The sequence below is a fragment of the Pelobates fuscus genome, chromosome 4, assembly GCF_036172605.1.
Source record: "Pelobates fuscus isolate aPelFus1 chromosome 4, aPelFus1.pri, whole genome shotgun sequence".
In the NCBI taxonomy this organism is placed as follows: Eukaryota; Metazoa; Chordata; class Amphibia; order Anura; family Pelobatidae; genus Pelobates; species Pelobates fuscus.
The window spans coordinates 210960099-211104277 of NC_086320.1; the positions used below are offsets into that span (position 1 = coordinate 210960099).

At 43.3% G+C, this 144179-nt stretch overlaps 1 protein-coding gene across 1 annotated transcript; it reads left to right on the forward strand.

Moving 5' to 3' along the window:
* The first annotated feature begins 3867 nt into the window (after positions 1 to 3867).
* On the forward strand, positions 3868 to 90677 carry LOC134608784 (band 4.1-like protein 4B). Its single transcript, XM_063451884.1, has 4 exons — positions 3868 to 3895; positions 58921 to 58989; positions 69080 to 69240; positions 90476 to 90677. Exons 1-4 carry the CDS (start codon positions 3869 to 3871, stop codon positions 90543 to 90545), a joined length of 327 nt encoding a protein of 108 aa, XP_063307954.1. The 5' UTR covers position 3868; the 3' UTR covers positions 90546 to 90677.
* Positions 90678 to 144179: the final 53502 nt, after the last annotated feature.

Genomic DNA, 144179 nt, shown 5'->3' on the forward strand with positions numbered 1-144179 from the left:
GACCGGAAAGGTCTTTTTCCGGTCGAAACGTTGCGTTGCATTCTGTCATAATAAATCTGCCTGCGGCTTGAAGTTGGAGTGCCTGTGAGTTTTTTCTTCTTGGATTATTGTACTGGGATTGCTGGTCCTGCTCTGGAGCACCCTTGGCCGTTGGGACTGAGTGCGGTTCTCATCACTTACTTTGTTAAATAAATAATGACACGGTTTAATATGCCTTGAGTTTTTGTTCATCTGAGGTTGTATTCACCTAATCTTAAGACCTGCCAAGGAACAGATGATTGTTATTATGTCCTAATGTGTAAAACCATAGAATTCAAAGAGTGTGTACTTTCTTTTTTCCCATGACTGTAGATATATATATATATATATATATATATATATATATATATATATATATATATATATATATGTATATGTGTGTGTGTGTAAATATATCAGGGAACATCCAGCATTGGTCCCCATAAGTGCAATGCAAGCACATCATTAGACACGAGCACACTGTGCTGAATAGAGAACCATTCACAGGCAACTTCAACAGCTTTATGTGCATCAGTCTGCCATGAGGGGCCTGTCAGGAAAGCTCTCAGTTTGCCTGATACACCTTCTTTTCAGTAGACCAAACTGGGGTGCACACGCTCAGTGATATTTAGCACTACGGTGCACCAAACTAGGGAGAAGAAAGTTCCCAGCAATACAAATGAACACTGAAAACGTGGGTACATGCAGTAATATCCAATAGGCAGATTGTGTTTAAGCAAATGGTACAGAAACATTGTGGCTCACATCCTGAGCTTTATCGAGCCTTTACTACCCCTTTCAGTCAGACCAGCCAGTTTATGGGAGTGGCCACTCCTTTCTCAGATATGGCCATTCCTTACGTCCACATAATTCATGACCCACCACAATCCAGAATCCTCCTAGGGAAATCTTTAGAGCTCTGTTACTTGCACCCGGCAGACAGCAAATAGAACACATACAGTGAAGAAGAGAAATTTAAAAATGAAGGTTATGTTAAAAATGCATGTTCTAAAAAGAGGTGCAAGCATGGAAAAGAGACAGTCACCAATGCAATGTGCATTTTGGTTCCACTAGTTTCCAGGGTGATTGCCCCACATTTAGTACTTAAGATCACATTTTAGAACAGAATACATAATCCCCATTATGTCTGTTTCTCCTCATTTGCATTGTGTGCCCTGGTTGTAAGGAATGCACTGGATTTAATTTGCAAAATCTTCATATAAATGTAAAAGAAAATTGAGCATCACATGAATAAGGGTAACACAAGTTATTGGTGATTTTCAATGTCAATAGTGTCAGTTTCCTTTAACCTCTTAGCGACCTAGCTAAGCGACCTAGCTAATGCATTTTTGCATTGCCGACCGATGACGGTCCTGAACCGTCCTAACGGTCTTATGTACTTACCCGATCGCCGTCGTTCCCCCGGCGGCGATCGGCGGTGCTCCCGGTGTAACCCCTGGGGCCATGTGATCGCTCAACACAGCGATCACATGGTCACAATAGGTGTCCATGTGTCTGCCTGCAGGGGGACTGTCTGTGCTGACAGGGAGTCTCCCTGCAACTGTAAAATCATAAAAAAGTTAATGTTAATTTAAAAAAAAATAATCATATATGTGTATATATATATATATATATATATATATATATATATATATATATATATGATATATAGACATATTATGTCTATATAATATATGTCTATATATCATTTATATAATGTCATACTAAGTGTATTTTTATATTAATATGTACATATATTAATATAAAAATACACTTATAATTAAATTAAACATGTATATATATATAATATATATATAATAACTATATGTATTGTATATATATTATTATAAAATACAAATAATAAGTAAATTAAATAAAAAAATAATAATTTAAAAAAAAATTACATATCTATATGAAATGTTATTCTAACTGTATTTTGATATTGAAATATATATATTTATATCAAAATACACTTAGAATGAAATTGTATATATATATATATATTTATATATATATATATATATATATATATCTATGTATATATAAAAATAATACGAAATATACATATGTCCATATACAAAATTACATAAATAATTGCATATAAATATACACGTAGACTTCAAATATATAAATATGCATATATATTTAAATTCTACGTGCCTATTTATGTAATATTTTTGCATAATTAAGTAATTTTATTAATTGCAATTTGAGGGGCCTGCCTGCCAACCCAGGCCGAAATTCCAGAGAATTTAATTTGCTAGCACTGTATTTTACCCTGTAACTTTCTATGACACCCTAAAACCTGTACATGGTAGGTACAGTTTTACTCAGTAGACTTTGCTGAACACAAATATTAGTGATTCAAAACAGTAAAACCTATCACAACGATGATATTGTCAGTGAAAGTGACTTTTTTTCGCATTTTACACACACAAACAGCACTTTTACTGATGATATAATTGTTGTGATACGTTTTCCTGTTTTGAAACGCTATATTTGTGTTCAGCAAAGTCTCCCGAGTATAACAGTACCCCCCATGTACAGATTTTATAGCGTTTTTTAAAGTTACAGGGTCAAATATATGGGTCAAATATTTTTACATTTAAAATGGCCAGGTTGGTTACGTTGCCTTTGAGAGCATATGGTAGCCCAGGAATGAGAATTACCCCCATGATGGCATACCATTTGCAAAAGAAGACAACCCAAGGTATTGCAAATGGGGTATGTCCAGTCTTTTTTAGTACTCACAGACACTGGCCAAAATTAGCGTTCAATTTATTTTTTTACTTTTTTCACACACAAACAAATATGAACGCTAACTTTGGCCAGTGTTTGCGACTAGGTGGCTCCTAAAAAAGACTGGACATACCCTATATTGAATACCATGGTTGTACATGTGGGGTGTTATTCAGAGATTTTTGACAGATAATAGTGTTACAATGTCACTATTGATAAATTTGAAAAAAATTATGTTTTGAAACCTCAATATCCTACTTGTACCTATAGCCCTATAACTTGCAAAAAAGCATGTAAACACTGGATATTTTAAAACTCAGGACAAAATTTTGAATCTATTTAGCAGTTTTGTTTATTCGCTTTTGTAGATGAGTAAAAGATTTTTCAAGTAAAAGTAAAAAAAACTTGTATTTTTTTAAATTCTTCATAGTTTTTTTTTTTTTTTTTATGAAATTACATGAGATTATATAAATAATGGTATGTAAAAAAAAAGCCTTTTTTTGTCCTGAAAAAACAATATATAATTTGTATAGGGACAGTAAATGAGAGAGCGGAAAATTACAGCTAAACACAAACACCACAAAAGTGTAAAAAGAGGCCTGGTCGCAAATGTACAACATCGCAAAAACAGTCCAGTCCTTAAGGGGTTAAATAGTTGATTTAAAAATATACTCTGACTTGACTATAGTCACAGCTGGAGTAATTTACCATTGATTTTTTCAATTCAGTGTGTTAATGTTACACTGTAACCTTGTTAATGCTTTAAATACACAGAGGAATCTTAGGATACATTCCATGTGTGCTTTGGTAGGTTGTGATTTAATTTTTTATATTAATGGAAGGAAATTGATCTCCATCCCACTTCATGATTGGTGCGAGGGCATATGCATTAGGGCAACCAAATTGCAATACTGTCTGACAAGTTGGTAGAACTTTTTTTTATACCATATGCATTTAAGGTATTAACAAATTTAGGCCATCCCCAGGCCATCCCCTCAAAAAAACAAAAGAAAGTACATTATTACATGACTTCTAACTAATAATAATATATATTTTTCAGAGTCCTAGTAAACCCAGCAGTCCATTTTCTCTTGGACCCGGCGATCTCCTTATGGATTTCACAGAAGCCACTCCCATGGTAAATGTTTTTCTTAGATTCTGTTTTCCAAAATTGATTCAAATTTGTAAAGTATAACTTGCTTTTTACAGGTATACAGATAAAGCACTATATAATATGTATTGGATTTAATGCATTGGCCAGGCAATTACCTTTTTATTTTAACATTACTCCCTGTAACTGCAGAGTCTGCATCATCTCTGACTGGATGTTCTCCCGCTCTCTGAAACTCAATCTCAAGTTTCTTATTTTTCCTCTTTATAACACTGATCCTCCTCCTTCACCCTCCCTGCAGGTTGACGGTACCTGCCTCACCCCATCCTTTCAAGCTTGCTGTCTTGGTGTCACTTTTGATCCTGGCCTCACCTTTGCTCCTCATGTCCAGTCTGTTGCTAAAACCTGTCGATTCCAACTTAAAACCATTGCCCGCATACACCCCTTTCTTACGCAAGATGCTACCAAGGAGCTTTAGTAATCTCTTGCATCGATTACTGTAATTCTATCCTAATTGGTCTCCTCAGAAGCCATACTGCCCCCTACAATCTGTGGTGAATGTTGCTGCCAGGCTGATCTTTGCCTCCTGTCACTCCTCTCACACCTCACCCCTCTTTCGATCCTTACACTGGCTTCCTGTCCCCTACAGGTGTAATACTAACCCTTACCTACAAAGCTCAAACCAACTCTAGCCCCTTTTACATTTCTAGGCATGCCCCCTCTCAGTCTCTCCACTCTACTGGTGGCCTTCTCCTTTCTGCTGCTCGCACCCTTACTGCAAATTCACGCCTGCAAGACTTCTCACAGTCAGCTCCTTTCCTTTGGAACAGCCTGCCTATCTCTGTCAGACTGTCCCCTAGTCTTCAATCCTTTAAGAAGTCCCTCAAAACCCATCTTTTCAAGAATGCTTATGACCTCCAAGAGTAACTTCTATTTCTCAAACCTTCCTCTCGCCCTCTCCTATAGGACCACACTCCACTCTCACCTCCAGTTCTGCTACTTTCCCTCCATGTCTATTTACTGTCTCTCCTATTGTGTTTTTATACCCCACCTCCTCTAGACTGTAAGCTCGTTTCAAGCAGGGTCCTCAACTACCTATTGTTCCTGTTACATTTTGTTATTGTCTCATTTGGTAAATTCCCCTTTTATTGTAAAGCGCTGCGGAATAAGCTGGCACTATATAAATACCAATAATAATAATTATAATAATAATCAGGGAGAACTCTGTTGATATATACATTACTCCTGCGTATTTTATGCTTGCATGTGTCTCTGCTCATTGGTCCTTGGGCGCCACGTGCATTCATTGTGTGAATATTGACACTGGATGTCATCTTATAGCATCCCTGACTTGCATAATTCTAGAAACACCGACATGCATCCCTTTTCAAAACCCTCAACTGTCAATGGTTCAAGAATGATGCAACTTATGGTACCGATTTAAACCTCTCTTACGGCTATATCTAGCATCTGTATATAGGTGCTCTTTAACTCCTTACTGACTAAGTCTATGATGTCTCTGGTATTTGACCCCTGCATTGACTTTTAAATATTCTAATATCTAGTATCCTGATCTTGCTAGTTCTCAGTTGTATCTTGTCATATTTGCCAACAGTTCAATGTTGTTGAGACAGTTTCACATTTAGGGGCCTAGCTGTGGCAAAAATGGGTCCCAGGAAACAGTTCCTGAATTCTCAAAACGGCCCAGCAGTTTAATCAATCACAGATGGATGGTCCCACTGTTTCCTGGGATCCTTTTCCCGCCCACCTCTTTCCCAGATTGTGAGCAGGCAATGTTGTTAGTTATGCCAATTGTGTTATTTGCACTGTGTTATTTTCCTTTTGTTGCTGAGCGTTAAGTCTAGACATTCTAATGCATCTTACGTCTGTTATGGTGGATGAAGGGTTAGCACATACTGAGAATATTACTATATATTGTCTGCATAATCAGTTATATTAATAATTTTTATGTGTGACAAACATTTATTATCCACATGTTTTAGACAATCATGGTACGCAACACTCTATGTGCACTGTAATAAAAGTATGTTAAATATATCCATGTCCAACAGATGGATATTTCTTAAAGGGACACTAAATTAAGTTGTTATGGTGCCAGGAGACCCCCAGCCAATCAGCATCGCCTCTGCACGGTGGCATACCGCGCTTCCTGAAACGGAAAATTCAGAAGCTGCTGCCTGGGGAGGAGGGGATATCGCCGCTGAAGAAAACTTTGGGGGTAAACCGTTCTCTAACGGTTTAACCCCTTGAGGTAAGAGTGCCTCCAGGGGCCTCTTGGAATCATTTAGATGTAGTTATTTTGGTGCCTGAGTGTTCCTTTAAACTTCATATAAAACATTGTAGATCACAGCTGCACAGCTGGATGCTTTCACTGTAAAAAGAAGATAATGCAGTAGGAATGTGGTGCCTTCCTTTTAGATGCAAAATAGAAGACTGTGGGCGATTCAGCATGTTTCTTTCATGTTTTGCAGAGCAGGTAGTGGTGCAGATAGTCATGTTCTGTTATATTTGTGCATTTGGTGACACCATTTTGGTAGACCAAATGTTCACATTTTTCCCAAATACCTAGGTTTTAGTATCAACATCTTTTGCATACTAAGTGCAGCATGCAGTGGAGTATCAACGCTTTCAACAAAACATACAAGCCTCTAATAATATTTTATAGCTATCTTATATAATACTAATATGTAGCTGTTGTATAGCTAAATCAATGCCAAAACATTGTATCATACTAATTGTGATTGTAAAATAAGCTGGGCAGATATGAACAAAAGGTAATGAAGGGCACTGACTATTTGTTGAAATGTTTACCTATTTTTTTGTCCTTGTATCCTATCTGTCTATCTACACTATACTATACAAATGTTTTACTCTGGTTTATTTCATATATGATATTTTGTGTCCTATATAGTAGATCTCCTAAAACACTGAAATATGGAAACCATATGTTACAAAGAAATAATTACATCCCAATGCCATGCATATATGAGATCAGTGTATTTCATTTTGAGTTGCAGAGTAATGCCAAATTACAGTTTACCCATAAAGTATAATTTACCTCACCATTTGCACAATGCCGGGTTGATTATTTCCCTCTGTATCTTGGTCATAAGACATGTGATTCAGCCGCTACGTTTATACAGATTCCTCTGTAGACAGGATCGGATTTCCTATTAGTCAGAGAAGGCACCTGCCTACAGACGCCTAACCACTAGGGGGTGCCTGTTTCAGCACTCGTAATGTGCCTTTTTGAGTTTAATGGAACACTCTTACTACCATAACAACTCCATCTAATTGATGTTGTGCCAAGAGGTCACTGAGCACTCTCTTACCTTAAGGGGTTAAACTGTAAGCTTTAATGGTTTAACCCCAAAGATTGCCTTCAGCTCTGATCTCCAAATCCCCTTGGTGAAATCCGTATTCTGAATCTGAGTTACAGGAAGCACGGAGTGCCACCAAGCAGGAGCACCGCTGAATGGCTAGAGCTGTCAGCTGATGGTCTATGCCAATTAGTAGCTTCTCGTTCATAAAGAAAATGAATCAGTATACTGCTGTGAGTCATGTGGGATTCATGCGTTGAGTCTAAGCAGACGCTGCAGAGATAGAACACAGACAGCTTGGCAACACTGCATAGACACAGAATGGGTGGCAGGAGATGGGTGGCCCAGGCCTTCTAAAGGTGTAAATGCAACACCTTAAGGTGTGTGGTAAGGTTTTACTTTCCTTAAGTAATAAAATATGATACAATCAATGACAAGTGATGACACTGCCATGAAATGAATAAAATAACAATACTATAAAAATTCCGGCAGGGCTGATATATTGATAATGGCATAACACTCAAAATATGAGAAACCAATTCCACAGACATAATCTAAACAAAATTATCAGTAATCCAAAAACCATAGCTCATACAAATGTGCAAAAAAAAAAGAAACATTTTTTTTTTCTTTTGAATTATAACACAACTCATTAGGCTTAAATAAGCAGTCTAGGCACTTTAATCCCTGCATGCTATCAGGCTGTGGTTGACATCATCCTGTTCTTGATCAAAAGCTGAGGGTTCCCCAGAAAGTTGTGGCCCAGTACCATGCTTTGCGTTTATTAATATGCAAAAAAAATATGGAAGAAGAAGTTCCACTTCGGCATTAGCAATATCAATTCATCCACACTTTAGAATAAAATTCATTGGCTGAGGGGGATCAACTGAAAAAGTGGCTGCACATTTACTGATGACATGGAACAAAAATTTTCCACCTAATTTCAAGCCCATAGCATTGCTAAATATAGAATATAAAATTTTTACTAAATTACTAGCTTAATAATCACCTTGGAGGGACACAGGGGGTGGAGCGATGATGTAACGTGAGTTCGTACGTCCTCGTGGAATGCGGCTGAGGGGGTGACAAAGAGCCGACCAAGAGTCAATGGGACGGTTGAGCTCCACAGTATGCCACGGATCCCCAATCAAGACTGATGTCGGGTCAAAAAAAGGGGGAACTACCTACAATCTTACCGGATAGAGTGATACAACACAGCTAGCCACGACCGGAGGAAACGGCAAGCGTGACAGCCCGGGAAGACATATAAATGTTTAATACACCAAATATATGCTGACAACAAGCAGGGGAACACATAAATAGCAATACTAAAAGGTTTAGCCAGTTAAACTGCAAAGGTCCATGGAGAGAAAGGATCTAAAATCTATGTAATTTTGCTCACAGTGTTGATTTTTTTACTTGATAGTTCCAATCAGGATGGGGTAAAACCCCTTGCAATTTCTGCCATTCTGTTCCTTCCAGCCGCCCTGCACATTGTCCTTGTTTATTTGCCATGTACCCTGGCCCTATTTTGTTTTTAACTTTTACTTCCTGCTCTTCCCGCACTAAATCCACTACTACATCAATAGTGGAAATTAGTGTATGCTTGATAAGCAAAGAGTAAAAGGAAAAAAAGGGGAGAAAAAGGGAAAAGGGAAGGGAAGGGAAGATAGGAAAAAAACAAAAGAAACAAAGAGTAAAAAAGGAAATAAAGGGACGGAAAAAAAAGTAGGAGAAGGAAAAAACATATAAAAAAATAAGATGGGCAAAATATAATTTGGCACAAGTGGAAACAAGAAGGTGTGGGGGAAGAGAAAGTAAATAAAATGGTCACAAAAAGACACAAGAGGGCAAACCTCTGAAAACCGGAAAATAAAACACAAAAACTCCTCTCCTTTTTCTCACCACAGCAGCCAGGTATCAAGACAAATATGGAAGGATCTCTCCTGTCAAATATCCCAACAGAGGGAGATATCAATAAGAGAAAGACGGAGGACAACCAAGAGACAAGAGAGGGAAGGAAGGAATATGACCAATTACTCAGACACCTGAATGCCCAATTTGAGAAACTAAGAGAGGAAATACAAGCCAACACCATGGACATTAAGAAAGAATGGTTAACTCTTAATGTACGAATACATGAACAGAAGAAAAACTAAATGAGATGGAACACAAGGAAAAAGTCCATAAAGAAAACCATCTGGCACTAGAAAGAAAAATAACAGAAATGGAGAACAAACTGATAGACTTGGAAGATAGATCAAGACGGAATTTAAGACTTAAGAGGTATATCAGAGCAAGTAGTTGCAAAAAACCTCAAGCCATACATAGAAGATTTTTTCAAACATCTAGATGGTGAATGGGACGCCAGAATACCTATAATCAAGAGATGCCATAGCGTAAATAAACCGAGAGGTGTCCCAGACCATTTTCCAAGATATGTGTTTATATGCTGCGCTTCTTTTAAACTCAAGACTCAAATAATGAGAGCTATAAGAAGTAAAAAATGTGCAGAAGAATATGAAACCCTGAAAGTAGTTCAGGACTTGTCATGGCCAACCAGACAAAAGAGGAAAACCTTCTCTGACAGTACATCAATGATGAGAGACAATAACATCAAATACTATTGACCGAGCAGAGGATCTAAAAAATTGGCTAACTTCAAATAATATTGGAAGTAGCCCCAAGCACCCATCAGCATACAATGAGGCTGCAGCTATCTGAAGGAAAGAAGAAGAAATGGAGAAAATAAAGAGCACGAGGGACACTTAAATGTATAAGTAAGATTGTGAAAGCATAAGTTATATATAACACTAAGCGATTATAAAAAACTAAATAAAACAACACCCTCCATACAAATATCAAGTAGATTGTAGAAATAGAAAAACAGATAAAAAAAATCAGTTAATGAACAAGGCAGCCAAGCAGTTAGAATCTCTACAATCAAAATGGTATCTAAAGGTCAATAAACCAGAAGCACTAATGACCAATAAACTTAAAAAAGAAAAACACAAAAGAGCAATATACAAAATAAAAGACAAATAAACCTATCAATTGGCCCCAGAAAAAATAGGAAAAGCATTTGGAAAATTCTATCGTGATTTATACAATCTACCAGAAGAAATATACGGTAAGGAAGATGAGATTGATAAATTCTTCCAAAATATACATATGCCAAAAATCCTACCTGACCAATTAAAAAAGATAAACCAACCTATAACAGAAATAGAGGCCAGCAAATCAATAGATATTAGATTAAGGACTGCCCCAGGTCCAGATGGTTTTACTAATACATTTTATAAACTAATGAAAGAAAAACTAAAAGGAGAACTCTCTAACATTTTTTAATTATATAATGAGAACAGGACAATGTCCTGGAGAGTTGCTGAGAGCAAACATAGTCCCCATCCCAAAAATAGACAAAGACCCAAAATTGATCGGTAACTACAGACCGATTTAGTTAATTAATACCAATATTAAAATCCTCTCTTCTGTCCTGGCGGAAAGGTTAAAAATATTTATACCACAACTAATTAACAAAGATCAAGTGGGATTTATACCAGAGAGGTCCTCTATCAATAATCTCAGAAAAATAATAAACATATTAGAAGAAACAGATAACAATAAAAATCCTTTAATTTTACTATATCAATAGACGTAGAGAAAGCGTTTGATAGGGTGGGTTGGGGTTTCATGTTTGCAACCCTAAAACAATTTGAAAAGCAAGGAAAGTATACTGTTAAGGGGCTGGGTGGATAAGATACTAGGTGTGAATATTGGATAACCGCAGGATGGCTGCCAGACTAGGAACTTGATGTTAGTAAAAGCAAAAAAATTAAAATAAATTTGATTGATTCTAAAGTACAAAATTATAAAAATAGGTGCTCGTGTACAGAAAGGTGAACAAAGTAATAGGTGTTATACCAGTTACGCTAACTAGAAATGTCACTATTGACACTAAGAATACTAAAGATATACCACAGGTCTATGTAGCTCTAATATGATAACTCTAGTGGTATATATAGAAATAGTGTAAAACAATTATTGTAATGTACTGGTAAAGGTATAGCTATATTGCAAGCAAGGAATAAGACCAGGGACATAAATTTGCATGTCACCATTAATACTGAAATGGATCTCGGAGTGTAACTAATATAAGTGACTCTGAGCAACTGCCTCAAATAGTATATAGAGTTAATATCAATGGATACTAAATGTTAGGACAGTGAGTGTATAAGCCTAACGAATAACGAAGAAGTGGTATTCTGTGAAGCTAACCTGATGGCTGTATTTATCCAAATGTAGTTCACACTATGATCCTATAATGTCCATGAGGATATAGCTATTGGCCTGAAAATCAACTGTGGTAAGATAACAGGTTAAACTTAGCACACTCAGTGGCAGGTAGACGGAACACTGCCTGAGCTACTGCCTCAAATAGTATAAGGAATAAATATCGCTGGATACTTGATGTAAGGACAGTGAGGGTTAAATAAAGTCTAACAAATAACAGGATAGTAGTATTCTGTGGAGCTAACCTGATAACTGTGTGATCCAAATGTAATACATACTAGATTCCGATAGACCTATAGCTATTGGTCTGAAAATCAACTGTGTTGAGATAACAGGATAAACTTAGCGAACTAAGTGACAGGTAGACGGAACACTGCTCCCATATAATACTAAGAAAGATATCCCACCGAGAGCTTGCTAGTGCTAAGCTGCTTCCCTCCCATGCCTTCAAGGGCACCTACCGCCATACCTGCTAGGCTATGACAACCTAATTCTTCCAAGCATATACCAAAATAACGAACGTGATAAATAAAAAAATAAAAATAATAGGTAGATAAAACCAATAGCATGGTAGCAAGTCCGTGTGCTATTTAGAAATCATGAAAATAGCACGACTAGGACCCTTTGACGCGTGCGTTTTGCCCTACCTGGCTCGTCAGAAGGGAACCGACCGGTACAGAGCACTGAATTGAAATGGGAGGAAAAATCCTCTCATTGGTTCAGTGTGAAGATTTCTGATTGGTAAGTTTAAAATACGTAGCTGATTACATAAAAACAACTTGGAATCACTGGTTCAATACTACAAGCGATATCAGCCCTCTACACTGACCCATCAGCAATGTCACAGGGTCAGGATTTACATCACAAAATTTCAACATAAAAAATGGAACAAGACAGGGATGCCCACTTTCCCCTTTATTGTACATAATGGTTTTAGAAGCTCTAGCGAATTCAATAAGACAAAATAAAAATAATAATAATTAAAGGCTTTACCAACATGTTTGGATAAACAAAGCTAAATATATATGCAGACGATATTTTATTAACACTAGAAGATCCAGAAATCTTGGTCCAAGAGGTATTGAAGGAAATAAACTACTATTCTAAAGTCTCAGGATATAAAATGATACATTGTTAAAAATATGGATAAAAGACTAACCAATTTTCTTGTACAAAATATAGGGCTCCCTGACAATAAGGATAGACTAAGCTATTTAGGTATAACCATAACTCCAGATTTAAAAGACCTAATCGAAGCTAACTTCTTACCCTTATTAAAACAAACCAATAAAAAAACTAAAGGACTGAAAAGGACTAGGCTTTTCTTGGTCGGGTAGAATTAACATTCTAAAAACATACATTCAACCAAAATGGCTATACCTATGGACAATGATCCCTCTCAACTGCCCAGAAAACTGGATAGTGTTATTACATTAATCAGTTTGTAAATTTGTATGGGGTGGCAAAAAAGAGAGGGTGAAAATGAAAAACCTGGCTAGGTCAAGGTAAGATTGAGGATTAGAGTGTCCAGAAATTTTTCAATGTTACCTGGCTAGCAGACATTTTCATATATTGCTCTCCCAAAATTATGTGGCAACCAAAGAAACTTGGTATAATATGGAAAAAACGAAAACAGGGGTAGGCAACTTATTCTCATTATTTTGGGTTTTAGACTTGAATAAAAAAGCTATTGAACATGCACTGAGCTAATCACAGATACTTAAAGAATTAACGAGCTGGTGGGATAAACTCACATTCAATATAGAACTCAGAAATAAAATAATAGAGCTACTTCCATTCTCCACAATTTCAGATGTGCTGAAAATATAAAAATAAACACCTGGAAAACCGGGGGGCTTAGGGAATTCCATCACATAGTAATGGAGAATAAAATTAAACCCTTAAGGCAAATTATGGAGGACTTTAACATTTCCAGGAATTAAACTTTTGATTATCTAAGAATCCAATGCTTTATTTCAGAATATCTACTCAGAAATAAGGAGGAGAAAAATATAAAACTCAGAAACCTTCTGGAACTAAAGAATTATAAAAAACTATTGACAAAGTGCGCCAAAGTTATATATGGATGAAGACATGACAAACCAATAGGTTTGATCAATAAATGGGAAAAAGAACTACAAGTACCCATAGAAGAAGAAGAGTGGATAAGCACCTTAACCCCTTAAGGACACATGACATGTGTGACATGTCACGATTCCCCTTTATTCCAAAAGTTTGGTCCTTAAGGGGTTAAATAAAGTATACAAACATATACATTGCTTAAACCTCACAGAAACACAATCTAAACTTGCTAATAGATGGTATTTGACACCTAAACACTTCCCAGAGGTATCAGATAGGTGTTGGAAATGCAATGTTAATGAAGGCAATCAGATTCACAGTTGGTGGCAAAACGCACCTATAAATCAATATTGGAAGGATGTAATGAAAGTCATATATTAAATAACTGAAACGAAACTAGAATTCAAGCTTGAAGTAACCTTATTAAATCTAAATTGGCCCAAGATGCAAAAAAGTACAAATGGTAACAGAACACATCATTATGGCAGCTAAACTTCTTTTAGCACGCAAGAATTGATAGTTCAAGTTATATGGCAAGCAAAAATGGAAGGGGGTATATTGACGAACATAGGTAATAGATACACTCAGATAGAGGACTGGGACACATGGATAAATAAACTGGAGGCTATAAAAGCTCCTATGGATCCCTAAAAAGAAGATCTCATGAAACAGGCTTATAAAAAGAATGATAAAAGTAACTACACTACATCATACATAATGGTGTGCTCTCTCTTGCCAAGGACAGGCAGTAAGGATACATTAATAACTAAGAACTTATAACAAGAAGCTAGTTAAGGTGGGGGGAGAGGGAGATAGGAATGGAAAGGATTAGAGTTTAATTAAGCTACCTCCTCTGTTACCTTCTCCTCTTCTACTCATATATCTATTAATGAAGAAGGGAACACATTAAATTAAGAGATGATAACTAGAGCTGATGATAACTTGTTTGAAATATATATATTTTTTAAAAATTACTAGCCAAATAATAATTTTAGCCATCATACTTTTGCCAAAATACTAGACTCATCTTTTGTCTCCAACAACTTGTCCAACCAAATAAAAGTAGTGTTCATCCCACAAAGATGACAATATATAATACACTGGATTTACTGTGGGCTGCACAGAGAGTACAAACACTTTCCTTGTTTCTCTATTTAGATGCTAGAAAGGTAGTTTTTCCACTAGTGACATGTTTGACATAGAGACACAGGTGAAATGCAAAACTGGTGCATTTTCTCTTCCTTTCTATTTCTTTGTGTAATCCATCTGGGAGGACTAGCAGGCAAAAATGTAGGTGTTAGAAATAATCGGTGCATTTTGACATTACTAGGATGTATTAAGGAAGACATATGACTTGCTTCCATTCTTCACTTTTATGACTCTTCTGGTATAGGATGATATTGCTGCCCACTGTAATATATAATGAAGCTCACGACATAAAAGGAGAAAAAGGTAATTGGAAAGATATATTTACTAATGTGAAAATTCAAAGTTAATATGCCTCCAGTTTAGCTATAAGGGAACTCCAGACCCCTAAAACACTTCAGCTTGCTGAAGTGCATTATGTGTAAAGAGTGTCCTCTTTTTTCCATTTTAGAAAAATGCAGACTATGCAGATTTCAATAAAAAAAATGTATTTTTTTCTCAATTACCAACCATCCGCAGCGATGTCCTTTTGTTCCTGTCCTATTCCTAGGACAGACTTAGTCATTCTAAGACTAGAGAATTTGTCTTTTTGGCTTACCTGAGGGTTGCTACCTTCTGCCTCAAGGGAGTTCAGCCTCTCTCCCTTGTGAAGTCTTCAGTATGTGGCCCTGTGCACGTTCCCCAAACACTCTGGCATTTGAAGCGAATATATGGTTGGACGAACAATGTCGTAAATGAGCAAGTTGGGTACTTAATTAGACTGGGATGATGGTTTTGTCTAAATGCACGTCATATACTACCGACATCACAATGATCAGCAAGCACCTAAGATATATCTCAGGGATAGACATGTACTATAACTGAGTGGCTATACAATATGTTCTTGAAAATAGCATTCTTGTTGTTTTCTGGGCATACCTGGGGTGAAGGTGCCCTCGCTATGAGTCATGGAGCGTAACTTCAAGCATGTTTTATACTACTCTTAAATGACGAGGTAAACCATAAATCTGCCTAGTTCAACATGTTTATACCAACCTATCAATGATCAACAGTATGATAATTTTTTGTTCTTGTTCTTAAACTTAAAACCGTGCTGTATTAACTTGCTACACTGTAACATGCTATGAAAAATGCTTACAGGTGCTGATGTGGCTCTGTAAGCCTGTTGTTATTACGTGCACGATAAAAATAAAGAATTTAAAAAAAAAAAAGTATGTGGCCCTGTGCAAAGGTAACCAACCCCCTTAGTGACCGGGGGTTCTAACTTGCTGTGACCCTAGGGGTAGTAAGATCATGCCATCACCATAATTCCTGCAGTGACCAAGGGGTAGCAGGTTGGGCATGCGCATACAGAGCATATGGATTTACTTGCGGTGACCCTAGGGGTAGCAAGATTATGCCATCATCCTGTCTCCTGCAGTGAGCAAGGAGAAGCAGGCTGGACATGCACATACAGAGCACATGGATTGCAAGGATTAATATAACATTGACTAACATTTCATCGCTGAAAGAGTTAATGTGAGACAGACTAGCATTCCATCGCTGAAAGGGTTAAAGTACAACTCACTATCTTGTACTTTCCCATGGATTTACTTGCTGTGACCCTAGGGGTAGCAAGATTTTGCCATCAGTTTCGATTCTTACTTTTGGGCCCATTCAGGATTTTTCCACTCTCTATGTTTAATCCCCACGAATACGCAGGGGTTAGTCTAATGGTCGCGCCATGCCATTTCCGTGCATGCGCGGATATCTGATTCGCTCAAGCATATTCTAAAATATAAGTCCACCTTCAGTTATTTCAGGGTCATATTGGCTTCCCCTTTTAAGCACAATGTTTTCTTATAGTTTTTACTATATTAAGTAAGTAGATTTGTGTGCAGTTTTTATCTTAATTTGAATTCTCCTTCTTGGTAAGTTTTTCTTTATTGAAGGTATATTACATATTTTTCTGTATCTATCAATCTCTACTTGTTTAGCAGAGATTTGCTTTGTTAAGGATAAAAATGAATCTTATACAGTTATGGATTCAGATCCCTCTGCTGCCGGTAAAAAGGTCACATTCTAAGAGACATAGGTAAGCCATTATATTTGTTCTGTTATTACTAAACGAAAGAGTGCCTATTAATAATTGGAATTCCCTATGATGATAGCTCTACGGGAAGAAAATTATCCGGATCATACAATGGAAGTCACACTAAAGAACTGTTTGTGAGGCATATGATAAGAGAGCCTTGTAAAAGTAAAGTCTCTGCACAGACTGTCTGATAGTGGCTACAGGCCCATCTACCCATGTCCCGTGTATTATGTAATATTAAACAGGAGGTATCTCAAGACGTCATAGTAGGTGTTACAGCTTGGATCCTCTGGACAATTCCCAGAATGAATACTCTGAAGAATCCTTGGAGATGGATACATTCAGAGATATGATATCATCAGATTCAGCCTATTTCAGTAGTTCCAGAATCTGCTCACGTGGACCATTTGATTTCCAGAGTCCTTTTACCTCAAGCCTTTCTTTTCGGATGTCAGAGGGTGTAGAGTATATTTTTCCAGTTCCCGGTCCCCCTTAAGATCCTTAATGGAGGAATGGTTCTACACTGAGAGAAGTTATCAACACAAGGGAGTATCTCCGTCTTCAACCATTGGAATTTCAGAGACTAGTACCTGGGTCTCTGCTCCTAAGTAGACAATGCAGTCCGTAGACTGGCAAAATGTTCCTCTCTACCTGTAGTTTTCATGGCCCTGCTACTGTAAGGTCTTACCTCAATATCTAAGGATCTAAGATTGGTATGGATAATTTGGAGAAGCATATCAGAGATAAAATGCCTTTGTCTGTTGATAATTTATAAGTAATTAATCCAGAATTAGTCTTTAGCTAAGAGGCCTATGTGTTTGCATTACTTTATTTGTGTCTATTAGCTGGGCTCTTTGGCTTAGTACCTGGCCCACAGATGCATCCTCCTATATTAATGGATCAAGAGAACTGCAGAGGGCAGAAAAGCTTGTCTACTTCAAGAAGGTTCTGGAGACCCTTTCAATCCAAAGACTCTCATTACCTTCCTTCTCATAGAAACATAGAAACAATGTGACGACAGATAAGAACCATTCGGCCCATCTAGTCTGCCCAATTTTCTAAATACTTTCATTAGTCCCTGGCCTTATCTTATAGTTAGGATAGCCTTATGCCTATCCCACGCATGCTTAAACTCCTTTACTGTGTTAACATCTACCATTTCAGCTGGAAGGCTATTCCATGTATCCACTACCCTCTCAGTAAAGTAATACTTCCTGATATTATTTTTAAACCTTTGTCCCTCTAATTTAAGACTATGTCCTCTTGTTGTCGTAGTTTCTCGGACCAAGGTATTTCACAACAGGAAGAGAGTATGGTAGATCTCAACCATTATTCTACCAGAGGAAGAGAAAAGGTAAAAAGAGATGCTTTGTAAATCTCATGGTGTCCCTTCAATTAGAGGAAGCTATTGTGAGAATTTTTTTTTAAAGCAACTATAACACAAAGAATCTGTTTCTAACAGGTGTTGGAGATCCATTCTAGTTTACAGGATTCTTGAATATTCTTCTTTATAAAGGTAGTATTCTTAGTACATTGGATGATGTCTATAGATTGCAGGATGCTTATTGCCATGTATCATTTGCCTCACATCACCAGATGTTTCTCAGATTGCAGTAGAATGACACTTTTACTTTTACATCTTCATGGTGAAAGATGAATGTCTGCTGTAGTCACCTTTCTCCTACCCAGTTCAAGGTATAGCTGGGAACACAGTTCAACATGGTCAGCTCTCTTCAGACTATCATATTTCCTCAGCAGAGAGTTTTGATCCAGGTTCTCCACCATAGATCTGATAAGATGTCACAAGGGCGGAGGTTACTTTCCTATGGAAATCCTTTGGACAGTGATAACTATGAATACCATCCACTGAGGTTGAGGAACTTTTCTCCAAATCAAATACGTTCAGGAAAGGGACACCCTTAACATCCAACACTTCTCTTCTGTTCTGCATAGGTTACAAGAGCCAACATCAATCATCCTGACTGTTCCATATTGGGACCCAGTCCATGGTTTCCACTTCTACTTATCTTCTTCAATACCTCCATGGGATCTCCCAAAATAGTTCTTCCCTCTTCCATCCAGTCCAGTGCTACTTTCCTCATTCTGAAGGTTTTGATATTGTAAGAAGGGCTTAAATATAAGAGTTTTTGAACTACAGTAATTAATACCCTTCTGAAGGCCATGGAAAATATATATCCTTGGCTACCTTACAGAGTTGAGATGCCTTTTTTCCTGGTCTATATCGAATTAGTGATCATTCACTCTACCAAGGAGGTTCTAAGTTCTTCAATCCAGGACTCATCTAGGAATTAGCCACATCACCTCAGAGATATGTCTCAACACTCTTTGATCTCTCTTTTCGTGGAAGGGCTTTGATATGGAAGTATCTAAATTTCTGTCAGCTTTATATGCTCCCATGGTTAACCATTGCTCCCTGTGGAATTCTTCCATGTTCTTTTTTTAGGGCTCTGAAATCTTTACCCCTTTCAACCATGAGAGTATATCTCTCCACAACTGCTTAATATTAAGTTAGCTCTATCGGTGACATTAGCATGGACTGAAGGATATTAAATCCTCAAGCAATATTTTGCATAGAATCCTTTACTGCCTTCCACAATATATCTAAAGCCTATTGATTAGAATGTAGAGTCAGTAATAAAACTTTCTTCTCCTGTGCTAGATAGATGTCTTAAGATCTATTTCTATAGATCCGCTTTCTGGATTTCTTCTGATAGTCTGTTTATCTTTACTAATAGACCATAAAGATCTTCAAGCTTCTATATAAGCCATCAGGAGATGGATAGTCTTGGCTGTTTTTAGGCTACTAAGCCCTAGGGGGTTACAGTACTTAAAGGTCTGTTTGCTCTCTAGAGCCATTTCTCCCTCTTGAGCACCGGTGGCCAAGTTTCCCTGGAACTTGTAGGTAAACGGCTGCTTGGTCCTGAATCAATTTTCAAACTTTTTTTTTTTGTACATTTGAGTTGGTCAATTTGCCAAGTTGTTAATGTGCCAATAGTGGGCAATCAGTTTTTCATTTCCAATGTCCTTATGAGGTGTGTGTTGTCAATTTACATTTATATTTTGGAAGTCTTGTGTACTTCTTTCCCTCCATTGGTTATTGCTTGGGTATTACCCATTGTTGTGCTGCCATGGATATGGCCAGGAAAAAGTAAAATGTATTCCTACTTACCGTAATTTTCTTTTCCTGGTTATAGGCCATGGCAGCACAAAGATCCCACCCTGGGATATTGCTGGAAACAAGACTGAGGGTGGGAGGGGTAGGAGGGGTTACTTATACCTCCTGTTTTAATTAGGTTCCTGTCTGGTTAGAGAGGCGCTACCCATTGTTGTGCTGCCATGGCCTGTGACCAGAAAAAGAAAATTACGGTAAGTAGGAATAAATTTCCCTTATATATATATATATATATATATATATATATATATATATATATATATATATATATATATGTAAAAAACAGATACAATGTGTATCTTGTAATACCTTTTTTATTGGACTAACAGAATTTTTTAATGACAAGCTTACGGGAGAACCTTCCTTTCTCAAGTCTAAAGCATTTCTGAGCAAGACGACACATAGAATTCAAAGTTGAGCTGTGATACAGGGTTTAAAGTGACATGTGCAGATAAGACACAGGTTTCACAGAAAATAGACAACATTCTCGCAGAGGGTCGTAAATATCTTGTGTGAAAATCACAGAGTGAGGGGGGAGAGAGAGAGAGAAAAAAAAAACAAGCAAAAAGTGCAGAAGATGGTGCTAGAAGGGGAGAATAAAAACTAAATAATTGCTTATATTAAGAATGCATGAATTCCCATCCAAGAGTTACAGGAAATGTATGAAGGCCTATATCCAGCATACACAGACACACACACACACACGTACATATACATATACACAAGTACAAAAAAATACATATAAATACAACCGATTGCACAAATATATGTACATGCACACCTATACATATATCCACATGTATAAGCACCAATACATGTACCTACACATGTACAAATGTGCCTACACATACATAGACCCATATATATGTATATGTACACATACACCTGTTCACATATACGCACATTTATGCATATATGTACACACTTTATACATACACACACAAATATACATATATTTATCTACATACACATACAAACACACATACATACATGCACATGAACTCATATACACATGTATAAATGCACAGTCATATATAAGCACACGTGCATAAGAGTATGAAAAAGCATAGGTCTATACATAGTACTTTGTATATATATATATATATATATATATATATATATATACATACACATATACACACACATTCTACATATATATTTAACTATTAACTACATAATTATTTGATTTTATTAATTATAATTTGATGGACCTGACTGACATCGCAGGCAGACAGTCCAGAGAATTTAATTGGCAAGCCCTATATATAACCCCATAACTTTCCAAAACACCATAAAACCTTTACATTGGGGGGTATTGTTATATTTGGGAGACTTCGCTGAACACAAATATGAGTGTTTTAAAAAGTTAAACTTATCACGACGATGACATCACCAGTAAAAGTGCAATTTTTGTTTAAAAAAATTCAAAAAACAAATAAAATAGCTAACTTTGGCCAGCGTTTGTGACTAAGTGGCTACTACAAAAGACTGGAAATACCCCATTTTGAATACCCTGGGTTGTCTACATTTGAAAATGGTATGCTATGATGAGGTTAATTCCCATTCCTGGGCTACCATTTGGTCTCAAAAGGAAACATAGACCCAGCAAACCAATCTGGCAAACTGAATTGGGCAAGCCCTATATTGACCCTGTAACTTCCCAAAACACCATAAAACCTGTAAATGGGGGGTATTGTTATACTTGGGAGACTTCGCTAAACACAAATATGAGTATTTAAAACAGTAAAACCTATCACAACGATGAAATCACCAGTAAAAGTGCAGTTTTTGTGTAATAAAATGCAAAAAACAAATATGAATGCTAACTTTGGCAAGCGTTTGTGGCTACTACAAAACACTGGACATACCCCATTTTGAATACCCTGGGTTGTCTACTTTTTGAAATGGTATGTCATGGTGGGGTTAATTTTAATTTCTGGGCTGCCATTCCATCTCAAAGGCAACATAAGCAATCTGGCAAATAGCTATTTACAAAAACAGAAATTGGCAAATCTTATGTTTGACCCTGTAACTTTCCAAATCACCATAAAACCTGTACTTGATGGGTACTGTTGTACTCGTGAGACATTACTCTACAGAAATATGAGTGTTTTAGAGCAGTAAAATGTATTATACTGATAATATCATCGGTGAAATGGCAGTTTATGTATGAAAAATGCAACAACAAAAAAATATATAAACGCTAATATTGGCCAAGGTTTTATAACTAAGTGGCTACTAAAAAAGGACTGGACATGCCCCATTTTGAATACCGTGGGTTGTCCAATTTTACAAATGGTATGCCATGATGGAGTTAATTTTCATTCCTGGGCTGCCATACGGTATCAAATGCAACATAGGCCCAGCAAACCAATCTAGCAAATTTCATTGTGCAAACCCTACATTTGACCCCTGTAAGTTTGCAAAAACCCATAACACCTGTACATTGGGGGGTATTGTTGTACTCAGGAGAAGTTGCTGAACACATTTGGGGTTATTTTCTGTCAGTAACACATAACAGGAACTAAGAATCCATGCCTAAAGTACATTGTGAGAGAAAAATAACACAAAAAAATGACTACCCAAAAGCTTGACAAAGACTAGTGGTAGTATTAGTGCATGGAAAGTGTTAAAATACCACCATCTGAAAAACCCTAGGGTGTCTACTTTTCAAAAATATATGGTTTGATGGGGGTAAATTACATTGGCCGGCTTAAAAATTGTCCAAAATAGGACATGGGTGCATGATGAACAGCTATGAAAATTCCAAGTTGAAAAACTGGAATGCACACCCTCCAAATAAGGTATTTTAGCCCCAGGAGAACCCGACATACCTACACATGGGTGGTATCACTGTATTGGGGTGTTCTTTGGCAGTAAAAATTGCCTAATTTTCTAAAAATTCTCAGTACATGTATCACCAATTATTATTATTTTTTTCATTTGGTATAGATTGGTGGTAAAATTGTTGCATGAAAAGAGTCAAAATACCCCAAGTTTAATACCTTAGGTTGTCTTCTTTTAAAAAAAATATATACATCTGAAGGGATTCCAGACAAATTACAATGTAACGTTTGTAAATTTTGAAAAAAAAAATTGTTTGGGAATAGCAAAGTGCTACTTGTACTTATTGCCCTATAACTTGCAAAAAAAGCTAACATTGGGTATTTATAAACTCAGGAAAAAATTTAGGAACTATTTAGCATGTGTGCTTTTTGGCGGTTGTGGATGCGTAACAGATTTTGGGGATAAAAGTTACAAAAAGTGTTTTGTTTTTTTAATTTGTTCATATTTACATAGTTACATAGCTGAAAAGAGACTTGCATCCATCAAGTTCAGCTTTCCTATTTTATTTTTATTTTTTAAAGTAAATTATATGATATGATGAAAATAATGGTATCTTTAGAAAGAACATTTAATGGCAAGAACAACAGTATATAATATGTGTGGGTACAGTAAGAGGAAAATTACAGCTAAACACAAACACAGCAGAAATGTAAAAACAGCTCTGGTCCTGAACTTTAAATAAATTGAAAAACGGTCTGGTCACTAAGGGGTTTATAAATTTTGAAGAAAAATGCATAATGAGCCTGGTGCCTGTTTATCTATGTTTTAAACCAAAAGGAGATACTTGTATAATTAAAGACTACATGACTAGGACCACCTTGACTGCTAGAGATATACAAAAAAATGTTTCAGTAGAATGGTAATATATAACTACAATGAACATCCACAACATTAAAAAAGTTTGCCCAAATTTGTGTAGGTCCCTCTTGTGCTGCCAAAACAGCTATGATTGATTTTAGGCATGGACACCACAAGACCTCTCAACATGTTATGTGTTATGTGGCACCAAAACATTAGCAGATCCTTTAAGTCCTGCAAGTTATGAGGTGGGGCCTTCATGGAACATATTTGTTGTTCCAGCACATATCACACAGATGCTCAATTGGATCGAGACTTGTAGAATTTGAAGGCCAAAGCAATCTTTATCATGCTCCTCAAAACATTCCTGGACAATTTTAGCAGCGTGGCCACTGCCATCAGTGATCACCATTGCCATAAAGGGATGTACGTGATCAGCAACAATCTCTAGGTAGGTGGTAGATGTCAAAGTAAAATACACATAAATGTCAGGACCCAAGGTTTCCCAGCAGAACACTATCCAGAGCATAACACTACACCCGCATGACAGCCTTCTTCCCATAGTGTATACTGCTGCTGTCTCTTCCACAGGTAAACCAATGCCATACACCTAATATAAAAGAAAACATGATTTATCAGACCAGACAACCTTACTCCATTGCTCCATGGTCCAGTTCTGATACTCACGTCTCCACTGGAGGCACTTCTGGTGGAGGACAGGGGTTATAATGGGCATGCTGACTGGTGTGCAGCTACGCAGCCCCATACGCAGCAAACTATGATGCACTGTGTATTTTTACACCTTTCTATCATGGCCAGCATTCATTTTCTTCAGCAATGTGAGCTACAGTAGCTCTTCTGCGTGATTGGACTAGTCTTCATTTTCCACATGCATCAATGAACCTTGGGTGTCCATAACCATAATGCCAGGTTCACTGCTTGTCCTTTCTTGCATTAAAGTCAATTGGAATTTTTGTAGCTAACTCATTTGGAAAGCTTATTAAATTGAGGCCAGTGTTGATAAGAAGCTGTTCAGACTCTATTAATTAAAACATCCATTGCAATTAATTAAATCTCTTCCCATGTTCCTAGATATCTGAATGTAAAGCACTTTGTTTAAGATTAAAACTTAGCCTCTGTATAACGTCACAAAGAAGAGGGATCCTTCATCAAAATTGATCTGCTGCATATTACACATTTGTTACCTTTGTTCTATTAGGGAATATGCTGTACATCTTTCTTAGGAAACAAATATTAACATAAGCCAGCTCATCATACTAAATATACATTGTATATTTTCAAAACATCCATTAAAATTCAGTGGCTAGCATTAACAATTCTTTCTTTTTCTTTGCAAGCGTTGGCCACAAATTGTGTGAATATAGTTTGCTAAAATGTTCACTATACACCTCATAAATTATCAGTGTATTGCAGGTGAGAAATAATAACTTTTCACGTGTTATTCACAGTTACATAAGAGATGAGAAAATATGCAAAATCGTAGCAGTTATGTAAGTTTATTAAGTTAAAGTACTTTTATTACAATGCTGTGGGTCATTTAATATTGTAGTATGCTTCTGTTTGTTTTAAAGGGATTACTCCAACCAACATATAATGGTAGGTGCACACTGGTGCTATTCCCCACTAATGGCGCAAACTAGTTTACAACCTTTTTCCTGGCTTCTGGTGGTAGCTGAAGGTTCCATCACGGTGGCTGAGCTTCATCCGGTTTCTAAAGAGTGGCAGACACTGGATGCATTCTCAGCTACTGAATGACACTCTGTGAATAGAGATAAGCATGGCATTGAGTCCAACATCTTGGACTGAAATGATGATTAAAGAGACACTATAGTCACCCAGACCATTTTACATCACTGAAATGGTCTGGGTGCAGTGCCGCAGTCCCACTTAGTCTTGCAATGTAAATCATTTAAGTTTTTGAGAAACTGCCACAATTATCTTACAGGACTAAGATTGCCTCTAGTGGCTCTCAATCAGACAGCCACTAGAGGCACTTCATGAATGCTAACTGACTTTTGGTCACCTAAATTATTATTATGTTATTATTATGATGTTACTATTTATATAGCGCCAAATTCCGCAGCGCTTTACAGTGGGTAGACGAACAAACATGTAGTTGTAACCAGACAAGTTGGACACACAGGAACAGAGGGGTTGAGGGCCCTGCTCAATGAGCTTACATGCTAGAGGGAGTAGGGTAAAGGGACACAAAAGGTAAGGATAGTATTAGACTAATGACAGTTGCAAGAGAGGAATCAGTCAGGAGCTATTAACAGTTTAATTTGATATGCTTTTATGAAGAAGTGGGTTTTTAATGATTTTTTTAAGGAGTGGAGACTGGGTGAGCAGGGAAGTGAGTTCCACAGGAATGCTGCAGCCCTCGAGAAGTCTTGAAGGCGAGCGTCAGAGGTCACATAAGATAGATGTAAGTCTTCAGCAGAGCGTAAGGGCCTAGACAGGACATACTTGTGTATTAGGGAGGATAGATAGATGGGAGCAGCATTATGTAGAGATTTGTAAACAAGAACCAGAATTTTAAATTGAGCCCTATATCTTACAGGAAGCCAATGTAGGGACTGACAGAAGGGTGAGGTGTGGGAGGTGCGGGCGGACAGGAAGATGAGCCTCGCCACCGCATTCATTATGGACTGTAACAGCGCAAGTTGGGAGCACGTAAGACCACTGAGAAACGGATTGCGGTAGTCAAGGTGAGAAAGGACAGTGGAATGGACCTGCAGCTTAGTCACATCTGGCGTTAAGTAGGGTCGGATGCACGCAATGTTTTTGAGATGGAAGCAGCAGGCTTTGGCAATAGACAGAACATGAGGCGTGAAGGAGAGGTCGGAGTTAAAGAGAACACCTAGGCAGCGAACCTGCATGGTGGAGCTGATAGTAGCACCTGCATGGTGGAGCTGATGGTAGCACCGTTGACTTGGAGGGAGACAGACACAAGAGTAGCAACACTTGAGGGAGGAAAGACCAGAATTTCAGTTTTGGTCAAGTTGAGTTTAACCCCTTAAGAACCATACTTCTGGAATAAAAGGGAATCATGACATGTCACACATGTCATGTGTCCTTAAGGGGTTAAGGAAGTGGGTAGCCATCCAGTTAGAAATGGCAGAGAGGCCGTTAGAGACACTAGTCAAAAGGGACGGGAGGAATCAAGAGAGGACAGATACATTTGCTGTCATCTGCATAGAAATGATATTGGAAGCCAAAGGAGCTAATGAGTTTACCAAGGGAGGCCGTATAGATGGAGAACAGTAGGGGACCAAGGACTGAATCTTGGGGGGCACCAACAGGGAGGAGTTGGGGAGAAGAAGCAGAGCCAGAGAAAGAAACACCGAAAGAGCGCTGGGAGAGGTAGGAGGAGCACCAGGAGAGAGCAATATTTTGTAGACCGATATTGCGGAGGATGAGAAGAAGCTGTTGATGATCAACAGTGTCAAAAGCCGCATAAAGGTGAAGTAGAATTAGGATAGAGTTGTGACCTTAAGATTTTGCAATGAGTAGATCATAAGATACTTTGATCAGTACCGTTTCCACAGAGTGCTTAGCGCAGAAACCATACTAAAGTGAGTCTAGCAGAGAGTTGGACTCAAGGAAGTCTGTCAATCTTGCATACACAACTCAAGGATCTTGGACGCAAAAGGCATTAGTAAGATAGGACGGTAGTTGGATGGGGAGTTAGGGTCAAGGTTGGGCTTCTTTAGAAACAAGACAGATTGGATATACCCTTTTAGATGGAAAACTTTACACACCACTTGGTGAATGAACACGTATAGGGCTTCTTTAGAATTGGGGTTACAGTTGCATGTTTGAAGGGCAATGGAAATATGCCAGCGGAGATAGAGAGATTGAGAATTTTAGTGAGAGGTGGAGAAAGAGAAGAAGACAGAGTACGGATGAGATGCAAGGGAATTGGATCTAGGGAGCAGGTCGTGTGGCGGGAGGACTGGAACAGATCAGAAACCTCTTCCACTGTAGCGGGTGCGAATAAACATAGAACAGCAGAGGAAGTGAGGTTAGGGGAAGTATTGTAAGGGGAAGAAGAAAGATGAGAGATCTCTTTCCTGACTGTAGAGATCTTGTCAGTGAAGTGAGTTGCTGTGGCGAAACCAACCTCGCCACTGGGCCCTGGAGAAGCCTGTTTGCTAGCCTCCTACCTGCTGACTATGGCCCCTGGGTTATTTGGGGCATATTGTACTTCATATTGCTGCAACTGGCCCTTTTAAAATCATCGATGGACATATTGGGACTTTTTGGGATTGTGGCGAAACCGACCTCGCCACGTGTCCTTGGAGGGGGCCGATTGCCCGCCTCTTGCCTTTGGACTATGGACCAGACTTTATGGGAATGTGATACCCCAGATAGCTATACCATGGAGCCTATTCATAATGAAAGACTATGGGAAAGACTTTAGCTCCATGGCAATTGTACTGTGTGAGTAGGATCTGCGCGCTATTCGGTAGTTTTGTGCGCGCAGATCCCAGCTATCTGGGGATAGGTGAAATGTCTGTGTGTTATGTGTAAAAGGTGAATTTATGTATTTTAAAGTGTTTTACTGTCTTTGTGTCCCCATGTGCTTAATGGAGTCTGTCTCTGTGCTGGGAGATAATTGGATTACTTCTCCAGCACAGAGAAGGCCCTGGAAAGCTAGGGGTTTTAAAAGATACTTTTAGTAACTTTTGAACCCCTGGTCTGATCCATGCCATTTTTTAATATGTTGTTCCCCCGAATGGATTGATTGTGGATATGTAATTTTGTGTGAATGTGATGTATGGTTTTGAAGTTATAAATATTGTGTAAAAAGTACATTTTAAACTGTATGAATAATGGGATTATGTGTCACACTAAGGGGAGGGGATGTGTGGGAGGTAACATCTATGTCATTGGTTCTTTTATGCCTCCCCCTGGGAGTGGCCTGTATGTGTGAGTTGGAAATAAAAGCCAGGCTGGATGAGCCAGTCCAGAGTTCCTGTTTTACCCTCAAAGTGAAGTGTCGTCTCATTATTGGGGGAAGGATTGATTGCATGCTGTTCCAGTTGACTGCTAGGAGTGTAAGCCTATTCGTATGGTTCCTATTCAATGGTCTACAGCATTCAGAGGCTTGAGAAGATTCATATGCTTCTCTGATTCGGTGATTGTGGTGTCTGCCAGAGTGCTTGGAGTCCTCAGGAAGCGCTAGGAGCATCCTTTAACGGAGGTACCCAGTCGGGGTGCCAGGCGATCCGTTACATTGGTGGCAAGCGGTGGGATGGTGTCCTAGTGTGAGGTAAAGCAGCTCAGAGACACTGGTTGGATTTACAAATTGAGGGCAACGCTAGCAGTCATGCAGCGCCCCTGGGAGCAGACAAGTATGGAAGGTTCTGGCTCTGGAGATGATTGGCTGGCCGAGGTGAGGCAGCGAGTGGCCGAGTATGGGGATGATATACCCATGGAGACACGCCGGGTGATCTGGAACCAGGTCATGGCCGAGCGAAACACAAGGCTGGACCGAGAATTCCGGTTGGCAAAAGAGAGGAAGTATGCTCAGCAGCAGGAGCGTTACAGCAGCCGAGTAGAGGCTGCATCCGAGGAGGTTAGCCGTCTTTCCCTAAGGTGGTGGGAGGAACCCGAAGTGGGGGTCCTCATAGACTGGTCCTGTGAGGAACCACAACAGGCAGGTAGAGATGGGACCAAGGTCTCTCCACCGGGCCCACCGGGATGCTGGGCAGCCGGCCCAGATCCCCAGCAGCAGCCAGAGTTGCCAGGTGGGGAAGCAGGTGGCCCTTACTCACAAATGTTGAGGGGCCTCACGGATTGGTCCTGGGAAGACCCACAGATGGCAGGTGGAGATGGGACTGCGGTCTATCTACCGGCCCTACAGGGATGCTGGGCAGTCGGCCCAGATCCCCAGCGGCAGAGTGTTCTAATGGGAGAGGAGCTGGTTACCACCTCTCCCCAGCGGCAGCTTAATGTACCAGGGGGAGACTGTAAGCCCCACAACTGTGCAGATGGGACTGTGGTCTCTGCACCTACAGCACAGGGGGTAAGGACAGTCAGTCCTGTCCCCCAGCAACAAGGCTGCTTAGCCAAAGGGGAGACAGTCGGTCTCCCCCTCCAACAGCGGAGCTATGTATCCAAAGGGGAGACAGTCGGTCTCCAGCAGCAGAGCTGTGCAGCTAAAGAGGAGACAGTCGGTCTCCAGCAACCAGGCTCCAACCAGACTACTCCCGTGGTAATGCTGGCACCAGGACAGAGTACCGCTGGTCTCTGCCCCCTCAGCAACCCAACAAGGCAGCCTACCAGTCCCCCACACAGCCGTGGTAAGGCACCTGGACATGGACAAGATTCTCCCTTACCCAGGTGTAGTAACCATTTATTGCGGGTGGGCTGTACTGCTGTTTCTGTCTTGTGGGTGGGCTGCTGGACTAACAAGGGCACTGACCGGCAAGAGGTCAGGTACCCTGTTAGTCTGTTTGGAAAAGGGGAGAAATGTGGCGAAACCAACCTCGCCACTGGGCCCTGGAGAAGCCTGTTTGCTAGCCTCCTACCTGCTGACTATGGCCCCTGGGTTATTTGGGGCATATTGTACTTCATATTGCTGCAACTGGCCCTTTTAAAATCATCGATGGACATATTGGGACTTTTTGGGATTGTGGCGAAACCGACCTCGCCACGTGTCCTTGGAGGGGGCCGATTGCCCGCCTCTTGCCTTTGGACTATGGACCAGACTTTATGGAAATGTGATACCCCAGATAGCTATACCATGGAGCCTATTCATAATTAAAGACTATGGGAAAGACTTTAGCTCCATGGCAATTGTACTGTGTGAGTAGGATCTGCGCGCTATTCGGTAGTTTTGTGCGTGCAGATCCCAGCTATCTGGGGATAGGTGAAATGTCTGTGTGTTATGTGTAAAAGGTGAATTTATGTATTTTAAAGTGTTTTACTGTCTTTGTGTCCCCATGTGCTTAATGGAGTCTGTCTCTGTGCTGGGAGATAATTGGATTACTTCTCCAGCACAGAGAAGGCCCGGGAAAGCTAGGGGTTTTAAAAGATACTTTTAGTAACTTTTGAACCCCTGGTCTGATCCATGCCATTTTTTAATATGTTGTTCCCCTGAATGGATTGATTGTGGATATGTAAGTTTGTGTGAATGTGATGTATGGTTTTGAAGTTATAAATATTGTGTAAAAAGTATATTTTAAACTGTATGAATAATGGGATTATGTGTCACACTAAGGGGAGGGGATGTGTGGGAGGTAACATCTATGTCATTGGTTCTTTTATGCCTCCCCCTGGGTGTGGCCTGTATGTGTGAGTTGGAAATAAAAGCCAGGCTGGATGAGCCAGTCCAGAGTTCCTGCTTAACCCTCAAAGTGAAGTGTCGTCTCATTATTGGGGGAGGATTTATTGTATGCTGTTCCAGTTTGACTGCTAGGATTGAAAACCTATTCGTATGGTTCCTATTCAACTGTCTACAGCATTCAGAGGCTTGAGAAGATTTATATGCTTCTCCGATACGGTGATTGTGGTGTCTGCCAGAGTGCCTGGAGTCCTCAGGAAGCGCTAGGAGCATCCATTAACGGAGGTACCCGGTCGGGGTGCCAGGTGATCCGTTACAGTTGCAAACTGAGGCGGTCAAGTTAATAGATGGAGGAGGAACAATAAGGCGAAGAGGAGAATTAAATGTGTGAAATAGTCGTTTGGGTTCGTGGGAGAGTGTAGTTATGAGAGTATTGAAGTAATTTACTTTTGCAGAGGAAAGAGCCAAGCTGTATGAGCGCAGCATTAATTTATAGTGAAGAAAGTCAGATGCACAGTGAGACTTTCTCCAACAGCGTTCAGCAGTTCTGGAGCATTTTTGGGGGTATCGAGTCAGCTTGGTGTGCCAAGGTTGTTGTTGTTGGGGGCGCTTGCTCTGTTTAAATGTAGGCGGTGCCATGATGTCTAGTTGAGAGGAGGTTGCAGAGCTAGGACAGGTTAGGTTTGAGATAGGTAAAATGAGAGTTTGGAGATTAGTGGAGAAATGTTCTAGGTCAAGACATTGGAGGTTTCTGTGAGATTGATGTTCAGACAGTGGTGTCAAGTGCGTCTTGGGTATGCCGATGTCAAAAGTCAGCAGATGGTGGTCAGATAGAGGGAAATTTATATTGGAGGGATTAGAGGTGGCACAGAGATCCGTGACGGTGAGATGAGAGTGTCTCCCGCTGTATGGGTTGCTAAGTTGAATCATTGCGTGAGGCCAAAAAAGGAGGTTACAGAGAGTTGCAGTTGGGGTTGTTATATGGGATATTAAAATCCCCAAGTATAAGGGAAGGAGTGCTGGATGAGAGGAAGTGGGGAAGCCAGGAAGAAAAGTGCTTAATGAATAGCCTAGGATGACTGGGGGGAAGGTAGATGTTAGCAATTCTTAAAGAAGTGGGTTTAAATAGGCAGACAGTGTGCACTTCAAAAGAAGAAAATGATAGGGCAGTGGCAGTTATGATTGGTTGAAAGGTACATTGAGGGGAGAGAAGGATTTCTTAGTGTGTGTGTAGAGAAGGCGAAGGGCCCTGGTTTGGGAGAGACATCACCAGCTGCTAGAAACAGAAGGAGAGAAAGTGACAGAAGGTGTGAATGGGTTTTGTATGCATGGGGTCTAGGATGAGATCTGGTCACCTAATAAATAAATGATTTTGGTCACCTAAATGATGCTCTGCATGAGGACATCCAGCGTCTGGATAATTCACATAGCAAAGCATTCATGTGGCCTAAGGCGCTTATGGCACTATCAGCGCAAGCACATTATCCCCCCCATTCTGTCAGATAACGCCGGAGGAGGCAGAGCACCAAACTAGTGCTGAGGGACAGTGCTGAGGGACTAAAGTTTTTTTTTACTCTTTAGCTGCTGGAAGGATGGGGGAGGGGCGCGTGTGTGTGAGGGGGAAACAGAGGGCTCTATAGTGTTAGGAATATAAATTTGTGTTCCTAACACTACAGAATCCCTTTAAAGTAGTGGAATGAGCTTTATATTTATTTCTTGGAATAAAAATAATTTCAAGAATTCCTGCTTCTGACTGACTGTTCTTGACTGTTTCCACTGTTTCTGCCCATATGCTTCTGAATTTATAAAATCCTTGCAATTCTTGTTCAGATCTCTGCGCATTAAATACTAATCCATTATTGTCTGTGCAGTAAAATTAGTTAATCCTTTTAGCGGAATGGGCTTCGCCACAGTACCTCTGTTTGTACTAAGGGCTGTCCATACCCTTTTGTTGCTTTATTTTCCTTTAATTGTAACTGTTCATTACTTGTACACCCTGTTCCAAATTATTATGCAAATTCTATTTAAGTGTCATAAAGATTAAATATTTAGTTTTTCAGTTTAACTCATGGATGGCATTGTGTCTCAGGGCTGTTTTGATCACTGAAAACAATCTCGGACACCTGTGATAATTAGATTGCCAGGTGAGCCCAATTTAAGAAAAACTACTAAAGGAGGGTGTTCCACATTATTAAACAGAGCACCAATTTCATGCAATATGGGGATGAAAAATGATCTCTCTGCTGCCGAAAAGTGTGAAATAGTTCAATGCCTTGGACGAGGTATGAAAACATTAGATATTTCACGAAAACTTAAGCATGATCATCACACTATTAAGAGATTTGTGGCTGATTCAGAGCACAGACGGGTTTTCTGCCAGATCCATGCATCGGATCAAGAGAGCAGCTGCTAAAATACCATTACATAGCAGCAAACAGATATTTGAAGCTGCAAGGGGCCTCTGGAGTCCCACAGACATCAAGGTGTAGAGTCTTCCAGAGTCTTGCAACTGTGCATAAACCTTCTATTCGGCCACCACTAACCAATGCTCACAAGCAGAAACGGCTGCATTGGGCAGAAAAATACATGAAGACTAATTTTCAAACAGTCCTGTTCACTGAAGAGTGCCGTGCAACCCTGGATGGTCAAGATGGATGGAGTAGTGGATGGTTGGTGGACGGCCACCCTGTTCCAACAAGGCTGCAACGTCAGCAAGGCGGTGGTGGAGTCATGTTTTGGGATGGAATCATGGGAAGAGAGCTGGTCAGCCCCTTTAGGGTCCCCGAAGGTGTAAAGATGACCTCTGCAAAGTATGTGGAGTTTCTGACTGACCACTTTCTTCCCTGGTACAGAAGGAAGAGCTATGCTTTCCATAATAAAATTATCTTCATGCCTGACAATGCACCATCTCATGCTGCAAAGAATACCTCTGCATCAATGGCTGCTATGGGGATAAAAAAAGAGAAAGTCATGGTGTGGCCTCCATCCTCCCCTGACCTCAATCCTATTGAGAACCTTTGGAGCATCCTCAAGCAAAAGATATTTGAGGGTGGGAGGCAGTTTACATCCAAACAGCAGCTCTGGGAGGCTATTCTGACATCTTGCAAACACATTCAAGCAGAAACTGTCCAAGTTCAATGGATGCAAGACTTGTGAAGCTGCTATCAAATAAAGGGCCCTAAATGTTTAAAAAGTTAAAAGGTTGTTATAAGTTTGATTGAAATAGCTTTTGATTTCAGTAAATATGCTGCAAACACAACAAATGACAATTCTCAGTTCTTTACAATCTATAAAGTGTTTTGAAATTTACTGTGCATAATAATTTGGAACAGTGCATTGTAAGTTTTTTATGTTTTAAAAAAAAATACTGTTATCATTAGGTTTGTTCAATAAAATTGGAATTGTACTCTTAATAGTTGATAACATGAGAATTATGCTGACTGTTATCTACATTAATTATTTAGATAAATGAGAAAAATATAATTTGCATAATAATTTGGAAAAGGGTGTATAGTGTTTTTACTATTTAAGTAGCCAGCCCCCCTCCGATCATATGGGGAAGGTGTTTTGACATAATGTTTTTCCCGTGCCGCACTAGTCTGCCACAGCTGACCACACCTACATGGTAGAGATCATCAACCTTGATTATCTTAGCCAATACAATGCTTACCCATAGGAAAACATTCAGAGACTATTGCGCATACGCTGCAAAACTTCTCTCTGCTACAAGCAGAATCTCCTCATAGAGATACAATGAATCAATGTATCCCTATGGGGAACATTCAGCGCCTCCAAGCCAGTGGCGGATCCAGGGGGGGAGCAATGGGGCAATTGCCCCCCCGAGAGCCGATGCTCTCTCCTGCAGGGCCGGTGCTATCCAAGCGCCAGCCCTGCTAATTACCTTCCCTCCCCTGTCCGCCAGCACGGAGAGAGGAGGGAGAAGAGACCTGGGAGGAGCATTGTCGCGGTTACCATGGCAACGCTCCGTTCTCGCGAGAGTGAACTCCACCACCAGGGATTGGAAATAATATTCCCCTCCCAGGCAAAGGTAAAAAAGGAGGGGGGGGATATAAATAATATTTTTGTAATAATAAAAAAAAACATTTGTTTTGCTCTGCCCTCTCCTTCAACTACACACACACTGCCCCCACCACCCCCCATACACACAGTGCCCCACCACACACACTACCCCCAAAGCCCCCCATACACACACTTCTTCTCCATGCACACACTTCCCCCACTGTACCCCCATACACACATTTCCCCCAAAGCCCCCCATACAAACACTTCTCCTCCATACACACTGCACCCCACACACACACTTCTACCACATAAACACAGTGCTCCCCATACAAACACTGCACCCCCACACACTTCTCCCCCCCACACACACTACAACCCCATACACACAGTGCACCCTCACACAAACACTGCACCCCCACACAAACACTGCACCCCACACGTCTCCCCACACACTTACACTTCTCCCCCTACACACAGTGCTCCCCCATACAAACACTGCACCCCCTCACACTTCTCCCCCCACACACACTACACCCCCACACAAACACTGCTCCCACACACATTTCTCCCCCACACACATCTCCCCACACAAACACACTGCACCCCCATACACACAGTGCTCCCCCACACAAATACTGCACCCCCATACACACACTTCCCCAACTGCACTCCCATATACCCACACCGCCCCCACTACACGCTCATACACACACTGGCCCTATACACACACAGTGCTCCCACTGCACCCCCATACACACACTGTCCCACATGCACTGCCTCCCGTACACACACACACTCTGCACCCCTCACACACTGCCTCCCATACCCACCCTGCATCCCTCACACACTCAGTGCCTCCCATACACACACACACATTACTAGAGGCCCTATCCCCTACTACAGCTTCTATCCTGGCAGACCCCAGGTAAATTGTCAAACTGTTCTTAAACAGTTTGATTATTTACTCTGGGAGGGGGCCACGGTACTTCTGGCACCATAACCACTACAGAGAGCTGTAGTGGTTATTGTGCCTGGATTGTTTCTTTAAATAATCTATGAGAGCCCATTCCGGGATAAGACTCTGGATCCTCCAGTGCTCCATGCAGCACCGGGCAGCAATGGATTAGGAAGCACCACTAGTGGATGTCTGAGTTACTGCCACTAGAGCTGTTCCTAGGCAGCAATGTAAATACTGCCTTTTCTCTGAACAACTACATTAAAGGAACACTATAGGGCAGGCGTAACACTATAGGGCAGGCTTCCCCAAACTCTGGCCTTCCAGATGATGTGAACTACAACTCCCATGATTCTCAGCCTCTCTATTTCATTCATAGAATCATGGGAGTTGTAGTTCAACTACATCTAGAGGGCCAGAGTTTGGGGAAGCCTGCTATAGGGTCAGGAACACAAACATGTATTCCTGACCCTATAGTGCTAAAGCCACCATTTATGTGGCTTGCCCCTCCTTAACTCCCTTAAAGGAATTAAAACTCACCTTATTTTCAGTGCTGGGCAGGTCCGTCGGTGCTGGGCCGGCCCCCTTGGATATATCAGAATTGCCGATTTTTTGCCAATTTTGCCGATTTTTTGCCAATCCAATGGAAAAGCATTGGATTGGGTAAAATTTGCAAGAGAGGGGCCAAACACCGTTTTTGAATCAATGCATCTCTGTTAGGAAAATTCAGCGTCCCCATGCAGTTTGTGGAGGCGCTGAATGGCAGTGTTGCCTACTGTGCAGCACTGGCCCAGGAAGCATCTCCAGTGGCCATCTGAGGAGTGGCCACTTGAAGGTGTCTAAGGGCAATGTAAACACTGCCTTTTCTCTGAAAAGGCAGTGTTTACATTAAAATGCCTGAAGGCAATTATTAAACTGACCAGAACAACTACATAAAGCTATAGTTGTTCTGGTGACTATAGTGTCCCTTTAAGCTGTAGTGGTTCTGGTGACTATAGTGTACCTTTTAGAGACAATGTTTTGCAAATGTTCTCATATTTTATCTGCAAACTTGTTAGAGGGCTAATAAGCAGAATCATTTTCTGGAATGCTTAGCTACCCCCAAACACTTAACTGACATCATTAAATGTACTTCTCTTTCCAAGTGACAAAGGCAAAGCAGGATTAGGCTAATACAGGCAGTGCTGCAAGTTATTATTACAATCTCCCAAGACAAAAGTGCTGTACTTGTGTTACTAAGGTAACCTAATTAGAATTGGTTTAAAAGCATAGCATCAACATGAAAAGTATCATCATAAGAATGATTAGCATTTTTGTGTAGGATTACTAAACCCAATATTTTACAGTTTTCTGTATGAGATATATATATATATATATATAGTAATGGGAAAAGGAAAGTACACACTCTTTGAATTCTATGGTTTTACATGTCAGGACATAATCAAAATCATCTGCTCCTTAGGAGGTCAAAAAGATTAGGTAAGTACAACTTCAGATGAACAACAACAACACATGACACATATTACACTGTGTCATGATTTATTTAACAAGTACACCCTCACTAATTTCATAGGAAATAAGAGGCTAAATAGCAGACATGTGGTGCTAACCAAATGCCCTTGAAATGTGGCCACCTTTATAAAAGCCAAAGTTTTAGCACTTTCCTGGACTGGAGCATTCAGGTGTGTGTTAACACAATGCCAATGAGGAAATACATCAGCATGATGTTAGAGAAGCAATTGTTGCTGACCATGAAACTGGAAAGGGTTAAAAGGCAATTTCCCAAAACAAGGGTCACTATTAACCCCTTAACACCGCAGCCAAATGTACAAGTTGTGAACGAAACAAAACGTAAACAAAACCTGGCATTTGCGCTATATGTCTGTCCAACCGTAATTCACCTCTTTCATATTAAATGCACCCCCCCTTATTATATATCATTTTATTCAGGGGAAACAGGGCTTTCATTTAATATCAAATATTTAGCTATGAAACATAATTTAATATGAAAAAAATGGGAGAAAATAAGATTTTTTTTTATTTTTTTCGTTCTACATGACATTTTAACTGTCAATGTCATAATACTGTTTGCTTTTACTGCAATAAAATACACATATTTGTATTCAGCAAAGTCTCACGTGTAAAACAGTACCCCCTATGTACAGGTTTTATGGTGTTTTGGGAAGTTACAGGGTCAAATATAGCGTGTTACATTTGAAATTGAAATTCGCCAGATTGGTTACGTTGCCTTTGAGACTGTATAGTAGCCCAGGAAATAAATTTACACCCATAATGGCATACCATTTGCAATAGTAGACGACCCAAGGTATTGCAAATAAGCGATGTCCAGTCTTTTTTAGTAGCCATTTGGTCACAAACACTGGCCAAAGTTAGCGTTTGTATTTGTTTGTGTGTGAAAAATGCAAAAAACGCCAATTTTGGCCAGTGTTTGTGACTAAGTGGCTACTAAAAAAGACTGGACATACCCCATTTGCAATACCTTTGGTTGTCTACTATTGCAAATGGTATGCCATCATAGCGGTAATTTTCATTCTTGGGCTACCATAGGGTCATAAAGGCAACGTAAGCAATCTGGCGAATTTTAATGTGAAAAAAATTAAACACAAACCTTATATTTGACGCTGTAATTTTTGAAAACACCATAAAACCTGTACATGAGGGGTACTGTTGTACTCAGGAGACTTCGCTGAACACAAATATTTGTGTTTCAAAACAGTAAAAAGTATTGCAGCAATAATATCGTCCCTGTAAGTGCTGTTTGTGCGTGAAAAATGCAAAAAACTTCACTTTTACTGGCGATATCATGGTTGTAATACATTTTACTGTTTTGAAACACTAATATTTGTGTTCAGCGAAGTCTCCCGAGTAAAACAGTACCCCCCATGTACAGGTTTTATGGTGTCTTGGAAAGTTATAGGGTTAAATATAGTGCTAGCAAATTAAATTCCCTATACTTTCGGCATGGGTGGTCAGGCAGGTCCCGCTAATTGTAATTAATTAGGATACCTAATTATGTAAAATTATTACATAAATATATGTGTAGAATTAATATATGTATATATATACATATGTGTATATATACGTATATATATATATATTTTTTTTTGAATATTTTTATTTATATATAGGTATATATATAGTGATATATACGTATATATTTATGTATATAGATATATATATTATTTCGTTATAAGTGTATTTTGATATAAATATATATATATTAATATCAGAATACAGTTAGAACGAAATAAAACACATCTATATATTTTTTAATATTTTATTTTTAATTATTTTTTTTATTTAATTTTTTTACGTATTTACATATTAATTTTTTTTATATTATTTATAAATATATATATAACAATAATTATATATATATTTAATCAGTATCAGTCTACGTGTAATTTGATATTAATATATATATATAATTATATATATATTAATATTAAAATACACCTAGACGGTGTATGTGTATGTGTGTATATGTGTATATATATACTTAGATCATATATATATAATATATATATATGATCTAAGTATATAATTTATTTATTTTTACACTGTTTTAAACATTTTTTATTTGATTTTCAGCCAGCAGGGGGACCAACTGTCATTACAGTTGGTCCCCCTGCTGGCAATGCAGCAGGCAGCTATACCGGCCATGTGATTGTGAGGTCCTCGCAAGGACCTCACTCTCACATGGCCGGGAGGGCTCCTGGAGGGCGGACGTGCCGCGGGGGGCTCCCTGGGAGTCCCCCGAACCGCGATCGCCGGCGTGGGACCGCCAGCGACCGGGTAAGTTACTAAAAACCGGAGGGCGTACTATTACGTCCGGCGGCGTTTAGAGCCGCTTTTAAAAGGACGTAATAGTACGCCCTCCGGTCTTAAGGGGTTAAAGCAGTTTTGGTGTATAGATCATAGTCTCACTGCTCAATTCTCTGCCATTTAGGAGTTAAATCACTTTGTTTATGCAGCACTAGTCAGATCTCCCTGCATGTGACTTGCACAGCCTTCCTAAACACTTCATGTAAAGAGTCAGCTAATGTTTATACTTCCTTCATTGCAAATTCTGTTTAAAGGAACACTATAGTCATCTAAACAACTTTAGCTTAATGAAGCAGTTTTAGTGTATATATCATGCCTCTCAGGTTTCACTGCTTAATTCACTGCCATTTAGGCGTTAAATCACTTTGTTTCTGTTTATGCAGCCCTTGACACACCTCTACTGGCTCTGAATGACACAGCCTGCATGAAAAAAATAACTGGTTTCACTTTCAATCAGATTTAATTTACCTTAAACAATTTTATCTCTTGCTCTGTAAATTGAACTTCAATCACATACAGGAGACTCTTGCAGGGACTAGCAAGCTATTAATATAGCAGGGGATAAGAAAATATAAATTAAATAGAACTTGCAATAAAGGAAGGATAAACATTAGATGACTCTTTACAGGAAGTGTTTAGGAAGGCTGTGCAAGTCACATGCAGGGAGGTGTGACTAGGGTTTATAAACAAAGTGGTTTAACTCCCAAATGGCAGAGAATTGAGCATTAAGATTGCAGAGGCATGATCTATACACCAAAACTGTTTCATTAAGCTAAAGTTGTTTTGGTGACTATAGTGTCCCTTTAAAATCTATCATTCTACAGTGAGAAATGTTCAAGATAGTTTCCAATCTTCTCAAGAGTCAACGTCCCAGCAAATTCATCCCAAGGTCAACAATGCTCGGAGAAATGGCAAAAAAATCCCAAGAGTTACATCTCAGATTACAGGCCTCAGTTAGCATGTTAAATATTAAAATTCATCTATCTAAAAAGAACATGGCAGGAATATAAATAATTCAAAGGAATTCAGTAGGATTGATAAAAATTTATAGATGGACAAAGATTGTGGAAAAGTTTCTAGTCGGTAATTAATAGATAGTTAAATATATTATATATCCCCCCAGAGGTATGAATGTGCCCCAAGGATGTTAAGGCTGTAATGCATTAGTTCACAAAAGGGAAATTAAGGGTAATGAGATTATTATGCACAGGGACTGACAAAATAAAAGATACTCACATGGGCTAGTGACCTTGTTAGGAGTGAGAGTGTATCTGTTTTTTGGTTTTTTTTGTATGTATGTATTTTAATTTTGCAACACAGTAAACGTACTTATCGATTCAATTCCAGTAATGATTCACAGTAAAAGTATATGCTTACATGTATGGCAAGTTAAAAATGAAATGTATGTATTGTTTTATAAACAGAAATTTTTGAAAATAAAATATATATAAAAAAAAAGAAAGAACATGGCAGCATAGCTTATGGTTGCAAAAAAAACATCTGAACAAACCACACGACTTCTGGAAAAATGCCCTTTGGACAGATAATACCAAAGTGGAGATGTTTTGCTATAATGCACAGCACCACTTTTGCAAAAACCAAACACAGCATATCAGCACAAATACCTCATACAAACAGTCAAGAGGATTTGGGCTCTTTGCAGCCACAGGAACAGTGATTGAGTGAACCAGTAACTCCTCTGCATACCAACGTTTTCTTGAGTCAAATGTGATGCCATCTATCCAATAGCTCAAGCTTGGCTGAAATGTGATCATGCAACAAGACACAGATACCAAGCACACCAGGAAATCTACAACAGAATAGCTGAAAAAGAAAAACATCAAGGTAATGGAAAGGCCTAGTCAAAGTACAGACCTCAACACGATTGAAATGCTGTGGCGGGACCTTTAGAGAGCTGTGCATACACATTTGCCAGCAAGCCTCAATGAACTGAAGCTACATTGTAAAGAAGAGAGGGCCAAAATTCCTCCATAATGATGTGAGAGGCTGATACACAAAATGATTACTCTGTTATTGCTGCTAAAGGTGGTTCTACAAGCTACTGATTCATAAGGTGTACTTAAATTTTCACACATGGCTTCTCCAATTTGACTTTATTTTTGTAAAATAAATCATAACACTGTGAATCAGAATGTAAGTGGGAGGGCCAGTGCCTCAAATTGTGCCATTGGCACCCCAAAGGAAGCTGATCCATCCAGAATTAGGGTGGGTCTGTTTAAATTACTGGCAGGTTAGCTTTCTGTAAATGTACACCAGGCTGTTTGCCAATCACACAGGCCAGCCCACCCATGGCAGATCATGCAGGGATAACTGTTTCAGTGTTCTCTACATGATTCTAGTGCCCTTAGCATAGCTCGATTATGTCTAAGGTTGGGCTTGCACTATGCTTTTTTGTGGACTCCAAAAGTGGGACAATAGGGTATAATCCCAATGAAGGTGGAAAGCGCACTATAAAATGGAATGTGCCAGTGAAATCAGGATGATCAGGAGGCCTGTGCTTGTGATATTACCTTTTTTATGTTTTACACACATGTACCTTTTCACCTGTAAACTGATCTGTGCTACTACTGATATTAAAGCTCCAGTATGCCTTTAGCTACAACAATGTTCCTTGCCATGTATAGTTTTGATGTAATGATGTAGGGCCAAATCAAAGGAATATCCTCTTCAGTTCAAACATGTTAATGTATTGATTTACTGGCCTAGTTTGTGTAAATTTAGCTTTATGCCTGTTAACATTAACCCCATTTCAAAAGTAAATACAAACATAAAAAAATTAAGCCCTGCGCACAAACTGGCAGTGGGCGAAAGCAATGACTATAGTACACATTAGCCCCAATAGATACAATAAAAGCCAAAGAAAAATCCCCCATCCCTTTGCACATCTGAATAACTGGAGGTTTAATCAATTCAATGGCCTATTAAGGGTTAATTAGTGTGCAGAGGTTTATAAAAAATACCACTCTTTGTCTTATCAGATATTTTACCTTTTAGCTGAAATCAGCCAGGTGAATTGTTAGTGTAGGACTCATCAAAGAGGTTTCAGCAGGTGAGTGTAAACGTGAATGGCCATTGAAGGGATACAAAAAGATCTCAAGTTATTTAAATGTGCATAGGGATGTAACTTTTTCATTGGTTTCCATTTAAAAAGTAAACAAGTAGACAAGAGTATTTCCCACGGGATATTTTAAATCTCTACATACAATAATTTAATAACATTCTCTAAAACTGCTATCTGTTTACCCATGCACGTTATTCCTTCAGGATCATATGCAAATACATACTAATGCCTAGTCCTGGTACTACTAATAAATCCATTTACCCTGTTATTTATAGTTCAAGGTATGCCACTATGTTGTGTGTCTGCAGTTTTAGTAAGGGGTTTTAAAAGCTCATAATTTTGGCTGTATGCTGAAAATTAACTCGTTTTACCCTCCTATTCTTGTTGGTGCAAATTAACATTCAGGTATGTTTGTATATACTCATTCATCCATGTTCTACACAAGCAAGTACGTGACCTCCTCGCTTTATGGAATCCAGGGAAACAATTGAGTTCTTTTCAATATCTCTTCATTTGTGTGCAAATTAGTTCTGTGGTTTGGGACATGGAATTAAATTTATTTTAGTACAAAGGCCAAATGCAAAACAGTACAAAGGTCAATTGCAAATTGTACTTCATCATTCCTATGTCATGAAGCATGGTATGTGAAAAAATTATGCTTGTTTCTTCTTATACCACAATCACATAAATATAGGTGACAGTAGAGGCTTTTGTTAAGCTTTGGGTTAGACGTGTACATCCGTTTTTACTTTATTGCAGATACAAATAGGCATACATTTTGTTGGAGTTGAAAAGCTTTGTTTTTATAAAAAGTTTGTTACCTGTTAAGCCGCAGAGCATTTAAAGGCTGTCTGGTGAATTTGGCCTGGAAAGGAAGAGAGGTTCGCCAGGCGCAGAATCTGTAAGTATATGCACATTTCTCAAGCCGCACGGCCGTGAGGAATGTTCGGCCCATGCAACCTGAGGAGGGGAATGGCTTGGCGTGGAGCAGGTAGATACCGTTAAATTACCCTGGGATCGCAATTTTAATATTCTACATATGAGTAATAATAAGAGAATATAATCTCAAAAAAAAATCTAGCATCTATTTTAAATGCTCAACTGCCATGGGTTTGTCCTTCTCTCTTAATGGAAGTGTATGGATCTTAACAAAACCTTTGTCTATAAATGTATCAACTGGTCCTGAATCAATTAAAGCTTGTATGACAATCGATTTCCTTTCCAAAGACAAGGTCATACGGGAAGTAATCGATTCTGTGGTAAGAAAGGGGACTTAGATGTCACATCCAAAGCCTGTTCTCTGAGTGACCTTAAGTGTGAGAGTTTACTGGATGCACCAGACATCACCTCTGGTGACAGGGTTACAGTGTGGGGAGGGGTGCAGGGAGAGAAGGGGTTACAATGTGGGGAGGGGGCAGGGATAGAAGGTGTCACAGTGTAAGGAAGGGGCAGGAAGAGAAGGGGTTACAGTGTGGGAGGGGGGCAGGGAGAAAGTTGGTTACAGTGTGGGTAGGGGGCAGGGACAGTGTGGAGAGGGGGCAGGGAGAGAAGGGTTTACAGTGTGGGGAGGGGGGCAGGGAGAGAAGGTGTTACAGTGTGGGGAAGGGACAGAAGGGGTTACAGTGTGGATAGGGGGGCAGGGACAGTGTGGGAAGGGGGCAGGGAGAGGAGGGGTTACAGTCAGTGGCCACTACATTATGCAGTGCCCCCCCTTGTGCCCCCCCAATTCAAATTAAAGTCGGGAGCTCTGCGTCTCCCTTCTCACGCTGCAGCAGCACTGTAACTGGTGGACTTTTCCTGCCTGCGGCCAGAGGGGGCACTGTGTGCTGGGAGGACTTCCTCCAGGATCACAGAGAGCAGCGCGGGGGAGAGACAGGAAGAGGAAGATCAGCTCTGCACAGAGGCATCCAGGCAGCTGCTGGTAAGTGTTACTCAGCTTGGGGGGGGGGTCTGTCTTACAGACAGTCGCTAGAGGCGCTTCTGCGCTTCTCACTGTTTAAATCACAGTGAGAAGATGCTGACATCCATAGGAAAGCATTGAGAAATGCTTTCCTATGGGCGGTTTGAATAAGCGCGCGGGTCTTGCCCCGCATGCGCATTTGGCGCGGACATGGGCAGAAGGAGGAGAGTTCCCAGCGCCGAGGGAGCCCGGCACTGGAGAAAGGTAAGTATTTCTAACCCCTTCAGCCCAGCGGAAGTGGGATCCTGAGGGTGGGGGGACCTAAAGACCCTATAGTGCCAGGAACATGAGTTTGTTTTCTTGGCACTATAGTGGTCCTTTAAATATATATATATAACAACAACTACAACTCCTTAATAAGCACACAGTGCAACCCTAATACACATATACTCACAATGCAGCCCCTAAATGCACACGCACACACTTTACAGGCCCTTCCAGCACACACACACATATTTTCTCACACAATCACAATTTAATATTTTTGTTTCAATTTGTTACTTCCAGTCTTCCTGCAGTTTCTCTCTGCTCCTCTGCGCACTCTCTGAAGTGATGCTGGGGGCGGAGTGACGTCATGTTACTAAACAGCGCACAAGGGAGCAGAACTTCAGGAAGGTTACTGCTCCCTCACGCACGATCTCCATGCTCCCTGCGGCGGCAGGCTCTAATGTTTCCTGCGCGGCTTAGCAAAGGGCGGACAAATGCAAGGTGCCAGGGTGAAATGTCTAGTCGTCATGGCAACCTGGCGCCTGGAATTTGTCGAGCCATCTGTGTGTGTGTATGTATGTGCCCCCCTTATTTTGTCCCTGGCCCCTTATGTGTCCACCCTAAGTATAATTCCTGATGCCACTGGTTACAGTGTGGGGAGGGGGCAGGGAGAGAAGGGGTTACAGTGTGGGGCAGGGACAGAAGGGGTTACAGTGTGGGGAGGGGACAGGGAGAAAGTGGGTTACAGTGTGGGGATGGGGGCAGGGACAGTGTGGGGAGGGGGGCAGGGAGAGAAGGGGTTACAGTGTGGGGAGGGGGCAGGGAAAGAAGGGTTTACAGTGTGGGGAGGGGGGCAGGGAGAGAAGAGGATACAATGTGGGGAAGGGGGCAATCACAGAAGGGCTTACAGTGTAGGGAGGGGGCAGGGAGAAAGTGGGTTACAGTGTGGGTAGGGGGGCAGGGGCAGGGTGAGAAGGGGTTACAGTGTGGGGAGGGGGCAGGGAGAGAGGAGGTTACAGTGTGGGAAGGGGGGCAGGGACAGTGTGGGCAGGGGGCAGGGAGAGAAAGGGTTACAGTGTGTGGAGGGGGCAGTGACAGAAGGAGTTACAGTGTGGGGCGGGGGGCAATCACAGAAGGGGTTACAGTGTGGGGCGGGGGCAGGGAGAGAAGGGGTTACAGTGTAGGGACGGGGGCAATCACAGAAGGGGTTACAGTGTGGGTAGGGGGGCAGGGACAGTGTGGGGAGGGGGCAGGGAAAGAATGGTTTACAGTGTGGGAGGGGGCGGGGAGAGAAGAGGATACAATGTGGGGAGGGGGGCAATCACAGAAGGGGTTAGAGTGTGGGGAGGGGGGCAATCATAGAAGGGGTTACAGTGTGGTGAGGGGGCAGGTAGGGAAGGGGTTACAGTGTGGGAAGGGAGCAGGAAGAAAAGGGTTTACAGTGTTGGGAGGGGGCAGGGGCAGAAGGGGTTACAGTGTGGGAGGGTGCAGGGAGAGAAGGGGATACAGTGTGGGGGGGGGGCAGGAAGAGAAGGGGTTACAGTTTGGGGAGGCTGTGTACTAATTCCCTGGTGGTTCAGTGTCTCTCCCTGGTGGTCTGGTGGGTTACCTCTCCGGTCTTTAGCTCCGCCGGGTGCAGAGCTGCAGACCGCGTGATAGAAGTCTCGCAAACACCCAGGACATTGCCATGGTAACGCTCTGGGAGCTTGCGAGACCTCTATCACACCATCTGCAGCTTTGTACCTGGCAGAGCTGCAGACCACAGGTGCTGGGCAGACTAATTGGAGGGGCCCGGCGGCATACAGGAGGCGTCAGTGTGACCCACTGGGAATCACCCGGCGACCCACCAGTAAGCTGCGACCCACACTTTGTGAAACCCTGCCATAGGTAATTGAACTCACCCTTGGAGGATGCAATATCTCTAGAATTAAATTTGAAGAGTGAATTTCCATTCATATATTCTAGCACTCCTCACATTGCTACGTTTTACTCTTTACCTAAAGTCTACAAGTAACAAAATGTACTTTCTGGAAGACCTATACCGTCAGGTTAGGTAATTTTCTTGAGAATGCCAGCATATATCTGGACCAGATTTTACGTGATTTAGTGGTTAAAGGGGCGGATGCAGCATTATTTTTAAGGTTGAATTGACAGGATTTTGTGACAGACTGGATGTGAGGCTCAAAGGTGAGGCCAGAGTCAAGTATAACGCCAAGACAGTGTGCTTGCAAGGATGGATTAATGTGTGTGCCACTAACTTGAAGGGAGAGTGAAAGAGGAGGATCAATATTAGGAGGAGGGAAGACAAGGAGCTCAGTTTTAGAGAGATTGAGTTTCTGAAAGCGGGAAGACATCCAGTCAGAGATGTAGGACAGCAGGGGAGGAGAGATAACACCTGGTTGATTTAACCCCTTAAGACCGCAGGACGTACTATGCCGTCCTTATTTTGGTGGCTCTAAAAGCCGCAAGACGGCATAGTACGTCCTGCGATCTTATGTACTTACCCGGTCGCCGGCGATCCCACGCCGGCGATCGCGGTATGGGGGACTTACTTGGGAGCCCAGGGAGTCCCCCTGCGTCCTCTTCAGCCGCCCAGGGCCATGTGATCGCGAGGTCCTTGCGAGGACCCCGCGATCACATGGACGGCATAGCCGTCCAAGGCATTGCCAGCAGGGGGAGTGCCTGTAATGACAGGTACTCCCCCTGCTGTCTGAAAAAAAAAAAAAATTTAAAACAGTGTAAAAATAAATTATATATACTTAGATCATATATATATTTATTATATATATGATCTAAGTATATATATACACACATATACACACATACACATAAATATGCATACACTGTCTACGTGTATTTTAATATTAATATATACATAATTATATATATATATATTAATATCAAAATACACGTACAATGATATTGATTAAATATATATATATAATTTTCATTATATATATATTTATATATAATAAAAAATAAATAAATATATAAATACGTTAAAAAAATAATCAAAAAATAATGAAAAAAAAATAGATAAAAAATATATAAACATGCGTAATTTCGTTCTAACTGTATTTTAAAATTAATATATATATATTGATATCAAAATACATGTAGAACGAAATAATATATATATCTATATACATAAGTATATACGTATATATCACTATGTATATACCTATATATAAATAAAAATAATTAAAAAAAATTATATACATATATATACACACATATATATACACACATATATATATATATAATAATTCTACGCATATATTTATTTAATAATTTTACATAATTAGGTCATTTTATTAATTACAATTTGCAGGACCTGCCTGCCAACCCAGGCCAAAAGTTCAGGGAATTACATTGTCTAGCACTATATTTAACTCTGTAACTTTCCAAGACACCATGAAACCTGTACATGGGGGGTACTGTTTTACTCGGAAGACTTCGCTGAACACAAATATTAGTGTTTCAAAACAGTAAAATATATTACAACGACGATATCGTCAGTGACAGTGACATTTTTTGCATTTTTCACACACAAATGGCACTTACACTGACGATATAATTGTTGTGATACGTTTTACTGTTTTGAAACACTAATATTTGTGTTCAGCAAAGTCTCCTGAGTATAACAGTACCCCTCATGTACAGGTTTTATGGTGTTTTCAAAAAGTTACAGAGTCAAATATAAGGTTTGCGTTTCAGTTTTTTCACATTAAAATTCGCCAGGTTGCCTTTGAGACCGTATGGTAGCCCAGGAATGAAAATTATCCCCATGATGGCATACCATTTGCAATAGTAGACAACCCAGGGTATTGCAAATAGGGTATGTTCAGTTTTTTTAGTAGCCACTTAGTCACAAACACTGGCCAAAATTTGCGTTCAAATTAGTTTTTTGCATTTTCAAATATTAACACTAACTTTGGCCAGTGTTTGTGACCAAGTGGCTACTAAAATAGACTGGACATACTCAATTTGCAATACCTTAGGTTGTCTACTTTTGCAAATGGTATGCCATCATGGGGGTAATTCTTATTTCTGGGCTACCATATGGTCTCAAAGGCAACGTAACCAATCTGGCGAATTTCAATGTAAAAAAACTGAAATATGTAACACGCTATATTTGACCCTGTAACTTCCCAAAACACCATAAAACCTGTACATAGGGGGTACTGTTTTACACGCGAGACATCGCTGAATACAAATATGTGTATTGTATTGCAGTAAAAGCAAACAGTATTATGACATTCACAGTTAGAATGTCACGTAGAACTAAAAAAATTTTAAAAATTCTTATTTTCTCCCATTTTTTAAATATTTTTTTCATATTAAATTATGTTCCATACCTAAATATTTGATGTTAAACGAAAGCCCCGTTTCCCCTGAATAAAATGATATATAATAATGGGGGGTGCATTTAATATGAAAGAGGTGAATTATGGTTGGACAGACATATAGCGCAAATGCCAGGTTTTGTTTACGTTTTTTTGGATCACAACTTGTACATTTGGCTGCGGTCTTAAGGGGTTAATCTACTTAGAAAGATGGGGATAGTAAATAACAAATTAGTAGCAGCTTATTGAGTTGGTACTAATGTATCCAGTGTCTCAGAAGTCTTTTTTGGATACACGCCAATTAGATCACTAGTTTCAACTAGTTGCTACTAAATAAAATTGCAAACAAACAGATTGTTTTGTGAGGTGTCAATATTTGATAGATGAGTCAGGGCACCCTGAAGAAAGTGCACTAGTGCACCAAAATTTCACATTGAACACTTTTAGCAGGATATAGCACTTTAATTTTTGTTTTATTATTTTTTTACAAGGTGTTTATGTGGATTTTCTTTTGATATTGTGAGGATGATTATTCAATAGGAGGTAATAGGCTGTCTCCTGTTCTGAGGCATTAGGTATCTGTTAGTTCTATTTAAGCTTTTGAGGGACTTTTGTGACATTTTAGAACTTTTGAGGAGTGCAATAGGGATAGCTTTTGGATTTAATCTCTGTGTCCTTTACTTATCTCATCACATGTTTTAGATGCACTGGTGAGATAATTCAAACCATCTCTTTTCTGTTCATTCTACAATCTACTATTTCTTTGTCTTACAATCTCTTTTGAGAGGATCTGTTCTTCCTTTTCCCTTTTTGAGGAGTGTGATAGGGACAGCTACTACAGGTAAATTTTTATATCTCTTATGCATGCTTGATACTCCTCTAATGCTTGATTAAGGGAGATGCAATCTATCCAATTCTATTCCAATTAATCATCCACTTTATTGGAGACTCTCTATCTAGTTTTGGGGAGGATTTGTTCTCCCTGTTATTATATCTCCACTCGTATTAGCTGGATTTAATTAGTAATTATCCAGATATCACACCCTATAACCTTCTTTACTACTGTACTTTATTATATTCCGTTGGTACTGAGGGAAATTCAGCTATCAAATATTTACACCTCCCCACGCAATCTCTTTGCTTGCAATTTTATTTTGTAGCAACTATTAAAACTGTTTACAACCAGTTATCTAATTGTCAGGTATCCAATAAAGCCTTCTCAGACACTATGTAGAGCAAAAAAACAGGGCGAAAGAGTATACTGAGAACGGGCAGCAGCTGAAATAGCCTGCCCTTCGGTGGGTCCCCGCTCAGATCTCAAGCTGGTTTTAGCTCATCTTGTGCCATTACAGAGAGAACATCTCTGAAACATATCAGACTGGTCCCACCCATATGGGCAGTCCAGATCCGAAATGCCAGCAAGCTCCCTATGTACGAGAGACACAGCAACTCCAGATGATCGTTTCAGCCTTGTTAGGCATCATCAATGAGGCATCGCTGAGATCTCTCTAGGCACCGTGGGCAAGGGGTCCACGTCTGGATTACCCTTTAAACTTATTGAGAGCAAAAAAACAGGGCGCAAGAGTATACTGAGAACAGTGAATTCTGAGTGATGTAATATTACATAGATAATGTAGTTTTGGTGTGGACTAGTATGCCAGAAAAATTTCTTGAATTTAGAACATCAAAACTTACGATTTACTATGGAGGTGGGATCAATCACGTGACAGCAAGATAATGACTACCTTTTTTAGGAAGTCCACTACAACAAATATCCTTCTAAATTGGGGAAGTTATCATCGTTACCCCCTCAGTAGATGAATATCAGTGAGACAGTACCAATTTCAGGGGAAAAAAGCCTTTATGACAATAGATGGAAATCTAATCCAAGATTGAGCATTGGACTCCAGGACCCTTATTAGATGTATTGGAAATTTTGATGTGGGCTCTGGGACTATTGAAAGCGTTTTGGATAGGTGCTGTCCATTACAGAACCAGGCCATACACCGCAAGAAAGTCTTGACCCCACATATATGACTTCCAATTCTTAAGAATGGTTACTGTTATCGAAAATGTTTAAATTTCTTTAAATTTATTTTCAAACCTTATACCTACTACATTGGTATGTTAGTTGTTTTAGGCAACCAAGATAGGGTTGACTCAACATATATGACTTATAACCCCTCCGTAAATGGTACTAGTCCTAATGACACCTCAATAGCTTGACATCATTGGTCCCACATAGAGGTGTGTCTAATGGACTTCATTTTACTGGTTGTTAAAGTTGTGACTTAAATATGAATATTAATTAATATATAATAATTAAGCAACAAATAACAACTTTAATATTTTTTAGAGTTCGGTATTATGGTCGAATATATAATAGGAAATACACAAAGCATGGTAGTATTAAATGTATATTTAATATAATTATAATTAACAATTAAACAAATGCTAGCAGAATGTCAATTTACCACAATAATTACACAATACAAAACTACAAACAAAAGGCTATAACAGTTGCTAGCTGTTATAATAGATTACTTACACGGCTCCAGCCTGTTTGGCTGGAGCTATACAGTCAGCTACATTTTCAATCCATGCAAGCAAAAGAAAAGAGAAAGAGTTCCTCCTACTATTTGGTTTTATCCAGTAAGTAGGCTGGCCTGTGATGTCACTGCCAGAAGCACATGAGTTAGCACACTGACCCCTAGTGGTGCCTCTAAAGCATTAAGCTCATTATGCTTTTTTATGACAAAAAGTCATTAATTAATAAATACCATTACACTGGTGCAGAGTGTTTCAAAATGAGGTAGAAAAAGAGGCAATTTGGACAAACAACACATAAAGAAGGCTACTGTATTAATTTTCTAAAAACCTTGGCACATTTGGGCTATTTAAATTGCATACTCTTAGTCAATCAATCTAATGTCTGTAGTTACCATTTTGGGTATCATTTTTAGGGTAAACATACTTGGTTGCCTTTGAATGGTTACATCAGTAGAATAGATGTAATGCAGCTTAGCAGTTTGTGACTTATCTATGATTTAACAGAACTATTTAGGAGTCCTGACCTTATATTTGACACTTATATCCAAGATCTCTCCTGGTTTTCTGCTTACATGGTTTGTATAGTGTCTGATACAATAATAGTTTTGAATTATTTTATTCTAGTGTTATATCATTACCTCAGAATGGGGAATGCTGGTGTTGTCTAAACAGGTTTTCCCACAACTGAACCATGTTTGTGAGTTTTGTTGAATATAGTTGAAGTGCCATGATTAAGGGACAGGTGATGAACCTTCTCTATGGACAGCAGGACATTTGAATAGACAGTAGTCTATATGAATTTTGAATTTATATAGGTCATTGTTGAGCTTCATGTTACCATATATACAGATATTTTGACATACACAGTTGAGATACAGTGTATGTCTAGGGAGCTGCACAACTGGAGTAGATAATGTTCATGGTCTGAGAAATGACTCTTGACCACTTGATTCCCAAGTATGGGATTTAATTTGTAGAGCAGTATGAATATAGTTCCCTTGTTGACAATCCTTATTTAGACACTTATAGCTTCTAGACAGCTATAGCATCTTGACATTCTGTTCCTTATAAGTTTCAGTGCTTATTAAACTTACAGTTGGTTCATTAAAAATTGGAGAGGTGCTTAATGTGTCATAGCAGTAAATTATATACACCTCACTTTGGTGTTGGTATGAATAACGGAGTGCTTAGCTCCGGTCCATCCTCCGTTGAAAGTATCACAATGTACAGTGCACACTGAGGTACGCCCCTTTTGTGATGTAGGCAAAGGGGCATTGCTTGCCTAATGCAATCATGAGCAATAATGTGGATCTTACCTCCTCATAGCCCTTGTGTTTATGATTGGTGTGGGAAGTACTAAAGCTTTGTTAAATTTCAATGTTGAATATGCCCCTCTGGATGACGTTCCATTATGCCACAGGCAGGCATTGTTGCACACAAAGTATGGTGCAGAACCCTTATGGTGATGGATGGTTGTTGGGTTCCTACTTTGTGAGTACCTTAACTTACATTGTATTTTTTTTTTTTTTTAATTCTTTATTTTTGTAGTGCTTTGCAATAACTTACAGGTTTACAGAGACATTGCAATTGGCATCAGTAGGGATTATCCAGCAGCATATATTACATGTCAGATGAACAGCACTTTTTGTTTTTATAAAGGGTATAGTTTAACATTAGAATAACATCAGAGTGATCATGCTGGTATGGCATATGGTCTTGTTAAGTAAGATTAGTCAAGGAACGACAAAATGGTGCAACATGGCAAGTAGTAACATTATGTGAACAAAGCTGTTTGAGTAAGTACACGTTAAACTGTTTAGCAGTGTGGTGAGACATGCTTCTAGTCCGACTAGGCATAGTATATGTGATTGCATGTTGCGCTAAGCTAAATCTATATGGTTAGAAGCTGGGAGGCAAAGGTAATAACTCCAACAGAAACCAACATAGTGTAAATTGCAGGCTGGACATAACTTTGTGCTTAACTTAGTGACATAAAATTATTTTGCCCCAGAGACCTCCCCAACCTTATATCAATTTCATATCAAGCGGCATGCAGAGGAATCTCGCCCCGACAGGCTGATCCATGGTTCATGATGGAGAGCTTGCGAATATTACAGACAGCTTGTTGCAGCTTGGTGGCAGATATCCCAGGGACCTGCCGTTAGTGTCCACCTCCGGCTGTAGGTTGCTTTGCTCGGGGATTCCGACTGCGCGGCGGAGAGTTCGTGTGAGCTGTTGCCTCCTGGTGGACATGCTGTCGTTGTGAAGGTATATCAGGCTGGAGTCCTATAGAGTGTCGCCTCTTGTCAGGCCGGCCCGAAGGTAAGTTCTTTGATCGGGGGTCTTGTGGGCTTCCACTGAACCCTGTTTGCCGATGTCTCCCTTTGGGTCCCGGCTGTTTGCGGATCTGTCCTGGCGGGGGTTGAGTGGGCACAGCTCAGGGCCCTGTCTGATCCAGCCTCTCCAGCCATGTTGTCAGTTTCCTGTGGGGCAATGTGGGGAGTTTGGAGTTTGCATGCCTCTTGATACGAGCGATCAAAATTGAGTTTGCCGCCATTTTGCACGCGGCTCAGGATCTCATCCGCAGTGTGATGATATTTCTGTGCCGCAGGTTCACCGCTGTTGCAGGGATCTCGGGGCTTGGGCCGGGATAACCCCCACCGGCCCTAAGGGGGGGAGACGGGACCTGTTCCATGACCTCGAGGGTGCCTGTGTGATTCAGTCGGGCGGGATAGCGGGGCAGCGGCCGTCTACCCCGCTCACCGCCTAAGTAGGCCTCATCCTATGCGGACGACATGAGTCATTCTGGGGGACTAAAACACGGAGTGCAAGCCTCTCCCCAGGTCCAGTGTCCCTACGTGTGTCGGACCGCGTTCTCTGGTAGTCAGGAGGGTACCAATTCCGCCCTGATTTCTTTAAATTTCGCCTGATTGCAGGAGCTGTCGTTTCATGCGGCTGTTCTGCATGGCGGCCAGGCCCCGCCCCCCAACTTACATTGTATTTTGATACTCCTTTATTTCAAACTAGCTATGTTGTACTTTGAACTAGTATGTCTATTTTAACACCAGTCCCCTTTTTTGCTCCTGTTTTATGTCAGGTCCTTATTATTCATATGGTTGTAATACTAATAGTATGGCTTCTCCGATCTATAATGACATTCTTGTCTATTTTGTTAATATGTTTCTGTAGCAGACCCACCTTTGTTTAAAACCGTCATTGTATCTATGGTCTTTGATCTACTAGTTCGCTACTGAGCACTTCTGATATGCTAGACATCTCTTCCCCCTGACTATGTTCACATATTCAGCAATAAGAGTTTACTACTTCCTATTCCTTGCTGGCCAACTTTTATTCTATTAGTCCACTACATGATGGATACCGTCAGTATATTCTATAAAGTTGATGTGCTCCTGTGTCTGGTTGATTGAGGTAAGTGAATTATTAGATACAAATATGCAAGTATACATAATGTTTTCATGTGTTTTGTTGTTGTACTGTTCGTCTATTCTGCCTGTCTTCTCTTCACTTTTCAGTAAATATATCATCTTATGTATATGCAAATCGTACCTTTATAAATGGAAGAGACAGTCTGAACACCAAAACAACTTTAGCTTAATGAAGCGTTTTTCGCCACTGCTCAATACTCTACCATTTAGCCCTATACATACTGGTCAATGCTGTGCATTACACAGCTTCGCTACAAACTACCTGAAAAAAAGACTAAATATTTTATTTTATTGCACAGTGTGTTTTTTTTTATTTCCTTCTCTGTTCATAGCTTCCTACATGCTGCAACATGATCCTTTGTGATTAGTTCAATTAACAGAGAAGGAAAAAAGAACTTCTAAAATAAACAACTGTTCTGTTAGATCTGATTGAAAATAAAACCATTAAGTGAGTTATGGCTAAGGTTGCATAAACAGAAACAAAAGTGAGTTTCCTCCTAACCGGCACATAAATTAGCAGTTACACTGCAGTGGGATTATTTGTACACCATATTTAGCCAAACTTGTTTGGTGCTTAAAATGTCCCTTTAACATTAAGCATGCTAATACAACTAGAAAATAATTACCCAAAACAAAATATATGTCAACATAATACTAAGTATTTAAACTCAGTTTGTACAATTTTAGTTTAAAATTGATTCCACTATGTTTATTTCTTTAACACGTTGGCATTCTCTTATATACATTCTCTTTTTATCTTTCTTCACTACAGATAAAGACATACCCATCTGATCCATGCAATTCGTTTTATGATCCTACACATAAATTAGCAGTTACACTGCAGTGGGATTATTTATACACCATATTTAGCCAAACTTGTTTGGTGCTTAGAATGTCCCTTTAACCCCTTAAGACAACAGGGCGTTCTATGCCGTCCTTAAGGAAGCGGCTCTAAACGCCGCAGGGTGGCATAGAACGCCCTGCGCTCTTATGTACTTATCCGGTCACCGGCGATCGCGGTATGGGAGCCCAGGGAGTCCCCCTCCTTCCTCTTCAGCCCCTCTGGGCCATGTGATCGCGAGGTCCTTGCGAGGACCTCGCAATCACATGGACGGCATTGCCAGCAGGGGGAGTGCCTGTAATGACAGGTACTCCCCCTGCTGTCTGTAAAAAAAAAAAAAAACTGTGTAAAAGTAAATAATATATACTTAGACCATATATATATTTTTATTATATATATACACATACATATAAATATACATACACTGTCTAAGTGTATTTTAATATTTCATTAATGTATTAGTGTATTTTTAATATTTTAATATTAATATATATTCATATCAAAGTACATGTACAATGATATTGACTAAATATATATATATATATATAATTATCATTATATATAATATAAAATAAACAAATATGTAAATACGTTAAAAAATAAAATTAAAACAATAATAAATAAATAAAAAATATATGTATGTGTAATTTCGTTCTAACTGTATTTTAAAACATATATATATATATATATATATATATATATATATGTATTGATATCAAAATACATGTAGAACGAAATATATATATATCTATATACATAAGTATATACGTATACATCACTATATATATATATATATATATATATACCTATATATAAATAATTTTTAAAAATGATATATATATATATATATATAATAATTCTACGTATATATTTATGTAATCATTTTACATAATTAGGTCATTTTATTAATTACAATTTGCAGGACCTGCCTGAAACCCAGGTCGAAAGTTCAGGGAATTTAATTTGCTAGCACTATATTTAGCCCTGTAACTTTCCAAGACACCATAAAACCTGTACATGGGGGATACTGTTTTACTCTGAAGACTTCGCTGAACACAAATATTAGTGTTTCAAAACAGTAAAATGTATTACAACGACGATATCGTCAGTGGAAGTGACATTTTTTGCATTTTTCACACACAAATGGCACTTACACTGACTATATAATTGTTGTTTTACTGTTTTGAAACACTAATATTTGTGTTCAGCGAAGTCTCCCGAGTATAACAGTACCCCTCATGTACAGGTTTTATGGTGTTTTCAAAAGTTACAGAGTCAAATAGAAGGCTTGCGTTTAATTTTTTTCACATTGAAATTCGGCAGGTTGGTTATGTTACCTTTAAGACCGTACGGTAGACAACCCAAGGTATTGCAAATGGGGTATGTTCAGTCTTTTTTAGTAGCCAGTTAGTCACAAACACTGGCCAAAATTGGCGTTCAAATTCGTTTTTTGCATTTTCAAATATTAACACTAACTTTGGCCAGTGTTTGTGACCAAGTGACTACAAAAAAAGACTGGTCATACCCTATTTGCAATAACGTAACCAATCTGGCGAATTTCAATGTGAAAAAACAGAAAAATGTAACATGCTATATTTGACCCTGTAACTTCCCAAAACACCATAAAATCTGTACATAGGGGGTACTGATTTACATGTGAGACATCGCTGAATACAAATATGTGTATTTTATTGCAGTAAAAGCAAACAGTATTTTGACATTCACAGTTAAAATGTCACGTAGACTGAGATTGCCTATGCACTACCTCTATGCCTCTGTTTTTATGTTGCTGGCTCCGTAAGCCTTAGATCTAGCTCGGTACCAAAGCATCCCCCCCAAGCGCCACCAAGCAACACCTCTGCGCAAAAATAGCAGCCCTCCGGGTGCCCAGAGCGTGACCCCGGCCTCCAGTCACAGCATAACAAAGTGGGAACTCACACCCGGCTTCGAGAGCTCCCATACCCAATTATACCCTAACTACGTGCCTTACACTTGCTTAGGTTACAGGGCATAATACACACTGGCCACAAGGCAGCACATATAGCCCAAGATTAACACCTTCCCCCCTCCCCCCCCAGTCACAAGCTCAAGGACCACCGACAGGGAAGCCTGGGTAAATCCGCCTATACTGATAAAAACTGAGTAGACTAAGCCAGGTGGCGAATGTATCCATGTACTGTATAACTTTTTTACCTGCTGATCACAAAATCTGTTATATTGTTTGCCAATACTCGCAAAAATAAAGAATAAAAAAAAATGTCACATAGAACTAAGAAAATGTAAACAAATCTTATTTTCTCCCATTTTTTTTATATTTTATTCATATTAAATTATGTTCCATACCTAAATATTTGATGTTAAATGAAAGCTCTGTTTCCCCTGAATAAAATTATATATAATTAGTGTGGTTGCATTTAATATGAAAGAGGTGAATTACAGTTGGACAGACATATAGCGCAAATGGCAGGTTTTGTTTACGTTTTGTTTTGATCACAACTTGTACATTTGGCTGCGGTCTTAAGGGGTTAACATTAAGCATGCTAATAAAACTAGAAAATAATTACCCAAAACACAATATATGTCAACATAATACTAAGTATTTAAACTCAGTTTGTCCAATTTTAGTTTAAAATTGATTCCACTATGTTTATTTCTTTAACACGTTGGCATTCTCTTATATACATTCTCTTTTTATCTTTCTTCACTACAGATAAAGACATACCCATCTGATCCATGCAATTCGTTTTATGATCCTTTTTCAACAGCAGCCCCATTTCCTGTAAGTATATCTGCCCCTGACCCATGCAAATGATAATATGGTTATGTGGGGTTAATAGGATGATTTTAAAAGAGCAGAGTTGTTCTGAGATATACCCAACATAAAAATTTGTAAAAAGGTTAATTTAACTGGGTTTGCTACTAAGAATAAATGACCAAGTATTAAAAACCTCAAATTTGAATTATGAATGCATCAAAATCACAAGTACAGACTAATCTATTATGTCTATGGTTTGAAGTTCAGTTGATCCAATCCTAATAATTGGTAAGTTGACTGGAAAATAGCAATATTTTCTGAGATAAGCATTTAAGTTAAGCACTGAAGTTATGAGCGCATCAATGTGGATGTTAAGGTTTCTGATTCATTTATTATATGCAACTTCAGTGTTGCATCTTAATCTTGCCATCCTGGACATGATGACCTCACGTCCAGTCTGCTTGGAATCATGTTGTAATGGCCATCAGCTGTGTAATGGGTATATATTACAGGATGGTGAGGTGAGTTTTTATGCTGTCACTTGAGAAAGGCACATTTCTTCGTGCTTATATGTTGGGGTTGTAATTTCACAAGTGTCTAGCTCTTAGGGCTTCAAGTACATTTTTTTCTGATGTTTATCAGGACTGTTTATTGTAATTAGCCTTTGTCACTTTCTTTTATGTTATCTGAATTTTGTGGCATTGGTTATTGTTTACCAGTGTATTGTTTCTTTATGTAATAAAGATTGTCTTTTGCATATGAATATTCAGTTTGCCTATAAAATCAGCATAAAGTCCATAAAGTCAGACATGAAAATAAGTCATAAAATACAGTAGCAAGGTGACACATAGAAAAATTGCTGAGGAAGGTAAAAAGGAAAAAATTCAGAAGCATGCTTCCCGGTGGAAAAATATTCATCTTTTATCTTTTTTAAAATTAATATTTTCTTTCTACAACAAGGCTGAAATGATCTAGGAGGCTTCATATTTTGTAGTTCTAACTCTGAGAGAGAAAACACAGAGTGGTTAATAGAAAGTAAAAGGTGCTGAAAGTTGACTTGTGTGACCAATTGGCATACCTTAAAATCACCAAGAGATTCACACAGCTGTGGCCCACATAGCATGAGCACCGATGGAAGGAGAATTACCGGGTAGAGACATAAACTAGCTAATCCATCTGGCCTCAAAAGGATACCAAATAGAAATGTAAGGACAACTTGACCAAAAGAGGCTATAGATGTAATGACCTATCAGCAAGCAAGAATTTCATGAATTGTAAAACTAAATAAACATCCCAAAATGTGGAATGTGGGAATATTTAGGCTTTGGGTGATGCAACAATTGAAAAGCTCTTAGTAACCAGCAAATGATCAGATTCGTCATCAAAGGGGAACACCCTGTATCAGAACAAGAGCTTCCTAATTCGCTGATAAAAACAGTTTATTAAAAAGTAGAATTTACACTCTGAAAGGGACAAAAAGTATATCTACAGAGGCAATAAAGGGTTCAAAGTCCCTAGGAAATCACTAGCTGTGTCATCTGTCCCAAGCCCTGATGTAGCATCTTCTGGTCCAAGGAGCCTATGAATCCCAGAGAATATTGTGATTGGCCTGAAAAATTCCAAGACCCCCTGAAATCTTCCAGGCCACCCAAAGAACATGATCGTGTACTATCAGCAAATTAAGGTACCCGAAAGAGCAAAGTGTGAGAGTAGAAGAGGGTCATTGATCAACAGGCTCAATAGTCCTGGGAATCAAGATTGGTTTTGATCAGAGCAATAGATTTTCTGAGAAGCAGGACATGGTGGATCACTCTAGCTTTCATGGAGAATGTAAGCATCTGCTTGATCAGTTGGTGCATGTCTCTTGAAAATAACAAAATGTTGACGAGGTAGGGCCATCACTGGCTTCATGAACTTTGTGAAACACCAAGTGGCTGAACATGTCCTGAATGGTAGGCAAGTGAACTGTCACATCTGACTTTCCCAGTGAGTCTTTTAAAATATTTGACAATTTAGTAAATCTCATGTGAGATTGAAGTGTTGGGATCAAATGAAGAAATTGTGTTCCCTTAAATTTATGACTGGTTGAAAATATACCTATTTTTCTTGACTAGAAAGAGGTTGCTAAGAAACCACCCTTGAGTTTGGAGCTTGTGATTGTTGCCTTGGCTGTGATTTCACAAGCCTCATCCATGAGAAGTGATCATTGTTGATGATTAATTATGAACGGTCTGGGGAGACTTGTTTGGACAAGTTAAAAAAAATTCCAGTTTGTAACCCCAAACAAACGGTAAGGTCCAAACATCAGAGGAAATCATTACCCAGATGTGGAAAAACGAGTGATACATCCAACAGTAGACATAACCTGTCCCTAAGGTCTTACCCGTGGGATAATTGGTATGTCCTGATCCTCTGGTTCCACATCTGTGATCAGCTGCATGATGCAATGGAAATTCAGCTCATGGAGGATAGGAAGAAGAGTCCTGAAAGAATCAGTTTATTGGGGCCTGTTGGGGTATTGGGGTCTGTTGGGGCCTGCGGGTCAGAACTGGCTGGAGGCATGACTCTGCAATCTAGCCCTTCCAAAAACAGTCTGTGTGCCTCATAAAACAAGCATATTGAAGGTATGTACCTCGTTCAGAGATACATACACATTCCCATGCTTTTATAGTTCTTCAATTAAGTCATTTTGCCAAGACGCTGATCTTGTGCCAAGATATACAAATTTTTCATCCATCTTAAATGAACACTCCAGGCACCATAACAGCTTAATCTAAAAAAAAATAATTACAATTACTCCCCCCAGGCATTAACCGGCTTCCGAAATGTCAGTTTCAGGAATCACTAAGTTCAGCCTGGCAGGGGCATGGCTGATTGCCTGAGATCAGTCAGCTAAAGCTCTCAGCTAATCAGTGATTCTCCATTTACAAAATTGGCTTGAAAAAGGTATGTTTCTTTCAAGCCAGGTTTGTGAATGGGGAGTCACTAATTGGCTGCCAACGTCAGCTGACCGCTCTTAACCAATCAGCACGCACCTATGAAATTCACCTCTCCATGCTTCCTGAAACTGAAATTTTAGAAGCTGGATGCTGCCTGGGGGGAGTTGAGATTGGCCCTGAAGGCAACTTTGGGGTGTAACCATTCTAAACCAGTTCAACCCCTTGAGGTAGGAGTGCGTCCGGAGGCCTCATGTCACCATAAGGCATCATAGCAACTTCATTTGGATAAAGATATTAATGCAAATGAAGTTGTTAATGTGCCTAAACTGGCCCTTTAAGCAATGTTGCCTTGCAACATTCTAAAGCGAGACGGTAAATGCAACATCATGTTACGCTGTGTGGGTTTATATCGAGAAGCAACTTGACAAGGCTTCATCAACAACAATAGAATTTTAATGTATGGGGGCCAGCCAGCGCAAGTAGCTTATCTTGAGCTGACTTAAAAGCACGCTGTAGGCACCCAGACCACTTCATTGAAATGGTCTGGATGCAAACTCCCTTCACCCTTAACCCTATAATTATTGCAGTTTATATAAACTGACACAAAAAACACTAGTATCTACAATAAAAGAAAAACAGGACCACACATAGAGTAGTAGAGTAAAACACTGAGAATGGGTGGTATTCAATGTTAAACTCACAAAATTAAGTGAAAATCAGGCTCATCTGGTGTGTAGATGTATACTTTGATAAATCCAATTGTGGTGGATCTGGTTATGTTTACATTTTTATATATATACGTATTCCATTTTTAGAATTTTCCTCCCTTCTCAACTTTATCATATGAGGGGATATATTAATATACTATAAATGTTTTGGTTATGAATTCTATGAATTTGTATTAATATTACATTGATCAAAATTCTTTATATAGGAATGCATGTGCTTTCCAAGCAGAAAAGATCAATCGGAAGAAGTAAATTGACAGCGGGAATTACTCCCATTACTGTAAAGAGAACACAGCTGTGAGGACTGTTTCGGCTTGGCTGAAGGTGATCCAGAGGTGGATCCATATTTCATTTATAATCTGTTTTTGTTTGCATGCTACTAACTATTGATCTTTGACAATACCTTAAACTAATACCCTTGACGAAGTCTCCTGGGAGATGAAACTCGTAGAGTGAGACTGGGCAATTACATAGTGTTTTTAACTGTATTCCTTTACGTTATTTTCTTGAAGAGAAGGAAAAGGGAGAAGCTCTTTAAATATTGCACTTTGTGACAAACGCTGCTTTTGCACAGACATTTGCCACAGACCCCTGAAGGAGTGTGGAAGCTGGCCTCCTGCCCACCGACTATGGGCCACGTCAGCGACTTTAAAGACCCATCTTTTATTCCCCCTGGTTCGGCACTTTCCATTCGTGCACATAGAACCGAACACTAGCTCCCTGGCAGCCATTTGCATGGACAAAAAACGCGAATAGACTTCAGGGGGACTTAGCTGTGAATGCCCTGGAACTATTTTCGGCATGAAGACTTTGCGTTTCCCGGGCGGTCCCCAATGGCACTTAGCCACGATTCTATGGAAAAATGTTGTGCATAGGACCATGCATGTGGTCAGTCACATTATGACTTCCAGGAAAATCCTGAAAACCTGAACCGATCTGGGTGATTTTTGGATATGTTGGTCACCCAGATCGAGGCTATCAGGGGATGTAACTTTTAGGGTACTTTTGGGGTGTTTGGGAAATGTGTGTTTTCTGTGCCTGGAGATAATTGAGTTTAATACAGTGCTTGACTCAATTATCTCCCAGGCACAGGGGATGGATTATCTTGTTTTGTATGGAGTGTCCTGGACCTGAGAGCCAATGTAATCGTGTGTATGGTTTTACTGTAGTCTACTCTCTGGTCCAGGGGGGAGTGGGCACCTGCAAATAAGGCCCGTTGTGGCTGCCAATAAATGTATTCTAGCTTGTACTCCTAGAACTATGTGTTGTGTGGTTACTGGGAGGGGAAAGGGCTATTCTTTAATCACTGTTCCAGTGTGGAAGATTCAACAGGGAAAGTCCTTGTAAGGACTAGAGCTCCCAGGAGTGTTGTCAATGGCCTGGGGTCTGTCTAGAGTGAATTCCCCCTTCGGCACCAGGAGGGGGCAGGTCCAGGACCCAAGTCAAGCCACAACTGTTCCAGCTAGGGGTACAAGGAGCTCCAGTTGGCAGCAGTGAGATGGCTTCCTAGCTGTGGGAAACTAGCACTACTTCAGAGATGGGAGGCAAGTACCATCGGGCAGTATTCAACATCGACACCCAGCTTCAGCAGCAGTTACAGGAAGTTCGGCGCAGTTTGGATTACCCTATCTCGGCGGAAATGGAGGGTGACGCTCTGAACGGAACTCCTAGGAGAAATTTTCCCAGATTCCAACTAATGCCTATGGGACAAATTCGACCTACTGATGCTGTTTCTGGGAGAGCAGCCCCTAGAGGAGTGGGTAAGAGAACTGGAGCGGTTAGTCGGAATTGAGTTATTGTTGGATGAATCCTACCTGGCCTTGAGGTGGCATGCAGGCCACCTCTACCCAGGGCTACTCCGCTACCAGCTCCCCGAGGGAAAGGACTATGTTGAGCCTGGGCTGTTGTGGGAGGCCTTTGAGGATCCCCTGGGGTTTGAAAACCTGGACAGTACCACCTACTTCCCAACCAACCCCAGAGATAAGAAACCTTATCAACTGGTCCTAGGAAGACCCCCTGTTTGCAGGTGTAGACGAGATCGAGGTCTCTCCACCGGGCCCTACGGGGATGTTGAGCAGCCTGCCCAGATCTCCAACCCCAGATGGAGATGTTAGGAGTGGGGACAGTTGGTCCCCCTACCCAGCAGCCAAGCGAGTTACAGGGAGAGAAGTGTGTCATCCTTCCTCCCCAGCGGCAGAGTGTGTTATTGGGAGAAGAGATGGTCGGTCTCTCTCCCCAGTGGCAGTGTATCATTCAGGGAGAGGAGACAAATGGCCTCTCTCCCCAGCAGCAGACAGGGTTACAGGGAGGGTAGTGTGTCCTTCTTCCTCTTCAGCGGCAGAGTGCATTACTGGGAGAGGAGACGGTCGATCTCTTTACCCAGCGGCAGGCAGAGTTACATGGGGAGGAGAATGTCATCCTCCATCCCTAGCGGCAGGGTGAGACGGTCGGTCTCACTCCTCAGCGGCCGAGTTTGTTACAGGGAGTGGAGACAATGGGTCCCACTCCCCAGCGGCAGGGTGAGTTATTGGGAGTGGAGATGGTCAGTTTCACTCCCCAGCGGCAGTGTGTGTTACAGGGTGAGGAGCGTATCGTCCTCTCTCCACAGTGGCAGGGTACTATACAGGGAGGGGAGATAGTCGGTCTCACTCCCCAAAAGCAGCAGAGGTTACTAGGAGTGGAGACGGTCGGTCTCACTCCCCAGTGGCAGTGTGTGTTACTGGGAGTGGAGACAGTCGGCCTCACTCACCAGCAGCAGTGTGCAACCCAGGGAGAGGATAGTATCGTCCTCCATTCCCAGCAGCAGTGTGTGTTCCAGGTGGCTGGTCCCTCTTCCCAGTGGCAGGGCTTTTTACAGAGAGAGAAGACAACTAGTCTTTCTCCCTAGCGGCACTGCAAGTTACTGGGAGTGGGGACAGCTGGTCCCACTCCCTAGCGGCAGGAATTGCATCATTCATTCCCAGCGACAACTTGGTCTACATGGAGTGGAGTGCAGCAGTTTTCCTCCCCAGCAGGACCCTGGATTTACAAACGGAAGCTTGTGGCAGGTGGCCCTCTTTACAGCTGACCCTTTTAGGAAGGGTCACCAGACTAACTCAGACCCAGAGTGATTGGAGGTTGGGGTCTGGTTAGTCTCCCCGGAAGTGACAAACGCTGCTTTCCACAGATGTTTCCCATGGAATCCTGAAGCTGTCCTCCTGCCCACCGACTAGGGCCAGGTCAGTGACTGTAAAGACCCATCTTTTATTCCCCCTGGTACTGCACTTTCCATTTCTGCGCATAGAACCGAACGCTAGCTCCCTGGCAGCCATTCGCATGGCCAAAAACCACGAATAGACTTCAGGGGGACTTAGCTACGAATGCCCTGGAGCTATTTTTAGCATGAAGACTTTGCGGTTCACGGTCGGTCCCAAGCGGCACTTAGCCGCGATTCTATGGAACTATTTTGGGCATAGGACCATGCGTGCGGTCGGTCAAATTATGACTTCCAGGAAAATCCTCAACTGATCTTTGTGATTTTTGGATATGTTGGTCACCCAGATCGGGGCTATCAGGAGATGTAACATTTAGAGGGTTTTATGTATTTTTAAGGTACTTTTGGGGTGTTTGGGAAATGTGTGTTAGGTATTAAATTGGGTTTTATATAGTGCTTGACTTAATTATCTCCCAGTCACAGGGGAGGGATTATCTTGTTTTGTATGGGAGTGTCCTGGACCTGAGAGCCAATGTAATTGTGTGTATGTTTTTACTGTAGTCTATTCTCGGGTCCAAGGGGGAGTGCCCCTTGCATGGGGACCTGCATATAAGGCCAGTTGTGGCTGCCAATAAATGTATTCCAGCTTGTACTCCCAGAACTATGAGTCATCTGGTTACTGGGAGGGGAAAGGGCTATTCTTTAATCACTGTTCCAGTGTAGAGGATTCGAAGAGGAAAGTCCTTGTAAGCACTCAAGCTCCCAGGACTGAGTGTCGCCAGTGCCTGGGGGTGTCTAGAGCGAATTCCCCATTTGGCTTCAGGAAGGAGAGGTTCCAGGACCCCAGTCAAGCCACGGCGACTATGCGCAGAAGTGCTGTGGTTTCTCCCCTGTTCCAGCTAGGAAGCAGTCCTAGTCGGAGGTACCCAGCCAGGGGTACAGGGTGTTCCGTTACACACTTTATCATCATTCCAGTTTCTTTTAAGATTTGATGATGGGCATTTAATTTGAAAGATTTTTGTAAGTGTGACAAAAAAAGTAATTTGTTATACTTTTAGACAGTGTTGCACTATGTTGTTTTAATTTTTATTTTGCATGCATACTTATACTTATGCATGTTATACTTTTAGACAGTGTTGCACTATGTTGTTTTTATTTTTATTTTGCATGCATACTTGAGAATTTGAGGTAACCATATCCACCACAATTGGATTTATCTAAGAATACATCTATACACCAGATGAGCCTGATTTTAACTTAATTTTGTGAGTTTAACATTGAATACCACCCCTTCTCAGTGTTCCACTCTACTACTACTCTGTGTGGTCCTGTTTATCTTTTATTGTAGATACTTGTTTTTTTGTGCTATATTTTCTGACGAACTTGAGGAAGATTTGGTGTTCTACAATATGTATTCCAATAGGGTAACATTTTATTGTATTTTGAGTACTGTACTTTTGGGGTGAGTATGTTGTTTGAATTTTGTGATTAGTTTTTATAAACTACAATAATTACCCGCTAGGGTTAACTCCTCCTCTAGTGGCTGTCTATCTGACAGCCACTAGAGGGACTTCCAAATGCTTAGATGACTTCTTCGCGCTATGCATGAGGAATCCCCATAGGAAAGCATTGATGAATAATCGCATGTGCATTAGGTCTCCCCCACCGGCGGACGTCGGCAGGAGAAGAACATGGGCGGAGCTGAGGGACATCAGCACTGGACCGAGGTAAGGAACAGGGTTATTAATTCCTTCTGCTCCCTGGGGCAGGAGGGGGAGGCGGGGCTTGACAAAGGGGGAAGCTGTAGTTCCAGGAAAATAAGTTTGTTTTTCTGGCACTATAGTTTTCCTCTAACTATGAGCACCAAAATTACATTAGATTAATGGAGTGTTTTTGGTTTGTAGATGGTGTCCCTGTAGTCTAAGTTTTTTCTAATTTAGTCTAGTTTTCTGTTAAATCACTTTGTTCATGCGGCCCTAGCCACACCTCCCCTACATATGACTTACATTTTCTTTGTACACATTTCTTGTAAAGAGAGGTCTATTTTTTTAATTATTTTATTGAAGTTTACTTAATTTAGAATGTCTTATCTCCTGCTCTGTTGATAGCCTTCTAGAGCTTGCAAAAACCTCCTCTATGTAAGTAAAGTTCAATTAACAGGGTAGGAGATAAAATGCACTTCTTATGTAAACAAACTGTGCTGTCACATCTGATTGAAAAAAACAAACATTTTTCATGCAGGCTGTGTGAGTCTCAGCCAAGGGAAGTGTGGCTAGGGCTGCAGAAACAGAAACAAAATTAATTTAATGTCTAAATGGCAAAGATTTGAGCAGAGTATAGCAGAATATGAAACCTCTTGTCATGTCATACCTCTTAACCAAAATGTCATAAAAAGGGAGATATACACTCACAGACTTATTTTTCAGTCGGTGGAAATCAAGAGTATTTTAGTGCTAACTGTGATTTTTACATATCTATTTTTTAGCACTTATCTCAACGTATATGATATCTATGCATTGTTATGTATCTTCTTATGTTCTAATTATTGTACAGATCAGTTAGATAGATAATGTTATTTAACCATGTTGAATATTGAAGGCTGAGCTCTGATAGACATCTAAAAGTTATTAGACATGTGACACTCCAGCTACAGTTCAAGACAAGTCTAAGTATGCTTCTTTAGATAACTAGAGTCTAAATATGTGGATTATGTGGATTCTTGTCCCATGTAGCTGAGGAGTTGCATTTTCTGGAAATTATGAAATAACAGGTTTTTGATGACAGGTAAATCAACACATGTAAAATGGCCGTGAATTAGTTGCCAGGGCTTCCAGAAAAAGAAACATGTTGTTCATTAAGTCACTTTGAACTTACTGACAGTTCACAGCCAGACACTATTGATTACTGTACAAAGTTCCAGGGTAATAATGTGTTTCCTATGTTGCCATCCAGATCATTAAAATGTCTCAGGTCAAGAAGCAAGATTTTCTGCACAATGGAAAAACTATTTGCACATCTTCCAACATATGGAATAGGAGTGTTAATAGATATCTTATTAACAATGCCAGCATCCGACCCTGAACAGATTCCTTAAATTACTGTTCTAAAGGAAATTGAAAAGCTACCCAGCAAATCACATCTGATTTTGGATATGTGTGAGATGCTAGTTTGTAATAGAAATCACGTTGTCAAAATCATTTTCATCTCGGTTTCTGAAAAAAAGAAAATAATTCATATTGCTTATTTTTCTCCAGGTAGATTTATTAGAAACTCCTCTGCAACAGTATTCTTCTGCATTGTCCTCTCCAAAGAGATTGTCGCCATCAATTCACATGATGCCCCCAACACGACCACTAATGCACCAGGCACAAACAGGGCAGACAAGTCACCCCTTACATATCTCAACCATGGACAGGTATAACTTATGCATAAATACTGCCGTCAGCAAATACTTTGAAAAGGCAGAGGATGAGTCTTAACGAGGCAAAGTGGTTCCTGCGTGCTAAGAATCCAGATGAATGCTTGCTTAAATTGCATGTATAGGACAATCCAAGGAAGATTTTACTTTCCTTTCTAATTATCCTTAGGCTGCTACAGGACCCACTACAACCAGAATATATATTTTTTGGCATTACCTGCTTTCCGAAATGAATATGAGATACATTTGCATATGCAATATGAAATAAAATAGAAACAGTTTGCACATGTGCAGTAATGCTTAAATGGTTAGTTGACTGTGTATGTCTTTTTTTTTTAAATCTTTATTTTTGAATGCAGAGTTAAGTACAGACGTAAGCAGTGACATGTTCAGAATTACATAGCATTTTAAACATTGGGTACATGTAGTCAAGAGGTACTGCACTTTTTTTTTTTTTTTAAACAAAATAAGATCAGTAGTTAGGGAGACTATGGCAAGATATTGATGTACATAGTTTAAACAGTTAAATGTCATTCTATGCTGGTTTATCCAGGTTCTAAACGATTTAGCTGCACTAAGCTGCAAGGAACTGTCTATTACAAAAAATCATGCTGTGGCTGAATAACTGGCTTCAACATTGACGCTTAAATGGTTACACACGCTTATAACAAAAAAGGATTTAATACTAAAATGATTCACCAGCTTATTAGGTGTATTAGATCTGGAGAGCCAGGTGATTGTAAGTCACAGCATAGTGAACCAACTAATAAAAATATACATGACATTGATTCTCATCTGAGAGGGTCAGTTAACAGGTTTACACCGCCGCAACAGCTGGTGATGACAGAGCAGTAGAGATTAATACACAACAATGTGGCTTATAATGGAGTGCACATTTTCTTTTTTTTTTTTTTTCTTTTTTTTTTTAGATTCTTTATTTAGGTCGTGACACAGCACGTAGCACTTGCATCTCATGTATATAAGGCTTACGCAGAAGCGAAACTTTGGCATAATAATATTTTGCTTATCTTATACAACAAGTACATGCCCGGCTATGTCACAGTTTTATATTTCATTAAATAACATATAAGAGCATAACATGAGGTAAGAGAAAATTATGCATAAGTAGTGCATGGTACGTTTCGGGTGACACAAGTTTCAAAAGGTGTTCATGCTTCTCCGTGGAGCAGGTGGCTCTTCAGTGCCTATGTAATACGTGCCTTTTTCTACCTCGTCAATGTCTTAGTGATTCGGTCATGTTGGACGTTTTGTGCTAAGGGGGGGGGGCAGTGTATAGAGGATGTTACGTAGCTCTTATGGCGTGTTATAGTGTGCTAACAGCAATATTGGACGTCATCTCTATGTCTCTGCTATATGCCTTGTGCGTTCGTTAGTTGAGCGTTTAGTGTCGCTGTTTTCAGGGCTCACTTCCTTGTGGCCAGTGCTCCCTAAGATGGGTCGTTTGTTGCATGCATGATCGGTCACCAGGTTTGGGGGGAAGGGAGAGAAGGGTTAAAACGAGAAGTAGTAGTAGGTCAAGTGGGGTGGTGGTGGGGGGGTAAGGGGACCAGGGAGGGATCGCCACTTTCCCATGGGGGTTTGCCGCAGGTAGTTAGAGTGTTTTACTGTGTGTTTTCTATCCGGTATAACTCGGGCCTTGATGTGGTGTTCTTGGGTGTCAGCGGTTCGTGTAGTTTTCCCATGGCTCCCAAGTTTTTATGAATAACGGGTAGGTGTACCTGACTTGTGCCGTGAGCTTATCCATAAGATGGGCTTCCTTTATATTCTGTGTTACTCTGTCCATGTGGGGCATATCTGTGTGCAGCCATGTCTGTGCTATGGCTCTCCTAGCCGCTAGGTTGATTTTATTGAGTAATTTTTGTTCTTTGTGTGTGAGGTCGTCTAATGGTTTTGCTATGAGGAATGTCCCTGGCTCGGGATGTATAGGTTTGTGTAGTACAGCTGCCAGTAATGTGGCAATGTTTTCCCAGAAGCTTTTCGCTTTAGGGCACATCCACCACATGTGGAGATATGTTCCCTTCTCCCCACACCCCCTCCAGCATGTGTCTGTTGTTGTTTTCCCCATTCAATATTGTTTGACTGGTGTGGTGTACCACCTCATGAGTGTTTTATAGCATTGCTCCTGGTGTAGTACGCAGATGGAGGTCTTCGCCGCCGCCTTCCATATGTCCTGCCAATCCCCGCTTTCTGGTGGGTTTTGCAGTTCAGCTTCCCACTGTGCCACGTGCGTGGGTGTCTGTGTTTTGGTTGTTGGTGCACTGAGTTGGGTATATAACTGCGTTATGAGGCCGGCCCGTGGTGCTTCCCTGACGCACAGTGTTTCAAAGAAGGTCAGTCTGGCCATAGCTGCTTTACGAATGTGTGGTTTTCTGGCGAAGTCTCTAAGTTGAATATACCTAAAATAGTCTTTCGTGTTTAAAGGGGTCAGCATTTTTAGGTTGTCAAAGGATCGGAGTGTGCCCGCCTGGTATAGCTGATGATACCTCTGGATGCCCGTATTCTCAATGTTTCGGAAGTCCTTAGCCGTGAGACCGGGTGGGAAAGCTTTGTTTTTGAGGTATGGTGTAAGGGGAGACGTCGGGTGGGATAGAGCATATTTATGTGTTGTGGCGTCCCATATCCTGATGGAGTTCAGGATGGCTGGACAGACTGTATTTAGTGTAGGTCTGTCTCTGCGGGGTACCCATATCCAGTATTGTGGGAGGTCTGTATTCATGAGCACGGTTTCTAGGTCTACCCATCTGTGCGTGTCAGGCGGTGAGTGCCATTCTATGACTTGCGCTAACTGGGCGGAGAGGTAATAGAGGTAGAGATTGGGCAGGCCCAGGCCGCCCTTGCTTTTGGGGGTGTATAGTGTCTGTCTTGCTATTCTGTGCCGCTTGCGTGCCCAGATGAAATCGGCTATCGCCGTTTGCAGCAGTTTTAGGTCCCCCTTAGTTACCTTAATCGGGAGTGCTTGGAAGATGAATAGCAGTCCGGGGAGGAGGTTCATTTTGACACTGTGTAATCTTCCAATCCACAAGATGGGTTTTTCGTGCCATTTATCGAGATCCCTCATGAGGGTGTTTATGATTCTTTGGTGGTTCGCTTTGTATAGGTCATTGGGGTTGGCGGTTAGCTTAACCCCTAGGTACTTAACTGGTCTGGGGCATATGTTTAGGTTCATCGCTTGTTGGAGTCTTGTAATGTCCGTCGCGGTCATCCCTAGCGGCATGCCGACCGACTTGTCAAGGTTTATCTTATATCCCGATACCTGGCTGAAGTCGTCCAGTAGTGTGAGGAGGTGTGCGGTCGAGCTGGCTGGGTTAGTGAGGGTGAGGAGTAAGTCATCTGCGTACGCAGATACCTTGAACTCTTCCGTGGCTATTTTGATGCCCGTTATCTGCTGGTGTGTCCTTATGAGGTGTAGCAAAGGTTCTAGGGCCAGTATGAATAGGAGCGGGGAGAGGGGGCATCCCTGACGTGTGCCATTTGTAAGCTTAAATAGTCTCGGTGTAGCGTTTGGTATCACGGTCTGTGCTCTTGGGTTGGTGTATAGGGCTTTCACAGCGGTTATATAGAATTCAGGCATCTGCAGTCTGCGCAGAAGCGCAAACATGTAGTGCCATTGGACTCTATCGAACGCCTTCTCCGCGTCCAGGGAAAGGACCAGAGAAGGCGTCCGATTTTCCCCTGCCCACCAGATAAGGTCCGTAGCTCGTCTCGTGTTTTCGTACAGCTGCCTAGTGGGTACAAAGCCCACTTGGTCCGCGTGTATACATTTGGTTAGTATGGGGTTTAGTCTATTTGCAATTACTTTAGCATAGACCTTGATGTCGAAATTGATGAGTGAAATTGGACGGTAGTTGGCTACCTGTGTGTCATCTCTGCCAGGTTTGGGGATTAGTACGATATTTGCCGTTGCTAAGTCTTGGTTGGGAGCATCTCCCTCCGTCCACCGCGTGTACATGTTGGCTAAGTGGGGTACTAAGTCTTCCTTGTATGTTTTGTAGTACGCCCCGTCATAGCCGTCTGGACCCGGGGCCTTGTTTCCCTTCAGGCCCGTAATCGCCCTTTCTATTTCCTCCTCGTGTATGGGGTCTTGTAATGGTGCTGTTATGTCTGCCGATAGGCGTGGGAGCTGGGCTCGGTCTAGGAATGTGTCTACAAGGGTAGTGTAGTGTTCATTATGCGCTGTCAGCATGGGAGAGTGATTATATACCGCCGCGAAGAAGTCCGTGAATTCATCGTTTATGTCTTTGGGGGTCGTGAGTATTTTACCCTGTTTGTCTTTCAGGGCGGTGATCATGGTGGTTGCGGTCTTGGGCCTGAGGGCTTGAGCTAGGAGTGTGTCCATTTTTTTTTTTAAATTCTTTATTTGTAGAAATTTGTTTTCTAGGGGTAGGGATACAGAATGAGAAAAAGGAAGGAGGGGTTAGAGGGTCCGTGCATTATAACATCGAGTGTCGGATCAGCATCCAAAATTGCATAGGTATAGTTTCATTGCTGGTTTAGCGTTGTTCCGAGTTGTTATGGCCATGTAGGGCCCCCTCTGTCACTGTGTCGGGTCGGTCCTCGGGGGCGGGTAGTGGTTGTCTCGTGGAGGGGTTTCTCGTCAGTGTAGCCGTGGTGTGTTTCGTCGTGGGTTCTCCTGTGATTACAGGGGTGTTCGTCTGGTGGGGTTCGTCTGTCAGGGATGGGGTGGGTGGGGGTGTCATCGTCTGGTCTGTGAGGGGGGGATATTCGTTCAGGTAGGGTTAGACTGTCGGTGGTGAGTGTGTGTTCTTCTACAGGGTCCCGCGTTCCCTCCGGGAGGAAGGGGGTGGGGAGGGTAGGTGGGGGGTTGGGTGGACTTTGATGCGTTTCTTAGGTTGTGCCTGTGGGCGTGTGCTGAGGTTGGTTGAGAGTTGTGGTTCGTGTCCTATTGGCAGCAATTTGTGGTTTGTATTGCCTTACCAGGGTAGAGAGGTGTCAGTCATGAGCCAGGGGTCCCATATTTTGTGGAACTGTTTGGTATTTTCGTGGATTTGGGCAGTGAGTCTATCCATGTCTATATGGTCTTGGATTTTCCGGAGTATTGTTTGTTGTTTGGGTATTGTGGCGGTGGACCACACTTCTCCAATTGCTCTACGTGTGGCCAGGGCCACTCTTGCTATCAATTTGTTTTCGGCTCTCGTAAATGTGTCCATTGGTTTGGACAGGAGCATGGTCCATGGGTCTAGGGGGCATGGGTTGGTCAGGACTCTGGTGAGGATTGCTCCTATGGAGTGCCAGAGGGGTTGGAGCTTTGGGCACGTCCACCAACAATGGAGGAAAGTGCCTGTTTCTCCGCATTGCTTCCAGCACTGGTTTGTGGGTAGTCTGTGCATGCATGCCAGTCTCTGGGGGGTGAGGTACCGGCGGAACAACATTTTATAGGCTTGTTCTTTAAATGTCACGCATATCGTTAGTGATGTTGTGGCTTCCCAAATTTCCGCCCAGTCTCCTGTGTATGCGGGTGCGCCTAGGTCGGTCTCCCATGCTTCGATGTATGGGAGGGAGATGTGGGTTGTGTGTGTTGCTATTGAGAGAAATATGTCGGATATTTGTCCTTTTCTGGTTGGGGCCATGGTGCAGTCTCGTTCGAACTTGGTGGGCTGGGATTTGCCCGCTTGTTGGATGCAGGGCATTGCTGCTAGGCTGCGGAGTTGAATGAAGCGGAAGTAGTCGAACGTCGTGAGTGTGGTGGCTTTGGGTATGTTCTCATAGGTAATGAGCTGGCTATTTGTGAATAGGTGGCTTAGTCTGGCAATTCCTCTCCTCTCGAATTGGGCGAAGTGTTGGGCTGTGATTCCTGGGGGGAAGAGTTTGTTTCGGAGAATCGGGGTCATTGGGGAGAGTTCTGAGGAGAGGTCGTATTTCAGGTGTATTTTGTCCCAGAGGTCGAGGGAGTGTGCTATAGTGGGTGCAGTTGGAGGGGGCAGTGGTCGGTGTTGTCTGGGGGTCCACATGTATTGGGAGGGGTGGTCATGCCCGAAGATCGAGTGCTCAATGTCCACCCACCGTTTTTCCATGGGCGGGAGGTGCCACATTTGGATTTGGGATAAGTGGGCTGCGTAGAGGTAGTGCAGAAAGTTGGGTAATCCAAGGCCGCCTGATCGCTTGGGGACGTATAGTGTTTCGCGCCGTACTCTGGGCCTGCGGTGGTTCCATATGAAGTTATTGACTGCGTTTTGTAGGGATTTTATGTCTGACGTTCGGACTGCTATGGGTAGTGTCTGGAAAATATATAGTAATCGTGGTAGGAGGTTAATTTTGATTGAGGCCACTCGGCCTAACCATGAGATTCCTAGTGGGGCCCATGTCTGTAGGTCTGCGTGTGCCCGTTCGAGTATGGGTGTGTCGTTTGTTTGGTATATGGTGGAGATGCCGGCGGTGAGTTTTATGCCTAGATAGTCGATGGCTGTTGAGCGAATGCATAGTGGGAATTGATCATTAATGTTAGCGAGTTCGTGTGGGGCGATATGTATCGGCATTAGATCCGATTTTGTGATGTTCAATTTATATCCAGATATGCGGGAGTAGGAGTGGATCAATGCCATTAGGTGATTGATGGAGGTGATGGGATTTGTGAGAGTTAGAAGGATATCGTCCGCATAGGCGGATACTTTGTAGGTCTGGTCCCTGATAGTGATTCCCAATATGTCTGGGTCAGTTCATAGTGCTTCTAGCAAGGGTTCTAGTGATAGGGCAAATAGTATAGGTGATAGTGGGCATCCCTGTCTCGTTCCGTTAGAGATAGTGAATGTGGGGGGGGGTGATGCTGGGAAGGAGGAGGGATCCCTGTGAGTGTGCATAGGCTGCTTCTAGGAATGAGATGAGTTGTGTGGGGAAGCCGAAGTGGGTCAGGGTCTGGTAGAGGAAGGGCCAGAGAAGGCGGTCGAATGCCTTTTCGGCGTCTAGGGAAAGTACTGTCGTGGGGATGTGTCTATGGGTAGTATACCATATGAGGTCTATGGCCCTTCTAGTGTTGTCTGCCGCTTGTCTGTGGGGGATGAAGCCCACTTGGTCAGGGTGGATTAGGGCTTTTAGGAGGGGGTTTATGCGGTTGGTCATGACTTTTGTGAGGATTTTGAGGTCTACGTTTAGGAGGGATATGGGTCGGAAGTGTCCTGGTTCGTCTAGTGTCTTGCCTGGTTTTGGGAGGAGGCATATATTTGCTGCTACCATGTCTGTCGGCAGCTTCTCGCCGCGTAGCATGGCGTTGAATACCGGGCAGAGGTGTTGGAGGAGGAGGTGGCTGAAGGTTTTGTAGTATATTGCCCCGAATCCATCAGGGCCTGGGCTTTTGTTGGGCTGAAATGAGCCAAGAGCCAAGGTCATCTCTTCCACTGTGACCTCTTCTGTCAGTGTCTGGCTTGTCTCTGTGGTTAGTGTTGGGAGTTTAAGTGCGTTTAGGAATGTCTGTGTGAGGGTTGAAATGTCCTGCACGGAGTCTCCTTGTGGTGTCTCGTGATTGTAGAGCTGTTGGTAATAGGTTTGGAATATGGAGCCTATCTGGTCAGGTTGGGTACACATATTTCGGTCTGGGTCGCGTATGCTTGTGATTTTGTTAGCTTCAATGCGGCGTTTTAGGCGCCTTGCCAGCATGGTGTCGGCTTTATTGCTCTTTTCATAATATTTTTGTTTGAGCCATTGGAGGGCTTTTGCGGTGTCCTCCATGGTTAGGCGTTTTAGAAGGGCTCGGGCTTCGGTCAGTTGGTCTAAAGTGTTGCGATCTCTGGCCCCTTTGTGTATGGCTTCTAGGCGGTGTATTTCCGCTATCGCGTCTGTGATCTGTTGCGTTCTACGTTTTTTCCGGGCCGAGGCCAAGCTTATGAGTTTGCCCCTGATGACCGCTTTGTGAGCTGTCCATAGGGTTATAGGGGAAGTTTCTCCTGGGTTGGAGTTTAGGTCGAAGTAGTCTGATAGGTCTTTGGAGATGGTGTCCGTGAGGGGGAGGTCATGTAGTAGTATGGGGTTTAATTTCCACGTCCAGGGTCGTGTGATGTTTGCGATACATAGGGTTAGGTTGATGTCGGCGTTGTCTGACCACGATATCGTGCCTATGCTCGTGGATTTTGTCTGGGATATGACATTAGGGGTGATGAGGAAATGGTCGATCCGCGAATAGGAATTGTGGGGGTTGGAATAAAAGGTGAAGTCTTTGGTGGAGGGATGTTGGGCGCGCCATATGTCTATGAGGTTTCGAGAGGAGAGGAACTGCTGGAACAGTGTGTCATTTCTGGGTGTGGGGAATGTACCGCGTTGCAGTCCCCGCCTATGATGAGGCGGGTGTTAGATAGCGTGGCTATGTGTGCAGAAAATGTATTCCAAAAGTCTGGGTCTGGTTGGGCAGGAGCGTATATGGAGCAAAAGGAGTAGTGGTTGGTGCCCATTCTCCCCGTGATTGTGAGGAATTGGCCTGAGGGGTCAGGGTTCGTGGTTATTTCTGTCAGGGGGCATGTGGCTCGTAGGATAATGGCTACTCCTTTAGTTTTAGGTATTGGAGAGTTAGCTAGGAAGGTAGTCTTGTATGTCCGGTTCGTGAGGGGAAAGTGTTTATGTGTGGTGAAGTGGGTCTCCTGGACTAGGAGAATGTCTGTTTGTTGTCTCTGGGCCCATCTTAGTAGCGCGTGTCGTTTTTTAGGTGAGTTAAGGCCCTTTGCATTGATGGAGGTGCATTTGAGGTGGAGTGGAATGTTGCTTGTTCGTCTGCGTGGGGCTTCTCTTTGGGGGTGGAGGATTGGGCTGGTGTTGATGTGGGGGAAAGGGGTGTGGAGGGGCGCGGGGCCCTGTTACCCGGACCAGCCGGGTTCGTGTGTGTGTGTGTGTTGCTGCTGGACTTACAGTTTAGGCCAGCAGGCGGTGGGGAATGTCGTCTGACTTTTCCGTGGGAAGCACAGTTGGGGTTATTCTCGGCGGTGGTGTGGTGGAGTTAATAGGTGTGTCGTCCACGGTGGAAGTCTCCGTAGGGCCTCGTCGGGCATCCCTGCTTGTCTGATCTGTCGTTTGTCCATCTGGGGTTTCCTCTTCCTCCCCCTTTGTGGGAACAAAACATTTCAAACGTTAAAAGTAGCATACATTTGAATGGTAGGTTTAGAACATATTGTAAACTGGAACATTTATACGAACATAAGAAGAAAAACAATTAGACTTTTGTGCAAGAAGTTTAACATTCCTTGACATTCCCTGCCTCTCCGCCCGCCCTCCGCCCGGATCCCCCCCCAGGTTCCCTAGTGTTGCTGATGTTGTCGTCCTCTATGGTGTTGGTGCTATGGGCCCTGGGGGTGGGCGTCCTGTCCCCGGTTCTTGGGCTGTCAGTAGGGGGTGCGTGCTTCGCGATGTCTGCCTCGTTTTCCCCCTGTCTCGTCTGTTAGGTTCGGTCTCTTGTCAGTGGGCCTGCGGTTTGCTGGTTGGTGATGAGAGGATGGTTCTATTGTTCCTGGTGGGGGTGTCTAGGGAGTTATATGATATGGGCCTATGGGACTGTCGGGTAGGGAGGTCGGTGAGCTGGTATCTGCGCTCGGGGGGTTCTTGGGTCGTGGCTTTTGTGGCGTCCCCAGAGTCGAGTTGGGTTGTCCCCCGTCTCTACGTCTTTGTCTCGGAGTCGTTTCTGGGTTGGGAGGTCCCTTCCTGGGTAGGGGCCTGTCCCAGTGGTAGTGTGAGTCTGTGACTCCGGTCTATGTTTGCTTAGTGTGTCGGTTATCCCACCTTTCCCCTTCTCCCACCCATACATAGATATGAACATTTCCCCGTAGGTGATGGGTGAGTGGTTCAATTCAATGTCCCGTCTTTGTGGTGCTGGTGTAAAAGTTCATGGGCCTTGGTTGTTGTGCGGCCCCCAGGTTTAGTTCTCCTGTCCGTTGCAGCTTGGTTGCTGGTGGCCTCATTGGTGGTTAGTGTCCCGTAGTTGGTTTTTCTGTTAAGCAGGGGTGTGGGTAGTGGGGTGTTGGGATAAGTCCTCAGGTGCCGGTGATGTGTGAGGTGCTTGTGTATGGTGCGGGTCTGTGGGTTGCCAGTGAGGGGTGTGAGTGTTGCGGTGGTCTGAGTGCTCAGCTTATGTCGGTGTCTTCGGGGTCCTTGTTCGGGGTGATGCGATGCCTTGCTGCTTTGGGGTTTGCAGGTGGTGCTTGTTCAGGAGTGTGAGGGGCACTTGCAAGTGGAGGAGTTCCAGGGTGGTCGGCTAGGTGGCCGGGCGGGGGTCAGGCAGCGAAGTCCGGATTTAATGCTGGGGTTGTTCTCCTCTGGAGGGTCTGCGTCCCCTCTGTGGGGATTGCCGGTGCCCTCTTGCGGTGGGTTGTTGTTCTCTTTGTTCTCGTTGCCTGTCTGAGTCTGGTTCTATGCGAGGTAGGCCTAGTTGGGCTGCAAAGTCTTCAGCGTCCGCTGCGTCGTGGAGAGTGTAGGTTCTGTCATCTTTGCGGACCATTAGTTTGAAGGGGTGTCCCCATGCGTACCTGATATTGTGTCTTGTTAGGGCTTGAGTCAGGGGTCTGAGGGCCTTCCTTTTGAGTAGCGTGCTAGGGGCCAGGTCTTGGAATAGTTGTACCTGGTGGCCGTCTATGTGGACGGGGGCGTCCCGTGCAGCCCTCATCAGTGCCTCTTTCACGTGGAAATAATGGAGGCGGACTATGACATCTCTAGGCTGTGTGTTTGTTGGAGGCTGGGCTCTGAGGGCTCTGTGCGCCCTGTCAATAATGAGTTCTGCTGGGGGGGCCTCGGGAAGCATGCTGCTGAATGTTTCTCTGAGGGTGGTGTTTAAGGTGTCAGGGGCGACGGATTCAGGGAGCCCCCTGATCCTGACATTGTTTCTGCGCGACCTATTATTTAGGTCCTCTTGCGCGCTCTCAAGGGCTTGTACCTGATCTTGGAGGTCTTGTATCGCTCTGTCATGTCTGCTGGTCGTCGTGGAGATGTCCTCCATTTTGTCTTCCACGGCTAGAGTGCGCCTGGTTAAATCTTCTAGGCCTTCTCTAATGGGAGCCATGTGTTTGGCTAGTTCTGCAGCCATGTTAGTTTTAATGTCCCTCAGGAGTCCCTTCAGGTCCCCTTTGGTGATAGGGGTGAGGTCTCTGGTACCTTTGTCCGTCTCGCTGTTTTCGAACTCAGAATCAGTTTCCCGCCATTCCGCTGCACTTGTGCGGCCTTTGTCGGCGCGGTTTCGGAAAATCGGCGCTACCATCGGGTCGGTTTTCGTTTTTCTTCCCATCATGAGGTTGGCGTTTGATTTGGGGGAGCAAGGGGTTAAGTCCCGGTTATTTTCGGGCAGTGATGCGTGCTAAAATTAGCTATATTAGGGCCCTGTGGTACGGAGCTCTCTCAATGTGCGGCCATCCGTACCGGAAGTCAGGTGCCGCCCCCCGGAGTGTGTCCATTTTGTTGGACTTTTCATAGAAAAGTTTTGGTGAGTTCCTTGCTGACATCGTCAAGCATCAGTTCCCTAATTAGGTGTCTAGTGTCTTTCAGTTCTTTGGTTGTAGCGTGGGTAATTGTTTGTTTATGACGCAGTTCTATTTTGCGCAATTGTGTTTGGAGGTCTGCCAGTCGTTTACTTCGTTCTCGTTTTAGTCGGGTGGCTATTTTTATGAGGAGTCCGTGGATTACTGTTTTGTGGGCTGCCCATAGAGTCGTCCGGGAGGTGTCTGGTGTGGCGTATGTCTGGAAGTATTGTGTAATTTCCTTTTGGATTTCGTCCTTGACCTGTGGGTTTCTAAGTAGTGAGGCATTCAATCTCCATCTCCACGGCGTGGGGATGCCTGGGGTTTTGAGAGTGAGAGCTATATCTGCGTGGTTTGACCACGATATGGGGTTGATCGCCGTCGATTGAATCCAGTGCATGCCTATTTGGTTTGTGAGGAAGAAATCTAGTCGGGAGTAGGAGGTGTGTGCTGCCAAGTAGAATGTATAGTCCTGTTCCCCTGGGTGCTGGAGTCTCCAGGGGTCCAGCAGCCCATTGTGTCATATGAAGTTATGCAAGAGTTTGTCCTGTCCCCCCTTGTTCTGTGACCTAGGGAGGCGGGGTCCTCCACTTCTGTCGGAGGCAGAGCAGGGTGTGGCGTTCCAGTCCCCCCCCCAGGATGAGTATTCCCCTCTGGAGCTTCCTAATCAATGTTAGCCATATTTGTGCCCCCTTTGTTTTAGTCGGGTGGCTATTTTTATGAGGAGTCCGCGGATTACTGTTTTGTGGGCTGCCCATAGAGTTGTCGGGGACGCAAGTGCCCCCGGTAGCAATATGTCCCCCGAGCCTCCTCCCCCTTCGTGTCCCTCTCCCCTGTGAGGCAAAATCGGTCTCCGTTCCCACATACAGTAATAATTAAATATGGTGCTATTCTAGCTGAAACAGTTATAACATGCAATCTTTGAACATGAGAACAACATTAAAGAACGTTATTGTTAGCTTGCATGCATAAGAGTCCCCTGGAGTGACTATCTCCCGCCATCGCGGGATCAAGTGGAGCCATTGCTCAGCTCTTCCCTGGATACGGGCAGTGGAGCGATGTCGTCTGCGCCGTGTGTGGGCAACTGCAGGTCGTCTGGAGCTTCGATGTTGAGGTCTCGTAAAAATGCCTTTGCATCCGCTGTCGGCAGTAGGACCGTCGGTCTGGGGCCGTTGAACGCGATGATCTTGAATGGGTAGCCCCATGCGAAGCGGACCCCCTTTTCCCTCAGCAAGTCGGTGATCGGCTTCCATTCTTTCCGGCGCTGCAACGTGGATGGCGCGACAACTTGATAAAGTTGGAGTGTCGTACCTTCCCATGTGTAAGGCTGTTGCCTGCTCTGTTTAAGGATCGCCTCTTTCGTTTTGAAGTGATGCCACTTCATTATGACGTCCCTGGGTGGGCTGTTGCTAGGTCCCTTGGCCCTCAGGGCACGGTGCACTCTGTCTACATGCCAGAGCTGATCAGGGATGTTGGGTAGTCCCTGGCGGAGGCATGCCACTAAGATGGCTTCCAGGTCTGCATCTTCCACTGTTTCAGGAAGGCCCAGGATCCGTAAGTTGTTGCGCCTAGCCCTGTTTGAGAGGTCTTCCAGCTCAAGTTCTAGGTCCGCAATCCGGTGTTTCATGGCGTTGGTAAGTTTCGTTGCTACGTTGTGGGCAGTGGCTACTTGGGCCATGCGTTTTTCTATGGCCGAGGTGCGGGCCCCAATGGCGGCAATCTCCGCCTTCACTTCCGCCGTAGAGCGGGCTATTTCTGCCGCCAAAAACCCCTTCGTTTCTGCCAGCGATTTCAAATTCAATGCCGCAGGCATGTGTGTAGTCAGCATGTCCGCCACAGATATTGCCTCATCCTGGCCCTTCTTTGCTGATTTGCGTTTGGACATCCGTGTATAGGAAACCTGTCCAGTCTTGCCGTGTGCAAGGCCGCTTTTCGGGTCACCAGCCTTGGTTGTAGCAGGTTACAGTGCGTTTTTATAGGTCTCGGGTGCGGAGCTCTGAGTCTAGGCGGCCATCTCGGTCGGCAGTCAAAACCACCTTGTGTATGTCTTTTTATAGTTCACTGTGCATATGTACAGGTGATACTCGAAAAATTAGAATATTGTGCAAAAGTTTATTTATTTCAGTAATGCAAGGTAAAAGGGAAACTAATATATGAGATAGACGCATTACATGCAAAGCAAGATAGTTCAAGCCGGGATTTGTCATAAGTGCGATGATTATGGCTTACAGCTCATGAAAACCCCAAATCCACAATCTCAGTAAATTAGAATATTACATGCAATCAATAAAACAAGGAGTGTACATAGAACAATAACGGACCTCTGAAAAGTATAAGCATGCATATGGACTCAGTACTTGGTTCAAGCCCCTTTTGCAGCAATTACTGCTTCAATGCGGTGTGGCATTGACGCTATCAGCCTGTTGCACTGCTGAGGTGTTATGGAAGACCAGGATGCTTCAATAGCAGCCTTCAGCTCTTCTGCATTGTACGGTCTCATGTCTCTCATCTTTCTCTTGGCAATGCCCCATAGATTCTCTATGGGGTTCAGGTCAGGCGAGTTTGCTAGCCAATCAAGCACAGTAATCCCACGGTCATTGAACCAGACTTTGGTGCTTTTGGCAGGGTGGGCAGGTGCCAAGTCCTGCTGGAAAATGAAGTCAGCATCCCCATAAAGCTTGTCTGCGGAAGGAAGCATCTTAACATGTATAGTTTGGAGGAAAGACGAGACAGGGGGGATATGATAGAAACATTTAAATACATAAAGGGAATCAACACAGTAAAGGAGGAGACTATATTTAAAAGAAGAAAAACTACCACAACAAGAGGACATAGTCTTAAATTAGAGGGACAAAGGTTTAAAAATAATATCAGGAAGTATTACTTTACTGAGAGGGTAGTGGATGCATGGAATAGCCTTCCAGCTGAAGTGGTAGAGGTTAACACAGTAAAGGAGTTTAAGCATGCGTGGGATAGGCATAAGGCTATCCTAACTATAAGATAAGCCCAGGGACTAATGAAAGTATTTAGAAAACTGGGCAGACTAGATGGGCCGAATGGTTCTTATCTGCCGTCACATTCTATGTTTCTATGTTTCTAAGCATGAAGTGCTCCAAAATCTCATGGTAGACAGCTGTGTTGACCCTGGACAGTGGACCAACACCAGCAGATGACATGGCTCCCCAAATCAACACAGACTGTGGAAACTTCACACTGGACTTCAAGCATCTTGCATCTTCCTCCAGACTCTAGGTCCTTGGTTTCCAAATGAGATGCAAAAGTTGCTCTCATCAGAAACTAGGACTTTGGACCACTGAGCAACAGACCAGGTCTGTTTTTCTTTAGCCCGGGTAAGATGCTTCTGACGTTGTTTGTTGTTCAGGAGAGGCTTAACAAGAGGAATACGACATCTGAAGCCCATGTCCAGTATCCGTCTGTGTGTGGTGGCTCTAGATGCACTGACTCCAGCCTCAGTCCCCTCGTTGTGAAAGTCCCCAACACATTTGAATGGCCTTTTCCTGATAATCCTCTCCAGGCTGCGGTCATCCCTGCTGCTTGTGCACCTTTTTCTTCCACACTTTTCCCTTCCACATAACTTTCTAATAATGTGCTTTGATACAGCACTTTGGGAACATCCAACTTCCTTCGCAATTACCCTTTGAGGCTTTCCCTCCTTATGGAGGGAGTCAATGATGGTTTTCTGCACAACTGTCAGGTCAGCAGTCTTCCCCACAGTGGCGTGCATACCGGGGTCGCAGGGGTTGCGGTTGCGACTGGGCCCGGCCCACCAGGGGGCCCGTCCGCCCCTGCAACCCGGTATGTACCCACTGGGGCCAGCCTCTTCTCCCAAGGCTGGCCCTGGTATCACCGGGCAGGCAGGCTGGCGGGTGCGCGAGGTGAGTGCTCCCTCTTCAGCTCCCTCGCGCACCGCACTGATACCGGAGCCAGTATATGACATCATCTTCCGGCTCCGGCATCAGTACGTGGCGCGCGAGGGAGCTGAACAGGAAGCACTCAGAGGAGAGTGCTCCCTCGCCCGTGCGCCAGCCAGCCAGCCGGCCTGCCTGCCTGCCGGTGACCGGCTGCCCAGGAGCCCAGCAGCACCACTGGACCCCAGGGAATCCCCTCAGCACTCCAAAAGGTAAGGAGGCTGGGGGGATTAAATAAAAAGAAAAAAAATGTGTGTGTGTTAGTTTGTGTGTGTTAGTGTGTGTATTAGTGTGTGTGTGTGTCTGCTAGTGAGTGTGTCTGTTATTGAGTGTGTGTCAGTGAGTGTGTTACTGTGTGTGTCTGTTACTGAGTGTGTTTGTGTGTGTCTGTTTGATGTCTGTTAGTGAGTGTGTGTTTGTCAGTGAGAGTGTATGTTTTGTAAGTGAGTGTGTATGTATGTCTGTCGCTGAGTGTGTCTCTGTCAGTAAATGTGTGTGTCTGTTAGCTAGTGTGTATGCGTCTGTTAGTGAGAGTGTGTGTGTGTCTTCAGCACTTACCTTTCTCCAGCGCCAGACTCCCTTGGCGCTGGGGATCCCTCCGCCTCTCAGCTCCGAATGCGCATGCGCGCGCGCGTTCAAACCGCCCATAGGAAAGCATTACTCAATGCTTTCCTATGGACGTTCAGTGTCTTTCTAATAATGTGCTTTGATACAGCACTTTGGGAACATCCAACTTCCTTCGCAATTACCTTTTGAGGCTTTCCCTCCTTATGGAGGGAGTCAATGATGGTTTTCTGCACAACTGTCAGGTCAGCAGTCTTCCCCACAGTGGCGTGCATACCGGGGTCGCAGGGGTTGCGGCTGCGACTGGGCCCGGCCCACCAGGGGGCCCGTCCGCCCCTGCAACCCGGTATGTACCCACTGGGGCCAGCCTCTTCTCCCAAGGCTGGCCCTGGTATCACCGGGCAGGCAGGCTGGCGGGTGCGCGAGGTGAGTGCTCCCTCTTCAGCTCCCTCGCGCACCGCACTGATACCGGAGCCAGTATATGACATCATCTTCCGGCTCCGGCATCAGCACGTGGCGCGCGAGGGAGCTGAACAGGAAGCACTCAGAGGAGAGTGCTCCCTCGCCCGTGCGCCAGCCAGCCAGCCGGCCTGCCTGCCTGCCGGTGACCGGCTGCCCAGGAGCCCAGCAGCACCACTGGACCCCAGGGAATCCCCTCAGCACTCCAAAAGGTAAGGAGGCTGGGGGGATTAAATAAAAAGAAAAAAAATGTGTGTGTGTTAGTTTGTGTGTGTTAGTGTGTGTATTAGTGTGTGTGTGTGTCTGCTAGTGAGTGTGTCTGTTATTGAGTGTGTGTCAGTGAGTGTGTTACTGTGTGTGTCTGTTACTGAGTGTGTTTGTGTGTGTCTGTTTGATGTCTGTTAATGAGTGTGTGTTTGTCAGTGAGAGTGTATGTTTTGTAAGTGAGTGTGTATGTATGTCTGTCGCTGAGTGTGTCTCTGTCAGTAAATGTGTGTGTCTGTTAGCTAGTGTGTATGCGTCTGTTAGTGAGAGTGTGTGTGTGTCTTCAGCACTTACCTTTCTCCAGCGCCAGACTCCCTTGGCGCTGGGGATCCCTCCGCCTCTCAGCTCCGAATGCGCATGCGCGCGCGCGTTCAAACCGCCCATAGGAAAGCATTACTCAATGCTTTCCTATGGACGTTCAGTGTCTTAGAATCACGGAAGCTCCTCTAGCAGCTGTCAATGAGACAGCCACTAGAGGCTGGATTAACCCTCAGTAAAACATAGCAGTTTCTCTGAAACTGCTATGTTTTCAGCTACAGGGTTAAAACTAGAGGGACCTGGAACCCAGGCCACTTCATTGAGCTGATGTGATCTGGGTGTCTGTAGTGGTCCTTTAAGAGTGTGTGCATCTGCATGCACTGGCGTACATACTGCGGTCGCAGGGGTCACAGCCCTGCAACCCCTGCGACTAGGTGCCCACCGCCATGTGTTGCGGCCCCAGCCCGCGCAGAGTAAGCGCGGGGGGGGGGAGGGAGGGCCCACGGATTAATTTTTGCACCGGGGCCCCATGGGTCATGTGTACGCCACTGCTTCCCCATGATTAAGATTCCTACTGAACCAGACTGAGAGACAATTTAAAGGCTCAGAAACCCTTTGCAGGTGTTATGGCTTACTTAGCTGATTAGAGTGGGACACTGTGAGCCTAGAATATTGCACCTTTTTACAATATTCTAATTTACTGAGATTGTGGATTTGGGGTTTTCACGAGCTGTAAGCCATAATCATCGCACTTATGACAAATCATGGCTTGAACTATCGTGCTCTGCCTGTAATGTGTCTATCTCATATGTTAGTTTCCCCTTTTACATTGCATTACTGAAATAAATGAACTTTTGCACTATATTCTAATTTTTTGAGTATCACCTGTATGTCTTTTTTAAAATCATTAATGATAGTGCTCCTGTATACAAAGCAAGAGCACCTTCTATTAATATATTTAGAATACATTGCAGTTGTCCCTTTTAGTAGGGCCATTTCAATTAGTTTACATCAAATTTTCCAAGTTTTTTTAATGTTGTACCTCTGATTGCCACATTCTCTTTGCAAGAGCAAATCTGACTCATTAGTGCAGGGGGATCTGTCAGAAAGGATTATATATCAATCCAATGGTATGAGAAGACAGAAAAAACATTTCATATTTATCTATTTCAGGTGAGGTGTATACAATGTTTTAATTTTTCTGACAAAAGGATAAAATGTTGATTATTATTATTATTTTGTTATTTATAAAGTGCCAGCAAATTCTGTAGCGCTGTACAATGGGTTTGCCTTATGCATTTAAAATTTAAATTTTAGGAAAGATTTTGTGTTGTCCATAGTAGTTCTGGATAATCAGGTCAACTTGAGGGAGGTATGCACATGTAATTTATATACTGCACTTGAGAAATCATCAGCAAATGTAAGTCATTAAGATACAAATACAAATATACCTAAAGAGTGCTTCTGCCTTATTGGAGATGGCTTCCACCATTCTACTTTAGCATATTGAACGAGACTGACTCAGGGTCCAAGTTTTTTAACAACTTAGCAAACAAATGTAGGAAGGTTAGTTGCCACATTATGCTACAGCTATGAATTTCACAGCCATTAGGCTTTCACAATCAGAAGATTAAATATAATGATATTAAAATAGAGCTATGGTTGAATTTTTTTTATGAAATAATTCCTCCTATTTCACACAATACCTGTCGCTCAATACTATTGAGAACAAAAAAAATTATTGTTATGTATGCAAAATGTTGAGGTTGTTGTATTACTAAAAGTAACTAGTGGACATACTTCTTACTTTAGTCAAAGTCTAAGTAAATTGAACTCCACTCGGTGTCAGATTAAAATTCTCTAGGGCTCTACACAGAATGCACATTAGTCTTGCCTAGAGCCCTGGGCTCTGTTCTGTGAATTAATGTGTCTGAGTGTTGTATGTGTGTGAGGGAGACTGGGTTTTATGTACTTGGTTGGTGGATGAGTGTTGTGTATGTAATATGGTGACTGAGTTTTGTGTGTGTATGGAAGAGGCTGAGTGTTATGTATGTGTGAGGGAAGGTTAAGTGTGCCTTGTGTGGAGACTGAGTGTGACTGTGTGTGGCTAAATTTTGTATGTGGAGGGGACACAGTGTTTTTTGTGGTGGTGTGTGTGACTGTGCTGAGTATGGTGGGGGAGAGGCTGAGTGTGTGTTGCATGGCCTTTTCACAGATAGAGGACAAACACCTGAAGGTCATTTGGAGGGTATTGAGGACATTCTTCAGTAGTCCAGTAGGAAGTGTTGTGGTCTGCAACTCTATCTTGTGCAGATAACCTTAAGAGTTACACTCAGTCAGTGGATCAGAGTACTGGTTGTTGTGCTCTGAGACTGTGAGACATGCTGAGACTGTGAGGCAGCTCATAAAGTGATCTATGCTCAATACTTTCCTTCCATGTACTGAGATACTGAGAGCACGGAGATCTTTTGATCTCCCTCTTGGCTCTAGCAGGGCCGTCTTTAACGTGGGGAAAATGGAGCAGCTGCTGGGGGGCCCAAGGCAGCTGCCCTGTTTGCCCTCTGCCCACAATCTATGGGGGCCCATTGGGTGGCCCACTTAGGGCCACCCGGTGGGCCTGTGTCAGCAGGGGCCCGGTCAGGCGCTGTGGCGCTTTAACAGCGCGACCGGGCTCTTGCTTTTTGGCAGCCGGCTGAGAGTAAGTGACAGCCGCGCATCACTTCCTCCCACAGAAACAGGAGCCGCGCGGGAGGAAGGAGCTGTTCTGGAGGGGGCCAGGCCGGGAGAGAGCGAGAGCTTAACTCTCAGCCACCCCAACCAGCCCAATGGATCCCAGGGAAGCCACCCTCCAGGAAAAGGTAAGAAACTGGAGGGTGGTTATCAAATTTTGCATGAGTGTCTGAGTGTGTGTGTGTCAGTATGTATGTATGTGTGTATGTCTGTCAGTTATCTGTATGTCTGTGTGTGTGAGTCTGTCAGTGTATCTGTATGTCTGTGTGTGGTTCAGTATGTCTGTCTGTGTGTATGTGTGCTAATATGTCTGTCAGTATGCCTGTGTGTGTGTGTGTGTGTGTGTGTGTGTGTCTGTCAGTGTCTGTGTGGTTCATTGTGTCTGTGTGTCTGTGTGTGTCAATGTCTGTATGTGTGTATTTCTGTCAGTGTCTGTGTGTATGTGTGTTTCAGTATGTATGTGTGTATGTGTGTTTCAGTATGGCTGTCTGTGAGTGTCAAAATGTCGGTATGTGTGTATGTCTGTCAGTGTCTGTGTGTTTCAGTAGGTCTGTCTGTCTGTGTGTATGTGTGCCAGAATGTCTGTCTGTGTGTATGTCTGTCAGTGTGTCAGTATGTCTATGTGTGAGTCTGTCAGTGTCCATGTGGTTCTGTATGTCTGTGTTTGTCAATATGTCTGTCAGTGTCTGTGTGTATGTGTGTTTCAGTATGCCCGTCTGTGTGTGTATATGTGCCAGTATGTCTGTGTGTGTGTGAGTCTGTCAGTGTCTGTGTGGTTCAGTATGTCTTTGTGTATGTGTGTTTCAGTATGGCTGTCTGTGTGTGTCTCTGTGTCAGTACGTCTGTCAGAATGTGTCTCTGCATCTGTATGTTGTCCATTTGTGTTTGTATCTGTATATAGTCAGTGTATATCTGCATGTGTGTCAGGTTGTGTATCTGTGTGTCTGAATGTGTGTCAGTGTGTGTGTGTCGGTGTATCTATATGTAGTCAGTGTGTGTACCTTTGTATCTGCATGTATGTCAGTGTTTGTATCTGTGTATCTTCATGTGTGTCAGGTTGTGTGTCTATGTGTGTGTCAGTGTATCTATATGTAGTCTGTATGTATCTGTATGTTCTTGTGTGTATCTATATGCGGTCAGTGTGTATCTGCATGTGTGTCAGGTATTGTATTTGTGTGTATCTATATGAAGTCAGGGGGCGCAAGTAAATGCTTGCCCAGGGTCCAATCAAAATTAAAGACGGCCCTGGGCTCTAGGAGGGTCCACCTCACAGTCAGTGCCCAGGCAAGGACCAGGAGTGGGGCTTCAGAAAGCAAGGGGTCAACCGATTATTTTTGGGCTGAAGCCCCGTGTGTTTTTTTACTGTTACAATGCCACTAGAAAAACCTACAAGCCATGTTCAGAAAGCTATGTACTTTTATAATGAAAACATATCAATTGTGTTAGTAGAAAAGAGTTTACCTGATTGAAGTTTTGTCTTCAAATACCAGCTCAAAATCTCAAGCTAATTGTCAAGCAACCAATCAGATGCTATTAAAATATTGTCATCTAATATCCACATTTCTTTTTCAGTACTGAGGCACTAAGGCGTGAACTTGAAAGAGAGAAGATGATGAAAAGACTTTTGATGACAGAACTCTAAAATTCTTGTGTTTATCATGAGAATAGCAGACTGGGGCCTGCCTAGTGCCTTGTGTCTTTTTACATTCCACTGTGTTCTTCAAAACAAAAATACATTGCCGAAACCATATATATCTTAGTGCATTTAATTAAATGGGCCAAAACTAGTGATGAATACAGTTTTAAGAATCAGATTTTGCATGTAAAAAAAGAAAATATTAATCTCTATAAATGTTTTTCTTGTGTAACATTTTTGTAAATAGTGTACATGAAAGCAACATGATGCTGAATATTTTAATAGTTAAAAATTCTCTTTTTAATATTAAACACATGCTTGTGAATTAATATTTTTTCACGACCTAAGCTGAATAAACTCCACAGCTATAAAGGATCTCCTCTAGTGAAGTCTACAGAGATTGCAGGCTGAAAAAATGTATTAAAATGTTTAATTCATTCTCAAGTACCCATGATATAAATTAATCATTAAAGAGAAGGTTGCACTCATCACCCAAATATTTATTGAAAAGACGGCATTTACTCAAAAGGATATCTCTAGGTTTTATTGAATGTATTTTTCTAGTTACACATTGTGCCAGAACAATAAGGAAAATTGAAATAAGGAAAATTATTAGTTCTTAAAATATACTCAGTGTAAAATACTAATTATTTCTATAGTCCTCAAATAAAAGCCTAGATGTTAATATGTGTCTAGAACATTCCAAAATGTAAACATTCAAGCATTAGCTCATAGGAACATGCACAGCTTTAATGTCTTTATGATTTAGCATTTCGTTTAAAAGGATACCTTATACAGTCCCTTGCAAAAGTATTCACCCCCTTGGCATTTTTCGTGTTTTGTTGCCTCACAAGCTGGAATTAACATGGATTGTTTGAGGATTTGCATCATTTAATTTACAGAACATGCCCACAACTTTGATGTTTTTTTTGTTTTTTTATTGTGAAGCAAACAACAAATAGGACAATATAACAGAAAAAAACAATGTGCATAACTATTCACCCCCCTAAAGTCAATGCTTTGTAGAGCCACCTTTTGCGCCAATCACAGCTCCAAGTCGCTTTGGATTAGTCTCTATGAGCTTGCCACATCTTACCACTGGGATTTTTTCCCATTCCACCTTGCAAAACTGCTGCAGCTCCTTCAAGTTGCATGGTTTGTGCTTGTGAACAGCAATCTTTAAGTCTGACCACAAATTTTCTATTGGATTGAGGTCTGGGTCCCCACAGCATGATGCTGCCACCACCATGTTTCACTGTGGGGATGGTGTTCTTTGCGTGATGTGATGTGTTGGGTTTGCGCCAGACAAAGCGTTTTATTTGATGTCCGAAAAGTTAAATTTTAGTCTCATCAGACCAGAGCACCTTCCTCCATACATTTTAGGTGTCTCCCACATGCCTTTTCGCAAACTCAGAACGTGCCATTTTGTTTTGTGCTGAAAATAATGGCTTTCTTCTGGCAACTCTGCCATAAAGCCCAACTCTATGGAGCATACGGTTCATTGTCGTCCTATGTACAGATACTCCAGTCTCTGCTGTGGAATTCTGCAGCTCCTCCAGGGTTACCTTAGGTCTCTGTGCTGCCTCTCTGATTAATGCCCTCCTTTGCCCGATCCGTGAGTTTTGGTGGGTGGCCGTCTCTTGGCAGGTTTGCTGTTGTGCCATGTTCTTTCCATTTGGTTATGATAGATTTTCTCCTGGGGATCATCAAAGATTTGGATATTTTTTTTATAACCTATCCCTGACTTGTACTTCTCAACAACATTGCCCCTTACTTGTTTGGAGAGTTCCTTGGTCTTCATGGCAGTGTTTGGTTAGTAGTCCCTCTTGCTTAGGTGTTACAGCCTCTGGGGCCTTTCAAAAAAGGTGTGTATATGTTATGACAGATCATGTGACACGTCGATTGCACACAGGTGGACATTATTTCCCTAATTATGTGACTTCTGAAGGTAATTGGTTGCACCAAAGCTTTTTATGGGCTTCATAACAAAGGGGGTGAATACATACGCACATGCCAATTGTCTGTTTTCTATTTCTAAAAAATAGTTTTATGTATTTATTTTTCTCATTTCACTTCACCAACCTAGACTATTGTGTTCTGATCCATCACATAAAATTCAGATTAATAAAACATTGAACTTAAGATTGTAATGTAACAAAATAGGTAAAAAGTCAAGGGGGTGAATACTTTTGCAAGGCACTGTACACCATGGCCTATTCACTGATTTGAAGTGGTCATGGTACCTGGAGTTTGTATATCCATCGTTTTGCTTTGAAATATTACACACATGTACAGGTGATACTCCAAAAATTAGAATATCGTGCAAAAGTTCATTTATTTCAGTAATGCAACATAAAAGGGAAACTAATATATGAGATAGACGTATTACATGCAAAGCAAGATAGTTCAAGCCGTGATTTGTCATAAGTGAATGATTATGGCTTACAGCTCATGAAAACCCCAAATCCACAATCTCAATAAATTAGAATCTAACATGCAATTAATAAAACAAGGAGTGTACATAGAACAATATCGGACCTCTGAAAAGTATAAGCATGCATATGGACTCAGTACTTGGTTTGGGCCCCTTTTGCAGCAATTACTGCCTCAATGCGGCGTGGCATGGAAGCTATCAACCAGTGGCACTGCTGAGGTATTAAGGAAGGCCAGGATGCTTCAATAGCGGCCTTCAGCTCTTCTGCATTGTTCAGTCTCATGTCTCTCATCTTTCTCTTGGCAATGCCCCATAGATTTCTATGGGGTTCAGGTCAGGCAAGTTTGCTGGCCAATCAAGCACAGTAATCCCACGGTCATCGAACCAGACTTTGGTGCTTTTGGCAGTGTGGGCAGGTGCCAAGACCTGCTGGAAAATGAAGTCAGCATCCCCATAAAGCTCGACTGCGGAAGGAAGCATGAAGTGCTCCAAAATCTCCTGGTAGACGGCTGCGTTGACACTGGACTTAATGAAGCACAGTGGACCAACAACAGCAGATGACATGGCACCCAAATCAACACAGACTGTGGAAACTTCAAGCATCTTGCAGTGTGTGCCTCTCCATTCTTCCTCCAGACTCTGGGTCCTTGATTTCCAAATGAGATGCAAAAGTTGCTCTCATCAGAAAAGAAGACTTTGGACCACTGAGCAACGGACCAGGTCTGTTTTTCTTTAGCCCAGGTAAGACGCTTCTGACGTTGTTTGTTGTTCAGGAGCGGCTTAACAAGAGGAATACAACATCTGAAGCCAATGTCCAGGATCCGTCTGTGTGGGTGGCTCTTGATGTACTGACTCCAGCCTCAGTCCACTCCTTGTGAAAGTCCCCAACACATTTGAATGGTCTTTTCCTGGCAATCCTCTCCATATTGCGGTCATCCCTGCTGCTTGTGCACCTTTTTCTTCTACACTTTTCCCTTCCACATAACTTTCCAATAATGTGCTTTGATACAGCACTTTGGGAACATCCAACTTCCTTCGCAATCACCTTTTGAGGCTTTCCCTCCTTATGGAGGGTGTCAATGATGGTTTTCTGCACAACTGTCAGATCAACAGTCTTCCCCATTATTGTGATTCCTACTGAACCAGACTGAGAGACCATTTAAAGGCTCAGAAACCCTTTGCAGGTGTTATTGCTTACTTAGCTGATAATAAGAAACAGGTGCCACAGTAAGGGAATGCGCTATGGGTCTAGACCAGTGGGTTCAACCCACACCTATCATACAATGGATACTGCCTTGGCAATAGAGAAGACTCATGTCCTGCATATTCCTATCCCACCAGCTCCAAGCCCCAGGAATGTCCAGGTGACTGTCCTGATCTGGGGTGCTGTCTAGGAAGGTGGAGATTCACAAAAGGACCAAGCCTTTGGCACATAAGCACTTTCCGCGGAATCCACTTATGCCTCACCGCTTTTAGGATTGCATGGAAGTTTCGACCAGGAGCCAATGTCTGCCGGGTGGACCGATGCAAGGATGGCGCCATCAGGACTACTTCAGAAGTGATCTGATGTTGGGTGAGTGTAGACCAAGCCGCTTTTCTATGAAAGTCAGTTGCAGGGCTTGTGGTGCTGGTTTGCACATAGCATCCATCACCTTATGCATGTAGGCAGGCTTCTATTGGTTGTTGGTTGCAGGTACTTTGCCAATGTAGCACAGATTTGTCCCAGTAGGGGGAGGGAGAGAATGGAGTGATCTCCACTGAAGTGTGTGGCAACAAGATGAGGGATCGGCTGCCTCCCTTGTGGTAACTGTGAGTAGGCCACAGACCCTCCTCTGGAGAAAGATGCCAATCTTGGTCTTAATCAGTAGAAAGTAACTGCAACCGATGCTACCAGACAGTGGGATGCCCCAGCTGATGTAATTTAAGGTAATAGTATGCACCTGGGGCCAGCCAGCCGGCCAGCCATACATCTTTTGAGCTCCATAAGGGCTAGCTCTAAAATGCTTGAAACAAGTGATCAGTGCAATGCAAAATTGTTATGTATACCAACAGCTACATTTTAAACATTGATCACTTTTTGATTACTTTTTTTTTTACTTTTGCACCAAGAGAAGGGCTGAGGGAAAGAAGCACACTGTCACTTTTCTTGACAGGCCCTCTACCAGCATGTCAGTAATGGATAAATGAGTGACTGTAGTGCCAGGAATACAAAGTTGTATTCCTGGCACTACCGATCGCTCTGCCTCACCCCTCCCTCGCGCCGCCCTCTCGGGTAAATGATTAAAAACCCTTTATTTACTTACTTTATCCCAGCGCCGATGGCCCTCGGTGCTGGGTCGAAGCCCCTCCCATCCGACGTCCTGCGGCTAGCAGGGTCTAATGAGCATGCACGGCAAATGCTGCACGCGCATTACACCTCCCCATAGTAAAGCACTGAGTCAGTGCTTTCCTATGGGGAAAAATATGACGCTGGAGGTCCTAATGTAGAGCATGAGGACGTCCAGCGTCAGATAACGGACCAAACGTCTGTTACGATTCTGGAAGCGCCCCCAGTGGCTGTCTGGTAGACAGCCAGTGAGGGCAGACTTAGTGCTACAATGTAAACATTGCAGTTCCCTGGAACTGCAATGTTTTACATTGCAGCATTCGGTTCAAAAGGGACACAGCAGCCAAACTAATTCAATGAGCTGAAGTGGTCTGGGTGCCTACAGTGTCCCTTTAAGGCCAACAGTTGCAATTAGTGTCTGGTACATTTGAATGTGGCTCCCTTCAGTGTTAGACAGGACAGAACAGGTATGTCCCAGTGCTGCAGAAACCAGTATTTTTAACATTAGTTTAACCTAAATTAAGTTGGGTTATATGGTATATTAGATAAGGCTTTTGTGTCTCCAGGGGTGGCAATAAGATGTTGTTAATACTATAACGTCAGAACGCAAATCAATGTTTGGATATCAAAGAATAAGGCAGTTAATATATAAAATTTGAGCATCACAGTAAAGCATATTATTTGTTGATTCATTAAAGGAACAGTATAATGTTAGGGATACAAACATGTATTCCTAACGCTACTACCTATCTAGCTGTCCACCTCCAATGCAGGCATTTAAAAGGGAAATTTTACTACTAACCCTACATCCCTCAGAGCACTTCTCTCATTGCTGCTGCTCCTCCATTTTGGCTTAGATTATTAATATTTATGATCTCAACCAATTCAGTGCTTCCCCATAGGGATGCACTTAATAATCCTCATGCTTCCAAACAGTTCTGCTTTTGGTGGAACAGTCCTGATGCCCTGGAGTCCTGTTCCCCCATCCCAATTTTGTTCTCTGGTGTCCCACATCTGGGAACACCAGAAAACTGTTCTCATCCACATCAATAGACATGTTCGTACTGTGCAGTGGCTACTAGGAAACTGCAGAGAGTGCTTCAGCAGCACTCTCACTCTGAATGGACCTAAATACAGGGGGTCGGTCTGGAGGCTGTCTGTGAGCCTAGTGTGCTTGACTCCAGACTAACACGCCCCTTCAGTGGGTATACCACCTACTTTCTGCATGTTGCATCACTGGAGAACCACTTTGTAATGTTCACCCCAATCCAATTTCCTCTGTCGCAAACTTGGAAGGTTTAAAACCTCGATACTGAAATTTGCCGATAGAGTGAATGTTATTTTCTTTAAAATTACATATAATTTAATATTGAACTTTAATGGTTTTCCTCAAACCCCCACAGATTTTGATTTGTTTTATAGCGAACAAGAAATATTTTTCTTAAATGAAGTAATGAAAAACTCACTAATAAAATATAACAATTAATACCTGGCATTTAAAAATCTTTTTAGCTTTAGTGTCAAATTGGTTATCACACGTTCATCTACATTCTGTGAAGTACTCTACCCATGTTTCCATGGGAACTAATTCTCTATCTAAGGGTCAGCTCAACATGAAAAGAATGATTCATAGGAATTGTGGGCCACTGACCTTTGAGTAAGCAATACATTCAGATAAATGCTACCAAGCATCATGGTCTCTTACACCCACAAATCACTAGGTAACGAAAAGTCAAGATCTCTATTTATTTTACATTATTTTTCCATCTCTCCACAAAAGCAGAACTGAACATAGCTGGAATGTAATTAAGTAAATATCTGTGTTGTTTGCGCAAATTTTACATTGTATTAAATAATTACATTGTGATTCTCCAAGAGTTCTAAATTACCTACTATATCAATGTACATGTTTTACTGAAAGTCATAGAGAGCCAACATGTTAAAACGTGTGGATATTTAAAGGACCACTATAGGCACCCAGGTCCCTCTAGTTTTAACCCTGCAGCTGAAAACATAGCAGTTTCAGAGAAACTACTATGTTTCACTGAGGGTTAATCCAGTCTCTAGTGGCTGTCTCACGGACAGCCGCTAGAGGCGCTTCCGCGATTCTCACTGTGAAAATCACAATGAGAAGACGCTGGCTGTCCATAGGAAAGCATTGAGTAATACTTTCCTATGTGTGGTTTGAACGCGCGCACGGCTCTTGTAACGCATTAGGAGCTGACGTCGGCAGAGGGAGGAGAGTTCCCCAGCGCCGAGGGAGCCCGGTGCTGGAGAAAGGTAAGTGGCTGAGGGTGGGGGGGACCTAATGACCTTATAGTACCAGGAACACAAGTTTGTTTTCCTGGCACTATAGTGGTCCTTTAATAAAAGACTGCATATTGCAAAGGTATATGAAACAATACAGATAAAGAAAGCCATTTTAAACACATTTAGTACATTTCTTTGTAATGTAAGCTGCAAAAATACAGAGAATTACTGGCCCCACTTTTTTTTTACGCAGAGTGCTCCACTTGTCAGTAATGATTCAATGAGTGTCCCTACTAACTTGTTTTAAGGGAAACTCCGGGCATCTATACAATGATCATGCATTTTATTGCCTTTGGTCTAAACTGTAAGCTGTATTTTGTATACCCAATTTTGCATAGTTTAGGAGAAAACATGATTTGCATCTTTCTGGATCTCAGCCCTCCTTTAGACCTTTAAAGTTACGTGACACTGCCGTTTGTCACCCAATTTTCCCTCAGTCCTCACGATTCCCAGACTGCCCAACGCTGTCATTTTAGGATGGGCAGCCAATTTTCCTGTGCACTATGGGTCACCAGTACAACAGCTGTTCTTCTACTGCAGAAAGATGTCAATTCAATGCAAAGCAGGATCACATTCGTTGGCTGAGAGCATCAGCTCTGCTCTTTTAACCAATAATTGCTGTTCTTCATCATTCCTGCTTTGTTCTAAAACTACATCTGGCTTCTGCTACTGTAGAAGACCAAGCACATTGTATATGGTGCGGGTGCATAGCAGAACCACAGGTAATCTGTAAATCTGTGCGAAGTAAGTTTAACATCTCACAGTGGAATGACACCAGGGCACTCCTAGCACCCTAGCCACTACAACAAGCTGTGATAGTTATGAAGCTTGGAATGTTCATTTAAGATCTCAGTTCTAAGACAGAGAAGTTCACCTGCACATTAAACATAGTTTAAAACTGTAAAATGTGTGGCTCACTGTACTCTGGGCTGAAATCACAATGCCCTCAGTACAGATTTTGTCACTACTCTCACTACTTTAATGCAGTGTGCGTATGGATGTATTCAGCAGTGTGTATATACATATGGGCAGTGTATGTGTATTAATGTATGTACTAGGCTGTGTGTTCGTGTGTTGGGCAGTGTGTCACTTTCTTTCCATAAATATCTGCTCTCTGTTTTTGTTCTAAAATGTCTATCAACAGGGTGTGCCTAGGTTCAAGAAACACCTAGGGCTTGAGCTCAAAGGAAACCTTGATAAGTGTTATACTAACAGAGACTTGAGGATATGTCAATACCGTAGGTGTGCACAGGGGACATGGGGTTGACCTAGGCACACCGTAGTGCAGGGCCAAATTGCCTTTTCTGACCTATATTTAGATCTGTTTGGGCATTTTTATGTGAGTTGAGATTAACTTATTATTTTTGAAGAAAACCTCTGTATAGTCAAACAATATACAGGCAGCGCCAATAAAAAAATACTCCAAACACAATAGTATATAATAATAAGAGCAAAAAGAGCAATAATAGCACACAGGATATAAAAAGAGTCCACAATAAATTTTAAAAAATACCAAATGGTATGGCACATTCTCAAAGGTGGCAATTAGAGATGTCGCAAACATAACATTTTCCGTTCGCGAACGGCGAACGCGAACTTCCGCAAATGTTCGCGAACGGGCGAACCAGGCAAACCGCCATAGACTTCAATAGGCAGGTGAATTTTAAAACCCACAGGGATTTTTTGGCCTCTTTCTGGCCACAATAGTGATGGAAAAGTTGTTTCAAGGGGACTAACACCTGGACTGTGGCATGCCGGAGGGGGATCCATGGCAAAACTCCCATGGAAAATTACATAGTTGATGCAGAGTCTGGTTTTAATCCATAAAGGGCATAAATCACCTAACATTCCTAAATTGTTTGGAATAACGTGCTTTAAAACATCAGGTATGATCTTGTATTGATCAGGTAGTGTAAGGGTTACGCCCGCTTCACAGTGACAGACCAAACTCCCCGTTTAACGCACCGCAAACAACCGCAAACAGTCCATTTGCACAACTGCAAACTCCCCATTTGCACAAGGTTGGATACCAAGCTAGCCATGTCCCGTCCCTTGTCCTCACTGATGTCATTGAAGGTCTCTTCCTCCACCCAGCCACGTACAACACCAAGGGTCCCCGAAAGGTGACAACAAGCCCCCTGTATTTTTTTTTAAATGTACACTACTGTTACACCAGATATGAGTTGCACTGATGTGACACTGTGCCCTGGCAGGCCCTGAAATGCACACGTGTGAAGGAAACTGACTGCTATTATTTCACAGTCAAATTTCTAGTTTTTTTTTTTAATGTACACTACTGTTATAGCAGATATGAGTTGCACTGGTGTGACACTGTGCCCTGGCAGGCCCTGAAACGCACACGTGTGAAGGAAACTGACTGCTATTATATTACAGTCAAAAAAAGTTGTTTTGTTTTTTTTAAATGCAAGTTATTGCAAGTGCACTGGGCAAGTGGGCACAGTATACGCTGTGAGCCTGACACACACGCTGGCAGGCAGGCAACTGCAATTAGATTACACAGGAAAAAAAAAAAGCAGATTGATGTTCTAGCCCTAAAAAGGGTTTTTTGGGGTGCTGTCCTTACAGCAGAGATCAGATGAGTCCTTCAGGACTGTAGTGGACACTGAATACACTAGCCTAGCTTTCGATTTCCCTATTAAATCAGCAGCAGCTACACTGTCCCTCCTCTCACTAAGAATGCAGCTTCCGGGGGCGGGGCCTAGCTGTCATGAAGGAAAGACGCACTTTGTGTGAGCTCCCTCAATATCTCACTTTAAGCAGCTATCAACAATCGAATTTCACCCCAGAAGGGGATGACCCAGCAATGTTGCTCCTACCTGACCGACCCGACATGCTTAATAGCGGTCAGAAACTCAACAGAGTCTTACTTACCTCCGCGTGGCAGCTACTTACCGGCAGGAGCTCCGTTACCCCCCCCTCGGACCGGTGGGGGTTATACCGGACTACCCCTGAGAGGCTGTCTGGAGCTAATGGACGTACAGAGCACAGCCGCCCAGGCTGACATACTCATCTGCGACTCTCCCAATATGGTGGCAGCTGCGTGTCCTCTTGGTACCAGCAAAGCATGGCAGGATATTGAGTCTAAGCTGGACAGACTCTTTAATCAATTTTGGAAGCAAATAACAAGCAGGAAGCCCCAACAAGCTCCACCACAGCCCCAACAAGCTCGACCACAGCTAAGCGAAGCAGTCCCCATTAAAATCCACCAACGCAAAAGGCGTCGAAGACGGGATCAAAGGCACAAACAGAAATGCAGAGCCTGCCCCACGTCAAGCACTCGCCTCCACCTTAAGCCACCACAATCCCGCACCGGACGTGAAGCGCCACCGGGACAGATCCGACCACCCGACAAAACAAGCTTCCACCACCTCAAGCCGCGAACCCGGCACTCAGCCAGAGACTTCCCTTTGTTGTTCCAGGTATCAGGGACTCCCAGGGTCTGCACCTGGCGCCCAGAAGGGATCGGATGAGCACAAGCAGTAAACAGCAGCCTGCCAAGCATGTCCCACTATAGCCGATCCTCCACACCATGCCTTTGATCACATGAACTGCTCTCTGCACATTAACTAATCGTGAAGTAGCAAGCGTTTAAACAAGTCATTATTTCACCTCCTAAAGAGTTTATTGTCGTAGTTCCTTACATGCCTTATGTATTATGTTATTCACTAGTCTCATCTAATAGGGCGACTCACACTTGATTTATAACTAGTGGTGGAGCTGCTGATATAAATACACAGTTGATAACGTGCAAGCCACACCCTAAACATGACAGCCATCTTTCACAACAATGTACTGCTATATACTCATACCCTTAGTGCAACTATCCATGATATACGCACGTTCCGCCTAGCATGCTCAAATATAACACACTTCTGTCTAAAAAAAAATGCAGCTTCCGAATGAATCTAAAATGGATGCTGTCCAGGAGGTGGGAGGGTCTGGGACGGAGGGTCTGCTGCTGATTGGCTGGAATGTGTCTGCTGACTGTGAGGTACAGGGTCAAAGTTTACTCAATGATGACGAATAGGGGGCGGACCGAACATCGCATATGTTAGCCATCCGTGGCGAAAGCGAACCAGCTATGTTCGCCAGGAACTATTCGCCAGCGAACTGTTTGGGACATCTCTAGTGGCAATAGATCTTCTAATATTGGTATGGGACTTTTTGATAGCTTCGCTTAATAGCAGTATATGAAAAGGAAGCAAAAACAGAGGCAAACCAATAGTGCAATATGGTAGTACGTAGTAGGACAAACAACTCTTATAGAAGATGTCAACTAACATACGGCAGAGCTATAACCAGCTCTTCGTAAAACAGCATGCAGTGGTATACAATTCACACTTTTTATAATTGTACAATCCCCACTTGCAGGACACCCCTCTGGTTTTGGTACACAGTAGAATGATAGTAAATCACAACTGGATAACGATGAGGTAGATCATATGGAGTGACAAAAAAGCAGCCAATAGTGCTTTCTATATAGATAGGTAAGTATCAATTAGGTCAATCAAAATATACTTACAATAGAGTGAGCAGACTAACCGCTCTGTGTATGAAGCCTGGGTGCTATAATCCCCACCAAGGATTTCTATGGTCGGTTGTCTGAAGTAGGTAATAGGTCTAGACGTCAGGACAAAGTATAAAAATAAATAATTAGTTCTAAAAATATATGGCTAAAAGGCAGGTAGTGAGGTAGCCAAAATATTTTATTTAACATCAGAAAAAAAAACACACGGACTGCAGACCAAGGCAGACGTGTGTTGCTGGAGGTCCTCGACATACTCCTGGTTTTATACCTTCGATACCAGCAAAATACACAAATCTAGCCTGAAACCAGGTTTTAAATGTGATGGAAGTTACAGTCCACCGTGTGTATCAATCTGAACTACTTTAACCCCTGGAGCCTGGGCAGACTATAGCTGCGGCCTACTGGTGAGCTTTGATTGGAGGGAAAAGCTGATTCTCTGCACTTAACTAAACCTGATCGCCTTGAAGCCCTGTTTCCACCCCCTCTGAACCGGTGGGGTATATTCTGGTCCCCACTACCGACTTGCCTGTATCTCAGCAGAGTACTTACTTGCGTGAAGTCCGAATTCAGATAGAGGCCTGTTCCCTAAAATGGGCGACGCTCAGGAGCCTAGACACCCTCCTGCACATGAAACAAGCTCACAATTTCAGGGGCAGCTGACAAGAGCCTTTGATCGCTTGTGTAAAGGATTTCCCACAACCCGTTCGGTTGTTTCCATTCCCTGCTGTTTTATTCACTTGAATCATTTCGTTATTTTTTTCGTTGTTCGGTAAAATATTTGTTTTACCGACCGGAGACCAGCCTGGGTACCAATAAGAACATGTTATATATATATATATATATATTACAATGTTAAACAAAAATCTGAACACCAGTCAAGCCATAAGACTTGCTTTCCCCACAGAAATCACAAATTTACAGTGATGTTACTACCGCAAAGAATTCTGGGTGGGCATATGCAAATTAGTTCAACACAAAATCTAATTTTTGCCTCATTCCATTATAAACATGGATTCATTTGAGTCTGTGTTTGCTGTATACAACAGCTTTGGAAACACAACTTAGGAAAGATGCAAAGCCAGTGAACCACTAGTGGACAGCTGTTTCATTGCCAATGCAAACCATCAGCATGAGACTGGCCACTGGTTGGCCAGCCTCATTCTGATGGTCTTATGGCTTGACTGGTGTGCAGATTATTGGTTAACATTGTATTAACTATTCACAGACTTCAGGTGGAAGGGGTTTTCAATCACATTTTTTCCCCCACCATAACCTTTTTGGTTTTTGCTTCCCAGGCATTACCGGGTCTCAGTGGCCAACCAGTGGCCAACCTCATGCTGATGGTTTGCATTGGTAATGAAACAGCTGTCCACAAGTGGTTCACTGACTTTGCATCTTTTCCTAAGTTGTGTTTCAAAGCGAATCCATGTTTAAAATGGAATGAGGCAAAAATGTTATTCTTTGTTGAACTAATTTGCATATGCCTGCCCAGAATCCTTAGCGGTAGTAACATCACTGCAAATTTGTGATTTTATATATATATATATATATATATATATATATATATATATATGAAAAAGTAGACATTTTTCTAATACAAGCATGAATTTGACCATTGTTGCTATTCACTAATTAAATATTTCTTGAGTGCAAATCAGCATTTTGAAATTTGAATATCCATGTATTGTAATGTTTATTTATACACAATTTCATCAGGAAAGCTTAGGATGCATATTTCTTTCATTGTTTTTAATATGCCCTAAGACTGACAAGGGAACTAATATATCAGGGAATACTGTGTATATGTTATTGTATATATAATGATCAATTTATTTGTATAATATATTAATATCTAGTGAGCATTTTGGTTGTAAATGCTGCATTTTATTTTTCTGGCAAGAGGGAATCTTATTTGTTTATCATTTGATCACATAAACAATTTTTAATCAGTGTGAGTGGCTTAGTAGATATCACTATGCTTTGTGTCCAGTAGAAATCACTATGCTTTGTGTGCACAGTGTTAACTATTGGTATCCCTCAAACATTATATATAGCTACCAAACATGTAGAACAATAAGGACATCTGAAATTCTATCTCAATTTATATTCCTTGGTCAAGGAGAACTGAAATGCCACCTACTGAGTGATAACAAGGAACATTTTGCTCTCTAATGCATTTTAAGTCATCAGAAACAATTCAATTATTTGACATTCTGGAAAGCAAATCATATTATTAAGCGTTAGTTAATTTTTTCTTTTTTTTATGCTCGGTCTTGTCGTTGCTCTCTAATTACAGTTTACATATTTTCTTCTTTTATGGAATATTCCTTACACTGTATTTTAGCTCATGTTTATTTTCATAACCAATGTCATCCGATTTTCTTTGAGATCTGTTAAAGGCAACAGGTTGACATCATAAATATGCTGGTACTTAAAATGTTCTCTGCTGTACCATGGGATGTGTCCCCCCCTTGAAGTTGCTTACCCTTTGGCAGGCATGATTTTTGTTTGTTTTGTTTTCAAAATAATACATATGTTTGCGACACACTGATTTGGTTGCCTACTGCCTCCTAGTGACAGAAACTGTGAATTTTCAAACACGTGTCCAGTATATTTTTTATTGTACTTACCTCTCAATCTTTTGGTGTTAATAATTTAAGACTGTACATTGAATTTGCCAAATAAAGATGTAAAAAATGTTTCACTCAATTAGGGTGCTCTTGTGTTTCTGTGTTTTGTGTTATATAAACTGCATGCTATTTTGTTTAGACTGGATTTATTATATTTACTAAACAATGGTTATGCTGGAATAAGGAAAATTTAGCCATACTTACTGTAATTTTCTTTTCCTGGATATTTCCATGGCAGCATCACAATAGGGTTAGCTCCATCCTCTTAACTGTTAAGAACAGGAAATAAAAACTATAAATACCCCTCCTACCAAAAAGGGTCTCCAGTCTAGTTCTAAGCTCCTAAGAAATAATAAATTATACATAAGGGAGGGATGCTATGCTGTCATGGATATATCCAGGAAAAGAAAATGACGATAAGTATGGCTACAATTTCCTTATTCCTGGCTAATCCATGGCAGCATCACAATATGGTAACACCCACGCTAAACATCTGATGGGAGAGAAATAAATCAAGCAACCACAAATATTTGTAAAATCAGCAAGGAAAGGTAAACTCTGTACTGTAGCTGTACTGGTATCTGGCTATACCATGGTTGTGTAAATAGTAGGACCTTAGATGTTACAGGACCATAACCACCAGTTTTTAGAATGCCAAAGCACATTGAAAACAGCAACTTACAATACCCAGGAATCCAACACCTATACACTCCTGGACAACACCATAGGCCCTAATTATACAGACCTGAAAGATAATCCAAACAAAAGAGCAGGAGAAATAAACCATGATGACCAGGCTATGAAATTAATCTTAGATTATAACTTACAGTAAGAAAAAAGTCAATTACTAGGAAAATACCTCACCCAGTGAAAGACAACTGCAGAAGGTACCCAAAATAGTGTTCAATAGAAGGAATAGAGAATGAATCCTCTAACCCAAAGAAATATTGGCATCCTTGAAATTGCAAACGGTGTGGTAAATTCAATGGAGGTAGCAGATATAAAATGGTAGAAGAGCTGTGGAAGAGCTGTGGCACAGGCCAACAGTGGGTGAAGAGGCCAGGTTAAACATGAATAGATTCAAGCCTGAGAACACCTATAGCAGCAGTGAAGCTATTAATTCTCCATGTTTCTCAGAGTTCAGAGACTGGAACATAACTTCCCTAAAAAAAAAATATGTCTGAATTAAAACTTTCTCTCAGGGTCTGAGAAACTGGCTAGTTGCTACAGGAAAACAGAATTATACAGTAATATTGCAGTAATAGTAGTAAGAGGTAGAGGACTACGTAGATAGTGACATTTTAAAACAAAGAGAAAATCATTAAAAACAGTGGTAAAATTGAATTGTGTGAGAAACATCTCATTATGACACATACCTCAAGGTACCCAAGTATTGCAAATATAAGGATACACTTTATACTAGACTGCCCCCAAAACAGTCGAGACAACATACGGTTACAAGTAAGTATCAGATAACTGGCAAACTGTAGTTAAAACTACAAATTAAATAAGTTGACCAAAACGTGATGAAAATAGGTAATTCAATAATAAGTGCATAAGCAGAAAAACTGTATGATTAGATATTGAATATTTAAAAAACTTAATATGTAAACTTCTCTGGATATTATATCCGAGATATGGTAACGTTGGTTCTCCTAAACTTGGAATACAGACATTTGTATGATATGTGCCATGATATAGGACAGTGATGGCGAACCTTTTTGAGTCCGAGTGCCCAAACCGCAATACATGCCAACTTTTTTTCCTCAAAGTGCCAACACGGCAATTGAACCTGAATCCTGAGGTTTTAGTTTAGAAAAAACTACTCATACAGTTGTCCGAACTAATTCCTCCTCCTCACCCCTTCTCCCCCAGCATCTCCTCATTTATCCCCAGCATCTCCTTCTCCTCTCCCCAGTTTCTCCTCTTTCTCTCCCCTTCTCCCCTAGCATCTCCTCCTCCTCTTCTCCAATAGCATCTCCTCCACCCCCAGCATCTCCTCCTCTCTCCCCCCAGCATCTCCTCTTCTCTCCCCCCAGCATCTCCTCTTCTCTCCCCCCAGCATCTCCTCTTCTCCCCCCCAGCATTTCCTCTTCTCTCCCCCCAGCATCTCCTCCTCCTCTCTCCCCAAGCATCTCCTCCTCCTCTCTCCCCCAGCATCTCCTCCTCCTCTCTCCCCCAGCATCTCCTCTTCTCTCCCCCAGCATCTCCTCTTCTCTCCCCCAGCATCTCCTCTTCTCTCCCCCCAGCATCTCATCTTCTCTCCCCCAGCATCTCCTCCTCTCTCTCCCCCAGCATCTCCTCCTCCTCTCTCCCCCAGCATCTCCTCTTCCTCTCTCCCCCCAGCATCTCCTCTTCTCTCCCCCAGCATCTCCTCCTCCTCTTCTCCAACAGCATCTCCTCTTCTCTCCCCCCAGCATCTCCTCCTTCTCTTCTCCAATAGCATCTCCTCCACCCCCAGCATCTCCTCTTCTCTCCCCCCAGCATCTCCTCTTCTCTCCACCCAGCATCTCCTCCTCCTCTCTCCCCTGCATCTCCTCTTCTCTCCCCCAGCATCTCCTCTTCTCTCCCCCAGCATCTCCTCCTCCTCTTCTCCAATAGCATCTCCTCTTCTCTCCCCCAGCATCTCCTTTTCTCTCCCCCCTGCATCTCCTCCTCTCTCCCCCCAGCATCTCCTCTTCTCTCCCCCCAGCATCTCCTCTTCTCTCCCCCCAGAATCTCATCTTCTCCCCCAGCATCTCCTCTTCTCTCCCCCCAGCATCTCCTCCTCCTCTCTCCCCCAGCATCTCCTCTTCTCTCCCCCAGCATCTCCTCTTCTCTCCCCCCAGCATCTCCTCTTCTCTCCCCCAGCATCTCCTCCTCTCTCTCCCCCAGCATCTCCTCCTCCTCTCTCCCCCAGAATCTCCTCTTCCTCTCTCCCCCAGCATCTCCTCTTCTCTCCCCCAGCATCTCCTCCTCCTCTTCTCCAACAGCATCTCCTCTTCTCTCCCCCAGCATCTCATCCTCCTCTCTCCCCCAGCATCTCCTCTTCTCTCCCCAGCATATCCTCTTCTCTCCCCCCAGCATCCCCTCTTCTCTCCCCCAGCATCTCCTCCTCCTCTCTCCCCCAGCATCTCCTCTTCCTCTCTCCCCCCAGCATCTCCTCTTCTCTCCCCCAGCATCTCCTCTCTCTCCCCCAGCATCTCCTCTTCCTCTCTCCCCCCAGCATCTCCTCTTCTCTCCCCCAGCATCTCCTCCTCCTCTTCTCCAATAGCATCTCCTCCACCCCCAAAATCTCCTCTTCTCTCCCCCCAGCATCTCCTCTTCTCTCCCCCCAGCATCTCCTCCTCCTCTCTCCCCTGCATCTCCTCTTCTCTCCCCCAGCATCTCCTCTTCTCTCCCCCCAGCATCTCCTCCTCCTCTTCTCCAATAGCATCTCCTCCACCCCCAGCATCTCCTCTTCTCTCCCCCCAGCATCTCCTTTTCTCTCCCCCCAGCATCTCCTCTTCTCTCTCCCCTGCATCTCCTCTTCTCTCCCCCCAGCATCTCCTCCTCTCTCCCCCAGCATCTCCTCCTCCTCTCTCCCCCAGCATCTCCTCTTCTCTCCCACCAGCATCTCCTCTTCTCTCCCCCAGCATCTCCTCCTCCTCTTCTCCAATAGCATCTCCTCCACCCCCAGCATCTCCTCTTCTCTCCCCCCAGCATCTCCTCCACCCCCAGCATCTCCTCTTCTCTCCCCCCAGCATCTCCTCCACCCCCAGCATCTCCTCTTCTCTCCCCCCAGCATCTCCTCTTCTCTCCCCACAGCATCTCCTCTTCTCTCCCCCAGCATCTCCTCTTCTCTCCCCCAGCATCTCCTCTTCTCTCCCACCAGCATCTCCTCTTCTCTCCCCCCAGCATCTCCTCTTCTCTCCCCCCAGCATCTCCTCTTCTACCCCCAGCATCTCCTCTTCTCTCCCCCCAGCATCTCCTCCTCCTCTCTCCCCCAGCATCTCCTCCTCCTCTCTCCCCAAGCATCTCCTCTTCTCTCCCCCAGCATCTCCTCTTCTCTCCCCCCAGCATCTCCTCTTCTCTCCCCCAGCATCTCCTCCTCTCTCTCCCCCAGCATCTCCTCCTCCTCTCTCCCCCAGAATCTCCTCTTCCTCTCTCCCCCCAGTATCTCCTCTTCTCTCCCCCAGCATCTCCTCCTCCTCCTCTCCAACAGCATCTCCTCTTCTCTCCCCCAGCATCTCCTCCTCCTCCTCTCTCCCCCAGCATCTCCTCCTCCTCTCTCCCCCAGCATCTCCTCTTCTCTCCCCCAGCATCTCCTCTTCTCTCCCCCCAGCCTCTCCTCTTCTCTCCCCCAGCATCTCCTCCTCTCTCTCCCCCAGCATCTCCTCCTCCTCTTTTCCCCAGCATCTCCTCTTCCTCTCTCCCCCAGTATCTCCTCTTCTCTCCCCCAGCATCTCCTCCTCCTCCTCTCCAACAGCATCTCCTCTTCTCTCCCCCAGCATCTCCTCCTCCTCCTCTCTCCCCCAGCATCTCCTCCTCCTCTCTCCCCCCAGCATCTCCTCTTCTCTCCCCCAGCATCTCCTCCTCTCTCTCCCCCAGCATCTCCTCCTCCTCTCTCCCCCAGAATCTCCTCTTCCTCTCTCCCCCCAGTATCTCCTCTTCTCTCCCCCAGCATCTCCTCCTCCTCCTCTCCAACAGCATCTCCTCTCCCCCAGCATCTCCTCCTCCTCCTCTCTCCCCCAGCATCTCCTCCTCCTCTCTCCCCCAGCATCTCCTCTTCTCTCCCCCAGCATCTCCTCTTCTCTCCCCCCAGCCTCTCCTCTTCTCTCCCCCAGCATCTCCTCCTCTCTCTCCCCCAGCATCTCCTCCTCCTCTCTCCCCCAGCATCTCCTCTTCCTCTCTCCCCCAGCATCTCCTCTTCTCTCCCCCAGCATCTCCTCCTCCTCTTCTCCAATAGCATCTCCTCCACCCCAGCATCTCCTCTTCTCTCCCTACAGCATCTCCTCTTCTCTCCCCCCAGCATCTCCTCCTCCTCTCTCCCCTGCATCTCCTCTTCTCTCCCCCCAGCATCTCCTCTTCTCTCCCCCCAGCATCTCCTCCTCCTCTTCTCCAATAGCATCTCCTCCACCCCCAGCATCTCCTCTTCTCTCCCCCCAGCATCTCCTTTTCTCTCCCCCAGCATCTCCTCTTCTCTCTCCCCAGCATCTCCTCTTCTCTCCCCCCAGCATCTCCTCCTCTCTCCCCAGCATCTCCTCCGCCTCTCTCCCCTAGCATCTCCTCCTCCTCTCTCCCCCCAGCATCTCCTCCTCCTCTCTCCCCCAGCATCTCCTCTTCTCTCCCCCAGCATCTCCTCTTCTCTCCCACCAGCATCTCCTCTTCTCTCCCCCAGCATCTCCTCCTCCTCTTCTCCTATAGCATCTCCTCCACCCCCAGCATCTCCTCTTCTCTCCCCCAGCATCTCCTCTTCTCTCCCCCCAGCATCTCCTCTTCTCTCCCCCAGCATCTCCTCTTCTCTCCCCCAGCATCTCCTCTTCTCTCCCACCAGCATCTCCTCTTCTCTCCCCCAGCATCTCCTCCTCCTCTTCTCCAATAGCATCTCCTCCACCCCCAGCATCTCCTCTTCTCTCCCCCCAGCATCTCCTCTTCTCTCCCCCCAGCATCTCCTCTTCTCTCCCCCAGCATCTCCTCTTCTCTCCCCCAGCATCTCCTCTTCTCTCCCCCCAGCATCTCCTCTTCTCTCCTCGAAGCATCTCCTCTTCTCTCCCCCAGCATCTCCTCTTCTCTCCCCCCAGTATCTCCTCTTCTCTCCCCCCAGCATCTCCTCTTCTCTCCCCCCAGCATCTCCTCTTCTCTCCACCCAGCATCTCCTCTTCTCTCCCCAGCATCTCCTCTTCTCTCCCCCAGCATCTCCTCTTCTCTCCCCCCAGCATCTCCTCTTCTCTCCCCAAAGCATCTCCTCTTCTCTCCCCCAGCATCTCCTCTTCTCTCCCCCAGCATCTCCTCTTCTCTCCCCCCAGCATCTCCTCTTCTCTCCTCGAAGCATCTCCTCTTCTCTCCCCCAGCATCTCCTCTTCTCTCCCCCCAGTATCTCCTCTTCTCTCCCCCCAGCATCTCCTCTTCTCTCCCCCCAGCATCTCCTCTTCTCTCCACCCAGCATCTCCTCTTCTCTCCCCAGCATCTCCTCTTCTCTCCCCCAGCATCTCCTCTTCTCTCCCCCCAGCATCTCCTCTTCTCTCCCCAAAGCATCTCCTCTTCTCTCCCCGAAGCATCTCCTCTTCTCTCCCCGAAGCATCTCCTCTTTTTCTCCCCGAAGCATCTCCTCTTTTTCTCCCCGAATGCATCTCCTCTTTTTCTCCTCGAAGCATCTTCTCTTTTTCTCCCCGAAGCATCTCCTCTTTTTCTCCCCGAAGCATCTCTTTTTCTCCCCGAAGCAGCTCCTCTTTTTCTCCCCGAAGCAGCTCCTCTTTTTCTCCCCGAAGCATCTCCTCTTGTTCTCCCCGAAGCATCTCCTCTTTTTCTCCCCGAAGCATCTTCTCTTTTTCTCCCCAAAGCATCTCCTCTTTTTCTCCCCGAAGCATCTCCTCTTTCTCTCCCCGAAGCATCTCCTCTTCTCTCCCCCAGCATCTCCTCTTCTCTCCCCCAGCATCTCCTCTTCTCTCCCCCAGCATCTCCTCTTCTCTCCCCCAGCATCTCCTCTTCTCTCCCACCAGCATCTCCTCTTCTCTCCCCCAGCATCTCCTCCTCCTCTTCTCCAATAGCATCTCCTCCACCCCCAGCATCTCCTCTTCTCTCCCCCCAGCATCTCCTCTTCTCTCCCCCAGCATCTCCTCCTCCTCTTCTCCTATAGCATCTCCTCCACCCCCAGCATCTCCTCTTCTCTCCCCCAGCATCTCCTCTTCTCTCCCCCCAGCATCTCCTCTTCTCTCCCCCAGCATCTCCTCTTCTCTCCCCCAGCATCTCCTCTTCTCTCCCCCAGCATCTCCTCTTCTCTCCCACCAGCATCTCCTCTTCTCTCCCCCAGCATCTCCTCCTCCTCTTCTCCAATAGCATCTCCTCCACCCCCAGCATCTCCTCTTCTCTCCCCCCAGCATCTCCTCTTCTCTCCCCCCAGCATCTCCTCTTCTCTCCCCCAGCATCTCCTCTTCTCTCCCCCAGCATCTCCTCTTCTCTCCCCCCAGCATCTCCTCTTCTCTCCTCGAAGCATCTCCTCTTCTCTCCCCCAGCATCTCCTCTTCTCTCCCCCCAGTATCTCCTCTTCTCTCCCCCCAGCATCTCCTCTTCTCTCCCCCCAGCATCTCCTCTTCTCTCCACCCAGCATCTCCTCTTCTCTCCCCAGCATCTCCTCTTCTCTCCCCCAGCATCTCCTCTTCTCTCCCCCCAGCATCTCCTCTTCTCTCCCCAAAGCATCTCCTCTTCTCTCCCCGAAGCATCTCCTCTTCTCTCCCCGAAGCATCTCCTCTTTTTCTCCCCGAAGCATCTCCTCTTTTTCTCCCCGAATGCATCTCCTCTTTTTCTCCTCGAAGCATCTTCTCTTTTTCTCCCCGAAGCATCTCCTCTTTTTCTCCCCGAAGCATCTCTTTTTCTCCCCGAAGCAGCTCCTCTTTTTCTCCCCGAAGCAGCTCCTCTTTTTCTCCCCGAAGCATCTCCTCTTGTTCTCCCCGAAGCATCTCCTCTTTTTCTCCCCGAAGCATCTTCTCTTTTTCTCCCCAAAGCATCTCCTCTTTTTCTCCCCGAAGCATCTCCTCTTTCTCTCCCCGAAGCATCTCCTCTTTCTCTCCCCGAAGCATCTCCTCTTCTCTCCCCGAAACATCTCCTCTTCTCTCCCCGAAGCATCTCCTCTTCTCTCCCCGAAGCATCTCCTCTTCTCTCCCCGAAGCATCTCCTCTTCTCTCCCCGAAGCATCTCCTCTTCTCTCCCCGAAGCATCTCCTCTTCTCTTCCCGAAGCATCTCCTCTTCTCTTCCCAAAGCATCTCCTCTTCTCTCCCCGAAGCATCTCCTCTTCTCTTCCCGAAGCATCTCCTCTTCTCTCCCCAAAGCATCTCCTCTTCTCTTCCCGAAGCATCTCTTCTCTCCCCCAGATTTTCCTCATCTCTCCCCTCAGCATATTCCCTTCACTACCCCTGCATATCCCCCTCTCCCTCCCAGCACATAAATAATGCTTAATTTTTTTTTGGTACGGTTGGGGATTTAAAGTCCACCCAGGCTCCCTACCTGGTAGATCTGATTCCTTCCCGCTGCTGTGAGGGGATTTGGGCGCAAGGGAGCACTGACTTGCTGTTTCAGCACTGTTCCCACCGCTGATGCCGCCGGGAAACAGGAAATCACGTCAATCAGGTCAATTTCCTGTCTCCCGGCGGCATCAGTGGAGGGAGCAGTGCTGTTCCAGCACGTAAGTCAGTGCTCCATTGCAGGCCTCCATCCCACCCACCCACCAGTGCCATCTTAACAACATTATGGGCACTGGGGCCCTGCCTACACACAACTCACAGGAATAAAAAATTTAATTATAGATAAAATTAGGCTTATATTTATTAGTATCTCCAACAAATGCAATATATACATAAAATACATACACACAGATTGCTGAACACATTCACACACCGACTGCTGAATACATTTACACACAGACTGCTGAATACACACACAGTGCACTGAATACAAATACTGCATTGAGGGGTGCAGTGTATGTGTTTGTGTGTACGGGTGCAGAGTGTGTGGAGTGCTGTGTGTGAGGGGTGCTTTGTGTGTCTCTGAGGGGTGCTGTGTGTGTGTGTGAGGGGTGCTGGGTGTGAGATAGGTGCTGTGTGTGAGAGAGGTGCTGTGTGTGTGAGGGGGTGCTGTGTTTGGGGTGGGGTGGGGTGCTGTGTGTGTGAGAGGGGCGCTGTGTGTGTGTGTATGAGAGAGGGGTGCTGTGTGTGGAGGAAGATGCTGTGTGTGTGAGAGGGGTGCTGTGTGCGTGTGGAGGGTGCTGTGTGTGTGGAGGGTGCTGTGTGTGTGTGAGGGGTGTCGTGTGTGTCAGAGGAGTGCTGTGTGTGTGAGGGGGTGATGTGTGTGATGTGTATGAGGGGTGCTGTGTGTGGGGTGCGAGGTGCTGTGTGTGAGGAGTGCTGTGTGTGGGGGGCTGTGTGTGTTCCCTGACTACACACACACACAGACTGCTGAATACAGACTGCTGAATACACACACTGCTGAATACACATACAGACAGACTGCTGAATACACACACACAGATTGCTGAGTACACACACACACACACACACACACAGACTGCTGAATACATACACACAGTCTGCTGAATACATACACACAAACACACACACAAATACTGCATTGAGGGTGCAGTGTATGTGTTTGTGTGTATGGGTGCGGAGTGTGTGTGTGTGGAGTGCTGTGTGTGAGGGGTGCTGTGTGTGTCTCTGAGGGGTGCTGTGTGTGTGTGAGGGGTGGTGGGTGTGAGATGGGTGCTGGGTGTGGGGGGAGGTGCTGTGTGTGTGAGAGGGGTGCTGTGTGTGTGAGAGGGGTGCTGTGTGTGTGAGCAGGGTGCTGTATGTGTGAGAGGGGTGCTGTGTTGTGTGTGTGTGTGTGTATGAGAGAGGGGTGCTGTGTGTGGGGGGGTGCTGTGTGTGGGAGAGGGGTGCTGTGTGTGTGTTGAGGGTGCTGTGTGTGGAGGGTGCTGTATGTGGAGGGGAGGTTCTGTGTGTGTGAGGAGTGCTGTGTGTGTCAGAGGGGTGCTGTGTGTGTCAGAGGGGGTAATGTGTGTGTGATGTGTATGAGGGGGGCTGTGTGTGTGTGGGGGGTGCTGTGTGGGTCGGGGGGGGGGTGCTGTGTGTGCCATAGGTTCTCCATCATTGATATAGGATAACACCAAGATAATAGCTTTAGCAAATTACAAAATAGTATGACAATACTTAAAACAGGCAGTACTGGAAAATATCACTTTGCTATAAAAAATAGCAGATCCTGTGTAGACTTATGATGAACTTCTTATTAGAAAATGATATAGGACTTACCTCATCTGCAGATATGTGAGCAGTAGGAACAAAACATAAATTATAACATTCCAGTGTGAAAGGCAATACTGAACAGAACTCACAAGGTTGTACTCACAGAGCCCTAAGAAAACTCAAATAAATGTAGGCCCCTGCGATTTACTACAGATTATAAATAGTGAAACAGGACTTATACAGTAGGAATAATACCACTGTGAAGGCTTTACTAGAAAAGATGCATTTAAAATAAATATCTTAACCCATGGCTCAAATTTTCCACTTGTCACTAGAAAGAGAATATTTAGCCCTAGCAGGGAGAAATTCACCTCTGGTGAATGTGCCACAAACCTTCCAGACCTGCAGTGGCAATTAACCCTTAAAGCCTGGCTTTCAGCATAGGACATGAAACTTCAAGCCCTGTGATCTTTCAGAACCAATTACATTATTTGTGTTACTAAATTAATGGAATTTGTGAAACCTGTGCACATAAAGACATTGCCATAATCTTTGGCAATGTCTGCCAGTTGGATTTTGTGCCTCCTAATCGATTCACGTATTGAACCGCTGAAGTATTGTCCATCTTGAGAAGGACGCAACAATTTGATTTTTCTTTTGAAAATTTGCGTAAGGTGAAGAATCCTGCCATGAGTTATTGCTCTCCGTGGAATTTCCTCTGCAATGGGCAACCCAACTGTCAAGGCCCCTGGGTCGTTGCGAGTTGTGGTCACACCCTACCAGTGCGACCACGCTGACGAACTGAGCCTACCTGCTCAGTTGGGAGCCACTCCGCTGGGTCCTCCTAGCCGCCTGCCCTGAAGAAATATGGCGTCGACCACGCGGTCACGGCCATATATAGCCCCGCTGCCCAGGGTCGCATGACATTGACGCACACGCAACTTCTGGGGTCACTCTATGACCAATCACAGCTAAAGGAAGGATATTTAAATCCCTGAAGTTCCCTAGTTCATTGCCCTGTTGTGGTTTCCTTTCCTGGTTCCCGAGAGTGCTCTTGTCCCGAGAGTTTTCTTGTCCTGTTTTTGATATTCCCAGTATTTTGACCTTGGCTATTACTGACTATTCTGATTTCTGTCTATGTATACATTGCATAGTTCTGCGTGCTGGACTACACTAGCAGTCGTGACACCAACCCATCTGACTCGCATCGGATTCTATTATTAGATCTGAAAACAATGTGAAAATGACTTTACTGTTCCATATTTGAATATGATCTAGCCACCAAAACAGTTCTGCTCTTGTATCTGGATTAAAGGCGATTACATCGGAGTAACACAGGCCATTGCGTAAGTGTTCTCTTTTTAGCCTTTGGAGTCCTCTGTAATGTAGAAGGGCCGGAAATATTGCTTGAATGGATGCCGATAATAGGCCTACAATCCGTTCTAGAGATCTAATGGAAATCAATGCCTTGTTCAAAATTGATCTGATCTCTTTCCGTATTGGCTTTAATTTTCTTGTTGAAAGACTGAGAGTAGCCAATTTATTAAAGTTGACTAGAAACCCCAGAAATTCCAAGATTTTACTAGTTACATGACGTAAAATCAGTATTTTATTAGTGACACGGACACGAGTATTATGCATTCTCTTTCTATTTTATTCCCTCAGCAGCAAAACAATTGAGAGAAAGAAAACGAAGTAATTTAGCAAATAACATTATAAATCTGCCTGTGAACAGAGCAGCCAATCAGGTTACTGGTGTTCATATATAGGAAGTTGTCATGTCCAGTTCTTCCTCTTTCTTCCTGCAAACTCCCGAAGACTTAACAAATAAACCAAGAGGCAACAACGTAACAATCCATATATTCCATTCAGGCTGTAAGAGAAAAATTAAATATATGGTAAAATCTAATCTTCAAACTATCTGAATATCACAAATCAGCTATATTTAAGGATCTACATAATATACCTTCTACAGACAACCATTCCTCGTCCAAATCCTAACCAGTCAATACATGAAATGAACTCAACCAATCCGTATCTGACTTACCGTATACCTGGAGCAATGAAAATAAATAGACGTATACACCCTCCATGGTTAGGGCAGGAGGGAATAATACTCACCTCCATGTCATTAATAAAATCATGATTTTACGTCATGTAACAAGTAAAATCTTGGAATATTATTAAAGACACAGAGGCTCATATTATGCAGTTTTAAAGCTGTAATCCGTAAAGAAAAATGTTCGATGCAACGAAAGTAAAAGTCTCGAAACGTAGATTCGTTAGACCAATCGGGATATCTTCCAAGCGACAACCCATTGTCGAAGCTTTGGAGGCCAAAGCTCCACGAACAGAGTGGGGTGAAAAACTTGAGACATCTATCCCAGCTGTAGAAAGCATCCATCTGGTCTAACGGGCCAGAGTGGGAGATGAAACTGGAAGGTGTAGTTTCCAAAGATAAATAAATAAAGCACTTTCCTTGGGAGATCGAAGAGGAGCCGTGCAGGCCAGATATTATTTCAGACCAAGTACCCACCTATGGGGTTTCCCACCTATGTGCGCTTTCACTTGCGAAAAGCGCACCAACTGCTGTGTCCAGCTCCTCCCCTCACAAATGGCGCTCAAGGCCGATTCGGGCTCAAGGCTGATCTGGCGTTGTGAGAGCAGGACGAACGTGGTGGCTCTCTCGAGGGAGAGGATCTGCCAGGTTCACCGCCGTCTCCCGAATGCGGCCGCGAAGCGAGTCCGTGGACAAAAGGAGGGAGGCCAGAGGCAGGCGGGGGGACAAAGGGAACCTAGGGAGGTCCCCAAAAGTGTCGGCACCGCAGAGAGGGCAGCCAAAGGGGAGATACAAGATGAATAGTAGTAATAAAAATTATTGACAGTAGATACAAAATGTAATAAAGGAATACTTAGCAGCAAGAAAGAGGAAGAACAAGACATGACAACTTCCTTTAAATGGACACCTGTAACCTGATTGGCTGCCCAGAGTTATAATGTTATTTGTTAAATTACTTTTTTTTTTTCTCTCAGTTGTTTTGCTGCTGAGGGAAAAAAATAGAAAGAGGATGCAATATGAGCCTCCGTGTCTTTAATAAAATTCTCTCTCTTGTAAGGGAGTTAAAATGGTGATTTCGTAGTTTATTACGAAACCGAGGCTCGTTAACAGATTCAATGTCCTTTGAGCATGAATCTGAACAGTATGTAAACTCTGTGACATGATTAAATATCTAATATATTATCATTCTCATGCCTCTGCTTCGAAGAAGGGGATACTACTGGTTTGAGTAATTTGGCTAATTAAATGGTAATGATTTGAATTGCCCTTTCTTCCCTTCCCATATGATTTGTAAGTAACTCTGCCAAGAGCGGTGCCAAGAGTCAGTAACTCTGCCAAGAGCGGTGCCAAGAGTCAGTGAATTGTAAGTAACTCTGTCAAGAGTCAGTCCTGTATTTAGCCACCCCCAAACACCCACTCGGGCGTCCCCGGTGTTTAACCCTGTCATGGGGGGTCCATAATGTGGTCTGCTGGCCACCTTATGGACCCCCTGGCGTGCGGCTGTGTTAGAATCAAAGGCGGCGAGGGAGCTGTGATCTCCCTGCTCACCTCCCTCGCGAGCTGTTTGATGATGCCGCGGAAGCCGGAATATTACGTAATTCCGGTTTCCAGCATCAGTAGACAGCCCGCTAGGCACAAGGGAGCAGAGCAGGGAGATCACAGCTCCCTCACTGTCTTCGATTCCATTTCTAACACAGTCAGTGTGTGTCTTTCAATGAGTGTCTGTCAGTGTGTGTCTGTTAATGAATGAGTGTGTGTCAGATCAGTGAGTCTGTGTCTGTCAGTGACATCTGTGTGTTTGTCACTGAGTGTGTGTTACTGTCAGTGTGTATCTGCCAGTGTGTGTCTATTAGGTAATATGTGTGTGTCAAATTAGCAAGTCTGTGTCTGTCAGTGACGTCTGTGTGTTTGTCATTGGGTGTGTGTGTGTGTGTGTGTGACTGTCAGTTTGTATCTGCCAGTGTGTGTCTGTCAGTGAATGTGTGTATGCCTGTCAGAGTGTGTGCTTAAAGGGACACTATAGGCACCCAGACCAGTTCAGCTCCTTGAAGTGGTCTGGGTGCAGTGTCCCACTCCCCTTAACCATGCAAGTTTAATTATTGCAATTTCTCAGAAATTGCAATAATTAACTTGAGGGGTTAACTACTTTCTGGTTGTTAAGCAACCAAAAGTCACCTAACTGATGTTCATGAGGACATCCAGCATCTGCTAAATCCTCATATGAAAGAATTGATACAATACTTTCCTATGGGAAAGCCTAATGTAAGCACGGAGGAGGAGCCTGACCCAGCGCTGAGAGACTATTTATTTTTGCTCATTCTGATTATTAGTTATGTACTTATGGTCTTTGAGATTGAAGTTATTGAGGACATAAGGACTTTTCATTAAGATGTTAATGGGATCGCAATTCTTCGCAAATATGAAGGGAAGGTAAGTGGGAGGATACACAGCACGTCTGACAAAGCCCCAAGACGAGGGGTGAAACGTGTCACGGATCTGGAACCAGGAAGTGAGTTGAACTACATATCGGCGGGACCTGCCGTGGACAGGAACGAGAGGGACTTTAATCAAGCTATACAGACCTTATTCGTTCCCAAGGGCTGGTGAGCTGATAAACTACATATATTATACATTTATTACTGTGTTGCAGTGACTAGGAGTTTGTTCTATCTTTTTTGTTTCCTAGATACCAGAATTTTAACTACCTTGCAAGTATATGCACGTCACATTGATGGTCACTTGTATTACAATTGCACTAATTGATGGTTTCAATACACCTAGGTTTGTAACACGCTTGCTAATTGTGAATTGCATGTAGTATTTTATGAGGTTTTTACTATTTTCTTCTGTTTTTAAGATATTCACAGAGGGTGTTTTTTAATACTGCGCACCATCACTTTGATGTGTTATTTTGAATAGGATTGTATATGAAATCTATTTTGTATCCCAGAACTGTATTTAAGATCCAGGCATTGTTTGTGATCTGACTCCAAACATGGAAATAGTGAGTAAGTCTGCCTCCCAATTTTTCTGGGAAAGTGGAATAGTCGTACTCACCAGACGATGCTCTGACGTGAGACATTCCTCAATGACCTCTGGATCTCCATGGTTTGCCACAAAGTGGGAAAAATTGAGATGTCTGTTGTGTGTTAAATGAGGATCTGTTTGCCTGGAATGAGCTTCTTGGAACCTGTCTGTTTTTAGAGAAGCAGCTGGAAGAACGGTTCTGTCCTCTTCCAGTCCTTCCAAATACCTCAGGGATGAAAACTCTCTTCAGTGAAGTTTGAGCTTTGTCTAAAGAACTAAATAGGTTTACATATTTATTAATGTCTTTAATAAATGAGTCTCCAAACAGGAGTCCTTCTACCGCTGGTCTTGGTTCTGTAGTGGCTAGGTTAGCTAATTGTGGGTCAAGCTGTACGAGGATTGACCTCTGTCTTTCTGTGGTTAGAACTGTATTATCGTTTCCTAGAAAACATACAATTTGTTGTGTCCATCCTCTAAGGATGTTAATACTGGGGGAACTCTCTGAAGCAGCAGCTTGTTCAAAGACTTTAAAAATGTTTGCCACGGAACCAGAAATATCCATTAGCTTGTCCTGACAGGATTCTAGTGACTTGTCAAATCCTTTGTTAGGATTCTTCCCTGATTTCGTTAAAAACTGTATTAAAGTAGGTATGCAGAATAATCAGAATCAGCAGCAGATTCTTCATCTTCAGAAGAAAAGAGGTTTTATAAGAGTCAGGTTTGCTCCTGTGAATGGCCTTCTGAGCTCGTTTATCCTTCTGATGATCAGAGAGTCTTTTGAGTAAATTACTCTCATCAAGTTTGCATGATATATGCATTTCATTATGGTCTTGGTCCTTCCCTTTTTGTTTAAGATGCTTTTTAGCAAGAAGAGGAATTGCAAGAACCTTCAAAACAATGTTTGAGCCTCTGGGTGGCCTTTGCAGACCTCCTGAAACCGTGCGCACAATTCCTTTCAGACTCTACAGATGGCCAAAATTGGTCAGATGGAGTATTAATTGCCTCAGTCTGTTGCACAGGTTTAGTAGATCGCTTCAGCCACAGATCAATACACACAGATACATGGGCGTAGGAACCGGGGGGATGGGAGGACGCATCAGGGAACCGCACGCACTGCAGACTGGGAATTGGAGCACCTCCCCCTCCGCGCAGGAGCGCCGGCCCCCCTCATGCTGCAGCCGCCCGAGCGCTCTGTAGAGAGCCTCAGGCGGCTGCAGCTTTTCCCGGGCTGGTGCGTCCATGAGGGCGCACCGCCCGGGTGCAGCAAAAGGAGAGGGGCTGACAGGAGGGAAGCGCTCAGCGCTCCCACCTGTCACTTCCTCACTGTAGCGTGGCCGAGCCCTGTATGGTCCGCGGGTACAGGGGGCATCTGTCTCCTCTACCCAGCCGGACTAAAAGGAAGTGCACACTGAGTGACTGACCTGCGGACCATACAGGGCTCGGCCACGCTACAACAGAGGTAGGGGAGGGGGGAGAGAAAAGAAATGGACAGGGAGGGGGGAGAAAAAAGAAATGGACAGGGAGGGGGAGAGAAAATAAATTGACAGGGAGGGGGGAGAGAAAAGAAATTGACAGGGAGGGGGGAGAGAAAAGAAATTGACAGGGAGGGGGGAGAGAAAATAAATTGACAGGGAGGGGGGAGAGAAATAAATTGACAGGGAGGGGGGAGAGAAAGAAATTGACAGGGAGGGGGGAGAGAAAGAAATTGACAGGGAGGGGGGAGAGAAATAAATTGACGGGGGGAGAGAAAATAAATTGATAGGGAGGGGGAGAGAAAATAAATTGACAGGGAGGGGGAGAGAAAAGAAATTGACAGGGAGGGGAACTGACGGGGAGGGAGGGAGGGGGAATGAGAGGGGGGAGGGGGAGGGGGAGGGGGAGGGGGAGGGGGAGGGGAGAAGAGAGTGACAAGGGGGGAGAAGAGAATGAAAAGGGAGGAGAAGAGAGTGACAATGGGGGAGAAGAGAGTGACAAGGGAGGGGGGAGAAGAGAGTGACAAGGGAGGGGGGAGTGATTGACATCCATCACACACACACACAATCACACACAATGCACCCCTTACACACAAAGACAATGCACCACTTGTACACAGAAAAACACACAATGTATTACACACACAATGAATTAGACACACACAAGCAATCAGGGCCGGACTGGAATAAAAATTCGGCCCGGGCATTTTTTTACCACAGCGGCCCACTAAGAAGGGGGCGGGGCAGAGAGGGTGTGTTTTGTCATCACTAATGACAAACACGCCCCCTCTCAAAGTGAGCATGTTGGTTCAATGCTCTTCCAGGGCAGACCATGCGCAGAGCTCTGCTGAAGAGCTCTAGCATGAGAAAAAAAGCCCTGTATTTGTTCTGCACAGCGCAAGCAAATTTAATAACATGCTTGCACTGTGTTTCCTTGCAACTTGTCTCTGGTGTCTCTAAAAATGGACACCAGGAGACAAAAATGCCAGGAAAGAGTGTTGTGCATGTGTTTGGAGCCTGCTTGTGGTATTGTGTGTGTGTGCGCAGAGTCAGCTGATTGTGGTGTGGTATTGTGTTATAAGGCCGGTTTTAGGCGTGTTGTGTTTGTGGTGTAATGTAATGCATATGTGGCTAGGGGCTGTAGAGAATGTGTGTATAGGGGATGTAGCAAGAGTGTGCATGCAGGCTATAGTGTGTGTGTGTGTGTGTATATATAAGTGATGTAGTGTTTGTAGAGTGTGTGTTTAGGAGTGTAGTATGTGTTTGCTTGCAAGGAATCTAGTGTGTGTATAGGGGATCCAAAGTGTGTGTGTGTATATATATATATATAAAAAAATATGTTTGGAAGTATTGTGTATGTGTGTGGTGCAGTGTGTCGGGGGGGGGGTTCTGTGTGTATGTGAGGGGTGCAGTATGAGTGTGTGAGGTGTGATGTGTGTGAGGGTGCTCTGTGTGTGGATGCTGTGGTGATTGATTTTTGTGAGGGTGCTGTGTGATGTGTGTGAGGGTGATTTGTGTGTGTGGGTGATTTGTGTGTGTGGGTGCTGTGGGTGATGTGTGTGAGAGTGCTGTGTACGATGTGTGTGTGAGAGTGCTGTGTATGATGTGTGTGTGAGAGTGCCGAGTGTGAGAGTGCTGAGTGTGATGTGTGTGAGAGTGCTGAGTGTGAGAGTGCTGTGGATGATGTGTGTGAGAGTGCTGAGTGTGATGAGTGTGAGGGTGCTGAGTGTGATGAGTGTGAGAGTGCTGTGTGTGAGAGTGCTGTGGATGATGTGTGTGAGAGTGCTGAGTGTGAGAGTGCTGTGGATGATGTGTGTGAGAGTGCTGAGTGTGAGGGTGCTGAGGGTGCTGAGTGTGAGGGTGCGGAGTGTGATGAGTGTGAGAGTGCTGTGTGTGAGAGTGCTGTGGATGATGTGTGTGAGTGTGTTCTGTATACATGTTAGAAGGGATTGTGTGTGTTTGGGGGGTAAATAAAAACAAAAAAATAAGTAAGTATTTCGTCCCCCCCTCCCTTCTTACCTTTAAGCCTGGGATGGGGGGACCGGCATGGTGGTATCTGGGTGGGGGGTTCAGTCACTCGCACAGCATCCCTGGTGGTCCTGTGGGGAGTGAACTCTAGAGATCCGGTCGTTGCCATGGCAACGCTCCGGATCTCGCGAGAGGACCCCAGCAGAGCTGCAAGATAGAGCTCTGCCGGGTTCCTCTGCTGGCAGGCTGGCTCCCTCCCTCTCTCCCCCCGCCGGCGGCCGCCTTTGACAGATTGTGGGCCGGTGAGGGAGATCTTTGATCTCTCCACCGGCCCTCCATGGAATACAGCGGAGCCGGCGCTCGGATAGTGCCGGCCCTGCATAGACCTGCATGGGAGATCCTGTGACCTCCCCTGCCGGCCTCGACCCCTGGCCACCGCGGCCCACCGGGTATTTGCCCGGTGTGCCCGATGGCCAGTCCGGGCCTGCAAGCAATGCAACCCTTACACACAATGCATCCCTTACACACACAGAAACACACAATGCATTCCTTACACACACTCAATGCACCCCTTACTGACGCACACACTGCATCCTGTACATACACAGAAACACACCTTGCAGCCCTTACACATACAAACACAGATTCACACAATGCATTCCTTACACACATATCAGGACATCCCCTACACACTCCACCCCCTATGAACAAACTCATTGGTGGAACATGAAGGTGGACCCTGGGACCCAGACCTTAAGCTGTGTAAAGGGCCCCAAAACAAATGGAGCTGCTTCCCGTTCTCCCAGAACATTGATTTTTGTGACCACAGTTACAAACAGCCTCCAGAGAGCCTGTTCTACACCAGACCAGTGGAGCCAGACTGCAGCTAGAGCCCATCATCATCCTCATCTGGTTGTAGGTAGGCAATCTAGTATATTATTTGTGGCAATAATCTCTAATTTACCTCACATTAAAGAAACACTATAGTCCCCAGAACCACTGCAGCTTAATATAGTAGTTCTGGTGTCTATAGCCTGTCCCTGCAGGCTTTTTAATGTAAACACGGCGGCACTGCAGCACTGGTGTTAGTTAACATGGCAGATCATATGGGTGGGGCATTGTGATGTCACATGGGGGGGGCGGCAAACTTTACTTTTGCCTAGGGCGGCAAAAATCCTTGCACCGGCCCTGGCCGGGTGTCACGTGACTACCCGGCGCTCAGTCTGACACTGTGCCCGCTGGACATCCAGAGGTCCCCCTGCTATGTCAGGTAAAAGGGGGGACAAAGGTAGAAAAATAATTGGAAGGGCTTAGGGGGGCTACTAATATGGATGGGAGGGAGGGGTAGGTAGAAAAATAATTGGAAAGGGTTAGGGGGGCTACTAATAAGGATAGGGGGATAGGGATAGGTAGAAAAATAATTGGAAGGGTTTAGGGGGGCTACTAATATGGATAGGAGGAGGGAGAAAAATAATTGGAAGGGGTTAGGGGAGTACTAATATGCATGAAAGGGGTTAGGGGGTACTAATATGCATGGAAGGGGTTAGGGGGTACTAATATGCATTGAAGGGGTTAGGGGGTGCTAATATGCATGGAAGGGATTAGGGGGTACTAATATGCATGGAAGGGGTAGGGGGGTTAATATGCATGGAAGGGGTAGGGGGGGGTTAATATGCATGGAAGGAGTAGGTGGGGCTCTTCTGTGCATGGAAGGGGTAGGGGTGGTTCTAATATTCATGGGAGGGGTAGGGGGTGGTTCTAATATTCATGGAAGGGGTAGGTGGGGTTTTAATATAAATGGAAGGGGTAGAGACGGGTAGTAAAATGTATGGAATGCACTTCTGACAGTGTCACTGAATGGCAGTTAGAAAATGTGGTCACCCTAAGTCACAATCTGTATATGTATAAAAAAATATATAAAAAGTAATCTGCAAAGTACAAAATGTTTGTCATATGTCATGCTAACAATTAAGCTAGGAATGTGCATTTAAAAAAAAAAAACAATTTTAGTATAATGATAGAGACATTTTATTTCTTACATTTGTGACGATTCTTTTTTCCCCTCTATATTCAAGGGACACTATAGTCACCAGAACCACAACAGCTAAATGTAGTAGTTCTGGTGTCTATAGCATGTCTTTGCAGGCTTTTTAATGTAAGCACTGCCATTTTGTAAAAAGGCAGTATTTACATTACTGCTGAGGAATACCTCTAGTGGACACTCAGATGGCCACTAGAGGTGCTTCCTAGTCGAGACATGAATGCCGCCCTATGAAGTATCTGCGCATGTGCGGCAAAGCTGCGCATGCACACAGGGCCGCCACCAGAAATTTTGGGGCCCCTAACTCAGCTCGGGGTCTGGGCCCCGCCTCCAAATACCGCCCACAGGAATACACACACAGACACAAACACACACACTGATACAAAAGGACACAGATACATACCAACAGACACACATACTGAATCAGACACACATGCATACAGGCATACATACTGACACACACATACTGAGACATACATAGTGACAGACAGACACATACTAACATACATACAGACACACATGCATGAGGACATAAAAAAAACATACATACATACAGACACTGACATACATACACACACACACACACATACATTCATACATACATACTGATAGACATACAGACACTGACATCCATACACACATACATCATAATGGCATACAGACATACATTCATAATGGCATACATGCATATATACAGACATACATGCATACAGACATCCATACACACATACACACATTCATAATGATATGCAGACATACATTCATACTGACATACAGACATACATATATATATACTGACATACAGACATACATACAGACAGACATACATGCATGCATGCAGACATACACAGACATACATACATACATATACATGCATACAGACAGACATACATATACATGCATGCAGTCAGACACATACATACATAGACATACACACATATATACATACATACACAAATATATACATACATACACACAGACATGCATGCATCCAGACAGACATACATAGACATACATACACACATACATACATACAGACATTCATACATACAGACATGCATACAGACATATACACACAGACATACATGCATGCATACAGACAGACATACATAGACATACATGCATGCATACAGACAGACATACATAGACATACAGACATACATGCATGCATACAGACAGACATACATAGACATACAGACAGACACACATACATACATACACATACATACATAGACATACACAGACAGACATACATGAAAGGATTACTTATATCTCAGACCTGTATCTTCACCCACCCTTTCCTCTTTTCTATTACCCACTTTACATCTACCTCTATCACTGCCCCTTTATTCCTTACAGCAATATTTTAGTACTTATAGGTACAGCACTTATTTTTTACTTATTTCACATTTTGTTTACTAATTTTCTTCTTATTTTTATCTTCATTCCAATTTAGTCCTATCCTTATTTTTATTTATTTATTATTCTCGACATTTTTAGGCATAGGCATAGTAATCACTCACATACATAGACAGACATACATACATACAGACAGACATACACATACATGCATACAGACACACACACACAGCTCATTTCCCAGCCACCCTCCTGTCTCTTACCTTTTCTTTGCAGGAGGGTGGCTGGGGATGATGGGAGTCAGCCTGGCTCCCTCTTCACTGCCTGGCTCTCCCTCTTCACGGCTGGGCGCGCGCTCCTCCCGCGCGGAGTGAGCTGGGAGGAAGTGACCACTTCCTCCCAGCAGCACTTGCTGCGGCTGCTTTTTTTTTTTTTTTTTTTTTTTTTTTAAAGGGGCCCGGTCGCGCTATACCACGGCCACAGCGTTGACCGGGCCCCTGAAGGAGGGGGCCCATCGGGTGGCCCTAAGTGTGTGGGCCACCCGATGGGCCCCACAAGTGGGGCCCGGGCGGCCGGGCCCCCCAGGGCCGCCGGGCCCGTGACAACCGTTATGGTTGTCACCCCCTGATGGCGGCCCTGCATGCACACCAGGGAGCAATGATGATTCTAAATAGAAGCGTTTTATTGCTCCCTGCTCGCACCCTCCTATTTAATCATTTTGACAAAATAGGGGGTGCGGCATCAGGAGGATCCCGGCGCTGTATCCGGGTAAGTAAAACCCCATCCCTGTTGTGACCCTTTAATGTTATTATTTTATCATTTATATAGCGCCAGCAAATTCCGTAGCGCTGTACAATGGGATAAACAACTCGTAGTTTACGGAATAAGAATATACCCGGCGAGTAAAAATGCTACCCCACCCCTCCCAGATTTTTTTGGGTTCCTACACCCATGCACAGATAGACAGAGTGTAGTGTGATATATTAATTACAGATGTGCAGAAAGTGTTAACAAATCCATGCCAGACTCTAACACGGTGATATGAAGTATTTTAGGATACACCGCCCGTGTTCACAATTACATTTAACATTTCATCTTAATACATAAAGGTACTTTATTCCCAATATCTCAAGCTGTACAGCTGTAGTCTGAATAAAGAAATACATTAAATTCAAATATTTACCAATAAATGTTCAACCTTAATCAGTTTGAAACAGTTTATGATTACATATACATATGTTATGTATTTTCATGATTCTTCAATACACTTTACCAGGCAATTTAACTCTCTGATTGTGGTGGAATCTCGGTAAAAATAAATTTAGTAGGCCGAGATTTCCACGTGGCATATGTGTATGTTGGTGTATCAGTTAGTCAGTTACACGTAGCTAAGATACAATCAACAGTGTACTGAGCAAGTGTAGGAATACAGGATATACAAGTATTTCCCCTCCTCCATTGTGCTGGGCAAGCCATGTGGTCAAACAGGAATTTAGTCTCTATTCGGTTGATGGATAAGAGTATGTGTAGGTTGAACTGATTATGGGAGGAGCTACATGCCTATATAAGGGACCTACACTGTATGATCAGGGCTCAGACTTTGCTGTTTTTTGGTGACATTAGTCCCTCTGAGTCCCGGTCGGTGAATCGAATAAAGAATCTCTTCCTTCCTGAAGAAACCTGTGTCCATCTCTCTGTGCTTGGCTTCCGTCAGTTTCTCCGGTATCATTTGGTGCATTGGCCGGGAAGCTCATCGTTCAATGGTAGCTGAGAAGCAGAGGCGTGAGACGGTCTATCTTTGCCAACGCTCTCTACGGCTGCACCCCTGAACTTCTGCGTGGACCTCCCTTCATCTCGGCGCCACTGGTCTGTTGTCCCATCGATGAGTGTGAACTCAGGTTCAGGAACGAGGAGGTAAGACGACCACTGTTTTAGACGGTGGACCCATAAGGGGTTATTTGTGTATGGAATCTGCCCCCTCCAGTGGAGGGAAGGAGCGAAAGCGCACCGCTCAATTAAACGCCCTGTAGTCAGCCCGTTTTATTTTGGTTTGAAGTCAGGCTGGGTTCTGTGTAAATAGCCCAAGCCGGACACCGGTGTCTTGTCTAGACTAGCGTTCTAGGGTGTATATTACGTTCGCTAGGTCGGAGGGACCGGGAGATCTCAACCTATCTTGGCTAAGTGGGAAGGCGTGTAAATTTGGAACCCACTAGATTTTTGATAGAGTATATAGACTAAGAGGGTGCTGTTGTAAATTCCGCCCTCTAGTTCGCTATATGTGGTGCTTGGGCAGCGTGGCTAACCAAAATGGATGTAAATAGTTTTAGGTAGTCCATCGAGGTACTGGCCAATAGATTAGTTGGGAATTGTAAATGTTGTAAATAACTACTAATAACTGTCGTCTATATTGTATGTTTAACACCATAACCACTACTAATTGAACTGTGACTTTAAATTGTACTCTAACCAATGCTAACTGTACTATAACTACTGTTTGTAAAGACGATGTTACTGGGGTATGTTATAGACAGGTAATTCAGATATAGGGAATTATAGCGTGGGTGACTGTATAGTTTCGCCAAAAGGCACAGTAATAGTTATTTAGTGACTGGTGTAACAGCTGTGTGTGTACGGGAATTCCCTGAGTGTTTTGTTGTGTGCGTTTCACCTAGTAACTGTACCACGTGGTGCTGTTGCCAAGGGAACGGGTGTGACCGTTGGAAGTGTGTTTGTTTAGTTTCTGTTGGAGACGACGCTTCATTGTTAGTATGGGTGCGTCAGATTCAACGGTTATGGATCCCTTAGGATGTATGTTGAAAAACTTTAAAAAGGGATACACTGTGTATGATTTTGGGGTAAAGATGTCTCCAACACGCCTGACTACTTTATGTAGTAGGGAATGGCCTACTTTGGTGGCTGCATGGCCACCACGTGGCAGTTTGGATCCTAATCTGGTACAGCGTGTACACGTGGCTGTATCAGGTAGGCCTGAACTTTACAGCCAGTTTCCGTATATTGATTGTTGGAAGCAGGCCGTAAATGACTTGCCAAAATGGATCCGGGTATGCCACGAGGAACAATGTCGCCTCATGGTGGCCAGAACTCGCTTGTCCACTAAGGCCGTAATTACGCCCATTTTGGACACGCCTCCTGAATCCGAGATCCCCATGCCGCCCCCTTACTCCTCCTCCACAGGAAGAGGAAGAGGAGGTGCTGTTGGTAACGCTACTCCCCTTGCCCCATTGTCCCCACCTACCCTCTCCTCTAGCTCAGAGCCCAGCCCTCTTGTTTTAAACCCTCCCCTTCCGGTACCTACCTCCGTTAACCCCACCTATCCGGATTTGACGTCATATCTAGTTCCTGGTCAGGCTCCTCCTAGCCCGGCCCGGAATATTTTACTCACTGATCTCCCCCTCAGTAAAGCGTCCCCTTCCCCTCGTCTTACTACCCCTCGACCGGAACCCCTAACTGATGTTTCTAAACGAAGCCCCATACTAACCCGACAACTGACCGGTACCCTCCAACCCCGACATTATCAAATGCCTCTCCGACTGACACCAGGCCCGACACACATTAACGGTGATGGCCAGTTACAACACGCTGATCCTGTATCCATCTATGTTCCCTTCACTTCTACTGATCTATTTAACTGGAAGACCCATAACTCCTCATACACCGATAAACCTCAAGCCATGACGGATTTGTTTACCTCCATAGTCCAGACACATAATCCCACTTGGGCTGATTGCCAGCAACTGCTTATGACATTGTTTAACAACAAGGAAAGGACACGGATAAACCAAGCGGCAATTAAAGCGCTGGAAGAAGTGGCCCGTACACAAAATCAGGCCAACGCAGCAGCATGGGCCGCAGCACATTATCCAAATACTGACCCGGAGTGGAATGTCAATGGCGCAGATATGGCCCATTTAAAAGCATACAGGGACGCTATTATTGTTGGCATGAAAGCCGGAGGAAAAAAGGTGATTAATATGTCTAAGAAGGCTGAGGTATTGCAGAAATGTGATGAATCGCCCAGTGTCTTTTATGACCGATTATTGGAGGCATACCGTTTGTATACCCCCTTTAATCCGGAGGCTCCTGAGAATTCCCGAATGGTTAACTCTGTCTTTGTCAGCCAAGCCTACGGAGATATAAAGTGCAAGCTACAGAAGTTAGAAGGGTTTGTAGGGATGTCCATAACCCAACTAATGGAAATAGCAAATAAGGTCTATATGAATAGGGAGACAGAGACGAAGAAGGAGGAAGAGCGAAAGATGCGTAGGAAAGCAGATATGCTAGCAGTAGCTATCGCAGGCGTAGATAGAAGGGAAAAAGAAGTATATAGGGGAATGGATAAAGGTGAGAATAAGTGGAATGGGGAACCTTTGAGTAGGAACCAATGCGCGTACTGTAGGGAAGAAGGGCATTGGAGAAGTGAGTCTCCACGAAGGGAACAGTATGAGAGAGACAGACCTAGGGCAGGATATAGCAGTAATTATAGAGGTAGAGTGAGAGGTAGAGGAGGTCCTGGAGGAAATAGTGGGAATAATAGAGGAAGTTTAGTGGAGATAGATATTACCCAGCAGCGCAGAGACCCCGTGAGAGAGAGGATAGGGACTTTGTGGGTTTGGCTGACACAGTCATGGAGGACTATTGATACCGACCGGGCTCCATCCCCCTTGGCCGAGCGGAGCCTATGGTCGATGTAGCAATAGGGGGAAAAAGGAGTTCTTTCATGATTGACACTGGTGCTGAACATTCGGTGGTGACTGACCTAGTCGCTCCTCCTTCAGGAAGAACTATCACCGTAATAGGAGCAACTGGAAGGAGTACCGCTAAACCGGTTCTTAAAAGTTGACTCTGTACATTGGGAGGCCACATAGTGAAACACCAGTTCCTTTATATGCCTGAATGTCCAGTCCAACTGCTAGGACGTGATTTGTTGTCGAAATTGCAAGCACAGGGGGGCGGAGCTTGACAGCCAAGCTGAGCGGTCGCACTGCAGATGAGCTCCGGGCAATACAGCTCATAATCTGCCTAATTTACTGCAACAAACTCCATATTATCCATGATAAAGCCCCAGAGACAGGAGCTGGATATGGCGAAAATGCAACACCGAGCCCACGACCAAAACAGGCGACCGCATCCAAGGGATAGACCTGAGGCCTACTTGCGGCCTACACAGGAGGCAAGAGGGAGGCGGCCGATCCCTCAGCCGACTACAACCTACTCTACAAGGGGTCTCCCTGGATCACCCTCCCTCCCCCCCCCTGCCGGTGGGGGATATCCCGGCAAGTAAAGCATGCTACCCAGAACGGAGGCACCAACCTAAGCCCACAAGCTCCACAGGACCCCCGACATATAACATGGCGGACGCCACGTGGACCACAGCACCCGACCCCTACCTACCCCCACTATCGGAGCGGCTAGACCGCATCTTTGAGGACTTCTGGGCCAAGATCCACCAACGCAGGGGCAATTCAGGGGGAGCCCTACAGGCGCCAACCACAAGGAGCTCCACTCAGAAACCCACGCCAATGCGGGCCCCGAGGGTGACCCGGACGGCCGGGAGAGGGAGGCCGAAACCCCAACACCCCAACACTCGAATGCTGGTGAGTCAAAAACCTCCACAGAGACTCACCCCAGGTCTGCCCCCTCGCTGCTCCCATCGCAAGCACACAGTCCCACCTGAGAGGCAGCGGCACTCCAGACGGCCCCGCACTCACAGACGGGACCAACCCTGTAACAACATACCTAAACGTAGACCACCCACCGCCCGAGCAAAGGAGAGCACTCCAGACACACAGCCGAGAACAGCAGCTGGAGGCCTGGCAAGCGAACAATCTACTGCCGCGACCTCTTTCCTAGAGGGCAACGGGACACCACTGCCAGAACACAAAAGGGGAAGATGGCGGCAGAGAGCCCTACACCCACCTCGCCCACGCGAAGCAGCAGCACAGAGGGAACCAGGGACGCCAGAATCCCCTCACATGCCCAACGCAATGGAGGCGACCCTGCTCCAATGGCATGGCCCAGCAGGGCCCTCAAGACGACCCAGAAGGCACCAGCAAACACCAACCAAACTGCACCTGTCGCCTGACGGGCCACTGAAAGCCCTGCATGGACTGTCCACACATGGCGGCTTGCAGCCCACCCGGGGTATAGGTTGACGGACTGCTTAACTGTGCAGACACGCCAGCTCACTTATTATTGCTAGCAATGCATGTTACCCATATATCTTAATCACCTGTTGATGTTTAAATATTTTTGCGAGCTCAAGCTTTCTTTTTCTTTCTCTTCCCACTCACCTTGCACTCACACTAACTCACCTCTGCATCAGGTCTCCTATGCCATACATCGCTATAACTCATAACTTCAATTCCAGCAACGAGACTACTCATGTATGTGATGAGCCTTAAAGCTATAAACCTAACCTGTGTTACTTTAATCTAGACCAGATGTTAGTACATAAAACGCAGACCTCTCACCTATGCACAATCAAGACTAACAGTGCTGTTGTCCTTAACGTAGTTTAACTTGTTTAAAACCTTTTATTATAAAGACCCAAAGCAACATGACTAGATATAGTTACAAGCGCTTATAAATACACCTATGTATGACAATGTTTGAAAGCTTAGTACTTCTGGTTTAAAATTAGGCCTCATATTTTGGCACAGTCTTTCCGGCTTTAACATAACATTATTATAAAAATGTGCTGTCCAATTGCATGTCATGTGAAACCACTTATCTCTATTTAGCTATGTTATGTTATGTTATGTTATGGAAACACTTAAGCAATGCAAGTATACACTGTCAAAATCCTTACAAAAAAAAAAAAGTGCTTGACCTACTATGTACCTCTATATTAATCTGTTGTTAACACGCTGGAGGACTGCCTTTGGGGTACCTCACAAGCGAATGTCCTAAACTTACGCACTACAAAAATAAAGAATTAAAAAAAAAAAAAAAAAGAAATTGCAAGCACAGATAAAATTTCTACCTAACGGAACAACATCTTTGAAGTTCAATGGACCCTCAGGTATAATGACAATATCTGTACCAAAGGAAGAAGAGTGGCGACTTTATACAGTGTTGACTAGCCAAAACCCTAAGAGTGATGAATCCTTGTTCAATATACCAGGAGTGTGGGCAGAGAATAACCCACCAGGACTTGCTCGTAATATCCCACCAATTCGTATCGAACTAAAGCTTGGGGTTTATCCAGTAAGCCTGAGACAATATCACATTCCACAAAAGGCCAAGAAGAACATACAATCTTATTTGGATAAGTTCATAAGGTATGGTATCCTAAAATTCTGTACTTCCCCCTGGAACACCCCATTGTTGCCTGTACAAAAGCCCGGTACAGATGAGTATCGCCCTGTGCAGGACTTGAGAGCAGTCAATGATGCGGTAGTAAGTATACATCCAGTTGTGCCCAATCCATATAACCTGCTTGCTTTAATTCCGGGCGGGGCTACCTACTTCACAGTTTTGGATCTCAAAGATGCCTTCTTTTGCCTACGAATTGCTGCGGAAAGCCAGTGTATCTTTGCATTCCAATGGGAAAATGCTGTAACGGGCTCGAAACGCCAGATGACTTGGACAAGATTGCCCCAAGGGTTTAAGAATTCACCTACCCTATTTGGATCAGCTTTAAGTCAAGACTTACTGGATTTCAAGTCCATCCCAGGAGAATGTGTACTATTACAATACGTAGATGATTTGTTGATAGCGGCAGTTACAAGAGAGATATGTCAGCAAGCAACACATGATCTACTGCACATTCTTTGGAAGGCAGGATACAAGGTGTCAAGGAAGAAAGCCCAGTTGTGTCAGCCAACTGTCAAGTATCTGGGATTCCATATCTCTGAAGGTTAAAGGATAATTGGGCCACAGAGAAAAGAAGCTGTATGCCAAATACCAATACCCAAGAATAGAAGACAAGTGCGAGAGTTCTTGGGGGCAGCAGGCTTCTGTAGGATATGGATTCCCAGTTATGCGATATTGGCGAAACCTCTTTATGTGGCTATAAAAGGTACAGAACACGATCCCTTCCTGTGGACCCCCGAACCGCAAAAGGCATTTGAAGATGTGAAGAAGGCATTGATGAGCGCCCCAGCATTAGGTCTACCTGATCATACACGCCCATTCTACTTATATGTACACGAACAAAGAAGAATGGCTGTGGGAGTATTGACACAGTACTTGGGATCATGGCAACGACCTGTTGCATATATGTCCAAACAATTGGATGCAGTGGCCAGTGGTCTTCCACCTTGTCTAAGAGCCGTAGCTGCCGCCGCCCTGCTGGTAGCCGAAGCTGATAAGCTTACTCTGGGTCAGGAACTCTACGTGCGAGTCCCACACACAGTACAGACGTTGATAGACTATAAAGGCAATCATTGGTTTAGCAATAGCCGCATGACTAAGTATCAAGCTATGTTATGTGAAAAACCAAGAGTGCATCTAGAGACTGTTAATACCTTGAATCCAGCTACCCTTTTGCCACAACCTACTGAGAGTCAACATGATTGCCTGGAGGTGATGGATGAAGTGTTTTCAAGTAGGACCTCCGTGATTTTTCCATCCAGAACCCTGATTTCCAGTACTATATGGACGGCAGTAGTTATGTGAAAGAAGGGATTCGCTATGCAGGATATGCAGTGACAACCATAGACAAGGTGATAGAAGCTCGGCCATTGTCAAAAGGAACATCGGCACAGAAGGCAGAACTAATCGCACTCACACGAGCGTTACAATTGGCTGAAGGTTTAAGGGTGAACATCTACACGGACTCCAAGTATGCGTTTTTAACCACTCATGCCCACGGAGTCTTGTATAAAGAAAGAGGACTACTGAACTCAGAGGGTAAAGAAATCAAGTACGCAGCTGAGATATTACAACTACTGGAAGCCGTGTGGGAACCGAAAGAAGTTGGTATCATACATTGTCGAGCGCATCTGAAAGGTTATGGTGATGTAACGAAAGGAAATCGAATGGCAGATAATGCAGCCAAGCGTGCCGCTGAATCAGGAAAACAGGAGTATGTGGAACGTATAGCTGCTCTCATACCGACCCCTCTGTCTCAATGGACTCCAGTTTATATAGCTCAAGAAGAAGAGTGGTTAAAGACTGAAGCTGGGAAGTACCTGGAGAACAATTGGTATCAGTTAGAAGATGGAAGAATAGTTATTCCAGCATCGCTAGCTGTAGAAATTGTCCAGAATTATCATAACGGGACACATTTCGGAAGAGATAGCATGGAAGAATCTCTTAGGAAGCATTTCTACATACCAAGATTGTCCAACTTGACTCAAGCCATTGTACGAAGATGTGTGATATGTGCCAAGAACAACGCAAGGCAAGGTCCAGTGAAACCACCGGGAGTCCAGTATATGGGAGGACTTCCTATGTCCGATCTCCAAATAGACTATACGGTAATGCCTAAATCCGGCGGACATCGCTACCTACTAGTAGTTGTGTGTACCTACTCAGGATGGGTAGAAGCATGTCCTACTCGTACAGAGAAAGCAGGAGAAGTTGTGCGATTTCTGTTGCGAGAAATAATACCCCGATATGGACTACCATGTTCTATAGAATCGGATAATGGTCAAGCCTTTGTTCACCAGTGCCTACAACAACTGAATCATATGCTTGGTATTAAGTGGAAGCTTCATACGGCATATAGACCTCAGAGTTCTGGGAAAGTGGAAAGGATGAACAGAACTATTAATAACCAATTGGCAAAGATGTGTCAAGAAACTCAACTTAAATGGAATGTTCTTTTGCCAATAGCTCTGTTACGCATTCGTAGTACACCTACCAGAAGGATGGGTTTCTCACCTTTTGAAATTATGTATGTGCGTCCACCTCCTGTACTTGGTAACTTAAGGGGGGATTTAAGTCAGTTGGGAGAAGGAATTTCCCAGCAGCAGGTTGTAGAGTTGGGTAAAACTATGGAGGAGGTACAGAAATGGGTACAAGATAGATTAACTGTGAATATTTATCCACCTTTCCATTGTTATCATCCAGGAGATCAAGTTTGGATAAAGGAGTGGAACAGTGCACCGTTGCGGCCTAAGTGGAGGGGTCCTTATGTTGTTCTTTTTTCTACCCCTACAGCTATAAAGGTGGCTGAAGTGACTCCGTGGATTCATCACTCCAGGGTTAAACCAGCAGCAGAAGAATTAGGAGAAAGATGTCAGGAGAAGTGCATTTGATAATGTGTATATTTGTGTTTTTAATTATTCAGGAAGGTAGAGGTACCGACACACCTGGCTGTGAGGTTTGCATTAAGACTACAAAAACAGGTAATCATATTTCCCAGACCCTTATTTGGCATTCACAATATGAGTGTAAAGGATATGTATCTAAGTGTAGATACTTAGGTATAGATTATAGTGTATGCCATTTAGGAGTAGGAGAACCTAAGTGTTTTAGTCCAGAGTATCAACCCCGTACAATATGGTTGACCCTTCGGAATGGAGACTCACAGGGGACCCTAATAAATAAGACAATACTAGAAACCGGACATTCTTCGGGTGTTCTGCTATTTGATGCATGTAAGGCGATATCAAGTGGTAGAAAACCGTGGAATGTATGCAGGGATCTTAAATGGGAAAGAACGTATGGGTCTAATGATAAGTATATTTGCCCCAGTAGTAAGAACAAGTATATAGATCCAAAATGCCCAAATAATAATTATAATTATTGTCCATATTGGTGTGTAGGGTGGGCAACTTGGGGACAGACAGTAGATAAGGATATGATTGTTACTAAGTTGCCTACCAAACCATATTGTAAGTCTATGGAGTGTAACCCAGTCCATATACTTATTAATAATCCTGAACAGTTTATAGATAGGTTCGGAAACTTATTTGGGTTCCAGATATATGGGACAGGTTTGGATCCTGGGACAATATTATTTATAGGGATAGAGACCGATACTGTGGCAGCCCAGACTCATCAGGTTTTCCATTCTTTCTACGAGGAGATGAGTGTAGAGAATAAGATCCCCTATAATGCTAAGAACTTGTTTATTGATCTAGCCGAGAGTATTGCCGGTAGTCTTAATGTAACCAACTGCTATGTGTGTGGAGGTACTAATATGGGAGACTAATGGCCCTGGGAAGCAAAGGAGGTAATGTATTCCGGTTCTGAGACAATTGAACAGATAACATCTTCTCAAGCTGATTATCAAATGAGTGTTAGAGGTAAATCTGAGTGGCGATTAAAGACCTCCATTATAGGTTATGTTTGCATAGCAAGGAAAGGAATAATGTTTAATACATCTGTCGGAGAATTGACTTGTCTAGGGCAAAAGGCTTATGATGATGATGATACAAAGAATACAACTTGGTGGTCAGCTTCAAATGTCTCAGAACCACCTAACCCGTTTGCAAGTTATACCAATTTAAAGGATGTGTGGTTTGACCTATCTGCTACATCGAGTTGGAAAGCCCCAGCAAATTTGTACTGGATCTGTGGTAAGAAAGCCTATTCGGAGTTACCACAGGACTAGGAAGGGGCATGTGTGTTAGGTATGCTCAAACCATCCTTCTTCTTGTTGCCTATTGAAACAGGAGAGACTTTGGGAGTTAAGGTATATGATGTGAATCATAGAAAGAAAAGGGGACCCGTAGAGATAGGTACCTGGGAAGATAATGAGTGGCCTCCCCAGCGTATTATAGATTATTATGGGCCAGCTACGTGGGCAGAGGATGGTACTTTTGGATATAGAACCCCAATATATATATGCTCAACCGTATTATAAGGTTACAGGCAGTGGTTGAGATAATTACCAATGAAACATCACAAGCGCTCAATCTCCTAGCGAAACATAATACTAGGATCAGGACAGCCATTTACCAAAATAGATTAGCCTTGGATTACCTATTGGCAGTAGAGGTGTATGTGGGAAGTTTAACCTAAGCAATTGTTGTCTTCAAATAGATGATGAAGGGCAAGCTATAGCTGAGCTTACTAGCCATATGGTTAAACTAGCGCATGTGTCTACCCAGGTATGGAAAGGGTATAATACAAGTAGTTGGTTTGGTAACTGGTATGAGCAGTTTGGAGGACTTAAGGCATTGGTAGGTGGAGTCATGCTAATCTTGATGCTGTGCCTTCTCCTACCATGTCTGATTCCTTTGGTAGTTAGGTCTGTGCAGAGCATTATAGAGAATATAGCAGAGAGCAAGGCTGCTGCACAGATAATGGCTATATATAGGTATGAGGCTCTAAATCAGGGAGAACTAGTACAGGAAGAGGAATGTTGACGGATTCATATCGTTAGGGAGTCGCAAAGTCTGGTCTGGTTCATAGCAACCTGAGGTGTAAGCAAACTATGGTTAAGTGATGCATCTGGAATTGTGAAATATCAGAAGCATCAAAGGAGGGAATGTGGTGGAATCTCGGTAAAAATAAATTTAGTAGGCCGAGATTTCCACGTGGCATATGTGTATGTTGGTGTATCAGTTAGTCAGTTACACGTAGCTAAGATACAATCAACAGTGTACTGAGCAAGTGTAGGAATACAGGATATACGAGTATTTCCCCTCCTCCATTGTGCTGGGCAAGCCATGTGGTCAAACAGGAATTTAGTCTCTATTCGGTTGATTAGATAAGAGTATGTGTAGGTTGAACTGATTATGGGAGGAGCTACATGCCTATATAAGGGACCTACACTGTATGATCAGGGCTCAGACTTTGCTGTTTTTTGGTGACATTGCTTCCATCAGTTTCTCTGGTATCATGATAGTACCTTACTTCATACAAATGCTTGTAACTGTGTACAAGAAAAGTATAAAAGTCCGTTTTTAAAGTCATGAAAAGAAAAAATTGCAAACCTCCATATTAACCTCCAGACTCCTTTTTCAGTGGCAAGACAATTCACAAGGCCCAGTAACACATGCAGTATCTGAAGTAGCTAATTAGATCTGCAAGGATTTACCCAGATAACCGGGTGTGGTTTGCTAACTGCAATACACATGCAAAGGCTTTCTGGTATTTCAAATAAAGGCCTATTCTGCAAGTAAAGCCTCAAAAATAAAAGTTTTAGTGATTGACACTTCCCACACCTAATCTAGTTGGCGAGGCCTATGATCACTGCGGTACACGAGGAACGCCGTCCGCTCAGGCAATGTAAGAACCCTCAAGAGAAGAAAAACGTTACTTCAGGCATTGAAAGAACCCTCAGCGAGGAAAAGATACTAACGAGATCACTGATAGGTGAACCCTCAGTGAAGGGGGGAGGCAGTGCAGCTCCTGAAGTCTGGATGTTGAGGAGGCAGGGACTCCTTCCTGCCATCCCCTCCTGTGCAGTAGTTACCCCCAACCGATGTCTTCTGGCCGCTTTTAGCCACGCCTCTGCTATTGTTTAACCGCGCCCCCTGCCACAAAGTAAGCCCCACCCCACCACAATGTGTTTTTTTAAAAATAATACCGGGTGGAGGATTAATTATTCTCCACCAGGGATTATTTTAAAAAACAAACACATTGTCCTTGATACAGTGCCTGCATTTGGAGGTGCACAAGTGGGGGCATGCTATAGGGGGAGCCATGATGATAAAAAATAAATAAGGTCAAATTCTTCACAAAACATTTTCTTTTTGAGACTGCTATAAATCTTAACTAATTAAATAGGATATATATTCGTTTATGTGAATGTCCTATTTAATGAGCTAAGATTTATAGCAATCTCAAAAGAAAGATGTATTGGGAAGAATTTGACCTTATTTGTTTTTTTATTTTCCTTTTTCATGTGTGGCTATGTGGCGAAATGATCTCTGCGGATTTCTGTTAAAAGCATGAGAGAATCGTCTGCTCAATCATTAAGGGGGCCACTCTCAATACTAGGACACTTTGGGATAAGTGTTAAGGGAGGATTCTATAATCCCAAGCACTGAGGGGGTCACCCACAATTCCGAGAACCCCTGGGGCAGGTGAGAAGATAGGTTCCTCTGATCCTATATTCAGAGGGGTTTACCCTCAATATTGAGAAACCTTGGGGCACGTGTTAGGGAGTACCTTAAGATACCACACTCTGAGGTGGCCACCTAGTAAGGGACCAAAGCTGTGTTGTGGAGTATGTTATAAATGTATCTTGGGAGTTTCCTTCTGACACTACCTTCACCAGATACATGACATTTGGGAGGTATTACCATTTCAGTGTTTTATTTTGATAAGATTCTGTAATTAGGCCACTGTTAACATTTAGCTGGTATTTTACTGGCACAGCTGGTATTTGAGGCTCTCTGGTTTGTGTCGTTTTGCAAAAATAACGGCAATGCAAGGGCCGGTATTTTGCTCTGACTGGTCTCTGGGAGAGTGGTTAGAGAAACAGAGCCAGAATATTCACTTCTATTAAACATGGTAGGTACACACATTGCTGTATAGACACAATGACACCCACAGACATAGTAGGTACACAATGCCACACACACACTCACAGTATACAGACACTGCACACACTCAGACACACTGTTATACACACACTTAGACATACACACAGGTTGTAAGTAGCTTATTAGTGATATAGGATATTTTTCCATTCCAAATGGGTTTTTTGTTCCCTTTGTTACTCCCTGAGATTTTGCATAACATTAGGTGACCATGTGTCCTGGAATGTCATGCTTGGACGGTCTTTTTTTCCAAAAATATTGGCAACCCTAACTGAGACCCATCTTAATTGTCAGAACTAGGCCCAATGTCCTTAATCTGGCCCTGTTCAGAGCACATAGCTTGCAATAAAGTTAGTGGATAACATAGATGTGTCCTTGATAAATGAGAGGTGAGGAAAGGGAAAATATTTAAAGGACCCGACCACTATAGGCATCAAGACCACTTCAGCTTAATGAAGTGGTCTGGGTGCCAGGTCCAGCTAGGATTAACCCTTTCTTCTATAAACATACCAGTTTCAGAGAAACTGCTATGTTTATAATAGGGTTAATCCAGCCTCTAGTGGCTGTCTCATTGACAGCCGCTAGAGGCGCTTCTGCGCTTCTCACTGTGATTTTCACAGTAAGAAGACGCCAGCGTCCATAGGAAAGCATTGAAAATGCTTTCCTATGGACTGGCTGAATGCGCGCGGCTCTTGCCACACATGCGCGTTCAGCCGATGACGGCGATATGGAGGAGGAGAGCTCCCCACCGGGCGCTGGAGAAAGAGGTAAATGTAACCCCTTCCACCCCCTAGAGCACGGCGGGAGGGGGGCCCTGAGGGTTGGGGCACCCTCAGGGCACTCTAGTGCCAGGAAAACGAGTATGTTTTCCTGGCACTATAGTGGTCCTTTAATGACAACAACAGAAGTCAGCAGAGCATGGCATGGTTCTCTCTTCCACTGTATTTACATGTTTACCTGACATACATCTATTTGCAGTAGTTTGCTACTGTATGTCAGCTACTTGATCACATTTACTTTATTACATTATTACAAGTGATGGTTTTTTTGGCATCAGCTGCATTCATTAGATAAGTGCAAATGAGTTTTAGATTTCTATTCTATTAATATCCGTTCTGAAGAATTCATACAAAGATATGAATTAAAGTGAGTGGCACCGCATCTAATTTTCACCATTAAAAAAATAATAATAATTTTTCAAAAATTGTTCTTTATAACTACAGTTAAAACAGGCAATTGTGTGCAGTTCAGTTATATAATTATATTAAAAATGGAATGTTCCCCTATTGCAGAGTTCTTTACAAAGATTTGTTTTTTGTCACCAGATGCATTTCCTATTGTCAGAAGTGATTGAATAAGAAGCAGCTTGCAATTCATCTCAGTCACGATCAGATTTATACAGGCAAGAATATAATAAATGTGCACTGTACACGACTGCAAGGAAGAAAAATAGATTGTTTTTCCTATTTTAAAGTTTCATTTAATGAATAGTTTGCTTTATCAATTTTTATTGTTATGCAAATGATTAACATTTGCATAAAAGTAATTTAATAAAGGATATGGGCAGGTCATTTATTTTACCACGCAAAATAATCTTACCAAAATGTGCATTTACCAAATTAATCTAGATTACTTGCAGTGGATTTTAAAAAAAGCTGTAGCTCACAAATATGAAACAGCAGTGCTTTTCCACGTAAGGGAAATGTTAATTTAAAGGACCACTATAGTGCCAGGAAAACAAACTCATTTCCCTGGCACTATAGTGCCCTGAGGGTGCCCCCACCGTCAGGGTCCCACTCCCGTGGCCCTGAAGGGAGAGGAAGGGGTTAATCACGTACCTTTTCTCCAGCGCTGGGCTCCTTCGGCGCTGGGACTCTCCTCCCTCTTCTGACGTCACTGGCTGAATGCGCATGCGCGGCAAGAGCCGCGCGCGCATTCAGCCAGTATCATAGGAAACCATTATCAATGCTTTCCTATGGACACTGACGTCTTCTCACTGTGATTTTCACAGTGAGAAGCGCGGAAGTGCCTCTAGCGGCTGTCAATGAGACAGCCACTAGAGGCTGGATTAACCCATAGGTAAACATAGCAGTTTCTCTGAAACTGCTATGCTTACAGCAGAAAGGGTTAAACCTAGATGGACCTGGCACCCAGACCACTTCATTAAGCTGAAGTGGTCTGGGTTCCTATACTGGTCCTTTTACTAAATCCCACAATGGAGTATCCTCTAAACTCTAATAATATAGCTTACCTTGCTCCAGCCTTCCATCAGATGACATGGCCAAACTATAATTTGCTTTATTGGACAAGAAGTAAAGGGTATGGGACAATATAATTCACCACCCTACGAATGGCCAGGAGTCCACAAATAATATTTTCCCCATAGTCCATATTTCCATGGTCCCTTTACCATAGAGAAGTGACTTTCAGGCTGTCCTGGAATAAACACAAGACAAAATAAGTAAAAATTAAAAGTGAGATATTATAGGGCAGTGATGGCGAACCTTTTTGAGGCTGTGTGCCCAAACCGCAATACATGCCAACTTTCTTTTCTTCAAAGTGCCAACACGGCAATTAAACCTGCATACTACAGTTGTCCAAACTAATTAACATCTTCTGTTTTAAAAGAAGAACACAACAGAGTGTTCAATGATACAAATTTTAAATTATTATATAAATACCGTGTTTCCCCGAAAATACACCCTACCCCGAAAATAAGCCCCAGCTATATTTTCGGGGTGGGCTGCAATATAAGCCCTACCCCGAAAATAAGACCTAGGCATTTCACCTTTGCGCCCCGGCGGGACTTCCTTCTTCTATGAGAAGGAGGGGAGGAGCGTTGCGGGCCGCGGCATCGCGCAACGTGATGACGACGCGCGCAGCGCCGTCAGTCTGCCTTCACGGATCTTCAGCGGAAGGATCCATTTTCGGGCGGTGAGGCACCCAGTGGTCGGACTCGGCGGGCAAGGAAGGCATCTTTGAAATGTGAGTAGATATTTTATGTCTGGGACTGAATTAATTAAAGGGGGCGGTGAATTAATTAAAGGGGGCGGTGAATTAATTAAAGGGGGGGTGAATTAATTAAAGGGGGGTGAATTAATTAAAGGGGGCGGTGAATTAATTAAAGGGGGGGATTAATTAA

Coding starts and splice junctions, on each gene's coding strand:
- LOC134608784 (XM_063451884.1), top strand. CDS start 3,869: ATGGATTTCACAGAAGCCACTCCCATG. Junction 58,990..69,079: donor CAACAGCAGCCCCATTTCCT/GTAAGTATATCT, acceptor ATTTTTCTCCAG/GTAGATTTATTAGAAACTCC. Junction 69,241..90,475: donor CATATCTCAACCATGGACAG/GTATAACTTATG, acceptor TTTCTTTTTCAG/TACTGAGGCACTAAGGCGTG.